This window comes from Oncorhynchus kisutch, linkage group LG30 (assembly GCF_002021735.2).
Source record: "Oncorhynchus kisutch isolate 150728-3 linkage group LG30, Okis_V2, whole genome shotgun sequence".
Classification (NCBI taxonomy): Eukaryota; Metazoa; Chordata; class Actinopteri; order Salmoniformes; family Salmonidae; genus Oncorhynchus; species Oncorhynchus kisutch.
Genome location: NC_034203.2, coordinates 8,796,248 through 8,913,381, shown reverse-complemented (window position 1 = coordinate 8,913,381; position 117,134 = coordinate 8,796,248). Strand labels below are relative to the sequence as shown.

Genomic DNA, 117,134 nt, shown 5'->3' with positions numbered 1-117,134 from the left:
GATACAGAAGAGTCAATTAGCCGTCGTCGCTCACTATTATGACATCGACAGCATGACCAGAGCGAGTGGTGCACTTTGGCAATTCATCATAAATCAATGTCAGTGATGCAGCCCAGTGTAGGTCTACTGACAATATGGTATCTAAAAATGAAGGGTTCATTCAAAACCTAAGTATACAGATTAAAAAAAACATAATCACCTCAATAACATGTCACTTTCTTTGTGCACATTCAGAACACAGCACTTCCTCATGCACAACGTCAACATGGTGCAATCAATGCATGCTGATTTATCCCCATGAATTGAAAGCCTGTGTGGCATCCTCATGCTCATCCTGTCCCCAGCAGCCAGCTGGAGACAGACTACTGCATGGGCTCCAGTGCCTGCTCAGCACTAGTTATTTTTATCCCAACCAGGGGAAACAAAGGGCAAGAATCGGCTTTCATCTCCCATTACTCTTGTTGCTTCACCTCCAAATCTGGCCCACACAGAAAGTCTCAGATTCTCCTGCGAATCTTCCTCCACCACAGCTATGTTTAGGCTTAGCCACACATATACAACAAATGCCATTCCTTTTGTACTTGTGTCATGTCATTCCTCCTCTTTGGCTATATTGGGCAAGAGTTCTCCCTGTTTTCTCACTATATTATGGTGATGGGCATGGTTATTTTTTGGGCCTAAGAGCAGAGGCCATGGTAAAAATAAAAAATAAACATTGTTTCCCAATAGGGAGGCAGCTTCATGCCACTTTTTAAGGCTCCTGAGGGAGGTTGTAAGCTCCTAACACAGAGTTGACGTTACACTGCTGACAGAGGTAGCTTAGTAGCTCATTAGGCAGGGGCTGAACGTCCCTTGGGAGGAGAAGATGGAAATACCAGCAGAGGCTGGTAATGAATGATCGTTATGGATGGAAGACCAGTAATGAGCCAATTAGGATCCAATATGGCTGCATGGCTACAAGGGGTTTCCAAGGGAATCCCCTAAGCAGATCTATAGTATGGAGAACCATGGAGAAGCCACTGAGGATATCTTATAATGCCTTCCTCTAATGTAGCTCTGGATAAATAGGGATCAATCATTGCTTTAAGTCAATAATAATAATATAAATAAACAGTATGATGACCCAAATATACAATATAGAATACACTGAGTGTACAAAACATTATGAACACCTTCCTTATATTGAGTTGCACCCCCTTTTGCCCTCAGAACAGTTTCAATTCATAAGAGCATGGACTCTACAATCTGTCAAAAGTGTTCCACAGGGATGCTGGCACATGTTAAATGAAGGTTAAATCAAATAAAATGTTGACTCCAATGCTTCCACAGTTGTGTCAAGTTGGCTGGATGTCCTTTATTGGACCATTTTTGATAAACACAGGAAACTGTTGAGAGTGGAAAAACCCAGCGGCGGTGCAGTTCTTGACACACTCAAACCAGTGCGCCTGCCACCTACTACCATTCCCCGTTCAAAGTCACTTAAATATTTTGTCATCAGGTGACACCAATAAGGGATCATAGCTTTCACCTGGTCAGTCTATGTCATGGAAAGAGCAGGTGTTCTTAATGTTTTGTACACAATATATACAGAATGTTATATCTAGTGAATTTTATATTGTTTCATTCACATAAATGAATGAAACAATAAATTAGAATATGCCATTTATTTCAATTGAAATGTTATCTCAAAATTGTAAAATAAAGATATTTTAGTTGATAATCACAAGGATAATAACAGGGAAGCTGCTTTGCATTTTTCTGTTTCTATGGCAGCAGAGACACCTTGTGGCAAAACAGGAAAAATATCCCCTGTTCTATAGCTGCAGTGTATACCCTACCAAGGAATGGTACTCCAGCACTACAGAGGACTGTACATCAAACTTCCTTCCTTCCTTCACACACACACACACACACACACACACCGTCACACCTGAGCAAATGCTATAACAGTGTCAGACAGTCATTGGGCCAGAAAAAAATGGCTAAACATTGAGGCACTCAAATTCAATGTGTCTTGACTTCTTGACCAAAGCATGGGGTATGGTACTTGTCACTCAAGTTGCCCACACAGGTATAACAAGCATGCGGTTGACTGGGGTTGGAGTTTAAATAAGAAGTAGCAGGCTTGTCACTGAGAGTCCATGCCGAGTTGGAGAGAGCCCTCCACTGACAGTTGAATCCCTTCCCCTGGTCCTGGAAGATGAAAACAGAGTTCCAGCAAGAGGTAAGACCTACCAGATTTCACACATATATATTGTTAGCTGACATGTGCAAATGCACAAGGTACCAAGACACACACCAATAGGTGTTATAACTTGTGGGATGTGTTACAATTAAGGAAGTGAACAAGATCATGTACTGTCAGAGGTGCCAATGTTACATGTTTTATGACACCGATTGATACAGACACAATAAATGATAAACATGAGAACATTAAGATAATTAAACGATTTTGTCACCCCTTAAAAAAATTTATATCTCATTTGGCACTACATGAAGACTAACCAATTTTGAGTGGGGGGGAAACAGAGGGCAAAACAACACCAACATATGCAATTTGTATGGTTATATATAAACTGTGACTGATTGTATGACATTTGACATGTGTCAAACATCATGTCAACACGATAACTCCATACTTACCGATTCTCATTCTTCATTCCTTTGGTTGTGAAATTACTCTAGTTTCTGCTTCATGCTGGGAGCATTGCAAAGGAGCATGTGTCTTTTTATAGACTAACCACTGGGACACCTGGCCACAGAACAATAACCACTCGAAGGACAAGGCAGAAAATACATCCTGAGACATTCTCTAAAAGCAAATGTTGGTATCCAAGAAGTCAGAGGAAGATTATTAGCATGGGCCAACTTTGAAATGCATTGTGGCTGTAGTGAGTGTAAAAATGCCAGACCATGTGGTGAGATTTAGCACACACTAAACTGTGGAAGATCAAAGCAGAGTCCCCAGAGGGATTGTAACTAATGAAATAAACACCTCACTTTTATTTATCTTATTTCTAATGGGTTCGTGGTCCTCTGTAGCTCAGTTGGTAGAGCATGGAGCTTTGGTGCTTATAACGACAAGATAATGCGCTCGATTCCCAGGACCACCTGTAAGTAAAATGCATGCATGACTAAGTCGCTTTGGATAAAAGTGTCTGCTAAATGGCATATTTTGTATATTAATATGTAACGTCATCTCCGACTAATTTAGTCTGATCAAAGAGAAACACGCACACATACAGTACAAAAGTCCTACAGAGGCCTTAGGTTGCTCTGCCAAAGATGGCCAATTTTGTAGGTGTATTTCATTTCGTGAACATTTCGTTTAGCAAGAGAAAAGTATACGTTGGAAAACTGAGATTTCCAACACTTTCTATTGATTTGACCTGACCTGAACAAAACATCAAAACGTCAACAAAGAACGACACTGACACATCCAACAAATTCAGAGGCGGTGTGATTCCACTGTAATACAAGACTCAATGTTGGGAAAGAATTTGAGAGTAGTAAAGCGTTTGTCTCGCAGGGTCTGCAACGGTAGGAGGACATGGTTCATTAAAGGGATAATGGGAATGTAGAGAGGTACAGTACATTCTTGCTGTAGCCAGCGTTTTCACAAACCATGGTCATTGAAGCATCATCGCCATCCTTTAGCCACGGACAGAGACAATTTTCTCTCCTGTTACTTCATGTGATGAATAGCGCATACTCAGCAACCGTTACATAATTAGATAACATGGAGGGCATATGGGTTATCCTTAATTATTCTCTCAAAATGGTGGTTACTGTGAATCGTATGCAACCATCTATAATCAATATGTTCTTATCCATGTTCATGTGTAGGGGGGCTCTATCATGCTTAGCTGAGTACTGCCTCCAATTTCCTCCAGTAAGTCCTGAAGTACTGAAATGAATACATTTACAATTGTAACATTATTTTTTTTTAAATAGGAAAATGCATTTTCACTCTAAACATATATGAACTGGCTATTTTCCATGATATGTTTAGAGTAAATGTGGATAATATATTGTAAGATACATATATTTTACACTGTAGTTTCATATACAGTGTGTAAATTATAAGAGAGTATTATTGTCAGGAACCTATATGTGGATACTATAGTTCTTATCAGATCACTAACATTACTATCTGAGAGGTGAAACATATTTGGAATCCATCTTCCCCAATTGTTACGTGCTTTTGTACGTATGTTTCAATATATCTATTGGTATATTTGACTTAAATTTCATTCATGGGCCAGCTGTTGGGAAGCCCTGCAAGGTCAGGCATTGAATTGGACTGAAACACAGGGCTACATTCCATACTTCACTGGACATTCCTTGTATCATTAGCGACAAAATCACTTGCCAGTGCAATTTTAACTTCCATGGTGCATGAAGCACAGCTACAAATCTTTTGGACCAGAAGCTTTTAAAAAGCATTTCCAGCATCCACACTCAGGAGCAGGAGCAAAGGGGACACAGTCTTTGTAAGTATTTCCCTGGTTGAATTCAATACAGGTAGGCTATGCATGCAATTTCAGGCACTCAAGAGGTAACGATTACAGCTATTGATCAAAATGTAGTTTAAAAGAAATGATGCTGTTACGACGTGGCACTTGCAATCATTTAACTTTATTCAACTTCATTTAACTTTAAACCGTCAATCATTTAAGCTGAACTATGTTGATATCCATGCCATTGTCTGTTTAATTTATTCGAGGTTGTGCTATCCAGCAGCGTTTATCGAAGTCTTTGCATTACAATGTTGTCAGTCAGCAACTCATAGACCCATAACTTTTCTGATGTGGGCTTTTTTGGGGGGCTATTTTACTGTTGGTATGGAGACAAGAACATCACACTTTATGTTATGGGAAATTACTTGTTTTGCTAATTGTTACAGAAATTGATTACAATTTGTATTTCTTAATTTGTAAATAATCAAAAGATCAAATCAAACTTTATTTAATGTGCATGTACAATCGCACCACAGTCGAATAGATATATGTTGATCTGTCTATCTATACTATCTATATATAGAGTTCAGAGTGATAGTCTGTCCGCATCGCTTCTTCTGTGAGCAGAGGAGGTTTTGGGGTGTCTGGGAAGATGTTCTTTGTGACAGGGGCCAAAAGTGCAGGAAGGGCATCATCGGGAGGAGGAGCGACGAGGTACAGTGTCACTCTGAAAATCACTCCAATTTAATCATTCATTTACATATATTTTATATTTTATGCTGACATGCAGTGGAGGTTCCCCCAAGTAGGAAACAGACTATGGCTCTCCCCATTATTAAATTGAGGAACATTTCAAACGATTAAAGTAAAAAATAAGTATTCTTGTCAAATTAATTAAAATGGACTTGACCCCAATCCTGGTCTGACCACGACCTCAGGTCCATCTACCAGAAGTTCCGGGATGTTGACCTGCTGGACAAGAAGACGGTGACGGCTCTGAAAGCTGGAGAGGACCGGGCTATTCTCCTGGGCTTGGCCATGGTCATTGCGTCGATCATGGTGTACTTTGTCCTGGGCATCACCATACTACGCTCTTACGCAGACAGGTATTGCACTATCAATCTTGACAGTGGATCATTTTTTGTCTATTTTGTAATTTTCGTGAACTCTGCTGTTGCTAATTCTCAGACTGCAATTCAATCAACCTGCCTTTGTAGTGTTTATGCAGTATGTTTGTTTGTCAGTATTTGTTGTGTGAACACTATGGCACAGCATGCCACAGTATTATGGAGGGTTATCAGGTATCAGTGCAAATGCAATGTTTAAACGCTAAATTGGAATGTGAAAATTACACATCGACCTCCGAGGGGTGTCTACTCTGTATTTTTATATCCCAAAATCATTCTGCAATATTATTTGACCACAGAGATAAATATATGTTTACCTGCCACTGTGTAAAATCCTACAATACCTTAGAATTCTTCCCCTCATCTCTCCATATAGTGTGTGGACAGAGGAGAGTGTCTGTATCGTGGTCAACTCCACCATCATGGCAGACGTGAACTGCTCTTACAGCTGTGGCTCGGACTGCTGGAGAGGCTCTAAGTACCCTTGTCTGCAGGTCTACGTCAGTGTCAACACCACGGGCAGGCTCAGCCGCTTATCTCACAATGAGGAGAGCTGGGACTCCAACTTTGAGGTGAACCGAGGGTCAGAATGGAGGCTGTGAATGACTGAATGGTTTGAAATCTATTGCTGTTGGCACAAGCCAGGGTCATGTGGGCCTGCCTCTTCCTGGTCACGTGGTCAGGAAAACTCCTAGAGCTTTGCATGACTCATGATGCTCTATTTCCATGTTTAAGTCAACAGGAACACAAGTTTATTTGTACGAATAAATATTCACGTTGGGTATCTGGGGATGCTTACAAAGGCACGCAACCGGAAGGTTGCAAGTTCAAACCCTCGAGCTGACATGGTACAAATCTGTCGTTCTGCCCCTGAACAGACAGTTAACCCACTGTTCCTAGGTCGTCATTGAAAATAAGAATTTGTTCTTAACTGACTTGCCTAGTTAAATAAAGGTAAAATAAAATAAATTAAGGGACCTGAACTAACATCATTGCCACCAACTTTTCTCTTTCCAGTGTTTCTACATACCAAAGTGCCAGAAGGACACTGCAGCCATGCACCACATGATCGTGAACATCTCAGAACGCCTGAAGTCGCACCAGCAGGTGCCCTGCTATTACGACCCCAGCGACCAGCAGGAGAGCGCCCTCTTGACCCGACTGTACGACCACAGCGCTGTCTTCTACTCGCTCTTCTGGCCCTCCTGCATGCTTACAGGGGGCATTGCCATCATCTTCATGGTCAAACTCACCCAGTACCTCTCCATTATGTGTGAGCAGGTAGTCAAGATCAAGAGGTGAAGCTTGCTAGCGCAGTAACTGAGAGCGACAAACATGGTCTCCAGTCCAGACAGATAATGACATGAAAGGGATTGTTTTAACCTAATGACCCTGTGACTTCTTGTAATGTCGCTCTCTCAACGCTGAGACATTTGGAACAGGTGGCTTGATTTGCTTCTGTTCTACTTACGGACTGTTGCTAATTGAATGTGAAAGGAATGTTCTGAAATGGACATCTAAGCGGCTAAATTAATGTACGACCTCTGTTGCCTGAAAAGCAACATGCATGCATGCATAGTAGTGGGAAGTAGTTTGGGGGTGGGGACAAACCTTTAGCCCGTGCTGATGCTGCAGATGGCTATATCGGTCTGCTAATACAGGACTATTAAAGGCCCAGTGCACTACTTTTGTGATTTAAAAGAAATGTTTCATAACTTTTTATTTTTAATTCAGATTTTTCAGGGGGTGCTGCAGCACCCTCAGCAACCCTGCTTCCCGCGGCTATGCATACATGTCAGAATATGCAACCTTTTCACAGAAATTAACAGGCTATTTTAATGTTGTTGTTTTTATCTGCCTTGTCATATGTACAGGATACACAATACAATGAAATGCTTACTTGCAGGTTCCCGCTCGACAATGCGACCACAATAAGAAATACTTAGTAAATGATTTGCAGACTTTGAACACGGGGCTCTAACATAAAGTTGGGTACCCTCTCTTACAATCCTACATTTGGAGTAATGTTGAGCACGTGTCCTTTATCTCACAGACGACAATGCCGAGCAAAATTTGTGCTGACGGAATGAGACAGAGTTCATTCTCCCAAATTGTCCACTGTGTTTGCTGAAGATAATTGTTCATGACCTACTGTGTTGAGCAAAGTTAAAACCTTGTGCAGTTCCTGTATGTCATTTTTGCAGAAGAGGGTTAAAGACCATTGTCGAAATATCCGAACTAGCTAGAATATGCTGAATCTAATGGGGAAATTGCTGAATGAGAGCATCAACATATTTTAGGGGTCAGCCATAGATTATATTATTTACAGTTATTACCATTTTATTGTTCAGTCTGTCATACAAAAATTGTGTGCTATGCAAAAATGTTTTTCTTTGTCTTGTGTCTCTCTGATGACAACCAAGGAAAGTTGCTACATCATGTTTATTTTTTATACATTTTGCTCTGTATACAATAAATTACCTCATAAAATAACATATTGATGCAGTTATGACTGCTGTCCCCTTCATAACAATGTTGCCCCCTTGACCAGAAGCATAGTGTAACGGCTGTTTGAAGAAGGTGTGGACCAAAGCGCAGCACGTGTTCATGATTTTTAAACTGACCACTAAACCGTGAATAACCGAAACAGTTCTGTCTTGTGCGCACACACACACACACACACTCACACACACACAAAATAGAGACATAAAAAGGATCTCTAAGGTCAGGGCGTGACACATAGTTTTGGATCGATAGCCATAAGGAGTGACCAGTAGGACTAATTGTTCTAGTGGTCCGCAAGTGCAGGGTTTTGTTCACGTCCAGCATTCAAACAGATTCATCCCTCCTGTTTACCTTACCATCCCTGGCTACCAACTACTGTTGGCTAACCCTGTCTTACATCTCCATATTTATGATACTCATGCATTTTTTAAAAACTTGATTTGTTGCAATGCTGTCAGAATATAACGCTTTTATTTCAGGAATGTGTTTTCTTACAAATATTTTTGAGTGTTTTAACACTTTTAAATAGTATGTCAAATGTTTAAAATGCTGTTGGTGAGATGTCATAAATTGTTTGAATAGAAGACAGAAAGAACATTCTATGCATCATGTCTTCCGAGGTCAAAAGCCCGATGCCATGGTCGTCACTAGTTTCTATAGCCACAAAGTCCTAAACCCCGCCCATTTCTAAAATGTATATTCTTAAAATTGTATTTTAAACCTAATCCTAACCTAAACCACACTGTCAACCTTATGTTCAACCCTAACCTTATATTAAGACCAAACAGCTGTATATATCTTAATTTGTCAATTTGGATTTTGTGGCTATAGAAGCTAGTGGAAACCGCCAGGCAGGCAGCTTTGTCAAACGAACATTAAGCTCTCTGACCAGCGGCTTGCGAGCAATCAAAATGCCGTTTTTTCGCTATTCAGCTGGGCATCACGACATGGAATGTAATGGACTTATTATTTGGGAAAACATTCATATTGACAGCGAAAGACGTCTTTGTTGAGAAACCGGACTGTCCCGACATTTGGATGGAGTAGCAAGCCAGCGCTACGACTGAGGGCGAGAGGTCTAGAACGGGTAGGAATATGGTTTGTTTAGCTAACTAGCTCACAGTTGCCTCAAATTTGCTAGCTGTTCTCGGGAGAAAGTTGCATGTTATGACTGAAAACAGGGCGTTACTTGAGCGAGACGATAACCAAACTAATGTTTGCCTGCAAATGCCAGGTATTTTGTCATAAAATTTAAAATGTTGTCAAAAGACAATCATAACTAATAAATACATAATTTAACGAGACAACAACACGGCTAGTTGTAAATATGATGAGGCATTGACATTGGACATTGAGCTTGTGCCAGCTAGCCTAGCTAAGTCTGCACAAACAACTAGCTTGCTAATGGCTAACGTAGCGGTTTGTTAGCTAGCTAGCGGCACCGGTGTTTTAGTTAGCTAAGTTGAACCCTGTCACTCACTAGCTATAGATGCATTCTAGTGAGCAAATAACAATTGCCGGTTAGTTCTCAAACGTGTGCCATCCTAATATACCCATAGGACAGAATTGAATGATGTTACAAAATTCTCTAAACCGCTAACTGTTAGTTAGCATGCTAGGTAGCTACTTCATTAACTAGCTAACTACAGTCTTCCCGTTCCATTACTTGTGACACTTTGCTTCACCACTGTTAGTTTGTCAGATTACACAGTGAGTGACCTGTCAACCTCTCCACGTAGCTATCAAACTGTCTATTGTTATGTAAAATATTTTCTTCGAGCAACATCTGTCCAAGAGGAACTGTAGTTTCCTGCTTGAGCTGTCCCCATGCATTTCCATTTTTTTTGTTGGACAATGAACAATATAACTTATTTTATAATGTAGTGTAAGCAACTGCCTGCTATAATATGATAGTTATTAGTGAGCATTTGCACTCAATGCCTCTGCTCTCATTAAACATATTTAGTAGCTAACTATCTCATGCAGAATGGAAATTTTATAAATGGGTCACTGCATCTTATGTAATTGCCTCTCTCTCTCTCTCCAGCTGGTCGACCCAACTCATTGTAATTATTAGCATAGTGAGGCAGCTGACCCGACCACCATGCCTCCCAGGCCATCTTCGGGGGAACTATGGGGCATGCACTTGATGCCCCCAAGCATCATGGTGGACTGCCTTCTCCCCAATGGGATGATTCTGACATTGGAGTGCACACGTGAGGCCACACTCATTTCGGTGAAACACGAACTCTTCAAGGAGGCCAGGAAGTATCCGCTCCACCACCTCCTACAGGAGGAGACCTCCTACATCTTTGTCAGCGTTACCCAAGAGGCTGAGAGAGAGGAGTTCTACGATGAGACGAGGAGACTGTGCGACCTAAGGCTTTTTCAGGCCTTCCTGAAAGTCATCGAGCCAGTAGGCAACCGAGAGGAGAAAATACTCAACCGAGAAATTGGTATGTCTCTTGTATTCTTTATACAAAGTCACTGACGTCGCATAAGCACACAGAGAATGGTGTGACCTCAGGCCGTTTTCAAATCAAGCCCTCAAATTTCATGAATACTGAGAGGATAAAGCTTGATAAAATGTAGCTGTAGAAGTGCATTAATTATTTTTTTTGTGTGCAGGTTTTGCTATAGGAATGCCCATATGCGAGTTTGACCTGGTCAAGGACGCAGAGGTCCAGGACTTTAGAAGGAACATATTAAATGTCTGCAAGGAGTCTGTGGACCTCCGAGACACTAACGGACCCATCAGTAGAGCGTTGTACGTCTACCCTCCCAATGTAGAGTCGTCAGTAGAACTACCTAAGCACATCTTCAATAAGCTTGACAAAGGTAGGACATGGGAGACACAATGAAGTTTTGGGGTCTGTGGCAAAGGGAAAATAGCACAGCCACGTACGGCCTACATTTGTATCAACTTGGCTTACCACGTTATGATACTTTAATAACATGTTTATTCCTCTTTCCCTCCAGGTCAAATCATAGTGGTCATATGGGTCATCGTGTCACCGAGCAACGACAAGCAGAAGTACACGCTGAAGATCAACCATGACTGCGTGCCGGAGCACGTGATCGCAGAGGCCATCCGCAAGAAGACACGTAGCATGCTGCTGTCCCACGAGCAGCTCAAGATGTGCGTGCAGGAGTATCAGGGCAAGTACATCCTCAAGGTGTGCGGCTGCGACGAGTACCTGCTGGAGAAATACCCCCTGAGTCAATACAAGGTAAACACACACTGCTCTGATGCCTACTCCATATCTTGAATAGGGATACATTCAAACATCTGTAGTTAGTATCTTGCCTGTGGGTTTTTTGAATATGAGCGAATCGAAAGAAGAAATTCCCAAATAAGGCTTTTTTTGACGACAGTCTGTGATTTGAAACTTTTGTCTTTGAAAAAGAATGTTGGACATTCTTTCTTTGAATCCTGTCTGTAGCATGTTTGAATGACTGTCCAATGACTAGCTAGTAGAGGTCGACAGAGTATAATTTTTCGCCGATACCGATTATTGGAGGACCCAAAAAAGCAGATGCCGATTAATCTGACATTTTTTATTTAATTGTAATAATGACAATTACAACAATACTGAATGAACACTTATTTAAACTTAATATAATACATCAATAAAAATATATTTAGCCTCAAATAAATAATGAAACATGTTCAATTTGGTTTAAATAATGCAAAAACAAAGTGTTGGAGATGTAAAAGTGCAATATGTGCCATGTGAAAAAAAAAGCTAACGTTTAAGTTCCTTGCTCAGAACATATGAAAGCTGGTGGTTCCTTTTAACATGAGACTTCACTATTCCAAGGTAAGAGGTTTTCGGTTGTATTTATAGGACTATATCTCTATACCATTTGCATTTCATATACCTTTGACTATTGGATGTTCTTATAGGAACTTTAGTATTGCCAGTGTAACAGTATAGCTTCTGTCCCTCTCCTCGCCCCTACCTGGGTTCGAACCAGGAACACTTCGACAACAGCCACCCTCGAAGCAGCAATAACCATGCAGAGCAAGGGGAACAACTACTCCAAGTCTCAGAGCAAGTAACGTTTGAAACGCTATTAGCGCGCACCCCGCTAACTAGCTAGCCATTTCACATCGGTTACACCAGCCTAATCTTGGGAGTTGATAGGCATGAAGTCATAAACAGCGCAATGCTTGAAGCATAGGGAAGAGCTGCTGGCAAAACGCACAAAAGTGCTGTTTGAATGAATGCTTACAAGCCTGCTGGTGCCTACCATCGCTCAGTCAGACTGCTATATAAAATCATAGACTTAATTATAATGTAACACACAAATGCGAGCCTTTGGTCAAATCCTGAAACTGTCATTTCGATAACAAAACGTTTATTATTTCAGTGAAATACGGAACCGTTCTGTATTTTATCTAACGGGTGGCATCCCTAAGTCTAAATATTCCTGTTCCATTGCACAACCTTCAATGTTATGTCATAATTACGTAAAATTCTGGCAAATTAGTTCGCAATGAGCCAGGCAGCCCAAACTGTTGCATATACCCTGACTCTGCGTGCAATGAACACAAGAGAAGTGACACAATTTCACCTGGTTAATATTGCCTACTAACCTAGCTAAATATGCAGGTTTAAAAATATATACTTCTGTGTCTTGATTTTAAGAAAGGCATTGGTGTTTATGGTTAGGTACAGTCGTGCAACGATTGTGCTTTTTTCGCAAATGCGCTTTTGTTAAATCATCCCCCTGCGTTGCATCGATTATATGCAACGCAGGACACGCTAGATAAACTAGTAATATCATCAACCATGTGTAGTTATAACTAGTGATTATGATTGTTTTTTATGAGAAGTTTAATGCTAGCTAGCAACTTACCATGGCTTCTTACTGCATTCGCGTAACAGGCGGGCTCCTCGTGAGGCAGGTGGTTAGAGCATTGGACTAGTTAACTGTAAGGTTGCAAGATTGAATCCCGGAGCTGACAAGGTAAAAATCTGTCGTTCTGCCCCTGAACAGGCAGTTAACCCACTGTTCCGAGGCCGTCATTGAAAATAAGAATGTGTTCTTAACTGACTTGCCTAGTTAAATAAATAAAGGTGTAAAAACAAATCGGCCAAATCTGTGTCCAAAAATACAGATTTCCGATTGTTATGAAAACTTGAAATCGGCCCTAATTAGTCGTCCATTTCGATTAATCGGTCGACCTCTACTAGCAAGCAATGTTACACAGGTAATAGCAACTGTGCAAAACAATGTTTTCATTTCTTTGCATGTTTAATACCTCTCGCTTGGTGTAGCGTCTAATGTCTATTGCCTTTCCTTCCCAGTATGTGAGGAGTTGCATCATGCTGGGGCGCATGCCCAACCTCATGCTAATGGCCAAGGACAGCCTGTACTCACAGCTGCCCATCGATACCTTTACCATGCCCTCGTATGCCCGCCGCATCTCCACGGCCACTCCCTACATGAATGGCGAGACGGCCACCAAGTCTCTGTGGACCATCAACGGCACTCTGAGGATAAGGATACTGTGTGCCACCTACGTCAATGTCAACATCAGGGACATTGACAAGGTACTGTACTTGAGGACCTTTGGGTGGTGTTCACTAGGGCGTATCAAAATGTTTTGCAACGGAAAACAAAAACCCATGTTCTTATTAAACAAGTTCAAGAAGAACCTCCATGTTTCCCCCAAAACAATCCTCACTGATCCCGGTTGTCAGTTCTGTTCAGTGCAGGTCCTCGTGGAGAAGGGGAACTACATTTTAGATCACGTTTGGGGCCCAAATGTTCTGGATATCATTGTTGTTTTTAGTAGTGCAATAAAGGTTTTCTGTCAAAGACATCTATGTAAATTATTCATGTGTGTCTCTGCTATTGATCTAGATCTACGTCCGGACTGGGATTTACCACGGTGGGGAGCAGCTGTGTGACAACGTGAACACTCAGCGCGTGCCATGCTCAAACCCCAGGTATGCCAACCTGCATCCATAATAAATTACTTTCTTAATGAAGTACTTGCTAAATCACATACTGTAGTGTAGCCTACTTAATGTTAGCTTCATAGGGATGTCTGTTTGAGAGAATGTTTTTGTTGTACATCCAAGGTGGAACGAGTGGCTGAACTACGACATGTACATTCCAGACATCCCCCGCGCTGCCCGACTCTGTCTGTCAATCTGTTCTGTGAAAGGGAGGAAGGGGGCCAAAGAGGTGAGCCCTCCCTCCTTCCCACCGGTTTCAGGAATTTGTTGTTTCTGACAGAAAATAGTTACTTTGGTTTGACCAAAGTATCAATAGTGTAAATCAGGTCTTTGGCCCCCAGGTATTTTGAGTTAATGTCGGTGTTACTGTTGTCATGGAGGCTGGAGGGAAACAGCTTTTTGGGCCTGATGTGGCCTCCGGGCCGCCAGTCAGTTTGAGATCCCTGGTGTAGATTAATAATGATTGGGGAATACGTGGAAAAAGTAAATGAATTTGGTGTTTGGGTAGTGTAATTGATATGAACAGTACCACTCACTTTCCTGGCTTTGACAAATCCTACTTGTGTGTCACATGTGTTTTTCTTTGCACAACAATAGCTTTCAATCTCGTACTTGTATAGCTTGGGATTCTATATCCTCTTTATACATTTTTAACCTCGATTTACATTGATCCCAATTTCAATGCAACTCCATACATTGACTACAATCCATCATTGTGCTAATGTTGCTGCAGGAGCACTGTCCACTAGCCTGGGGAAACATCAACCTGTTTGATTACACCCACACGCTGGTGGCTGGAAAGATGGCCCTCAACCTATGGCCCGTGCCCCACGGCCTGGAAGACCTGCTCAATGCTATCGGAGTCACCGGCTCCAATCCGAACAAGGTCTGAGGTGTTGGCTAGCTAGCTACACGCGCATATGGAAAGACATGCATTGGATCTAACACACACACACACACACACACACACACACAAACAAAGCTACAGTTAGAAATAATCTGCATCTCTCACTGTCTAAGCCTCTTATCCATCTTTATTAATTACTCATTGACACACAAGTTAATCCCACAATAATAGGGTGCCGTTGTTCTCATAAGCCCTTTTGGATGACCCCAAATGACCTTTCCATTATATTGCTCTGGGCCCACAGGAAACCCCTTGCCTGGAGCTGGAGTTTGACCATTTCAGTAACCCAGTGAAGTTCCCCGACATGCCGGCCATCGAGGAGCACGCCAACTGGAACATATCCCGGGAGCTGGGCTTCAACTATTGCCACACCGGTTTGGTAAGTCCCAAGTGTTTTTGTTTGGTCTAAGTCAATATTGACATTGTATGTTAATCTGTTGTAATGATTTAACCTTTTCACGTATGAGATCCAAATATCTTGTTTAATTAACAGTCGCACAAGTGTATTTAAAAAAAAAAAAAATGTTATGTTCGTGATGTCTGAATGTACTCGCTGTTACAAAATGTGATTGTTACACAGCAGGACAGTTAACCCGTGCTGCCCTCAAACCAAGGCACGCTGCCTACTAATTATCTATAGACTATGTCAATTACACATGATGTGTGTAAAATAGTTTTTTTTTGTTGAAAGGTTGTTCTTATTATGATGCGCTAAGCTATTTGCCAGCTATGTGTGGCACCATGTTCGTTGACATTATAACAATGCATTCTGGTTGTCAGACCAAAGATGTTAAAAAAAAAATAAAGTTTTATAACGAGGTGATGGGATAGTTCACTTGACTGATGGAACTCTGAAAAATATGTGGTCAAATCGTGACGTCAGTGATCTTCAGGTCGGAAAGTCTGAGCTCTAGAAAGAGGCCTGAGATTCAGAGTTGGCATTTTTCCCAGCCTGAGCTCCCCCCCCTAAGTTAACAGTTGTCTTCTATGCACTAAAGTCGGATGTCTGAGATTTCAGAGTTCCCATGAACGTGGCGTCCGATTGTATCTATGGTACCTCTGGGTTTTTATTTTTATTTAGTGTATGAACTTCTGTGTTTGCCCCCCCTTTTATTGATAAATCCCTCATCATAGTAATATTTCCTGCATCATAAACCACCTCCCTAAAAAGGGCTTCATCCGTGTTTAACTCGCGCTACAGTTAGGCTAGCTTGTATTTGTAGTGATGATCTGTGAGGTGATAATGTTTTACATCAAACAGTTTGGCCACTTTTCAGAACATTACAAATAAGTTCATATTTTTCAGGCAATGGGAGCAGCCATCTTTGACTTTGTTTATTTGCATCTTGTAGCCAAAGGCATTCTGGGATTAGGGAGTTTTCGCTTATCAAACAAACTAACATGGCTGCCATCATAAAGAATTTAGCTGCTGATAGCTTAGCTCCCACGCATCTCTTTTCTAAACAATATTACTCCCTTGTGCTTACCAGAGATGTGGTACATTGTAAACAAGTCTAGCTGTTAAGTTAGTGGCTTTTTTTCATTTTTTTCAGCAAAACCTGTTATTTATACTGGTTTATGTAATGAATGTGGATGTTCCGTATGATTGGCTGAAGTTCACTTTTATTGTTAAAAAAAATATATATAAAAAAAAAAGTGAGATTTAGGATAAAGTTGTAAAGACCTTTTATTTCCCATCAGTACACAACATTGTTTAGATGCTTTTCAGACAACAATGCTGGTTAGACGTGTTTGTTACAACATACGTTTGGTTGCTACTGTTTCAATCACATATTTGCAACGGTACGCTGCAGGGACCACTCAACAATTGTCACAAATGTGATCGTACTTGTCAACAGCATTAACCCTTTGACGTGTGTGTGTGTACTAGAGATGCCCCAGGAGACACTGGTGACATGTTCATGAGGCACAAAACATGAACAAAATGCTTTGAACCAGGTGTGAACCGGTGTGTCCAATATGAACTCCAGTTTCGTTTTCTATTGCGAAACCTTTTACAACTGAGTGATTATTGAACGTGACCCTGCTTTCCACCAGTACTGTAGTTTTAATAAGAAGCATAATGTTCTCTATTGCAGAGTAACAGACTGGCAAGGGACAACCCTCTGACGGACAGCGACAACGAACAGCTGCGCCTGGTGTGTAACAGAGACCCACTGTCTGAAATAACTGAGCAGGAGAAGGACTTCCTCTGGAGGCACAGGTATTACTCTGTGTGCTTTATCAACAAATACATATATTTATATTATGAAAAAAGCATAAACAAAACCCATGTAAGATTTATCCAACATTTCTTACACCTGAAATAGTTTGGTTACTTGCTCAAGCTACTGGTTATAATAATAAGATGTGTGCTGCTCATGATTTGAGAAGTGTGTGATCTTAATGGAGGAAAGCAATTTTCTACATTCAAATGTTTGCTATTTTTCTCTTACTGTAGACATTACTGCGTCAGTATCCCGGAGATACTGCCCAAGATTCTCCTGGCAGTGAAATGGAACTCCAGGGATGAGGTTGCACAGGTAAACAGTCTCTCATTTCAATTGCTGTCTTTATAGCCTACCATGGCAAGGGGACATTTTGATATACACTGAACAAAAATATAAACACAACAATTACAGTTCATATAAAGAAATCGGTCCATTTAAATAAATTGGGCCCTAATCTATGGATTTCACATGACTGGGAATACAGCTATCCTTTAAGTAGGGGCGTGGAAAAACCAGTCAAATCAAAGTTTATTTGTCACGTGCGCCGATTACAACAACCTTACAGTGAAATGCTTACTTACAGGCTCTAACCAACAGTGCAAAAAAGGTATTAGGTGAACAATGGGTAAGTAAAGAAATAAGACAGGCTATATACAGTAGTGAGGCTATATACCAGTGGTTGGACGTCAGGGCCAGCAAGGCCTTCTCTGCTGGCCTAAACATCATCAGAATATAATTTAAAAATATATATATTTTCCCACAAATATGTATTAAATTATTCCCCAGAGTAAGAGTTATACTCTTCATTTCATAGCTTTCCTCTTGGTTGCACTGCTTCCAGACCCAGGTTGAGATTTGGAGGGCTGGTCTTTGTTAGATCTTTTATCCAATCATATTCAGCCATCATGAGTTGCCAGGGGTCTAAAATCGGCCCTCAGGATCAACAGTGCAGGCGCTCGTTGCTTGAAGTGAATGGAAATGAAAATTTTGTGTTAACCAATCAGCTTTAGAGTTGGCTGTTGTACGCCTGCTGGCTGGCTCCAGTGTTACACAGGAGCCAGCTAGCAGGCGTAGTGCGTGCACGTCTTTTGATTGGATTACCAATATTGAGAGGCAGGTCCTATGGGCAGGTCTATGCAGAACCTCAGAACTTGGAAACTGAATTTGATAAACAAATTCATTTGCGTACTACTAAGCTGTTTTTTTTCAACCCACAATGGCGGAAGGAGGAGAAGATACCGATTTGGTCGAGGATATAATTTAACGCCATTCTCAAGACGAACTTTTCAAGAAAAGTTAGACATTGTAATGAGAGGTCGCCCGACGCAGACGCTACAAAGCCTGTCACAGGTGGGAAAGGGGTTTGTTCGCCACTTTCAAAGTTCCAACTACAAGCGCTATCAATTGCTCACAGGCTCCGAGAAGCACTGCAAATTGTACTGCTGGGACTGCCTATTATTTGCAAGTGATGGATTTGGTGTTTGGAGCCACACTGGCTTTGCAAACTTGAGTTGTCTAACCAAGGCAGCAACGAGACACCAAAGTATGGCTAGGCACTTACAAGCAATGGTGCTTTTGAAAACTTTTGGGGATACCCGAGTGGATCTACAGCTCAACGAAGAAGCGCGCAGGGCAACGTAGCTGCACAATGAAAAGGTGAAGAAAAATAGGGAAATATTTAAAAGACTCATTGATAATGCCAGAATTTCAATAACTGAACTCATGGCCGCAGTCTTGGACGTGGACAATATTTTTAGATGTACATTTTTTTTTGCATTTTATATGTACATTTCTGTGGGTGACACCTGGTTATACTGCGTTTCTGTCTAAATGTATAGTGTCTAGAGCCATGGCATCATAATGATGGTAATAAGAGGTGGATTAATTCGGGTGGGACTGTGTAGGACCTCACTGAAGGCTCAGGCCCACGGTACGCCACTGCTATATACAGTAGCGAAGCAAACATACAGACACCTGTTAGTCAGGCTGATTTGAAGTAGTATGTAGATATGGTTAAAGTGACTGCATATATGATGAACAGAGAGTAGCAGTAGCGTAAAAGTGGGGGGGGGTGGGACACAATGCGGTTAGCCAATGTGCGGGAGCACTGGTTGGTCGGCCCAATTGAGGTAGTATGTACAGTGAGGGGGAAAAAAGTATTTGATCCCCTGCTGATTTTGTACGTTTGCCCACTGACAAATGATCAGTCTATAATTTTAATGGTAGGTTTATTTGAACATTGAGCGACAGAATAACAAAAATCCAGAAAAACGCATGTCAAAAATGTTATAAATTGATTTGCATTTTAATGAGGGAAGTAAGTATTTGACCCCTTCTCAATCAAAGATTTCTGGCTCCCAGGGGTCTTTTATACAGGTAACAAGCTGAGATTAAGAGCACACTCTTAAAGGGAGTGCTCCTAATCTGTTTGTTATGTGTAAAAGACACCTGTCCACAGAATCAATCAATCAGATTCCAAACTCTCCACCATTGCCAAGACCAAAGAGCTCTCCAAGGATGTCAGGGACAAGATTGTAGACTTACACAAAGCTGGAATGGGCTACGAGACCATCGCCAAGCAGCTTGGTGAGAAGGTGACAACAGTTGGTGCGATTATTCGCAAATGGAAGAAACACAAAATAACTGTCAATCGGCCTGGGGCTCCACGCAAGATCTCACCTCATGGAGTTGCAATGATCATGAGAACGGTGAGGAATCAGCCCAGAACTACGCGGGAGGATCTTGTCAATGATCTCAAGGCAGCTGGGACCATAGTCACCAAGAAAACAATTGGTAACACACTACGCCGTGAAGGACTGAAATCCTGCAGCGCCCGCAAGGTCCCCCTGCACAAGAAAGCACATATACATGCCCATCTGAAGTTTGCCAATTAACATCTGAATGAGTCAGAGGACAACTGGGTGAAAGTGTTGTGGTCAGATGAGACCTAAATGGAGCTCTTTGGCATCAACTCAACTTGCCGTGTTTGGAGGGGGAGGAATGCTGGCTATGACCCCAAGAACACAATCAAACATGGCAGTGGAAACATTATGCTTTGGGGGTGTTTTTCTGCTAAGGGGACAGGACAAATTCACCGCATCAAAGGGACGATGGATGGGGCCATGTACCGTCAAATCTTGGGTGAGAACCTCCTTCCCTCAGCCAGGGCATTGAAAATGGGTCGTGGGTGGGTATTCCAGCATGACAATGACCCAAAACACACGGCCAAGGCAACAAAGGAGTGGCTCAAGAAGAAGCACAAGGTCCTGGAGTGGCCTAGCCAGTCTCCAGACCTTAATCCCATAGAAAATCTGTGGAGGGAGTGAAGGTTCGAGTTGCCAAACGTCAGCCTCAACCTTAATGACTTGGAGAAGATCTGCAAAGAGGAGTGGGACAAAATCCCTCCTGAGATGTGTGGGAACCTGGTGGCCAACTACAAGAAACGTCTGACCTCTGATTGCCAACAAGGGTTTTGCCACCAAGTACTAACTCATGTTTTGCAGAGGGGTCAAATACTTATTTCCTTCATTAAAATGCAAATCAGTTTATAACATTTTTGACATGCGCTTTTCTGGATTTTTTTTGCTTGTTATTCTGTCTCTCACTGTTCAAATAAACCTACCATTAAAATTTTAGACTGATCATTTCTTTGTCCGTGGGCAAATGTACAAAATCAGCAGGGGATCAAATATTTTTTTCCCTCACTGTACATGAATGTATAGTTAAAGTGACTGCATATATAATAAATGAAGTAGCAGCAGTGTAAAAAGAGGGGTTGGGGAGGCACACAATGCAAATAGTCTGGGTAGCCATTTGATTACCTGTTTAGGAGTCTTATGGCTTGGGGGTAAAAACTGTTGAGAAGCTTTTTTTGTCCTAGACATGGCACTCTGGTACGTCCTTCCATGCGGTAGTAGAGAGAACAATCTATGACTGAGGTGGCTGGGGTCTTTGACAATTTTTAGGTCCTTCCTCTGACACCGCCTCGTGTTGAGGTCCTGGATGACGGGCAGCTTCGCCCCAGGGATGTACTGGGCCGTACGCACTACCCTCTGTAGTGCCTTGCGGTCAGAGGCCGAGTAATTGCCGTACCAGGCAGTGATGCAACCAGTCAGGATGTTGCAGCTGTAGAACCATTTGAGGATCTCAGGACCCATGCCAAATCTTTTTAGTTTCCTTAGGGGTAATCGGCTTTGTCGTGCCCTCTTCACGTCAGTCTTGGTGTGTTTGGACCATTATAGTTTGTTGATGTGGACACCAAGGAACTTGAAGCTCTCAACCTGCTCCACTACAGCCCCGTCAATGAGAATGGGGGCATGCTCGGTCCTCCTTTTCCTGTAGTCCACAATCATCTCCTTAGTCTTGGTTACATTGAGGGATAGGTTGTTATTCTGGCACCACCCGGCCAGGTCTCTGACCTCCCTATAGGCTCTCTTCGTTGATCAGGCCTACTGTTGTGTCGTCTGCAACCTTAATGATGGAGTTGGCGTCATGCCTGGCCATGCAGTCATGGGTGAACAGGGAGTACAGGAGGGGACTGAGCACGCACCCCTGGGGAGCTCCAGTGTTGAGGATCAGCATGGCAGATGTGTTGCTACCTACCCTCACCACCTGGGGGCGGCCCGTCGAAGTCCAGGATCCAGTTGCAGAGAGAGGTGTTTAGTCCCAGGATCCTTAGCTTAGTGATGAGCTTTGAGGGTACTATGATGTTGAACGCTGAGCTGTAGTCAATGAATAGCATTCTCACATAGTTGTTATTTTTGTCCAGGTGGGAAAGGGCAGTGTTGAGTGCAATAGAGATTGCATGGATCTGTTTGGGCGGTATGCAAATTAGTGGGTCTAGGGTTTCTGGGATAATGGTGTTGATGTGAGCCATTACCATCCTTTCAAAGCACTGTAGTCATTTGGGCAGGTTGCCTTTGTGTTCTTGGTCACAGGAACTATGGTGGTTTGCTTGAAGCATGTTGGTATTAGACTCAATCAGGGACATGATGAAAATGTCAGTGACGACACCTGCCAGTTGGTCAGCACATTCCCGGAGCACAAGTCCTGGTAATCCGTCTGGCCCCACAGCCTTGTATATGTTGACATCTTTAAAGGTCTTATTCACGTTGGCTACGGAGAGCGTGATCACACAGTCGTCCGGAACAGCTGATGCTCTCATGCATGCCTCAGTGTTGCTTGCCTCGAAGCCAGCATAGAAGTGATTTAGCTCGTCTGGTAGGCTCGTGTCACTGGGCAGCTCGTGGCTGTGCTTCCCTTTGTAGTCTGTAATAGTTTGCGAGCCCTGCCACATAAGACGATTGTCGGAGCCAGTGTAGTATGCTTCAATCTTAGCCCTCTATTGACTCTTTGCCTGTTTGATGGTTCGCCACAGGGCATAGCAGGATTTCTTGTAAGCTTCTGGGTTAGAGTCCCGCATCTTGAAAGTGGCAGCTCTACCCTTTAGCTCAGTGCGAATGTTGCCTGTAATCCATGGCTTCTGGTAGGGATTGCATGGATCTGTTTGGGCGGTATGCAAACAGAAAAGTACAGTCACTGTGGGGACGACGTCCTCGATGCACTTATTGATAAAGCCAGTGACTGTGGTGTACTCCTCAATGCCATCGGAAGAATCCAGGAACATGTTCCAGTCTGTGATAGCAAAACAGTCCTGTGGTTTAGCATCTGCTTCATCTGAACACTTAAAAAAAAAAAAATCTAGACCGAGTCACTGGTACTTCCTGCTTTAATTTTTGCTTGTAAGCCGTAATCAGGAGGATAGAGTTGTGGTCGGATTTACCAATTTTCAGCTTCCAGGAATTGTGTACAGATCCTTGCGACATGGGGCTGTGCATTATCATGCTGAAACATGAGGTGATGGGGGGCAGTTGGATGGCACGACAATGGGCCTCAGGATCTCATCACAGTATCTCTGCAGTCAAATTGCCATCGATAAAATGCAATTGTGTTCGTTGTCCGTAGCTTATGCCTGCCCATACATAACACCACCGCCACTGTAGGATACTCTTGTTCACAACGTTGACATCATCAAACCGCTCGCCCACACAACGCCATACACACCATCTGCCCAGTACAGTTGAAATTGGGATTCATCTGTGATGAGCACACTTTTCCAGCGTGCAAGTGGCCATCGAAGGTAAGTATTTTCCCACTGAAGTTGGTTACAACGCCAAACTGCAGTCAGGTCAAGACCCTGGTGAGGACAATGAGCACACAGATAAGCTTCCCTGAGTCGGTTTCTGACAGTTGGTGCAGAAATTCTTTGGTTGTGCAAACCCGCAGTTTCATCATCTGTCCGGGTGGCTGGTCTCAGACGATCCCCCAGGTGAAGAAGCCGAATGTGGAGGTCCTGGGCTGGCGTGGTTACACGTGGTCTGCGTTTGTGAGGCCAGTTGGCCGTACTGCCAAATAATCTAAAATGATGTTGGAGGAGGCTTATGGTAGAGAAATTAACATTCAATTCTCTGGCAACAGCTCTGGTGGACATGCTAGTCGCATGCTCCCTCAACTTGAGACATCTGGCATTGCGACACAACTGCACATTTTAGTGGCCTTTTATTGTCTCCAGCACAAGTTGGAGCAGTGTAATGATCATGCTGTTTAATTAGTCAGCTTCTTGATATGCCACACCTGCCAGATGAATGGATTATCTTGGCAAAGGTGATATTTTAGAGAAATATCCATATATAAACTCTCTGGGATGATGTTTTATTTCAGCTCATGAAACATGGGACCAACACTTTACATGTTGCGTTTTATATTTTAGTTCAGTGTACATTCATTTAATACAGGGTGTGTTGGTAAATTTAGATTGTACTCTGGGCATTTGTAATTTCAGAGTGTTGTCAGATTGTCTGTCTAAATTAAGAGCGTTTCACTCTCGGAGCGTTCAGAGCGCGGAGTAAGGTTGATCCAAGCGTTCTTACCTTACAACGGCAGTCTAGCCCCCAAGCTAATGTTGGCTGGCTTGCTAGCTACTTCCAGACACAAATGAGGACACCTCACTCTGACAATTTGACTCGCCCTAGCAGAGCTGGTTAGGCTGTTTTCATGTTATCTAGAATGTTGGTTACGGTCACTGTGCTGCTGGCAACAATTGAATTATGTTTTTATGCTGACGTTTACTGACACTGGTCATCTTCAACTGGTGTTGCACATTTGTAAATTCATCAGTTATTCTGTACTTTGGCACACTCAGATGAGTGCTCTGAAATTGGAGTAGATAGCTGGAGTGAATTTACAAGCGTAGCCAGAGTGAATTTACAAACGCACCCACAGTTTTCTCATTTAGCCATTGGATGCCATTTTTGACGGTCATGTCATCCGTTTTGTTTTCCAGTTTGTTCCTCTAACTTTGATTTCAATTTATATACTTTTCCATTTAAAAAAAATCTTTGTTCCAGATGTATTGCCTTTTAAAGGACTGGCCAGCCATAAAGCCAGAACAAGCCATGGAGTTGCTGGACTGCAACTTCCCCGATCCCATGATCCGAGACTTTGCTGTGAAGTGCCTTGAAAAATACTTAACGGACGACAGACTCTCTCAATACCTCATTCAGCTGGTCCAGGTACAATAATAAGACTCACTCTTAGTCTATAATGAATCAAGAGATGGGGTGTGGCTTGTCTATTCTATTCACATACTATTCTTGGATTCAACATGTCTGTCACTGACTGTCAGCTTGATGTGTTTTTGAATGGCTTTGACACCTACGTTTGACAGTGTTTTAATTATTTGACACTACATAAAGAATTCAATATGACCCCTCAGGCTAACTGCTTTCTTTTTACATGGTGGCTTCTAATCCTATCAGATGCATTTTATTTGGGTGTGTGTGTTCTGAACATACTGTATTTCTGGCCACCAGGTTCTGAAGTACGAGCAGTACCTCGATAACCCACTGGCCCGCTTTCTGCTGAAGAAGGCTTTGACCAATCAGAGGATAGGCCATTTCTTCTTTTGGCATCTCAAGTGAGTTTGATATCTGTTTGTTTCCATACTAGTCCACTAGCCTTATGGTGTTTATGAAACCAAATGTGTGTGTTGTGGATTGCTTGAATTTGCCTTAGGCAGCCAGAATTCCATTCTGCTGGTGTAAAATCTTGTAGAACATGCTTAATTTCTGCATTTTAAGGTTTACGTAAAGAAAAGGCTTACAGAGGTTACATTGATTGAGAAAAGTCTTGCTAGTACATTTGTATAGGGGTGCACAATCGCATAAGTTCTCTCTGCCTCCAGGTCTGAGATGCACAACAAGACAGTGAGCCAACGTTTTGGTCTGCTGCTGGAGTCCTACTGCCGGGCCTGTGGCATGTACCTGAAGCACCTGAGCAGACAGGTGGAGGCCATGGAGAAGCTCATCAACCTCACAGACCTCCTCAAGCAGGAGAAGAAGGACGAGGCCCAGAAGGTAACGTTTGCGACGTGATCAAGGCCTTTCCACTTCCCACCCTAATATGGAAGCCTCAATTGATCAGTCTTTTTTGTGATCATGTTTTTCTCTTACTTACAACAAACTAGATACTAAGCAAAAAGGAGTGTGGAACTGCTACAAAGGTCTCCTTGGTCTTCAGGACTATGGACTCCCTACACTTACAGTAAAGTGAAGCGTGCGCTCTCTCTGCCCTCAGGTTCAGATGAAGTTCTTGGTGGAGCAGATGAAAAGGCCTGACTACATGGATGCCCTACAGAGCTTCACCTCTCCGCTCAACCCAGCTCACCAGCTGGGAAACCTCCGGTACTACTCACAGTAGACTTAACCACGAACGTCCACATATTCTTCTGAATGTTTAAATAAAGAAACCAAGAAATGTGTCCTGTGAAATTCCGGTTTAATGACAGGCTGTACTGTGTTCAAAATGTTTTCATAACGTTATTCTGAGTCTGTGTTGATACGTTTGCCATCTCTTTCAGCTTGGAAGAGTGCCGGATGATGTCATCGGCCAAACGGCCTCTGTGGCTCAACTGGGAGAATCCCGACATGATGTCAGAGTTGCTCTTCCAGAGCAACGAGATCATCTTCAAAAATGGAGACGGTACATTTTGCTAATGCAAAACGAATCGCCCAACCCTCTTGACTCACTGTGGACACTAGACGATAAACATGCTTACTGAATCCCATTTTGCCCTGGCACCGATTCATATTGCATTAGTGTGATCAAAGCTCAGACTCCTCATCTTGCTATTTCACTCTCACCTCTCCTTCAGATCTGAGGCAGGACATGCTCACTCTGCAGATCATTAGGATAATGGAGAACATCTGGCAGAACCAGGGGCTTGATCTCAGGTACTAGTCTCTGTAACCGCAATAACGCAGCAGCATGAATGAATAGTCCATTACACCCTTCATGTTCTTCTCCTTGATGGCAGGAGCCTAAAATTAGGAGCAACTCGTCCGATCCGTTAAACATTGAGTCCATTACTTTCCGTAGGAGCTAATAATGTAAACTCTGAACTGGAAGCTAGTGTAGCCTAAATGAGATACGAAACGGCGGAATGTAGGTCGATTGAAAGTCGGGTTGATTTTTGAAGGGAGTGAATGTATAGCTTCCATAGGTAGGCTGTCATTGTAAATACGAATTTGTTCTTAACTGACTTGCCTAGTTAAATGAATTGTTACTTCCAGATTAGGAGTAATATTTCTTAGATCTGTATCATATTGTACTGATCACATCCCAATCTCCGTTGGTGGATTGACCGTCAGGATGCACTTCTGATTGAACCGAAGGAATCAATGCATGTGTGTCTAGATGGAATGACTGGTAGATGAATGATGTATCGATGAAAGACTGTAGCCATGGTAGACCTACCGGTCATCCTATTTGGTTGTTTTTGTCCCCAGGATGTTGCCGTACGGCTGCCTGTCCATCGGCGACTGCGTGGGCCTGATCGAGGTGGTGAGGAACTCCCACACCATCATGCAGATCCAGTGTAAAGGAGGCCTGAAGGGGGCGCTGCAGTTCAACAGCCACACGCTGCACCAGTGGCTCAAGGACAAGAACAGGGGAGAGATGTGAGCACTAGGCTATGTTCCAATAGCCACAACAGCATAGCATACATCTTAGAATGCATGACCAGTAGGCCTTCATTCCTACTTTCTTCTACATGGTGTTCTTCTAAGCTATGCTAGGTGCTAAACACTTGGTCATGCTAGATTATGTGGTTAGAAATATTGGGTGTATATTAAGGAATAGACTGTCACATGGGGTTAATCCTTGAAAGGGCAAAAGTATCCACGAATTGCCTATAAGTGGAATGTACTGTATTCTTATAAAATGCCTTATGGATGTCTTTCTTTAGCTGCAATAGGATTGTTGTAGTTTCATGTCTTTGGTCTAATGACATATACCCATTGACATGTGTCCAGGTATGACCAGGCCATTGACTTGTTCACACGGTCGTGTGCGGGATACTGCGTAGCCACCTTCATCCTGGGGATCGGTGACCGACACAACAGCAACATCATGGTCAAAGATGATGGACAGGTACTTCACAGACTCTTGCAAAATTCTAATATGTTTCCCAAAATTACCTAGTTATCCAGAAATCCTGATGTGAAGATTTCTGGAATTACATAGGAAATCTGGGAATCCTCCACCAGGATCTATGGGAAAGCTACTGGAATTTTGCAACCCTACAAATACTTTTTTTTTTCTCTCTTGACGTTCCCTGGTTATAGGAGGCCTGTCAGCAGTTTTTGTGATGCTCTTTGTTTTGTCTTTTCTCCTTGCAGCTATTCCACATCGACTTTGGCCATTTCCTGGATCACAAGAAGAAGAAGTTTGGCTACAAGCGAGAGCGGGTGCCTTTTGTCTTGACACAGGACTTCTTAATCGTTATCAGCAAAGGAACCCAGGAGTGCACAAAAACCAGGGAGTTTGAGAGGTACAGTATCTGTATTTTTGTTAATGTTAACTTTCCTATCAGTGAATATTAGGGATTAGATTCACTACTCTGAAGGCAGTGTTTTTAAAAAAGGCTACATGGGGGAACTCTGACTACATTTAGCTTTTAATTGATCTGAACCTGAAATTGTGATATAGAATGATATCATTGCTCTACTGGTAATGCATTACAACTTTATTAATCCCCTCAGGAGCCATTTTGAAGCACAGTTATTAGCACAAACACATGCTTCCTAACCCAGCTAGGTTCACAAATGTCCTCCCACTCCCACAGGTTTCAGGAGATGTGCTACAAGGCCTACTTGGCCATCCGGCAGCACGCCAACCTCTTCATCAACCTGTTCTCCATGATGCTGGGCTCTGGCATGCCCGAGCTGCAGTCGTTCGACGACATCGCCTACATCCGTAAGACCCTTGCCCTGGACAAGACGGAGCAGGAGGCCCTGGACTACTTCATGAAGCAGATGAATGACGCCCACCACGGCGGCTGGACCACCAAAATGGACTGGATCTTCCACACCATCCGCCAGCACGCCATGAACTGAGAGGTTCCATAGGCCTGGAGAGCCACAGCAACACAGAGAGGACAAGGGCGGATCTCGACACCATCCGCTAGCTAAGCTCGCCATGAGCAGAGATGGCAGAGCAGACGGGGCTAGCGCCCATGAATATAGATATGAATGGATAGAGCTGTTGGATGAAGTGAAAGGCTAGAACGGGTCTCTAAATCATCCGCTAACTTATGAACCCATCTGTTAGAAGGGTGCCAACTGGATATTAGGGATGCACCGATGGGGGAAATTATGGGCTGATACGATAATCATATTTTTGGGCCATTATTTTTCCCGTATTGGTATTGCAATATGGCCATAAAGTTTTCTCCTTGTAAATTTAGGGGACCAATCATGATTAAAAACAATCTGACGTTTGATCTCTATTTTATTATCAGTCGATAGTGATATGAAGGGTGATCTATTGCTTTATCGGCCAATATATCACGTCTACTGATATGCGGGCCGATTAAAAAATAAAAAATAAAAATAAAAAGTGTCATCCGATATTGTGCATCCCTAAATAGCGTACCCCATCCACTAGTTTACTATGGACAGAGTGGATCTCTAGCCTACATTCTGCTAGCACGCCAGGACACCATGAAGGCCTGCCCAGGGTCATGTTCATTAGGGCATGCAACAGAAAGTGAACAATTGTTTCTTATTGGACAAATCATGGCAGTCTGTTTTCTTCCGCTTGGAGCCCAATGAACACTACCCAGAATACCACCAGCATTGTTAAATCCCAGTGGTGCATGGTTAACAGACACGAGGATGTCCGTTCATCGTCTGCTGTCAATTTTAAGGCTAGCAAGCAGAACTTTCTGACCCATGTTTGATCTCAAGTGACGATTACACAGTGTCCCCTCCGATTGAAACAGTCATGTTTCGTGACCTCAAGTATGACATTTTGTACAGAAGTATCCCAATGGTCTCTTATCCATACTGTGCACATTATTCTGAGTCTTTATTTTCTACTGAGCCAAAGTACTAAAATATATCTCTCTCACACACACACACACCCCCGACAGCTTAGGTATCGGTCTTACCGTGGGAATGAGTCACTACTATTCCAATCCCTGTGTATCTTCTGTGTAGCACTGATCTCTAACATTTGTATTTGTTTGTCAGTGTTACGACGCGTGTGGAGCATTCAGGTGCAAAATGGCTGCCGTCCAGCACCGTTGGCTGCAACGCAGACGTTTTGGATGACCGACAGAAAAGAACTGTAAAGTCCTTTTGCGACACCCAGATGAAATAGATATTCAAATTCATCCTCGTTCTGTTTTTATTGGTTGCTTTGTTTTTAAAGGGAAAGGGGGAGGGGGGGGCGAAAAGGATGTGCAATGTTATAGAATGCCGTGCTGTTACACTATGCAAATTGTGATATTTATGTACTGTACTATAGACTTGTAATACTGGTGTCAAGGCAAAGTAGGGTCAAGAGATGGGAGTATCTCTGAATTGTGCATATACACGGCATTAAGGGTGTCTCAACTATGTACAGACAGTACACAGGAGACAAATGTACAATTATGCACTGTGACAGTATCACTTCTCTTTCCTAACAGGGTGACTCTGGAAGAACTGAAAAAAGGCTATTGTACCCTGCCTTTCACTTTAGGAAACTAATGAAAAGAAACAACCCACAGGTCGGAAAACTATCAGTGAAACATCTAAACAGACATTTTAGGAAGCGTTTGAAACCAATTTTTTTTCTCTCCAACTGAATTGGAATTTGCTTCACCCTGTCTTTATAAAATTCAAGTATGTATAGATTAGACACTATTCCAGACTTCCTCAGCATTCTCTTTTCATATGAACTCCCTATACAGTAAAGTTTTCTTCTTTTTACTGATGTGAATGTGGTTTTCCCTTTAAGTGTCTTTTTCTGTTCCCTTCCCCGAACAACTTCCCTTGTAAGTGTGGATCCTGCAGTTTGCTCATTGCATAGTACTAGGTTATTAGTCAGTTGTATGCCAGCTTCACCAAATGATTTACTGTGCGTGTTTCTGTACAGGTTACAGACTGTTGGGCAGGACCCAGTCAAAACGAGACAACTACAATACCCATAGTACATACACTATGCAAGAGCTATCATAAATGTTTCTTTTCATTTTTGCTGTGGGAAATGTCATCCTTTTCTCTTACTAGTGTTTACTTGAAGTTCATGTTAATGACCTTTTTTGTTACTGGTGAGGTACAATGGCACACCATGAAGAGAACTGCTACTTTGTGCAAATCACTTTCCTTGAATAACTCTAGAGGTAATATATTTTTGTATTCTAAATGTAGACAAACTCAAAATATAATCGCTAACCCTCCCAAAAACATTGGACTTATGCATAATACATCCTTTTACACCCCAGTAGACAGCTTGTTGTCGTTGAAATGAGAAACGAGTGACGAATGAATGAAGGAGGAAAATGTATCTAGTGGAGTTTCACTGAAGGTCTGCTGCTCTGACTGAGTACAGTGTAAAAGCACAATGGTGAAAAGCTATCCTGCATGTTTTTAAAGCTGATATTCTTATCTAACTATTCATCTTTGTAAATATTGTTTGACCTGTAGTATGCACTAATTAATCTTTCATACTCATTCATTTTACCATGTCTGGAAAGAATCCTGTATTCATTCACTCATTGTACTGTTTAATAAAAATAAAAAATCTCTGTATCCCTGTCTCATATTTTGAGAACCAATGCATTTAATTTCTTATTATCCATTTGCCATGCCATGATATTTAAAAAGGACAATATAAAAACTCAGTTAATCCTACATCGTTTCAGTAATATCTAACCTCGTCCCCATATATTGACAGAGAAATGCGGCTAGTTGATTATAGTACCTGCTTCGACTAACCATACCAGGAAAAAGTACCTTCAAGTCAGCTTATTCAGCACAGGTGGTTGGTGCCACCTTAATTGGGGAGAAGGGGCTAGTGGTAATGGCTAGAATGGTATTCCATTCGCTCAGTTCCAGCCATTATTATGAGCCAGCCTCCACTACTATTCAGTCATACAGTGGGATTCCCTGCAGCCCTTGTGCATATCTATTTAAAAAAATCCAGGACAAGGTGGATAACATAATTATTTCCATTTCCTACTACATCAACCCATAGACTCCCTTACAGTGGGGATCACCTACACAGTATGTTATCTCCATGTCCTTTCACTGGCTATATTCAATACACATTGTAGTACACTTATTGCATATTGGAGCACAGCCACTGTCAGCTATCACTTCACTGAGTCATCCTGCATAGGTGAGTGCTGTCCAGAGCCAGACCACCTAAGGAGCTGATAGAGTTTGCCTTGGGTATTTGTCATCGTTGTCAGCCTACCCCCTGCCACCTCATTACCCAGCTCCGTACAGAGGTGTGCCAGTCTCTGGTTGAGCTTCACCAGGCCCACCAGTAGAGCTCCCCCACCCAGCATCAAGCTGGGCCACAGCAGAGACCACAGGGCAAGGCCTAACGTGTACTTCCTCTTCAAAATGGTGTCCTCTGGGTATTTTCTGGGGTCGGAAAGACAACTCAACTCACTGCCTTGTGTCTCCTCCAAAGTGTTTTGGATTTTCTGCACTTCGCCCACAAGGACTTTCCTGTCTACTTGACATTTGGGTATGTAGAAACACTGCAATGATAAGGGAAAAATAGTATACATATTTTGTTTATATTATCTAAGTCTGATATATATCATGACTTGCACGCATGACTAATGCACATTAGCTAGACACCAGTCACTCCGGATGGAAGCTTCTCCTTAATGACTGAAGCAAATTTCTCATATTAGCGACATTCAGTCACTGGTGGCCTTTATTCTACAGTTGATGTTGGAAGTTTGCATACACTTAGGTTGGAGTCATTAAAACTCATTTATCAACCACTCCACAAATTTCTTGTTGACAAACTATAGTTTTGGCAAGTCAGTTAGGTCATCTACTTTGTGCATGACACAAGTACATTTTCCAACAATTGTTTACAGATTATTTCACTTAAAATTCACTGTGGGTCAGAAGTTTACATACACTAAGTTGTCTGTGCCTTTAAAATGCTTGGAAAATTCCAGAAAGTGATGTAATGGAAACAGGTACAAAAGTATCTATATCCACATTAAAACGAGTACTATATCGACATAACCTGAAATGCCGCTCAGCAGGGAAGAAGCCACTGCTCCAAAACCGCCATAAAAAAAGCCAGACTACGGTTTGCAACTGCACATCGGGACAAAGATTGTACTTTTTAGAGACATGTCCTCTGGTCTGATGAAACAGAAATATAACTTTTTGGCCATAATGACCATCATTATGTTTGGAGGAAAAAGGGGGAGGCTTGCAAGCCAAAGAACACCATCTCGACCGTGAAGCACAGGGATGGCAGCATCATGTTGTGGGGGTGCTTTGCTGCAGAAGGGACTGGTGCACTTCACAAAATAGATGGCATCATGAAGATGGAAAATTATGTGGATATATTGAAGCAACATCTCAAGACATCATCCAGGAAGTTAAAGCTTGGTCACAAATGGGTCTTCCAAATGGACAATGACCCCAAGCATACTTCCAAAGTTGTGGCAAAATGGCTTAAGGACAACAAAGTCAAAGTATTGGAGTGGCCATCACAAGCCCTAACCTCAATCCCATAGAAAATGTGTTGGCAGAACTGAAAAAGTGTGTGCGAGCAAGAAGGCCTACAAACCTGACTCAGTTACACTAGCTCTGTCAGGAGGAATGGTACAAAATTCACCCAACTTATTGTGGGAAGCTTGTGGAAGGTTACCCGAAACGTTTGACCCAAGTTAAACAATTTAAAGGCAATGCTACTAAATACTAATTGAGTATATGTAAACTTCTGACCCACTGGGAATGTGATGAAAGAAATAAAAGCTGAAATAAAGCGTTCTCTCTACTATTATTCTGACATTTCACAATCTTAAAATAAAGTGGTGATCCTAACTGACCTACGACAGGGAATCTTTACTAGGATTAAATGTCAGAAATGTATTTGGTGTATGTAAACTTCCGACTTCAACTGTACCTCAGGGTTGAAGAGTACAGACTCTTCATCGTAGTGTAGGCGAGCCTTCTGTCCAGAGGTACTGAGGTTGACCAGAACCCTCAGGCATGGGGCAGTGCTGACCCCTCTGCAGTCGGCCCACTCATCCAGAACATCAACCTGGACCAGCAAGCAGCTGGCCTCCTCATGCCAGTCACTGAAACCATCAGCAGTTGATGAGAAGCAGTTGTGTAAAGTACTTAAGTAAAAATACTTTATTTAAAAAGTACCGCTTAAGTAGTTTTTTTTATTAGTATCTGTACTCTACTATTTATATTTTTTACTACTTTTAATTTTACTTCACTACATTGCGAAAGAAAATGTACTTTTTACTCCATAAATTTGACCTGACACCCAAAACTACTACTGCTTAGCAGGACAGGAAAATGGCCCAATTCACACACTTACAGTGTTAAGAGAACATCCCTGGTCATCCCTAATGCCTCTGATCTGGAGGACTCACTAAACAGAGAACATCCCTGGTCATCCCTAATGCCTCTGATCTGGAGGACTCACTAAACAGAGAACATCCCTGGTCATCCCTAATGCCTCTGATCTGGAGGACTCACTAAACAGAGAACATCCCTGGTCATCCCTAATGCCTCTGATCTGGAGGACTCACTAAACAGAGAACATCCCTGGTCATCCCTAATGCCTCTGATCTGGAGGACTCACTAAACAGAGAACATCCCTGGTCATCCCTAATGCCTCTGATCTGGAGGACTCACTAAACAGAGAACATCCCTGGCCATCCCTACTGCCTCTGATCTGGAGGACTCACTAAACACAAACGCTTTATTTGTAAATGGCGTCTGAGTGCGCCCCAGCTATCCATACATTTTACAAACAACAAAATTGTGCCTTCAGGTTTGCTTAATATAAGGAATTTGAAATTATTTATACTTTCACTTTTGACACTTCAGACCAAATACTTTTACTCAAGTAGTATTTTACAGGGTGGTGTTTACTTTTACTTGAGTCATCTTCTGTTAAGGTATCTTTACTTTTACTCAAGTATGACAATTGGGTACTTTTTCCACCACTGATGAAAAGTTATAGTAACACTGTAGCTGTCCTTATGCATGCATTCACAACACCTTTATAACAGCTATATACACAACATTTGTCATAAGCTGTTATAAGTTGTCATAACTAGTTATGAGGAACTCCACATTATTTTATAAAACAAGTTATAATTGGTTTATTGATGACTGTTCATGCTGTTGTCATACTGGTGGTTGTCTCGTTGTCAAAATAAATACAAATCATAAGTACATCTATACTCCCCTTTGCCCATATGTCTTAGAGATTCTTTAAATGGTCATGTTTTGTGATACTCTCAACTCATCCTATGGTATAAGCAAATTCATAACGGTTTTATAACACCTCAAATGAATGTCAATTTACTTAGTGTCTGTGCACACTTTATAAGGGTATATGACATGGTTATGATGCCCATTATTCCATTCAATGTAATGTGACACAAAGGTTGGTAAATTAATTAATAACCTGATATAATACCTTGTATGTAGACTATGAGTAGCAGCATGTAATAACATATGACATAAGTTTTCATGCAGACTATGTAATAGCAGTTGTTTTTAATAGTTTCCCTTAGAGCATATGACAACAGTATGAAATATCACCTATAACACCAATTATAACTATTTTATAACATCATGTGGGGATTCTCATAACTAGTTACAACAATTCCTGACAACTTATGACAAATGTTATGTTTTCTATAGCTGTTATAAAGGCGTTATGAATGCATGCACGAGGACACCTACAGTAGTGTTACAGTAGTGCTATTATTGGCCATCTTGTATTAACTCAAATTCTTCACTTTGAAGATGATCATAAGGTACAGTACAGTCATCTCCTACGAATTCAGCCCAGATGATTTTGATTCTTAGAATCATATGATTGATTCTTAGAAATATAACCTATTGTAAGTGTACAAAACCACCTGTGTCCACTCACCAGATAGTGATTCTGCTCCATATATAAACGTCTTATTGACAGAGGCCTACCTTACCTGTTTAGGTGGGGTTTAACCAGAGTGATCCCGATCAGAAAGTACATGAGCACAGAGAAGGCCATCATGCTGAAGCCCATGAGCATGGCTCTGTCCTCCCCCACACTGGAGGCCATCACCTGAGCCTTGGCCCTCTCCCCTCCGCACCCGTACCCTCCTCTCCGCCACACCTGCTCCCTCGCCGCCAAAGGGTGGAGGATCTCCCTTTGTCATAGGCACACACATACATGCACATGAATTAATGCACACACGCAAATGAACACACACGCTCATGAATGAACACACATACAGTGGGGCAAAAAAGTATTTAGTCAGCCACCAATTGTGCAAGTTCTCCCACTTAAAAATATCATTTTCATCATAGGTACACTTCAACTATGACAGACAAAATGAGGAAAGAAAATCCAGAAAATCACATTGTATGATTTTTAATGAATTTATTTGCAAATTATTATTGTCTGTCATCATTGAAGTGTACCTATGATGAAAATTACAGGCCTCTCTCATATTTTTAAGTGGGAGAACTTGCACAATTGGTGGCTGACTAAATACTTTTTTGCCCCACTGTATGTGCATGAGAATGGCACGGACTCCATTCCAGCCAAGGTTCAAATTACTGGCAGGACAAGCAAAAGCCCATTTCTCTCACTAAAGAAGAGAGATCAAGAAGTGAAGTGGGAGAGAGTAGGAAAGATAAATATTAAACCTGTGGTTTCTTATTTGTTCAGAAATCAAATCACTTTTTTCAGAAACAGGCACTTTTGTTATTGTTTTGTGAAGATGCAGTCTTGTTTTGCTTGAAATGAGAACATTTGTGATGTTTTGTTTTGCTTGAAATGCAGTCTTGTTTTGCTTGAAATGAGAACATTTGTGATGTTTTGTTTTGCTTGAAATGCAGTCTTGTTTTGCTTGAAATGAGAAGATTTGTGATGTTTTGTTTTGCTTGAAATGCAGTCTTGTTTTGCTTGAAATGAGAACATTTGTGATGTTTTATTTATTTACTTTTATTTATGATTACGCTGCATATCTATTTTACCTCATGTTTAATGTGTCTGCATTGAAAATGTGCAATAAATATTGCCGAAATGCTGTTGAAATGTAGTACTTTGTTTATTAGCTATACATATACAAGAACTACATACGCCCCCAAATCATAGCGCACGTTAGACATTTTAATGGCTTGGACCTTTTGGGGGAGAAAATGTTAAGTCACTTGAATTCTAATTGTGCACCCCTGGGCCAGGCCTAATAGATTTATTTCTCAACTGTCCTAATATGAAGCACATTGCTTTGCAACTGGAGTAACCCTCCTGGCAGGCAAGAAAATGAACCTCTGGAAAGCATCCTACAGTGCCTACTGATGTCTTTATTCCCCCCATGCCTCCGTTCCGACAGCTGCATGATAACGGCCCATTCTAAATCAAAACTAATTTCACGCATATATTATTTAGTATATGTAAAAGACGAGATCAAATTGATGATAGTATTCTCACCCGTCAGACTATCAGTTATAAATTATGCCCAGCATTTACAGTCTAAGGCATGAAACAGCGCATTCATTTATTTATTTTTAAATCGTAGACCCATGCATTATGTAACCTAGCCCGTAGGCCTAGATGTTTTAGAAGGTTTGTATCACAACTAAAGTGGCCAAATAACTTTAAGTGTCACGTCCATTGTAAGGAGGAGACCAAGGCGCAGCGTGGTAAGCATACATTCTTAATTTATTAAACGAATGAACACACAGACAGACAGACAGACAGACAGACAGACAGACAGACAGACAGACAGACAGACAGGCAGGCAGGCAGGCAGGCAGACAGACAGACCGACCGAGAATTAGAACCTAACACTAGTGAAACATGTGCAGTCATTGCACAATCGCAAAAATGTCTAAAAACCTGTTTTCGCTTTGTCATTATGGGGTATTGTGTGTAGATTGATGAGGAGTTTTAATTTTTAAAATTCATTTTAGAATAAGGAAGTAAAGTAACAACATTTGGAAAAAGTCAAGGGGTCTGAATACTTACCGAATGCACCGTATATTAACTGAGTGTACAAAACATTAAGAGCACCTTTCTAATATTGAGTCCACACCCCAGCCCTCCGGTAGCAGCTCCCCGCACCAGGCTTCCTGTGCGTGTCCTCGGTCCAGTACCACCAGTACTAGCACCACGCATCAGGCCTACAGTGCACCTCGCCTCTCCAGCGCTGTCGGAGCCTTTCTCCTCTCCTGCGCTGCCGGAGTCTCCCGCCTGTTCAGCGCAGCCAGAGCTGCCAGCCTGCATGGAGCAGCCAGAGCTGTCGGTCTGCATGGAGCAGCCAGAGCTGTCAGTCTACATGGAGCAGCCAGAGCTGTCAGTCTGCATGAAGCAGCCAGAGATGTCAGTCTGCATGAAGCAGCCAGAGCTGTCAGTCTGCATGGAGCAGCCAGAGCTGTCAGTCTGCATGGAGCAGCCAGAGATGTCCGTGTGCATGAAGCAGCCAGAGCTGTCAGTCTGCATGGAGCAGCCAGAGATGTCAGTCTGCAAGGAGCTGCAGTCTGCAAGGAGCTGCCAGTCTGCAAGGAGCTGCCAGTCTGCAAGGAACTGCCAGTCTGCAAGGAGCTGTCAGTCTGCAAGGAGCTGCCAGTCTTCAAGGAGCTGCCAGTCTGCAAGGAACTGCCAGTCTGCAAGGAGCTGTCAGTCTGCAAGGAGCTGTCAGTCTGCAAGGAGCTGCCAGTCTGCAAGGAGCTGCCAGTCTGCAAGGAACTGCCAGTCTGCAAGGAGCTGCCAGTCTGCAAGGAGCTGTCAGTCTGTAAGGAGCTGTCAGTCTGCAAAGAGCTGCCAGTCTGCACGGAGCCGCCAGAGCTGTCAGTCTGTAAGAAGCCGCCAGAGCTGTCAGCCTACATGGAGCAGCCAGAGCCGCCAGTCAGCATGGAGCAGCCAGAGCCGCCAGTCAGCATGGAGCAGCCAGATCTTTCAGTCTGCCAGGATCCGCCAGTCAGCCAGACTCTTCCAGATCTACCAGTCAGCCAGTCTCTTCCAGATCTGCCAGTCAGCCAGACTCTTCCAGATCCGCCAGTCAGCCAGACTCTTCCAGATCCGCCAGTCAGCCAGACTCTTCCAGATCTGCTAGTCAACCAGACTCTTCCAGATCTGCCAGTCAACCAGACTCTTCCAGATCCGCCAGTCAACCAGACTCTTCCAGATCTGCTAGTCAGCCAGACTCTTCCAGATCTGCCAGTCAGCCAGACTCTTCCAGATCTGCCAGTCAGCCGGGATCTGCCAGAACTGCCAGTCGGCCAGGATCTGCCAGTCGGTCAGGATCCGCCAGTCAGCCAGGATCCGCCAGTCAGCCAGGATCTGCCAGTCAGCCAGGATCTGCCAGTCAGCCAGGATCTGCCGAAACCACCAGCCAGCCAGGATCTGGTAGATCCATCAACCTGCCTGAGCTTCTTCTCACTCCTGAGCTTCCTCTCACTCCTGAGCTTCCTCTCACTCCCGAGCTTCCTCTCACTCCCGAGCTTCCTCTCACTCCCGAGCTTCCTCTCACTCCCGAGCTTCCTCTCACTCCCGAGCTTCCTCTCACTCCCGAGCTTCCCCTCAGTCCCGAGCTGCCTCAGTCCCGAGCTGCCCCTCAGTCCCGATCTGCTCCTCAGTCCAGTGGGGTTCTGGGGGAGGACTACTAGGCCATGGTCGGCGGCGAGGGTGGACTATCCAAGGACGCGAGGAGAGGGGACTAAGACATTGATTGAGTGGGGTCCACGTCCCGCGCCGGAGCCGCCACCATGGACAGACGCCCACCCGGACCCTCCCTATTGTTTTGAGGTGCGTTCGGGAGTCCGCACCTTAGGGGGGGGGGGGTTCTGTCACGCCCTGGTCGAAGTATTTTGTGTTTATCTTTATTTATTTGGTCAGGCCAGGGTGTGGCATGGGTTTTTGTATGTGGTGTGTATGTATTGGGATTGTAGCTAGTGGGGTGTTCTAGTTAAGTCTATGGCTGTCTGAAGTGGTTCTCAATCATAGGCAGGTGTTTATCGTTGTCTCTGGTTGGGAACCATATTTAGGCAGCCATATTCTTTGAGTTTGTCGTGGGTGATTGTCCTTAGTGTCCTTGTTCCTGTTTTTGTTAGTTTACACAAGTATAGGCTGTTTCGGTTTTCGTTTAGTTCGTTACGTTTATTGTTTGTAGTGTTTGTATTTAGATTCGTGTTACGTTTGTTCATTAAACATGGATCGCAATCTACACGCTGCATTTTGGTCCGACTCTCCTTCACACCTAGAAAACCGTTACACTGGTCTGATTTAAAAAATACAAAATAAAATCACCTTTATTAACCAGGTAGGCTAGTTGAGAACAAGTTCTCATTTACAACAGCGACCTGGCAAAGATAAAGCATAGCAGTCTGAACAGACAACAACACAGAGTTACACATGGAGTAAACAATAAACAAGTCAATAACACAGTAGAAAGAAAAAAAGAGTCTATATACATTGTGTGCAAAAGGCATGAGGAGGTAGGCGGATAATTACAATTTGGCAGATTAACACTGGAGTGATAAATGATCAGATGGTCATGTGCAGGTAGAGATACTGGTGTGCAAAAGAGCAGAAACGTAAATAAATATAAACAGTATGGGGATGAGGTAGGTAAATTGGGTGGGCTATTTACCGATGGACTATGTACAGCTGCAGCGATCGGTTAGCTGCTCAGATAGCAGATGTTTGAAGTTGGTGAGGGAGATAAAAGTCTCCAACTTCAGCGATTTTTGCAATTCGTTCCAGTCACAGGCAGCAGAGAACTAGAAGGAAAGGCGGCCAAATGAGGTGTTGGCTTTAGGGATGATCAGTGAGATACACCTGCTGGAGCGCGTGGTACGGGTGGGTGTTGCCATCGTGACCAGTGAGCTGAGATAAGGCGGAGCTTTACCAAGCATGGACTTGTAGATGACCTGGAGCCAGTGGGTCTGGCAAAGAATATGTAGCGAGGGCCAGCCGACTAGAGCATACAGGTTGCAGTGGTGAGTGGTATAAGGTGCTTTAGTAACAAAACGGATGGCACTGTGATAAACTGCATCCAGTTTGCTGAGTAGAGTATTGGAAGCTATTTCGTAGATGACATCGCCGAAGTCGAGGATCGGTAGGATAGTCAGCTTTACTAGGGTAAGTTTGGCGGCGTGAGTGAAGGAGGCTTTGTTGCGGAATAGAAAGCAGACTCTAGATTTGATTTTAGATTGGAGATGTTTGATATGAGTCTGGAAGGAGAGTTTACAGTCTAGCCAGACACCTAGGTACTTATAGATGTCCACATATTCTAGGTCGGAACCATCCAGGGTGGTGATGCTAGTCGGGCGTGCGGGTGCAGGCAGCGAACGGTTGAAAAGCATGCATTTGGTTTTACTAGCGTTTAAGAGCAGTTGGAGGCCACGGAAGGAGTGTTGTATGGCATTGAAGCTCGTTTGGAGGTTAGATAGCACAGTGTCCAAGGAAGGGCCAGAAGTATACAGAATGGTGTCGTCTGCGTAGAGGTGGATCAGGGAATCGAGCAACATCATTGATATATACAGAGAAAAGAGTCGGCCCGAGAATTGAACCCTGTGGCACCCCCATAGAGACTGCCAGAGGACCGGACAACATGCCCTCCGATTTGACACACTGAATTCTGTCTGCAAAGTAGTTGGTGAACCAGGTAAGGCAGTCATTAGAAAAACCGAGGCTACTGAGTCTGCCGATAAGAATATGGTGATTGACAGAGTCGAAAGCCTTGGCCAGGTCGATGAAGACGGCTGCACAGTACTGTCTTTTATCGATGGCGGTTATGATATCGTTTAGTACCTTGAGCGTGGCTGAGGTGCACCCGTGACCGGCTCGGAAACCAGATTGCACAGCGGAGATGGTACGGTGGGATTCGAGATGGTCAGTGATCTGTTTGTTGACTTGACTTTCGAAGACCTTAGATAGGCAGGGCAGGATGGATATAGGTCTGTAACAGTTTGGGTCCAGGGTGTCTCCCCCTTTGAAGAGGGGGATGACTGCGGCAGCTTTCCAATCCTTAGGGATCTCAGACGATATGAAAGAGAGGTTGAACAGGCTGGTAATAGGGGTTGCGACAATGGCGGCGGATACTTTCAGAAATAGAGGGTCCAGATTGTCAAGCCCAGCTGATTTGTACGGGTCCAGGTTTTGCGATAATCATGGATTTATCGGTGGTGACCGTGTTACCTAGCCTCAGTGCAGTGGGCAGCTGGAAGGAGGTGCTCTTGTTCTCCATGGACTTTGCAGTGTTCCAGGACTTTTCCAGGATGCAAATTTCTGCTTGAAGAAGCTGGCCTTTGCTTTCCTGACTGACTGCGTGTATTGGTTCCTGACTTCCCTGAACAGTTGCATATCGCGGGGACTATTCGATGCTATTACAGTCCGCCACAGGATGTTTTTGTGCTGGTCGAGGGCAGTCAGGTCTGGAGTGAACCAAGGGCTATATCTGTTCTTATTTCTGCATTTTTTTGACCGGAGCATGCTTATCTAAGATGGTGAGGAAGTTACTTTTAAAGAATGACCAGGCATCCTCAACTGACGGGATGAGGTCAATATCCTTCCAGGATACCCGTGCCAGATCGATTAGAAAGGCCTGCTCGCAGAAGTGTTTTAGGGAGCGTTTGACAATGATGAGGGGTGGTTGTTTGCCTGCGGATCTGTAGCGGATACAGGCAATGAGGCAGTGATCGCTGAGATCCTGGTTGAAGACAGCGGAGGTGTATTTAGATGGCCAGTTGGTCAGGATAATGTCTATGAGGGTGCCCTTGTTTACAGATTTAGGGTTGTACCTGGTGGGTTCCTTGATGATTTGTGTGAGATTGAGGGCATCTAGCTTAGATTGTAGGACTGTCGGGGTGTTAAGCATATCCCAGTTTAGGTCACCTAACAGAACAAACTCTGAAGCTAGATGGGGGCGATCAATTCACAAATGGTGTCCAGGGCACAGCTAGTAGCTGAGGGGGGTCGGTAGCAGGTGGCAACAGTGAGAGACTTATTTCTGGAGAGAGTAATTTTTTAAATTAGTAGTTGGAACTGTTTGGGTATGGACCTGGAAAGTATGACATTACTTTGCAGGCTATCACTGCAGTAGACTGCAACTCCTCACCCTTTGGCAACTAAATGTTATAGTTGGGTATGGAAATCTCCGAATTTTTGGTGGCCTTCCTAAGCCAGGATTCAGACATGGCAAGGACATCAGGGTTGGCAGAGTGTGCTAAAGCAGTGAGTAAAACAAACTTAGGGAGGAGGCTTCTGATGTTGACATGCATGAAACTAAGGCTTTTTCAATCACAGAAGTCAACAAATGAGGGTGCCTGGGGACATGCAGGGCCTGGGTTGAAACCAAGATTGAACTCTTTGGCCTGAATGCCAAGCGTCACATCTGGAGGAAACCTGGCACCATCCCTATGGTGAAGCATAATGTTGGCAGCATCATGCGGTGGGATTGTTTTTCAGCGGAAGGGACTGGGAGACTAGTCAGGGTTGAGGGAAAGGTGAATGGATAAAAGTACATAGAGATCCTTGATGAAAACCTGCTCCAGAGCGCTCAGGACCTCAGACTAGGGCAAAGGTTCACCTTCCAACAGGACAACGACCCTAAGCTCACAGCCAAGACAACACAGGAGTGGCATCGGGACAAGTCTCTGAATGTCCTAGAGTGGCTCAGCCAGAGCCCGGGCTTGAACCCGATCAAACATCTCTGGAGAGATCTGAGAATAGCTGTGCAGCGTCGCTCCCCATCCAAACTGCCAGAGCTTGAGAGGATCTGGAGAGAAAATGGGAGAAACTCCCCAAATACAGGTGTGCCAAGCTTGTAGCGTCGTACACAAGAAGACTCGAGGCTGTAATCGCTGCCAAAGGTGCTTCAACAAAGTACAGAGTAAAGGGTCTGAATACTTATGTAAGTGTGATATTTCAGTCTTCAATTTTGTATACATTTGCAAACATTTCTAAAAAACATGGGTTATTGTGTCTAGATATTGTCAGCAGCATACCACCCTGCATACCACTACTGGCTTGCTTCTGAGCAGGGTTGTTCCTGGTCAGTCCCTAGAAGGGAGACCAGATGCTGCTGGAAGTGGTGTTGGAGGGCCAGTAGGAGGCACTCTTTCCTCTGGCCTAAAAAAATATCCCAGTGCCCTGTGTAAGGTGCGGTCTCTCAGATGGGATGTTAAACAAGTGTCCTGACTCTCTGAAGTCATTAAAGATCCCATGGCACTTATTGTAAGAGTAGGGGTGTTAACCCTGGTGTCCTGGCTAAATTCCCAATCTGGCCCTCAAAACATCACGGTTAACTAATAATCCCCAGTTTACAATTGGCTCATTCATCCCTCTCCACTGTAACTATTCCCCAGGTCATTGCTGCAAATGAGAATGTGTTCTCAGTCAACTCACCTGGTAGAAAAAACGTAACAAAGTGTGGAAAAAGTCAAGGGGTCTGAATACTTTCTGAATGCACTGTATGTGAGAACGGGCGTGTTTTTATGATCAGTGGTTAAATAGATATATGATGCTTACATTTTTTTTTAAATGCTTCTCTGTGACATCCCAGGGTAGGATTAAAAGTACACGTTTCTAGCCAGAGGAAGAGTATTTTCTTGCTCCCTACAACACCTTGATTCTCAGTGTTTAAAAATCACTGTTTAATAAAAAAAAAAACTTTTGATGATGTCATCGGGCAGAACTTTTGAACTACAAAACGTAGAAATGCTCCGTTTTCACATAAACTCAGCAAAAAAAGAAACGTCCTCTCACTGTCAACTGCATTTATTTTCAGCAAATTTAACATGTGTAAATATTTGTATGAACATAACAAGATTCAACAACTGAGACATAAACTGAACATGTTCCACAGACTAACAGAAATTGAATTATGTGTCCCTGAACAAATGGGGGGGGTCAAAATAGAAAGTAACAGTCAGTATATGGTGTGGTCACCAGCTGCATGGCCCTAGCCCTCACCCTCTGATCCAACAGGTCCCAGACGTGCTCAATGGGTTTTAGATCCGGGCTCTTCGCTGGCCATGGCAGAACACTGACATTCCTGTCTTGCAGGAAATCACGCACAGAATGAGCAGTATGGCTGGTGGCATTGTCATGCTGGAGGTTCATGTCAGGATGAGCCTCCTGGAAGGGTACTACATGAGGGAGGAGGATGTCTTCCCTGTAACGCACAGTGTTGAGATTGCAGGCAATGACAACAAGCTCAGTCCGATGATGCTGTGACACACCGCCCCAGACCATGACGGACCCTCCACCTCCAAATCGATCCCGCTCCAGAGTACAGGACTCGATGTAATCCTCATTCCTTCGACGATAAATGCGAATCCGCCATCACCCCTGGTGGTACAAAACCGCAACTCGTCAGTGAAGAGCACTTTTTGCCAGTCCTGTCTGGTCCAGCGACATTGTGTTTGTGCCCATAGGCGATGTTGTTGCCGGTGATGTCTGGTGAGGACCTGCCTTACAACAGGCCTACAATACAAGCCCTCAGTCCAGCCTCTCTCAGCCTATTGCGAACAGTCTGAGCACTGATGGAGGGATTGTGCGTTCCTGGTGTAACTCGGGCAGTTGTTGTTGCCATCCTGTACCTGTCCCCCAGGTGTGATGTTCGGATGTACCGATCCTGTGCAGGTGTTGTTACACGTGGTCTGACGATCAGGTTGAAAAGGTTGAAAAGTGGCAGAATTGCCCTTTAAGGTTTGGGATAGACTCAGAGTCTACTTTTATTTGATATATTTTGCCTTGGGCTTCTAGGGCTTCTGTACACATAGGCACACACACACAAATTCCCCATAATTATGTTTGGAACATAATGAACTAAAACGGCAAGAAAATACTTGATTAGTCCGGCCATGCAATGCAGAAGTCATGGTAAAACTGTGGATGGTATTTTCATCTTTATCTTTTATCTATTGTTCTGATATGAGGTGGGTCCCTGATGAATTTGCAATCACAAAGGGGGTCCTCGACGCAATAAAGTTTGGGAACCTCTGCTCTAATCTTATCAACTGGGGTCATCAGAATGATTACTGCGAGAGACGTTTGATGTACTCTGTGTTCCTTTACATTACCGTGTAACTTGTGGGATGTAAAGTAGAGTGTAAATAATCGCTTGAGCACATTAGGATAGACAGAACCACCACTCGAAAACACTTTCTAGGAATTGTATTTGTTTTCCATGTAATAGGAAGTCTCACTTGCAGAAAGGAAGTGTTGATGTACAGTTTTGCTCACCCACCTTCCAGTTTCAGAAATCCCCACCCATTGAATCTTCAATTAAATTCAAAAACATTATTTAGGTAATCCCTAACCTATCTGGGACCAAGTTAGGGATTACTTACAGATCTCTTTGTGCTGTCTTGCCAACTCTTAGGGAGGGTCATTGGCAAGACAGCACCAACAGATCTGGGATCAGTCTAGCTAACCTGTGTCTTACCGTGTCTGTCGCCTCCGTGCACCCTGCAGGTTGATGCTAATGGGGACGCTAAAAGACTTCCGAGGTGAGGCTGTGTTCAAGAACATTCCTGCTTTTCAAACACTCCAACAACTTCCTGTAGTCTGGTTGCCCAGTGTTTGTCAACCTCTGGCCCAAGTACCAGCTCCGGTCCCTGGGATGATGCTCAGCAGTCCCTGAGATGTTCAGCTAGCTGACGGTGATTTTGTCTTTTTTTTGTGCTCGTTTAAATGTACGTTTTCCCCAAAGGAGGAAACAATCTAGCTTGCCGGTACTTGGCACTAAAAAAGGTTGAGAAAACACTGTAGTAGCTTTTCCAATGGTCCTACAGTATCTTCTCCTCAGCTCTACTCTTTAATGAAGCAGCATGATGACTGTATGATGACGGCTCTATGTACTGACAGAGATATACTGGAGGGAATTCCCTGTGTTTGCCGTTCGCCAAGGCTAGAAGGTGAGCGTAAAACATCCTCCCCTCGCCTCTCCACCTGCTCCCAGGAGTTTCTATAGAAACAGCCGGGTAAGATGCTAATGATCTCCCATTGGACCCAAAGCTAGCAGCACCACACCTTGTTGTCCATGATAAACTCATTGTTATGGAAAGAGGTATATGCTAATTTAGTTCAGTATTACATGTAGCTGGTGCTTTTGTGTTTGTCACAGAAAACCTGATCCAATGACAATCTAAATATATACACTGAGTATACCAAACATTAGGAATCAAATCAAATCCAAGTTTATTTGTCACGTGGGCCGAATACAACAGGTGTAGACCTTACAGTGAAATGCTAACCAATAGTGCAAAAAAGGTATTAGGTGAACAATAGGTAGGTAAAGAAATAAAACAACAGTAAAAAGACAGGCTACATACAGTAGCGAGGCTATAAAAGTAGTGAGGCTACATACAGACACCGGTTAGTCAAGCTGATTGAGGTAGTATGTACATACGGTTAAAGTAACAATGCATATATGAGGAACAGAGAGTAGGTAGTAGAGAGAACAGTCTATGACTGGGGTGGCTGGGGTCTTTGACAATTTTTAGGACACCTTCCTAATATTGAGTTGCTACCCCCCTTGCCCTCAGAACAGCCTCGATTTGTTGATTCGTCGGGGCATGGACTCTGTTCACGCTGTTGAGCGTAAATACCCAGCATTGTTGCAGTTCTTGACACAAATCAGTGCAACTGGCACCTACTATTATACCCCATTCAATGGCACTTACATTTTTAGTTTTGCCCGTTCACCCTCTGAATGGCACACATATTCAATCCATGTCTTAATTGTCTCAAGGCTTAAAAATCCTTCTTTCACCGGTCGCCACCCTTTCATCATCTACACTGATTGAAGTGGATTTAACATCTATAAAGGGATCCTAGCTTTCACCTGGATTCACCTGGTCAGTCCCATGTCATGGAAAGACCAGGTGTTTTTAATGTTTTGTATGCTCCGTGTATATTCATATGATCTACTGTATCACCCATGGAAAACAAAACAACTCACCAGTGACTTATATCATATGTATTTATGTGTAGCGGTCTTCAGATGTACCAAGAAATGAAGAGCGACACCACGGCTGTCTTTTTGGGGGCTTTTTTGTAGATCTTTCTCTACAATCGTATTGTGAAAAGACAGGACAGGAACACATCAGTCTCCAATGTACCATCTGACAAGTTGTTCTTTCTCTGTCAGTGTGCGAGTCCGAAAAAACAATCACATTCATACATAAAGCCATAACGTATAGAATAAAATGAACAATCCTTAATACAAAGAAAGTATCATATTAATTCTTAGACAGTAGAACCATACCTGCAATAGTATTATGAAAAGACAGGACAGGAACACATCCTTCTCCAACGCACCATCTGGCAAGTTGCGGAAGGTAGCCTAGTGGTTAGAGAAGTCAGTAACTGAAAGGTTGCTAGATCGAATCCCAGAGCTGACAAGGTAAAAATATATTGTTCTGCCCCTGAACAAAGCAATTAACCCACTGTTCCGCTAGCATAACTCGGCAGCTCTGCTAACCATCTGCACCACAGAAAGGCGTGCTAGCTAGCAATAGCAATACTTTTTAGCACTGTAAAACTATATCAATAACAACGATGAAAGTTACATGTTTTAATAGTCTCACACCCCCTTATAACAGTACCCATAGCATTAACCCTGGGATGCTTTATTTATTTCACGTTATGGACTTCTACACAGGAGTAATCTGCAACACACCTTCCTGTGTTTTCTCGGACTGATGAGAATGGGAGCTACGGGTAGTACCAGGTAACGTAGGTAACGTAGGCACCCAGATGAAATAAAATACATTTAATGAAATAAAAACCGAAGATGTTAATATCATCCAGTTACTGTAGCTGCCTATTTAACATCAACAGGCAGCACTAGTTGCACAACAATGAGAAACCAAAAGTAAAGTTCCTGGTGATCATAGCGATCAGACTCCACCCTTCTGTCTGAACTTGGAATATTCCTGTTCGCAGGTTTGGGCCACTGACTCTCAACCTGGTTGTTCTGTTCTGTGTTGTGTACTATTCTAATCATTTGAAGATTGATGGAATAACCCTTTTAATTCTCCTACATATGGGCTGACAACAAAATTAGAAATACTCTTAATAATAACGTTCACAAAAATCGGATGAATAGAACCAAGTGTGAGAACACCCTAAAACTCATGACAAGGCAACTTTAAAGCTTCCTGATTATAGTAGTTTCCTGTCCGTGTGGTTATTTTAGAGAACCGAGGCAGAATATGCTGCTTTAAAGAGAAGAGAGAATGAAGTAAGTAAACTTGAATTTTACTATTTTAACAGAGCAAACAGAGGTAATACTTAAATATTTATTTGTACATATTTTATTGATTAATATTGTGGAACCCTGCTCACATTTCCCCGATTTAATAAAAGGTTACTCAATATTACCTGACAAGAAAGTGAACCACTACTGAATGGAACATTTTTAACTTTACATGTAAGTCAAAGTCAGAGCTTTACCTATGTGTTATTTGTTCGTCACCCCATGGCCCCGAAATTGCGGACAAATCCCACAAACCCCCTTGATTTCCTCTCAGTTTTACTGGCTGCAACATAGCATTTGAACGGTTTGGGCTATTAGCTATATGACCCATTCCTGAAAGCTAAGACTGGTATGTTTCCGCTAAATATGATACGATTCAAGTGTTTGTCAGTAGTTGAGATGCATTTCAGGGTGAGTAGTACTGCTTCTTAAAGTGAGAGCTGGTTTTTACCATCTTACTCTGTTACTCTTTGTTCCTTAAACTGTTAACCATTACAGCCCAAGCTTTGTCTAAGCCGGGTGGGGGTGGTATACAATGTTTATATATAATTTTTGGGGGGGCATTAATGCTTTTAGCCCATACAAACGCATTTAACAGATTCACTACATAGAACAACAGATAGTCCCCCCCACAAAAAAAAATCTAAAGGAAGTTTGTTCTGAAGTGTCTGACCTACACTACCTTTCAAAAGTTTTAGAACACCACTCATTCAAGGGTTTTTCTTTATTTTTTAAAACTATTTTCTACATTGTAGAATAATAGTGAAAACATAAAAACTATGACAAGCCTATGAATGTCCTTGAGTTGGATTTAAACTCGATAGAACATCTCTGGAGAGACCTGAAAATAGCTGTGCAGCGACGCTCTCCATCGAACCTGACAGAACTTGAGAGGATCTGCATCAGAGAAACTCCCCACATACAGGTGTGCCAAGCTTGTAGCGTCATACCCAAGAAGACTCGTGGCTGTAATCTCTGCCAAAGATGCTTCAACAAAGTACTGAGTAAAGTGTCTGAATACCTATGTAAAGTTGATATATTATTTTTTACATTTGCAAAAATGTTTTTAATTTATCGGGTATTGTGTGTAGATTGATGAACATTTTTTTTTTTGTCCATTTTAGGATAAGGCTGTAACGTAAAACAAAATGTGGAAAAAGTCAAGGGGTCTGAATTACTTTCCAAATGCACGGTACCCAGAGGATGACGGAAACTAGCTGTCCTCCGGCTATACCATGTTGCTACCCCAGAGAGTGCGGTTGAGGCTACTGTAAACCTTCATTGCAAAACAGTGTGTTTTAATCAATTATTTGGTGGCGTGAATATATACTTAGTGTTTTTTAATAACCATGTAAGTCTCTCTCGGACAAGGGGACTTTTATCAATATATTCGGCTATATAAACTACCGGTCAAAAGTTTTAGAACACCTACTCTTTCAAGGGTTTTTCTCTATTTTTACTATTTTCTACATTGGAGAATAATAGTGAAGACAAACTATAAAATAACACATATCGAATCATGTAGTAACCAAAAAAGTGTTAAACAAATCAATAGCCACCCTTTGCCTTGATTACAGCTTTGCACACTCTTGGCATTTTCTCAACCAGCTTTCATGAGGTAGTCACCTGGAATGCATTTAAATTAACAGGTGTGCCTTCTTAAGTTAATTTGTGGAAACTCTTTCCTTCTTAATGCGTTTGAGCCAATCACTTGTGTTGTGACAAGGTAGGGGGGTATACAGAAGATGGTCTTTTACCAAAATAGGGCTAAGTCCATATTATGGCAAGAACAGCTCAAATAAGCAAAGAGAAACGACAGTCCATTATTACTTTTAAGACAAAATTTCAAGAACTTTGAACATTTCTGCAACATTTCCACTATTCCTAGGCCGTTATTGAAAATAAGAATTTGTTCTTAACTGACTTGCCTAGTAAAATAAAATAAAAAAAGAAACACAAGCAATGTACATTAGACCGGTGGAAATGTGTCCTTTGGTCTGGAGTCCAAATTGGAGATTTTTGGTTCTTTGTGAGACGCAGTGTGGGTGAATGGATGATCTCTGCATGTGTATTTTCCACTGTAAAGCATGGAGGAGAAGGTGTTATGGTGTGGGTGTGCTTTGCTGGTGACATTGTTTGTGATTTATTTAGAATTCAAGGCACCCTTAACCAGCATGGATACCGCAGCATTCTGCAGCGAAACACCATCCCATCTGGTTTGCGCTTAGTGGGACTATCTTTTTTTTTTCAACAGGACAATGACCCAACACACCTCCAGGCTGTGTAAGGGCTATTTTACCAAGAAGGAGAGTGATCGAGTGCTGTATCAGATGACCTGGCCTTCACAATCCCCCGATCTCAACCAAATTGAGATGGTTTGGGATGAGTCGGATCGCAGAGTGAAGGAAAAGCAGCAAACAAGTGCTCAGCATATGTGGGAACTCCTTCAAGATGGTTGGAAAAGCATTCCAGGTGAAGCTGGAGCAAAGGGTGGCTACTTTGAAGAATCTAAAATAAACAATTGTTGTAACACTTTTTTGGTTACTACATGATTCCATATGTGTTATTTCATAGTTGTGATGTCTTCACTATTATTCTACAATGTAGAAAATAGTCAAAATAAAGAAAAACCCTTGAATGAGTAGGTGTCAACTTTTGACCGTTAGTGTATTTAGCCAAATATTTTGATAAAAGTCCCCTTGTCCGAGAGAGATATACATGGTTATTTAAGTACTTTAAGTATATATTCACATCCTCAAATAATTGATTAAAACATACTGTTTTGCAATGAAGGTTTACAGTAGCCTCAACAGCACTCTCTGTGGTAGCACCATGGTGTAGCCGGAGGACAGCTAGTTTCTGTCATCCTCTGGGTACTGTACATTCCCAGGGGATTGATGAATAAATCTTCATCAATCTATACACAATACCCGATTTAATTTTTACTTGCAAATGTAAAACAAAGTATTCAGACACTTTACTCAGTACTTTGTTGAAGCATCTTTAGCAGAGATTACAGCCTTGAGTCTTCTTAGGTATGACGCTACAAGTTTGGCACACCTATGTGGGCATTTTCTCTGATGCATCTCTGCAGATCCTCTCAAGCTCTGTCAGGTTCGATGGTGAGCGTCGCTGCACAGCTATTTTCAGGTCTCTCTAGAGATGTTAGATCGGGTTAAAATCTGGGCTCTGGCTGGGCAACTCAAGGACATTCATAGGCTTGTCCCGAAGCCACTCCTGTGTTGTCTTGGCTGTGTGCTTAGGGCCGTTGTCCAGGTGGAAGGTGACACTGCTCTGGAGCAGGTTTTCATCAAGGATCTCTCTGTACTTTGCTCCGTTCATCTTTCCCTCAATCCTGACTAGTCTCCCAGTCCCTGCCGCTGAAAAACATTCCCACAGCATGATGCTGCCACCACCATGCTTCACAGTAGGAATGGTGCCAGGTTTCCTCCAGACGTGACGCTTGGCATTCAGGCTAATGAGTTCAATCTTGGTATCATCAGACCAGAGAATCTTGTTTCTCGTGGTCTGAGAGTCCTTTAGGTGTCTTTTGGCAAACTCCAAGCGGACTGCCATGTGCCTTTTACTGAAGAGTGGCTTCCGTCTGGCCACTCTACCATAAAGGCCTGATAGGTGGAGTGCTGCAGAGATGGGAGAATCTTCCAGAAGGACAACCATCTCCACAGAGGAACTCTAGAGCTCTGTCAGAGTGACCATCGGGTTCTTGTTACCTCCCTGACCAACGCCCTTCTCCCCCGATTGCTCAGTTTGGCCGGGCGGCCAGCTCTAGGAAGAGTCTTGGTGGTTCCAAACTTCTTCATTTGAGAATGATGGAGGCCACCATGTTCTTGGGGACCAATGCTACATAATTATTTTGGTACCCTTCCCCAGATCTGTGCCTTGTCACAATCCTGTCTTGGAGCTCTATGGACAATTCCTTCAACCTAATGGCTTGGATTTTGCTCTGACATGCACTGTCCACTGTGGGAGCTTATATAGAAAGGTGTGTGCCTTTCCAAAGCATGTCCAATCAATTGAATGTACCACATTTGGACTCCAAGTTGTAGAAACGTCTCAAGGATGATCATTGGAAACAGAATGCACCTGAGATCAATTTTGAGTCGCATAGCAAAGGGTCTGAATATTTATGTAAATATATATTACAAAATAATAACATTTGCTAACATTTCTAAAAACATGTTTACGCTTTGTCATTATGGGGTATTGTGTGTAAATTGAGGATTTTGTTTTATGTAATCAATTTTAGAATAAGGCTGTAATGTAACAAAATGTGGAAAAAGTGAAGGTCTGAATACTTTGCGAATGCACTGACTTCATTGTACATTGACTTCAATACGAAACCTAGGAAGCGCATTGTTTTCACCCCATTCCATAGACTTACACAGTAAGTTTGACAACTTCTGGAGGACATTCTCCAACCTATCAGAGCTCTTTGTGCATGAACTGACATGTTGTCCACCCAATCAAAGGATCATAGAAAGTATCTAGTACTGAAAGCATAAGCTACAACTAGATAGCACTGCAGTGCATAAAATATGGTGAGTAGATGACAGAGAGAAAGACTAGTTGAACAGTTTTGAACAAATTAATTTATAAAAAAATGGAGAAGCAATTGAGAGAATGAGAGAGAGAGCTAGCTATTATTTATTCTTTATTCACTTTCACTTTCTTAGCCAGGGAATGCAGCTAGCTAGTTTAGCATAGTCAAACACCCTGCTCAAGCGGAGATGCTATGTTAGCTATCTGGCTATGGCTATCCAACACTAACTCTTCCAAGTCAAGGTACGTTTTTGGTTTTATAAAACTGCTAAACTGCTTGCTGTACACTGTACTGCATGATTGTAGCTGGTTTACTAACGTGTTAGTTCTAGTAGCTATGTTGACTATGATGCTAGTTAATATGGTGACAACAATATAGGCTGTGTGTAGCAGTTAGCAGTTATGGTATGAAGGTTTGGCATTTTGCACTCGACCTGTGCACCTACATTGTAAACTTACATTCGTAGGTTGTAGCAACCTCATTCATGATGGGTATAGGGAAAATGAGCACCATGTAGTAGCTAGCCTAAACCTATTAATGTTACACTGAGCTGGGTGAATGGAATATACAGTAAATGATAGTCATCCAATATGCTGTAATAGAAATAAGGCCATGATCCAAAAAAATAAATGGCACCAACCGCCACTGCTGCATACTTAATTTAGCTTGTTCAAGTTGGCTATCCATCCCCATTTTTAAATAGCGCCCCTCATTCAATTGCCAAAGACATGCTCCCTCAAACTATTCAGTCCTCCAATAATGCCATATCAACAGCAGATTGACACAATTGACAGGGGCCTAGTGTTGTGTTTTGTGTGAACGTTAGATACACATTTTACTTGTTCTGTTGTTTAATAGTGTCAAGTGATCTAAAATGGACACCTCATCACCTGCTCCACCCACACCTGTCCCAGAGCGGTTGCTAGCTATTCTACTACAACTGACCAGTGAGGAGTTGAAGTCATTTCAGTGGTACCTGAAGCAGCCTGTTTTGGGTGGCTCATCTCCCATCCCAGTTAGCAGGCTGGAAAATGCTAAAAGAGAGGACACAGTGGATCAGATGGTGCATACCTATAGGGAAGCTGGTGCTCTGGAGATGACACACCATATTCTGCAAAAGATTAAACGGAATGATCTAGCTGGTAAGTTAAAGACAGACTAAAAATAGCTCAGGATTCATACTGTATGCTTGAGACTGTAATCATTCTAAAATTCACATTTGATTGAAACCAGACGTGTTTGCCGACTAGGAGGGAAAGAGTTACTTAAGGAGGGGAATATATTTTCTTTAATTGCACCCCCACTACCCCTTTCTTTGGAGGACCACTTTATCATACATTATTTAGTCCCTCCAAAATAAAACAAATGCAGACCTCCTTGACTGATAAATACATCAATGTATATACATTTTTGTTTTATCTAGTTCCAATGTCAGGGACAGAACACCAAGCCACAGCAGGAGTATCAGCCACACCAAACAGGCCCAACCTGAACACAAGCACCGTACCAGTTCAGGATGTTCAGGATACTTCTGCAGATCTCTCCAACCACACTGAGCCTGGAGACCATGTTAAGGGACATAAACTCACTACTGTTAACTCTACAGATGATGGTAAATAACATAAAATCTCACTATGTATCTCACAATACAACTATATGTCTTCTCATTTAAAAAAAAGAAATAATGTATTCCCAGAATGTAGCATTAAAGGGTTGTATTTTACAACTTAATATTAGATAGACTGCTTTCAGGGTGAGGAACTATGGGCTAGGATTTTTTTCAATTGTCTTTAAACAGCCACTACAAACTTCAGTTAACTTTCACCACTGCTACGACAATATCTATGGGAGTGATAGGGGTATGCAGTGCCTGTTAATAATTTCATGGCCAAATCACTTCCATTGATGTATAACTAGCGGTGGCTGAAGTTTGTAGTGGCTGTTATAGAAAACCAAGCCATGGATTACAGTTTCTTTTGGCCCCACGCATCTGAAGTTTGTATTCTGTCCTTAATAATAAATCAGTCCCTCCAGGATTTCGCAGCGTTTTGTTAATATACCATTGCGGGCAAAAATGATTTACTCTGCTGCGACAATTCTGACATTTTGCAAGGCAATTTGCAATTTTTGGTGTCCAATTTGCACTGTCAGAGGAATTTGGAGTTTGGAGACGTGTAGATTGAGCAAACGATTTGAATGGAGAAACGCGTCATGGCTAATCCGATGTGAACCAGATGAACAGGCTTCAGCAAAGGAGGACGTCAGTATGATCGTATGAGATTGTTGGACTGCGATAGCATCTGGTTGTGGCGGAACCGTGGGCTTGGGTATGAATGGTGACTGTGTCATGCAAGGGAATCCCGAAGGAATCCCGACAATGGCAGAAGATCAGGGAAGCTTTGGGAAGTGGAGGTTTTACTGCACGGTTGAGAGGGGTTGTGGATGTAAGCATCTGAAGCTGGGAGGTTCGGTTCAGGGAGAGTCGTACTGCTGGGGCGTCAGGGAAGCTGCAGGGACGTGAAGTCTGTGTTGGATGACAGGTTGTAATCTGTGGAGTGAGAAACCATGTCCGGAGCTGGTTTGGGCTGAGTTGGTGGAATGACTATACGGCAGTGGAGGTGGCAGGGAATTACATCATGGTGGACCTCGGGAGCATGGTGTCTCCCAGGTTGATGGGCAACATGCGGGGAGGTGGATGTAGTTGTAGCACCGGGTAGGAAGGGCAGCTGTAGTAAACCAATGGGAAAGAGGGAGAAGTAGTTTAGTGGAAGAAAATGGAGGGAGAGAGCAAGATAACAAGAGAGAGAAAAACAATGGCAGGACATAATGATGGCAGAAAGCCAGTCTAAATAGTATGGTGGACAATATATGGTTGGTTGAAATTAGCATAATCCAACAATATGTGGGCTGTTGTAAATGTGACCATGAACAATACTTAAATGAATAGCATAATTAAATGTGCAAAACAGCAGAGCGTTTATCAAACATTACTCTTAATATGAAAGAAGAGAATACGGGATTGTGGAGAGAAATTCTTAGAACAGATTAGATTCTGCATCACGATGATTTACTTGACCGACGATGGATGAATAGCCGAGACTCCGATGCGATGGTAGGCAGCACGGCCTCTCGGGTCCACCAAGGAGCAGGGCATGTGGCTTGCATGTGGCAAAACATGAACAATAGCATGAGATGAGCTATAAAACACCACGTTTTTCTTTCTGACCAATGGCAAAAACCATAGAATTGCAGGAAATTAGCTTTAAAACGGCAAATAAATAAATAAAATGTGTAGAATAACTTTATAAAACTGCAAATTTTTGGCAAAATATGTTGAAATGAAGGAAGTTAGCTGTTTTCTGTGTCCCGGGACCCCAAATGGGGTAGTCCAGCCCTGACAAGGAGTTCTAAATAGTTTGATTGTCAAAAGGGGAGGAAATGTAAATTCATGTGTGGTCTTTCCTCCCGAACTTTAGTTACGTTACAACACACAATTCTGTAGTTTGGCTAGCCACTGGATGGCTCTGAATGAACTGTCAGCATTCAGTCAAAGCTGTTAACCACTTCTGGACCTAACTAGTGCTTGCAAATCTTATTCTGATGTTGACAGCAGTTGAGAGTTATATTCAGATACAACTAACTTATCTGGCTAATATACATCGAGAGAATAAGTTATATTAACTTGCTAGCTAGCGTTAGCAACATTTTCCAATTGAGGCCAATGAGCTAGCTAACCAGCTAGCAAACAATGCAACTGAAGTATAATTTCAGAATACATATAAAAAAAATACTCCAACAAGCGCTGCAATTCAGGAATCACAGTCGCAATTTTTGTGCACTGTTCAATTATTAAGCCACTTAAACAATAACTTTATTAAAATAAACACCTCTTTGGCTTCGCAAAATCACGGAGGGACTGATAATTGAGTCGCTAAATACAATCAAACCTTGATTATACCTAATCTTAAACTGTAATTGTATATCCATTGTCAGGTCCTTCGTATGAAGATGTTGAGAAGTACCGGCGTAAATTCCAATACAAACTGAAGGAGAAGATTCAGCATGTATTTGAGGGGGTGCCAAAACAGGGAAAGAAAACACTTCTCAATAAGATCTACACAGAACTCTACATCACAGAGGGTGGAAGTGAAGAGGTCAATAATGAACACGAGGTAAGACAGATTGAGATCGCATCCATCACACCGGCAGCGACAGAAGAAAGGTTGATCGAATGCAATAACATCTTTACATTTGTAACTGGACAAGACAAACCTACCAGAACTGTGCTGACGAAGGGAGTCGCTGGCATTGGAAAAACATTCTCTGTACTTAAGTTCATTTTGGACTGGGCTGAAGGAAAAGCAAATCAAGATATCCAGTTCATATTTTCACTGCCTTTTCGAGAGCTAAATTTGGTGCGGAAGAAAATGCTGAGTTTAGTGGATCTTGTTCATGAATGCATCAGAGAGGCAAAAGTGATTGAGAAGGAATTTCTCTATCAGGTCTTCACAAAATTACAAGACTCAGGAAACCCAAACTACAATGAGAGCAGGTACAAAGTTCTATTTGTCCTTGATGGTCTAGATGAGTGTCGATTGCCTCTAGACTACAAGAAGAATGATAGCTGGGATAAAGCTACAGAGCCAACCTTAGTGGATGTGCTTCTGAAATCCCTCATCAATGGGAATCTGCTTCCCTCTGCTCGCCTCTGGATAACCTCCAGACCTGCAGCATCCAATCAGATTCCTTCTGGGTGTGTTGACCAGGTGACAGAAGTACGAGGGTTCAATGACTCACAGAAGGAGGAGTACTTCAGGAAGAGGTTCAGTGATGAGAATCTGGCAAACAGAATCATCTCACACATTAAGACATCAAGGAGTCTCCACATCATGTGCCACATACCAGTCTTCTGTTGGATCGCAGCGACAGTTCTGGAGCGCATATTGAGCACAGATACGAATGGAGAAATACCAAAGACTCTGACTCAATTATTCCTTGGTTTACTGGTGTTTCATGCTAAACAGATGAACGAGAAATATAATGAGAAAGGCGAGGGAGAGCCACACTGGGATAAAGAGAGCATTATGGCACTTGGAAAACTGGCCTTTCAACAGCTAAAAAATGGCAACCTCATTTTCTATGAGTCAGATCTGCAAGAGTGTGGCATTAGTGCCAGAGAAGCTTCGGTTCGCTTGGGAGTGTTCACACAGCTCTTCAGAGGGGATTATGGGCCGTTCCAGGAGAAGGTGTACTGCTTTGTGCATCTGAGCATCCAGGAGTTTCTGGCTGCGTTGTATGTCTTTTTATCATTCAACAACAACAATGTAAACCTAATGAACAAAGAACTTTCCACCATCAGAAACATTCTTAGGAAGTTTACATTAAAATCTGCCTTCACCTTTCACAAGAGTGCTGTGGATAAAGCCTTACGGGGTAAGAATGGACACCTGGACCTGTTCCTCCGCTTCCTTCTGGGCCTCTCACTAGAGTCCAATCAGTCTCACTTACACGGCCTACTGACACCGACAAGGAGCACGAGAAGCAGCTCTCAGTGCCATGAGCAAACAGTCAAGTACATAAAGAGGAAGATCAGAAACAATCACTCTCCAGAGAAGTGCATCAATCTGTTCCACTGTCTAAATGAACTAAATGACCATTCACTGGTGAAGGAGATCCAAAACTACCTGAGCTCAGGAAATGTCTCCAGAAAAGAACTCTCACCTGCACAGTGGTCAGCTCTGGTCTTTGTGTTGTTGACTTCAGAAGAGGCGCTGGTTGTGTTTGATCTGAAGAAATACTCCAGATCAGAAAAGGGGCTTCTGAGACTGTTGCCAGTCGTCAAAGCCTCCAGAACATCTCTGTGAGTTGAAAACATACTATATTATAAATGGTCAGTCAAAATGCAATTATATTATACATGTGAAGAGTTTATTTCCAAAATGCTATATCCACCAATTTCACATGTGTTTTTGTCATCAGAAATGATTGCTTATGGGTACCTTAATGTGTGTGGAAAATATTACTGTTCTCAAATTTTTCATTCATAGATTTTAGATATCCATTGTTTAGATGGAATGGAATGTTCGTGACCTGTATGTTTGACTGTATAGTCAATCATACAGGATACAAACATTCCATGCCATGTCGTCTTAAGATGAATGCACTTATTGCAAGTCACTCTGAATAAGAGCATCTGCTAAATGACTAAAATGTCAAATTTAAATGTTTTACAGATCTTATATTACTGTATTGATTTTGTATAACTCACACCACCGTTCAAAAGTTTGGGGTCACTTAGAAATGTCCTTGTTTTTTAAAATAAAATAAAATGTCCATTTAAAATAACATCAAATTGATCAGAAATACAGTGTAGACATTGTTAATGTTGTAAATGACTATTGTAGCTGGAAAAGGCAGATTTTTTAAAATGGAATATCTACATAGGCGTAGAGGCCCATTATCAGCAACCATCACTCCTGTGCTCCGATGGCACGTTGTGTTAGCTAATCCAAGTTTGGCCATTTTGAGCCTGTAATCGAACCCACAAATGCTGATGCTCCAGATACTCAACTAGTCTAAAGAAGGCCAGTTTTATTGCTTCTTTAAATCAGCACAAAAGTTTTCAGCTGTGCTAACATAATTGCAAAAGGGTTTTCTAATGATTAATTAGCCTTTTAAAATTATAAACTTGGATTAGCTAACACAACGTGCCATTGGAGCACAGGAGTGATGGTTGCTGATAATGGGCCTCTGTACGCCTATGTAGATATTCCTTTTTTTCTTTTCTTATTTCTTTAATCTACTATTTCCAGCTACAATGGTCATTTACAACAAATGTCTACACTGTATTTCTGATCAATTTGATGTTATTTTAATGGACAATATTTTAAATTTTCTTCAAAAAACGAGGACATTTCTAAGTGACCCCAAACTTTTGAACGGTAGCGTGTGTGTGTATGTATATCTCACAAATGTATCATTTGTAAATGTCTTTATTAAAAATGTAGTTATTTGTTACATTTGGCTCTGCAAAATCTATCAGTACTAATTATTTCCCTGAAGCGAATATATACAGTGCCTTCAGAAAGTATTCATACCCCTTGACCACATATTGTTGTGTTACAGCCTAAATTCGAAATGAACCGATTAATAACTTATTTTTTGTGTCACCCACCTACATGCAATACCCTATGACAAAGTGAAAACATGCTTTTTGAAATATATATATATATTTTTTGTTGTATTTATTAAGATCCCCATTTTCTACTCAGCTACTCTTCCTGGGGTCCACAACGGAAAGAAACGGAATAGAGCTAAGCACAGGCTAAATCCTAGCAGATTTAGCCTGTGCACATTTATTAAAAATAAAATACAAGTATTTATATAAGTATTCACACCCCTAAGTCAATAGTTTGTAAAAGCACCTTTGGCAGCAATTACAGCTTGTGAGTCTTTCTGGGTAAGAATTTTCCACACCTGGATTGTGCAACATTTGCCCATTTATTATTTTCAAAATTCTTCAAGCTCTTTCAAGTAGATTTAAGTAAAAAAAGTAAAAAAAAATACTCAGCCACTCAAGGAACACTCACGGTCTTCTTGATAAGCAACCCCCGTGTAGATTTGGCCTTATGTTTTAGGTTATTGTCCTGTTGAAAGGTGAATTGAATCTCCGTGTTTAGTGGGAAGCAGACAACCAGCTTTTCCTCTCGGATTTAGCCTGTGCTTAGCTTCATTCCGTTTATGTTTTATCCTGCAAAACTTCCCTGTCCGCAAAACCCATACCATAATGCTGCCACCATTAAGCTTGAAAATATGGAGAGTGGAATATTTTTTTATTCTGTACAGGCTTCCTTCTTCTCACTGTCAATTAGGTTAGTATTGTGGAGTAACTACAATGTTGTTGATCCATCCTCAGTTTTCTCCTATCACAACCATTAAACTCTAACTGTTTTAAAGTCACCTTTGGCCTCAGTTTCCTCCCTCTCCGGCAACTGAGTTAGGAAGAACGCATGTATCTTTGTAGTGACTGGGTGTATTGATACACCATGCAAAGTGTAATGTATAACTTCACCATGCTCAAAGGGATATTCAATGGCTGCTTTTTTCTCTCCAATATTTTCTTTCAACCCATCAACCAATTGGTGCCGTTTTTTGCAAGGCATTGGAAAACCTCCCTGGTTGTTGTGGTTGAATCCGTTTGAAATTCAGTGCTCGACTGAGGGACCTTACAGATAATTGTATGTGTGGGGTACAGAGATGAGGTAATGATTCCAAAATAATGCTAAACAATATTATTGCACACAGAGTGAGTCCATGCAACTTATGTGACTTGTTAAGCATTTTTTTTACGCCTGAACTTATTTAGGTTTGCCATAACAAAGGGGTTGAATACTTATTGACTCAAGACATTTCAGCTTTTCATTTATTAATTTGTAAAACTTTCTAAAAACATAATTCCACTTCGACATCATGGGGTATTGTGTGTGTGTGTGTGTGTGTGTGTGTGTGTGTGTGTGTGTGTGTGTGTGTAGGCCAGTGACCCCCAAAAAATCTACATTTAATCCATTTTAAATTCAGGCTGTAACACAACAAAATGTGGAAAAAGTCCAGGGGTGTGAATACTTTCTGAAGCCGCTGTAGCATTTTGCCCAAAAAAACATGATTTGTCTATCTGATAGAGTTTAAACAAATACATGTATGTCATTGAACAACACCATGCCATGATTAGATAGTGGAAAAAACCACCACTCTCATAATTTCTTTAAACAATAAAATCAAATCTAAAAATCAAATGGATATATAGCGTTTTGGAATTAAACTTTCCAATGTTCATTATTTTTCCAATTTTATCAAAATATAAGCTACTTGTTCACTAGATTTGTGTAACTGTGATAAATTAGTATTTTTACCTTTCATAGGCTGAATGGATGTAACCTCACAGAGAGATGCTGTGAAGCTTTAGCCTCAGCTCTCAACTTCTCCCACCTGAGAGAGCTGGACCTGAGTGACAACAACCTGCTGACAGATTCAGGAGTGAAGTTGCTCGCTGTTGGACTGGAGAATTCGCACTGTAAACTTGAGACACTGAGGTTAGTTTTCCTGTATTAGTTCACATTTGGATAGTTCTTCAAATCCACATTTATTCCCCTATCAACAATATCAGACTGTGTTTGACCTCAGCCAAATTTAAATGTCATAGTTAGGCTACTTAACTACATAAGAGAACGTTTGATTTCAAATCTATTGTACAGTATACAATTGTATTTTTAAAAAGTACTTTCACGATGCAATACTTATATGTAATAATGTGATCAATAATTATAATATTTTAAGAGATTGAGGAAGACATACAAAGCTTCCATTTCCCACTTTCACTACGAAACGATTTAAACTCATGATACACTCTGCAGGTTGTCATTTTGTGGAGTCACAGCGAAAGGCTGTGCTTATCTGGCCTCAGTTCTAATGTCAAACTCTTCAAACCTGAGAGAGCTGGACCTGAGTGACAATGACCTGCGGAATTCAGGAGCAGAACTCCTCTCAGCTGGACTGGAGAATCCACACTGTAAACTTGAGACACTGAGGTCAGTATTCCTGCATTAGTTAACTAGTTCTTATATATCAACCGTATGTATAGAGGACAATATCGGACTAATATGTCAGCTGAATTTAAACTTTTTCTACATTTTGTTACGTATCAGCCTTATTCTAAAATTGATTAAATAGTATTTTTCTCTAATCAATCTACACACAATACCCCATAATAACAAAGCAAAAACAGGTTTTGAAATGTTAGCAAATGTAGTAAAAAAAAACGGAAATATCACATTTACATAAGTGTTCAGACCCTTTACTCAGTACTTTGTTGAAGCACCTTTGACAGCGATTACAGCCTCAAGTCTTCTTTGGTATGATGCTACAATCTTGACACACCTGTATTTGGGGAGTTTCTCCCATTTTTCTCTGTAGATCCTCTCAAGCTGGTTGAGTCAGGTTGGATGGGGGGGACATCGCTGCACAGCTATTTTCAGGTCTCTCCAGAGATGTTTGGTCGTGTTCAAGTCTGGGATCCGGCTGGGCCGCTCAAGGACATTCAGAAACTTGTCCCATAGTCACTCCTGCTTTGTCTTGGACGTGTGCTTAGGGTTGTTGTCCTGTTGGAAGGTGAACCCTGCCCGAGGTCCTGAGCGCTCTGGAGCAGGTTTTCATCAAGGATCTCTCTGTACTTTGCTCCGTTCATCTTTTCCTCGATCCTGACTAGTCTTTTAGTCCCTGCCGCTGAAAAACATCCCCACAGCATGATGCTGCCACCACCATGTTTCACAGTAGGGATGGTGCCAGGTTTCTTCCAGACGTGACGCTTAGCATTCAGGACAAAGAGTTCAATCTTGGTATCATCAGTCCAGATAATCTTGTTATTCATGGTCTGAGAGTTCTTTAGGTGCCTTTTGGCGAACTCCAAGCAGGCTGTCATGTGCCTTTTTTACTGAGGAGTAGTTTCCGTCTGGCCACTCTACCATAAAGGCCTGAGTGCTGCAGAGATGGTTATCCTTCTGGAAGGTTCTTCCATCTCCACAGAGGAACTCTGGAGCTTTGTCAGAGGGACCATCGGGTTCTTGGTCACCTCCCTGACCAAGGCCCTTCTCCCCCAATTGCTCAGTTTGGCCGGGCGGCCAGCTCTAGGAAGAGTTTTGGTGGTTCCAAACTTCTTCCATTTAAAGAGTGATGGAGGCCACGGTGTTCTTGGGGACATTTAATGCTGCAGAAATGTTGTTACCCATCCCCATATCTGTGCCTCGACACAATCCTGGCTCAGAGCTCTACAAACAATTCCTTTGACCTCATGGCTTGGTTTTTGCTCTGACATGCACTATCAACTGTGGGAGCTTATATAGACAGGTGTGTGCCTTTCTAAATCATGTCCAATCAATTGAATTTACCACATGTGGACTCCAATCAAGTTGTAGAAACATCAAGGATGCTCAATGGAAACAGAATGCACCGGAGCTCAATTTCAAGTCTCATAGCAAAGGGTCTGAATACTTATGTAAATAAGGTATCTGTTTTTTATTTGTAGTAAACCTGCACACACAAAATACTTATGGGGTATTGTGTGTAGATTGAGGAAAACTGTTTTATTTAATCAATTTTAGAATAAGGCTGTAACGTAACAAAATGTGGAAAAAGGGAAGGGGTTTGAATACTTTCCAAATGCCATGTACCGAATTGCATAAAGACGATCGTCATAAATTAAGATGCAATATTTATTAAATTCTAATGTATTTAATTATATATTTTTTACCATGTATTTTTTTAAATACAAATGTCACGTTTTAAGTGATTGAGGAAGACATACACAGCTACCATTTTCTCCACTAGAGGATGTAAACTCATGATAAACTCTTGCAGGTTGTCATTCTGTGGAGTCGCAAAGAAAGGCTGTGCTTCTCTGGCCTCAGCTCTGAGGTCAAACCCCTCACACCTGAGAGAGCTGGACTTGAGCTACAATCACTCAGGAGTGAATCTGCTCTCTGCTATATTAGAGGATCCCTGCTGTAAACTGGAGAAACTCAAGTATGTTGTACCATTTTCTCATTTATTGTTAGCCAAACATCCAGTAACTTGTGTGGGAACAGACTAGTAAAGTTGTGAGCACAGATAAGTTAGTGAAGTTGTGTTTAAAGCTCTTTGTCTCTGCAGTGTCCATAATGCACATGCTTGCATTAATTTGTGTGTATTTGTGTGTGTGTGTGCGCATGTTATTCATTTGTTTTGTTTTTCCTACAGCATGGGATCTGGAGATTTCGCAACCCAACCAGGTCAAATTAAATGTGAGTGTTGATTGCTGGGATGAATAAACCTTTATCCCATTCATGTCCATAACAGAAGTGTATCATTTTCTTTTGTACACTTGTTTTCTGAGCTGATGGACACATCTGAATAAAACATTTTAACTGGTCAAAGTGAAGTGAAAGACAGCCGGCTATGTTGTAGACCTACTACATTTTTTTCCTGGACACAAGAGATATATAAATTATGGAATATTTTTTTCCCCTCAAAGCCATGAAAAGACATGTTCAAATGATCAGGGCTGGTTTCCCGATAAAGATTAAAACACTTGTGAGACTAATTTCAAACGATGCATTGTAAAAACAATAACGTCCGAAGATGTCATACCGTTTCCCAAAACACCATGCAGTGCACTCGCTACAAAGTGAAACATAACTGTCATCACAGGAGCTGTCCAGTGCTGAAAGTTATTCCAGAATATAGGCTAAATAGCCCACTGTATCAATCAAATGTATTTATAAAGCCCTTTTTACATCAGCCAATGTCAAAGTGCTATACAGAAACCCAGCCTTAAACCCCAAACAGCAAGCAATGCAGATGTAGAAGCACAGTGGCTAGGAAAAGGGTGGCCAGTCCTAGGGTGGCCAGTCCTCTTCTGGCTGTGCCGGGTTGAGATTATAACAGTACATGGCCAAGATGTTCATAGATGACCAGCATGGTCAAATAATAATAAACCACAGTGGTTGTAGAGGGTGCAACAGGTCAGCACCTCAGGAGTAAATGTCAGTTGGCTTTTCATAGCCGAGCGTTCAGAGTTAGAGACAGCAGGTGCGGTAGAGAGAGAGAGAGAGAGTCGAAAACAGCAAGTCTGGGACAAGATAGCACATCCAGTGAACAGGTCAGGATTCCATAGCCGCAGGCAGAACCGTTGAAACTGGAGCAGCAGCACGACCAGGTGGCCCGGGGACAGCAAGGAGTCATCAGGCCAGGTAGTCCTGAGGCATGGTCCCAGGGCTCAGGTCCTCTGGTAGGGGAGGGAGAGGGTGCACTTAAATTATTTAATGGCTATTCAAAGTCACAATACAATACAGTTTTCCCATCAAGAGTAGAAATGTTCTGTAGCCCATTATGGATTTAAGTGTTTATATTATATATTCCAAGTGTTTTCTTATGCTATTTTGTATGCAATGTTTCACTATAGAAAATATCAACGTGTCTTAAAAATAGGATAGGTTCTGATGGCAATGGTTTTCGTAATTGCTCAACAAACCATTGTAGCCTAATGGCAATCAGTAATTGCATAATAACTGTAGAGTCAATAATCAGATGTGTGAAGCGAATGCTTCGTGCCCGCAAAACACTTTTTCGAGATCGAGGGAGGGTGTGAGAGAAATATCCTTACGAGCTCAGCCATCCACATAGAGGTGACCGTGCAGTTATTGAACTGGGAACATTTTCACGCTGGGAGAAAATCTTTTAACCTCCGCTACACCACTGGGCATGATAGATAATCATACACTGTAAAAAAACAAAAATAACTGAGGTGGCCCAACTCAAAAAGATGTTGTAACTAGTTCCACAGCCTCTTTGATTAACCCAACTTTTTGTATTTTATGAAATTCATATTTTAGGTTGACCAAAACATTGTGTATAGTTGGGGAAAAGTTAAATTGATTTGCTCATGAGACTGTTGGAATGTTCCACTTTGACTCCTTTCTAGTTTCAGTCATGATCCAGTTGATGGACCAGACAGTGAGTTAATTTGGATATGCTTATATGAAGCACAGACCAGATAAACGGGTATAAACAATCTCACTAATGGGGAGAACAAATCCATTTTTTTTGTTGCTATATCTGGTTTTAATGCATAATTTCAGCCTCTGAAATGTATGCTTTAATTGTAAACCGGTCCCTGACAAGTAATACAATTAAGTAAAATGTAACTTGCTGAAATTCACACTAGGAAATATGTATTTTAGGCCAACAATATTTTAAGTTGGGGTCTCAGCAAACTTAACTCGCTATTTACTGTTAGAACGAAAATGTTTGATATTTAAGTTCAGACAACAATTGTTTAATTCAACCAATATTTAGCACAAAAAAAAATCATTGAGTTAATGGAGTATTCCATGTCATCTCGATATTTTTCTACATTTTAAGTCCAGCCAACTTGGACATTTTAAGCTTTGTGGAGTTTTTTTCTTAGTTGCTCCCCCCCAATTGTTGGATAATTTGATGAAATGTGATCAGTTATGTCTTCCTCTCCCCATTCAGATGCACGTAATCTCACACTGGACCCAAACACAGCACACAGACGCCTCTCTCTGTCTGAGGGGAACAGAAAGGTGACATGGGTGGATGAGAAGCAGCGGTATCCTGATCACCCAGAGAGATTTGGGAACTGCGAACAGGTGCTGTGTAGAGAGGGTCTATCTGGGCCTGGGCCCTGTTACTGGGAGGCAGATTGGAATGGGGAATGGGCTGTTATAGGAATGGCATATAAAGGAATCAGCAGGACAGGAGGGCGTAAAGACTGTGTGCTTGGATACAATCGTAAGTCTTGGAGTTTGGAGTCCTCTAATCACAGCAACACCACCTGGCACAATAATAACTGCACTGAGTTTCCTGTCCAATCCTCCCCTTACTACAGAGTAGGAGTGTATCTGGACTGGCAGGCCGGCATTCTGTCCTTCTGCAGAGTCTCCTCTAACATACGGACACACCTGCACACATTCCACACCAAATTCACTGAGCCCCTCTACCCAGGGTTTTATGTTGGGAGTGGCTCCTCAGTAACTCTGAGGTAAAAACTTTGCTTTAGGACAGCGGCAGTCTTGTTATTATTGGCGTTTGTAAATAATGTTATTCGTTGAGTGTTTTGTGAAACTGCTTCTATTTGAACTCAATTACACTGAATGGAATATTCATGGTACGTATTTTGCCATGGACTTGGTATCTGTGTCAACGATTATCACAAATTCAACATGACACTGGAGATACAGTATATTACAGACACCAGGATTGCAACCCAACTACAGAGTAAAGTCAACCGGTTACTGGTAAGACAAATACAGACAGACTGCTACAACTCTAAGTAGTGCTACTGGTTACACTCAGGACACTAGTGATGAACAAAACTATATCTGAAAGACTTTGAACACTGACTGTTGAGAGAGAAAATAAAAAAGCCTCACAAATAAAGTGGAAAAAAGACCCTTGGAGATATTATTTTTCAATATTTATTGATATTAACTGTTGTAAGAGTGTAAGTATTGTTTATTCGGTCATTCTAACAGTTGCCGCTGTATATACTGGGATCACTGTGATTATACTATTATGTTATTTGAAGATGTCACACTTGAAATAAACTGAAAAGATGTACAGGTGTAGGATCTTAATTTGATCACTTGTTGCTGAGAATTTTACTGCACAGCAGGAAATGCAAACAAAAATGTTCAATTCACCTTTCCCAATTCACATTTCCTGTTGCTGCAGGATTATTTTCCTGCTGTAGCAAACGGTCTCGAATGAAGATGGCAACTGTCTCACCACAGTTTATATGACCGCAACATCAGGAGTTTCATAAGCATACCTTTAGCAATTCAATTTGTGATTTTCCTATACTTAAAACATATATTATTCATTCCATGTTGATTATGTGAAAATGGAAACATATGGACATCTGTTTAAATTCTGCTTGTTTAATCCAACAACCCCATGCCAGCTTGTGAATATATCCCGTGTTGGTTCAGTTGGTACAGCCTGGCACTTGCAATGCCAGGGTTGTGGGTTTGACTCCCACAGGGGACCAGTATGAAAAATGTGTGAACGCACTACTGTAAGTAGCTCTGGATAAGAACCTCTGCTAAATGACTAAAATGTGATATTTAACACATCGTCAACCCAATAACATATTAGCCTACAGTACAGTAGGCCTATGTCCAATAGTGAACTGAGCATGATGGAAGAATAAAACCTATTGTTTGATATTGGAGTATTTGTATTACAATTTTTTTTTGACCATCATGCGAATTAAAAAGGTATGTTATGACATGTTTGACCACCATGTGAAGTGTTTTTGACTCTTATGTGAACTGTATTTATATATCCTGGGCCTTCATTTATCAATGTTGCGTACGAACAGAAATGTTGGTAAACCATGCGTGCATTCGTTTCGATTCAAAGTGTGGGATTGATCAAGTTTTACTTACACTTGAGAAGTGTGCTTAATGTTGACGCACACTCTTGACCGTGCGTATGCACAGCACCTTGTGGTAGAAAAGTCAAACTGCTAATGAAATTAGCATCCACCAAATGGAGAAAGGCTTGGCATACTGGACCAAATCATCAACTATGAAAGGAAAAATATAATACATGAATAGTTTATTCATGCATTTCTTTTATAGACACTTAAGCTAATAGTTCTCAGGGGTGCTATTGAATTCATAAACATGAATCCATTTAAACCTAATTGAAAAATAAAGTCAATTAGAAAGAGAGTGGAAGGTTGGAGGCAATTTAGTTATATAATATATAAATATAAAAAAGGAAACACTGATGCATTGTGGCTTGTCCAAAATGGCAAATCTTGCATTGCTGGAGGATCTGGCACAAGCTGCATTACGCAAGGAGCCGGTTTTCAATGAACATGCAGATGTTTTTTGCTGAGAGCGATGCTTGGCTTATTAGTAGATTTAGTTTTCCAAGGCATATTTTATTGTATCTCTGCAACCAACTCTCTCCAGTATTAGAAAGGGAGACGAAATGCACCAATGCCATCCCAGTGCATAGCCAAGTCCTCTCCACCCTGGGATTTCTGGCCACTGGAACATTCCAACGGGAGATTGCGGATTGGTCTGGCATTTCACAACCAACCATGAGCCGAGTATTGCCTGCAATCCTTCATGGCATTATTTCATTGACCCCCACAATACCTACAGTGTCCGTACACTGCTGTGCAACAGGCCAGAGTGAAAAGGGATTTCCATACCATAGCTGAATTTCCCAATGTCATTGGAGCAATTGACTGCACACACATCTCAATAAAAGCACCATCATTGAACAAATTCAACTTCGTCAACGTGCAGGTCATCTGTGATTCACATTGGGCTTTGTTGAAGGTAGTGGCCAGGTGGGACACATGATTCATTCATTGTGCAGAACACTTCAGTCGTCCTTAACCTCCAGGAAGGAGCTGTTGAGGATAGACGGCTTATTGGTAAGTGACATGTTTTATTTGCCATGTTAGACATCTACTGGGAAACAATATCGGAATGTTGTGTTCATAACTGCAGGAGACCGGGGCTACCCGTTGAAAACATGGCGGATGACTCCACACAAACCCCTCAAACCAACAAGGTACAATCTATAAAACTGCACAGCGTATGTGATCAGAACTAGATTAAGCATACGACACAATTAAACAGACCAATAACAGCAATAAAACAAACATACCAAAACAAGAGAAGCATATATTCAGCAAGGTGAATCATTTTGATTCTGAACATTACATACAAGCAAGCCCACGCACAAGAACAGTGGAGCGCACCATAGGCCTGCCGAAAGGATGTTGTCTGTGCTTGTCTGGGACAGGAGACACACTGCAATACCAGCCTAGCAAGGTTTGCCTCTGAAGTGACATTCCTTCACATGCCATTACTTGAATGAAATACAGCGTGCAAATTCCTTTTTAGGTTTGCTACATTGTCCAGGATTGCAGTGTGCTCCACGACATTGCAATCAAAAATGGCATTCCACTGAATGATCCACCCAGACCTGATGAGCCCATGCCTGACAGGGAGTGTTTCCCACTACCCATAGCTCTGGCACTGAGGACAAGAGTCAATATCATACAACGGTTGGTTATAGGTACAGTGGGGAGAACAAGTATTTGATACACTACCAATTTTGCAGGATTTCCTACTTACAAAGCATGTAGAGGTCTGTAATTTTTTCATAGGTACACTTCAACTGTGAGAGACGGAATCTAAAACAAAAATCCAGAAAATCACATTGTATGATTTAAGTAATTCATTTGCATTTTATTGCATGACATAAATATTTGATACATCAGAAAAGCAGAACATTGAGGTGGGCGTAATAAGCCTGTAATGAATGGAATTGCAATGAGGAAATGTGTTTTTGAAGGAAGGAAGGAAAGAAATTATGAAAAGAAAGAGAATGGCAGCACACCACCTGGCATAATGTTAAAGGCAGTGAGGCAGGTGAAGTTGCAGAACAAATCAAGCAGGAGTACAGCGAAGGATTTTGACATAAATGACCGTACTCTGCCTCGGTATTGTCAAAAGGTTACCAGAGAAGAAGTTGAAAGTCAGACAGCCATGCCAACAACAGTGGTTGTCTATTCAAAGCCATGGCTGTTTTTTTACACCGGATTTGGAGATGCAGCTTGTTCAGTATATTACTAGGTCAGCTGACATTAATTTTGGTCTGTCGCCAAGTGAGATCAGAAGACTTGCCTACCAGTTTGCTGTGGCACACCAGCTGAAGTTCGCGCCAATGTGGGCAGAAGAAGAAAAGGCCAGCTCGGAGTGGTTGACAGGCTTCTTAAAAAAGCGGCACCCTACGCCGACGCTGAGAAAGCCAGAGGCAACTAGCCTTGCCAGCGCAAGTAGCTTCAGAGAAAATGTTAATGCTTTCTTTGAAAATGTAGCAGAAATGCTACAGAGAAATTAATTTGGACCAGGAATGTTGATGAAACTGGGGTGACCACTGTACATAAACCTGACAAAGTGGTGGGAAGATGTGGATTCAAACAAGTAGGGTCACTGACCTCCGCTGAAAGGGGAACCCTTGTCACACTGGTCTGTGCCGTCTCAGTCACAGGGAATAGTATACCTCCATATTTTATATTCCTGTATCAACTTCCGCGATCATCTCCTGATCCACGGGCCACCTGGCAGCAATGGAGGGGCAAATCCCTCTGGGTGGATGAAAGATGTGCACTTTGTTGACTTCCTGAAACATTTAGTTGAGCACACAAAGTGCTCAAAGGAGAAGCCCTGTTTACTCCTTTTGGACAAAACCACAAGTCTCATCTGTCTGTTGATGGACTCAATTATGCCAAAGAAAATGGCAGAATTATGCTGTCATTCCCACCCCATTATTCTCATTGGCTTCAACCCTTAGACAGGTCTGTCTACGGGCCACTAAAGAGGCACATCAACACCTCGTGTGATGCCTGGATGAGGAACAATCCCAGGAAGTTCCCGAAGAAACGGGAACGGAAGCTAAATCTGGATCCGCAAAGAACAAGGCGGTAGCTAAAAAAATTAATCGTATTAGAGTCATCAGACGAAGAGGAGTGGTTCAGCCTTGTCTGTGTGGAGCCATTTTTCAAACAGCCGTCCAAAGGAGACTTGGGGGAAGTGTGCGAGGTGACGTGTGCGAGGTGAAGTGTGCCCCAGGCCAGGCAATATATGTGTGCCGGAACTGTGACTCAAAAGATGATTTTGATTAGTCAGATATGGATACGTCGTATAGGCTGTTACAAAACTGTGCATTAGTGTGTTGAAACATCACATCTGTTTTGTTAGGACTTTAAACATTTAAGCAAGTTGTCTGTAGCGTTACATTCCATTCCAACAATTACCGTGGATCTACAGTGGCTTGCGAAGGTATTCACTCCCTTGGCATTTTTCCTATTTTGTTGCCTTACAACCTGGAATTAAAATGTGAGTTTTTGCGGGTTTGTATTATTTGATTTACACAACATGCCTACCACTTTGAGAATGAAAAATATTTATTGTGAAACAAACAAGAAATAAGACAACAAAAAACTGAAAACTTGTGTACATACCTATTCACCCCCCCAAAGTCAAAACTTTGTAGAGCCACCTTTTGCAGCAATTACAGCTGCAAGTCTCTTGGAGTATGTCTCTATAAGCTTGGCACATCTAGCCATTGGGATTTTTGCCCATTCTTCAAGGCAAAACTGCTCCAGCTCCTTCAAGTTGGATGGGTTTCGCTGGTGTACAGCAACCTTTAAGTTATACCACAGATTGTCAATTAAATTGAGGTCTGGGCTTTGACTACTGTAGGCCAATCCAAGTCATTTAAAATGTTCCCCTTTAAACCACTCGGATGTTGCTTTAGCAGTAGGCTTAGGGTCATTGTACTGCTGAAAGGTGAAACTCCTTCCCAGTCTCAAATCTCTGGAAGACTGAAACAGGTTTCCCTCAAGAATTTCCCTGTATTTAGCGCCATCCATCATTCCTTCAATTCTGACCAGTTTCCCATTCCCTGTCAATGAAAAACATCCCCACAGCATGATGCTGCCACCACCAGGCTTCACTGGGGATGAGGTTCTCAGGGGGATGAGGTTCTCAGGGGGATGAGAGGTGTTGGGTTTGCACCAGACAGCATTTTCTTTAATGCCCAAAAAGCTCAGTTTTAGTCTCATCTGACCAGAGTACCTTCTTCCAAATATTTGGAGAGTCTTCCACATGCCTTTTGGCGAACACCAAACATGTTTTCTTATTTTTTCTTTTTAAGCAATGGCTTTTCTGGCCACTCTTCCATAAAGCCCAGCTCTGTGAAGTGTACGGCTTAAAGTGGTCCTATGGACAGATACTCCAATCTCCGCTGTGAGCTTTGCAGCTCCTTCAGAGTTATCTTTGGTCTCTTTGTTGCCTCTCTGATTAATGCCCTCCTTGCCTGGTCTGTGAGTTTTGGTGGGCAGTCCTCTCTTGGCAGGTTTGTTGTGGTACCATATTCTTTCCATTTAAAAAAAATTGATTTAAATGGTGCTCTGTGGGCTGTTCAAAGTTTCTGATATTTTTTTATAACCCAACCCTGATCTGTACCTTTCCACAACTTTGGCCCTGACCTGTTTGGAGAGCTCCTTGGTCTTCATGGTGTCGCTTGCTTCATGGTGCCCCTTGCTTAGAGGTGTTGCAGACTCTGGGGCCTTTCAGAACAGGTATACTGAGATCATGTGACACTTATTATGCATACAGCTGGACTTGAACTAATTATGTGACTTCTGAAGGTAATTGGTTGCACCAGATCTTATTTTGGGGCTTCATAGCAAAGGGGGGGAATATGTATGCCACACTTTCCTTCTTTTCTTTTTGGAACAAGTGATTTTTATAAATTTTACTTCACCAATTTGGACTATTTTGTGTTATGTCCATTACATGAAATCCAAATAAAAATCCATTTAAATTAAAGGTTATAATGAAACAAAATAGGAAAAACGGCAAGGGGGGTGAATGCTTTTACAATGCACTGTATGTGCACGTCAGAGAACGTTCGATTTCAAAGTAAAGTGGACGTGTCACTCACTTAGTGTGCTTTGCCAGCATTATTGCTATGATTGAAAGGCATGACTTGCCAGATTCTCTAGGCATGATTGTTTTTATTTTGTGTTCTTTAAATGAAGTTGAATTTGGTTCAATATTCACAATTATTAAGTTGTGTTCTTATTTGTTGATAATCCAATGTGACAACTTACCTGACATAGTGTGACAATTTACTGGCTGATGGGGCAATTTGTCACAAGGGCACACTCTCTTTAACGGTCTACAACTCCATACTGAAATGAGATGTGAAGATGTAACGAAAACAAAATATGTGCCCAAGACTTCCGTCTTTCATTTGGTATGACATTTATACCATTGTGATGTATTATGCCCAGTAAATGTTAGACAGCTTGAAAAGTGTGACAACATACCTCGCTCTCCTTTACATCCTCCAGCTGCTGTTTGAGTCCAAGAATTGATGTGTTGATCTCTTCTTGTTGTTTCAGGATTGTGTCATATAGCACAGCTGAAGCGCTCACCAAAGAGGACACCCTTCTTGTAGGCCTGGGGATGAGGGGGTCAGGCAAATCACCCACATCTGTGAAGATTTCATGTTTAGTTATTTTTGTAATATTAATTTTTGTTATTTTTATAATGTTATATCTATTGTCAAGGAAAAAATATTTAGATGTGTTCAATGTCTGAATATGGGTGCAAAAATAAAGCTTGATTTACCATCAGTTGGTGTGCTTGGTATTTCTTCAGGGTCTAGGAGACGGTCCTCAGTATCACCATAACAAATGATGCCAGACACTGAGGTCTCTACAATTATGCTACCAATGCGCTGGTCCATAGCAGACAGTGAAGAGTCTCTCTGCCCTCCTGCACTTATATCCCTTTTGTGGATCCACATTTTTTTTTTTTATATGTTTTCAAGTCAAACCATTTCTTTTTAATTTCATTAAATGTTCTGCACTCAGATGAGGCAGAACTTACCACAGCTCTAACCTGCTCCCAAGCAATATTTTTTATCTTATTTGTCAAACCATTGCCGTACCAAAAAGTATGGCTTATTTTGCTTCCACTTCAGTAATCAAAAGTTATATTTCTGCATCCTAAAAGTTGTTTTTCTTTGTCTTCTTTGATACCTTCATGTTGGTGGACAGAAATCAGTGACATTTCTTTCAGCTTTAAAGAGATGGTTTGTGACCATAAATGGTCATTTAGGGCGGTTCTCTATGTAAATGAGACTCCACGTGCACTAGCACAGTGTTTAAGAACGTGTCTGATTTATCAAGGCAAAATACTTACAGGTGTGTGTAAATCAAGCATACAAGCATTTGATGAATACCAACTTTTTGTACTTGCGAACATTCTACATTTTCTTTTACATTTTTTTTTAGAAGATTTTCTACGCAACATTGACAAATGAGGGCCCAGATACTTTAGTATACATTCTAAAATGTAAATTCCATATTTCTGTGCTGGTATATTTGTGGAGAGGTTGCATGCAGTGCAGGGGCCTTCGCTGCTAATACTGTACGCTACACCCATAAACCATTACTATGAGGGCAATTTTCTATGTATACTGTAGCTAGTAGCCTAGGGTTAGGGTAGCACTTACTTAACCTGGATGGCTATTTTAAAGCATTGCTTGTGTATATGCATTTTGGTCTGGAGTGGCGTGTGAACCTAGTGTTTAAAATGAAATGAGAGCTGTCTATAATGAATAATAGATATCATGTCCTGTGTGCTTTACCTCACCTTGTAACACAAAACAGCAGAAGAAGAACATTGGCTATACCTGCAGTGGCATATGCAGAGCTCAGGCTTTAGGCAGTGATATAGTCTCCAATATTCTTGGTCAACCTGCTGCCAATGACTGAAAACAAACTGAATTTTCCTTCAGGCATTTGAAGTAATGACGCTTGTCTGGGATATTTACTAATGGGATTATAGTGGTTCATGGAGGACGAAAGACTCTGGGGGATATGCTGATAAGGCCTATCGGGTTTTTACCAGCTGTCGAGGATGCTGTAGTACCTACCTGTGGGGGCAACTAGCTGTGGGGCAAATGAGAGTTTCGAAGCGACCAAATGCAACTTTATTCTGAAAATACAGTGGAGCACATTCCAATGTTTACCAAGGGGAAATAGGCTTGATTGGAGTCATCATCCTCTTGTTTGCTTAATCTAATTTGATAAATTTGTCCCTGAACGATATGAGGAGTCAAACGTTGATGTGCCATAGCCAGAGAAGTCATTTTATGTGATGGATTATCGTCAGAAGAAGAATTGTACTTTTTTCACTATTGGATTGATATTTCTGTTAAGTGGCATTGAGTACGGTGAGTTGGTTTCGGCTGCCTAAATGCACACATATTTCCACAATGAAACGAAAAAATGTCTGACTGACTGTCATATGATTTGTATGTTTTTGTCACGTTCAAATCTAAAACATGCATAATAAAAACACTAAAATATTGCTTTTTCAAATGGGCTTGTATGGTAAATGAGACATGTCTAATGCATCTCTCTCTCTCTCTCTCTCTCTGTCACTCTCTCTCTCTCTCTCTTAGCTGTCATCCTCCCTACAATATGGAGGTATCTCCAGATTTTGGAGGCACCTCCATACTTCCTGGGTCTGGGCTTGTCTGCGTTCAGTCTGAGTGGGCTGCTGACAGGCCCACTGTTCGGCCTCTGGTCCGACCGGACCCGAACTACAAAGACCATCATCCTATACTCCAACGTTTTTGAGATTGTTGGTAAGCTTCACAGCTTCAAATTGTTTCCAGGCTCAGGAACCAGCTGTTGCAAGGCACATGAAGTCGGCATCCCAAGTGGCACCCTATTCCCTACATAGTGCACTACTTTGACCAGTAGTGCACGTAGCGCACCATATAGGGAATACTGGCCATTTGGGATGCAAACAAAGAACCACATGATTTATTTAACTGAAACAGGAATGATTGACTTGAGTCATAAAGAAAAACAGATTCCATTCAACCCTCCCAGCTAGCCTGCTGATGTGATGTTGCAGGGAGAGTGAGGAAATGGCAGTCCTTAGAAATGGAAATGTTACAGTAATATGGGCAGACTTGTTTCCAGTTTTCGTGGTGTTTATGAACAAATTTATCCAACCTCCTACTGCAGCAAAGTTGTGATAAAGTAAATATGAATGTGCAAAACCTTACACTCATGGCAACATCAGTAGGCAATTCATTCCTAAGACCAACTAAAAGAGTCCTAAGTGCAAGACACAGATGAAACAACTAATGGTGAAATGACATATTTTATCCCCTAGGTAGCTTCATGTATTTTATGGGATACTCAAAATGGCTGCTGTTGTGCAGTCGACTTGTAGCAGGTGAGACAAATACAAATTCTGGAGTGTTTGTGGTTTTCTGTTGTTGTGCTGTAGGCCTATACCCACTCATTTAAACGCTAAGTGAATTATTTACAATTGTCTGTGTGTGTGTGTTTGTGTGTGTGAGAAAGTGATAGAGAGAGAGATGGATGGCATCCCAATGTTACGGTCCTGATATTATACAGCCTTTGATTTGGTCACACAATCTAGACCTATTTAATACACGTGTTGATGCCTTCCAGGTATTGGTGCAGGAGCAGGCTCCTCCATCTTTGGCTTCCTCACACGGAGCACCCGGCCAGAGGAGCGCGCTGGTGTTTTCGCTGCCATCATGGCATGTCGCCAAGGTGGCCTCCTGATTGGTCAGTCAGTTTTTTCCTAATATGCCATCATGATCTTATTAGTACTATGGCGCACCGCTGTTTTGACCAGATGTGAATCTCAGTCAAAGTACCTTCCTGTACTACACTAAGCCGCGGGAAGGGTGCTGATTCAGAAAAATCGGAATAATAAAAAATAATAATAATACCAAAAAATGACAAGTATGCACTGTGCCTTTAATAGTCCTTTATTAGTAGATATATCTGTTAGATTTGTCCAGCCCATAGCCACAGGAAGTAATTTGAGGTTGGGGGTGCTGTACTACCAACTGAGCCACATCATCAAATCACATCATCACAACCACTTGATGTCTCAATGTACTCAATGAATGTATTGTGCATTGCTTTTCTTCACGGTGCTGGAAAGTCTGTAGGTACAAACCTGGATGGCCAGTCTACAGTAATGTACATTTACATTAAGTCATTTGTAAGGATGGAAAATGCAAACTGCACAAAAAGTGGTTTGATGTGGATGTTTTGTGTCTTTGCCCATAACTTTGCACCTTTCGATGTAAATGTTTCATTAGAATGACAATTGCAGAGAAAGGGACAGGGCAACAACTCTTACTATTGATGTATTTTATATAACTAGGAAAGTCAGTTAAGAACAAATTCTTATTTACAATGATGGCCTACCCAGGCCAAACCCTAACCCGGACGACACTGGGTCAATTGTGCACCACCCTATGGGACTCCCAATCACAGCCAGTTGGGATACAGCCTGGAATTGAACCAGGGTCTGTAATGGCCTCTAGCGCTGAGATGCAGTGCTGCGTCACTCAGGAGCGGTCTAAACTATACAACTACCTGTTCTGCCAAAGCTGAGATGCTGAATTTATTTGGTCATTCCCTATACTACAGAAGTCTATATCGGTCCGCTAATATTAGTAAAGGCCCAGTCAACTGCTTTTGTAAAAAAGAAATGTTTTCCAAAAATATATACAGTACCAGTCAAAAGTTTGGACACTCCTACTCAATTCTTTTTTACTATTTTCTACATTGTAGAATAATAGTGAAGACATCAAACTATGCAATAACACATGGAATCATGTCGTAACCAAAAAAGTGTTAAACAAATCAAATATATTATATATTCTTCAAAGTAGCCACCCTTTGCCTTGATGACAACTTTGCATACTCGTGGCAGTCTCTCAACCAGCGTCACCTGGAATGCTTTTCCAACAGTCTTGAAGGAGTTCCCACATATGCTGAGCACTTGTTGGCTGCTTTTCCTTCACTCTGCGGTCCAACTCATCCCAAACCATCACAATTGGGTTGAGGTCGGGTGATTGTGGAGGCCAGGTCATTGGATGCAGCACTCCATCACTCCCCTTCTTGGTCAAATAGCCCTTACACAGTCTGGAGGTGTGTTGGGTCATCGTCCTGTTGAAAAACAAATAATAGTCCCACTAAGCACAAACCAGATGATATGGCGTATCGCTGCAGAATCCTGTGGAAGCCATGCTGGTTAAGTGTGGCTTGAATTCTAAATAAATCACGACAGTGTCACCAGAAAAGCACCCCCACACGATAACACCTCCTCCTCTATGCTTCATGGTGGGAACCACACAAGCAGAGATCATCCGTCTACCTGTCTCACAAAGACACAGTGGTTGTAACCAAAAATCTCAAATTTGGACTCATCAAACCAAAGGACAAATTTCCAATGGTCTAATGTCCATCGCTCGTGTTTCTTGGCACAAGCAAGTCTCTTCTTCTTATTGATGTCCTTTAGTAGTGGTTTCTTTGCAGAAATTCTACCATGAAGGCCTGATTCACACAGTCTCCTCTGAACAGTTGATGTTGAGATGTGTCTGTTACTTGAATTCTGTGAAGCATTTATTTGGGCTGCAATTTCTAGAGGCTGGTAACTCTAATGAACTTATCCTCTGCAGCAGAGGTAACTTCTTTCCTGTGGAGGTCCTCATGAGAGCCAGTTTCATCATAGCGCTTGATGGTTTTTGCGACAGCACTTGATATCTTAAAAGTAATGACAGACTGTCGTTTCTCTTTGCTTATTTGAGCTGTTCTTTCCATAATATGGACTTGGTCTTTCACTAAATAGGAATATCTTCTGTATACCACTCCTCCCTTGTCACACCACAACTGATTGGCTCAAACGCATTAAGGAAAGAAATTCCACAAATTCACTTTTAACAAGGCACACCTTTTAATTGAAATGTAAAGCTGTACATGATTCCATATGTGTTATTTCATAGTTTTTATGTCTTTCCTATTATTCTACAATGTAGAAATAAAGTAAAAATAAAGAAAAACCCTTGAATGAGTAGGTGTGTCCAAACTTTTGACTGGTACTGTATATATTTCTTTTTATTATCATTATTTATTTTCTAGGGGTGCTTGAGCACCCTCAGGACCACTACTGCCCACGTTTTTTTTTTGGCTCTATATACTCTCAGTTTTAGAAATGCTAATTCGCATCAAAGTAGACCTCACGCAAGACTACAAATCCCTGCCAGCTCCTGCACGTCATATCTAGCTAACACCATTGCTAACAGGTCCTGTGTCAATTTAAAACTTGCACAAGACAGTTCACAGAATTGTTAATTTAAAGAATTTTACATTATTTTACATTACTACATTCAGCTAACATTATTCCCATTGTCTCGATTCAGCAGTCTTGTTCAGATCGTCATGGCATTTGCAGTTCTTTATGATAGCCATATTAGCAGCTAATTAGCATTTCATTTTGTGGGGGTAAATACAGGCGAATATATTGATTAAAGTCATCTTGTCCTTAGAGATATTTACACGGTTATCAAAACGTCACGCCAGAGTAAGCCTACATGAAATACATCCCTTATTTTAAGTGCTACTAAAATCCCCTATGGGAAAAGTGAATAGGGGAAAAACAATTGGAACCATTTCCCTGTTTGACCATTAGGTTTTATGGGTATTATGACTCATACTGTGGTACTCTTATGTTCATTTGTTTTGTTCAAACAAAGCATTGGCACACAAGCAAACTAAAATAACATGTTGTGAAAGGAAGAATACTTTGGAACATTTAAAAACAGGCTAATGCCACGTTCACATGCTAGTCAAAACTAGGAAACTGACATTTCCAACTTGCGAACTGGTTGAATGCGGAATGTGAATAACTACAACCAGTTAGCTAGTCGTAAATGTCAGTTTCCTAGTTCCGATCAGCACGTGAACACGGCATTTGCAAGATAGATGATTGTCCCACCTACTTCTATAGACAGCCATATATGGATGGTAGCATGTATTCACTAACTAGGAACCAAACGAAACCAAACAGAAGAAACTGATGCAAACAAAAGCAGACGGAACAAAACGGAGGGACATACCTGAATGTGTCCAATGGAAACTCTAATGCAACTAAAAAATACACTTGGTTATCAGTCGGTTTGTGCCATCATGCCAGTCCTCGATGCTCCTTGTCATGCCGACAATGATAATTAATTGACGAGACAAACAGATCTGAGACCAGGCTATCAATGGATCTCTTATGTTAAGCAGACATTTACATTCAAATGGCCGTATGCTTGTTTATGTTTAAGAAACTACGTAGCCAAAGCACAGATGCACTCATTTGTATAGGCTACATAACACAATGTTACTACATGTTTGTTTTCTATTGTTGAGTTCAAAACAGCTAGATGATTAGAATTCACGACACAGTATTTGCTCATGAAAATAAAAAAAACAGCGGTCAATATAATTTGTTTTACATTTTTTTGCAGACTTTGGACAGAATTCATTTTCCCAATTTAAGAATATACTGTAAAACAGAGTGCATTATTATCATCAAATGTTTGTCCCTTGCACAAAAAAAAAAATCAAGTGGCCCCTATCCCCATTATTCCCCCTTCAGTTCACTGATTAGGTATGGCTCCTGTTCCATAAGGATATCTAAGAACACATCTTTGCCTTTGGACCCAGATGCTTTCAGAGGGACATCTATGAGCTCCCTCATCCTGTTCTGTTTGGTTTTTTCAGCCCTCACGTCACTGTAGGCATTTGAGTTGATGACTCCCCTCTCCAGGAGCCTATCCAAGATGGGTGCCACCTGGCTCACTCTGTCGATCAGGGCCGTCCGGTGATGGTCCACAAAGTGTTTGTCTGAGGTAGAGATAGGACATGGTTTAGGAATATTAAAGGTGATGGACTGCAAAGCATACATAATGTATTTGATAGGGGCCTATATCTCTACACTTCTCCTTTAATGGTGCGTGTAGGGTGCGCAAATTGGAGGATAGGCGTGATGATGCACTTTTTTTGTAATTCAGACAGCATTAAATATGAGGAGTGAAAATGCTGTTAAAGATTTAGAAGAGGGCAGCCGTTTCACTGACCAATTTAATGAAGAAATTAAAAGGAAGGAGTTTTGTGATTGTTCATCAAGGTAGAAAACTTTACAAGTTGAATTTGTCCCTACATACACCATTACCAATTACAGTAAAACATACATTTTAATAACGTATTTGAAACATTAGGCTATATAACACCCGCTTTGGTGTTTACCTTTGATCATGTTATTTGGTCCAGGTGCACTTCCCTTAGCAGCACCCGACATTACCCAAGATTCTTGAGCTGTAAAATAAGCTTCATGAGACACCACCAATTGAATACAAATATGAACAAATAGAATGTGCTCATAAGTAGTACGGTCAAGTTCCTTAGTTTTACATACAGACATTTTAATGCAATTTAAATACACGTGTATTATTTAATAAAGTTTTCTAGAATACTTTTTGGTTAACTGTAGTGTTTTTTAAAAACCTTTCAAAGATACGAAATGACATTTTTTAAATATATATTCAAATGTCCAATGGACGTGCCTCCTACTATGTTCGATTTACCTTTCTTGAAATCCGTCAGTTCCTTTGCGCCGTCATGGCAGTCAATTTCCCTCAATACCTCTATAGCCACATCCAAAGCCCCGTTTTCAGTGAAAGTACGGGTCAGAAGGTCTGCCAAGTCTATTGGGTCCAAATTTTCAACATTGCCCCTGCGAATTTTTGGCTCCTGCTTGCGTTCACAGAGTTTATGTCTGAACCACTTCAGTTTAGTCATTCCCAAATCATTAAGGACACCAATTAATGTATCGCCAACGGTTTTCGGCATTTTTTATGCCAAACGGCAATTTACACTTGGTTTGGTGAGATTAAGATACGTGTATTCTATTATATGTTGCCTATCTTCTCTTCTGACTGTCTTCTCTTCAAGATATGCCACTTCATCGCACCGTATCACGTCATAGGCCAAGGGGAGGTCCGTCAACACACTCCATCATAAACAGAATAACCTAATTCCCATTACATTTTACAAAGTGTTTTAATTTCATTTTGAATTTATTTAAACAATTAATTATTAGTATATATTTGACTGTTCTTTTTTTATATAGGCAATTATACCTTTTAAAATATATATTTTTAAATTGTACTGTTTTTATTTACAAATGTAATTTGACAGACAACATTGTGTCACATTCGTTGTAATGAGGAGACCAAGACGCAGCGTGATATGCATACATTCTTCTTTTAATGAAGAAAGAACACTGAACAAAATAACACCACGAACGTGACGCTATACAAAAAACGAGTGCTGACAGGCAACGACACATAGACAAGAACCCTCGAAACCAAAAGGGAAAATGGCAACCTAAATAGGATACCCAAGAGAGACAACGATAAACAGCTGCCTCTGATTGGGAACCAATTCAGGCCACCATAGACATACATATACTTAGACTTACAAAACCCCCTAGATATACAAAAACCCTAGACAAGACAACATTCCCACCCTCCCTCGTCACACCCTGACCTAACCAAAATAATAACGAAAACAGAGATAACTAAGGTCAGGGCGTGACACATTGTCCCCTACAATCCTGTGAATCACACACATTATATTGAACAGAACAAGCATTGTCACTCTTTGCTGTCACGCCTTGGTCTTAGTGTTTTGTGTTTTCGTTATATATTTTGGTCAGGCCAGGGTGTGACATGGGTTTACGTGTTGTATTTCGTATTGGGGTTTGTTGTATTTGGGATTGCGGCTGATTAGGAGTGTTGTATAGGCTTGGCTGCCTGAGGCGGTTCTCAATCAGCTGTCAGGTGATTCTCGTTGCCTCTGATTGGGAACCGTATTTAGGTAGCCTGAGTTTCGCTTTGTCTTTCGTGGGTGATTGTTCCTGTCTCTGTGTAGTTTCACCAGATAGGCTGTAATTAGGTTTCACGTTCCGTTTGTTGTTTTCTGTATTTATCAGTTATTTCATGTATCGTCACCATTCATTCATTAAAGAACATGAGTAACCACCACGCTGCATTTCGGTCCGACTCTCTTTCGACAAACGAAGAATGCCGTTACATTTGCTTTATTTTGTCAGCAATAAAATAGGTAGATAAGTATTTGTATAAAAATTGACAGATCCAAATGTTGTTCAACAGCAGGGGTGGTAAACCATACACTAAAACCAAATGGAACGATACTAGGCTACTGTATCACTTGGTAATAAAAGTGTAACACCAGCGCCACGTAAATTAGCCAAATGTTGTCAAACGTTGCAGATAGAAATGCCATGAATACATCCAACGTGATTTGTGTTCTATATGGCTTATTTACATCTGAACGTTCCAAAACGTCCTACTGTACGGCCGCAATATAATTCCCAGCCACGAATCAGCGGGCTGTTCAGGAGTGTGAAACATTACAGACCGCTCAGATGGGAATATATTATTGTCTATCATGTAGAATATGGAATCTGTTCAACTCTATGCAACATTTCTATTTTCAGCATTCCATATCTGAACGTTTCACTTCAACTGAATTCAACCCAGTATAACCACCTGTTATACTGTAGGCCTGAAGAGCGCATCCTGTTTAGTCTTAATACCGTAATTTACTTAGGCCCAACATTCCCTCTAAACTGCAACGTTCCCTCTAAACTGCGCGCGGGCGCGTAGTAGCCTGGTGAGTGCCATGCAGTAGCGGAACTAGAGTTTTATACATGGGGTGGCCAAGGCTACTTCAGGGGGTCCATAGACCATGACAGAAAATGTGTGTGTAACCCTAACCTGGCATCTAAGGAGGATGAATGAATCTGATAATTGCTGATTAGAGGTAGAAGTGATAATTCACTTAACCCGGAGTTCTTCATTGTGGTAGATAGTGTGGTCCAAAAGGGTCTGTTCACTAGAATTCTTTAACATACTATGAATAGTCAGTGCCTCTCTCACACACTCACACACAGGAGAGACTTGGGTTACTCTGTTTTCATGAATATATAATCTGGGACTATAAATGTTGAAGACCCAAAATATTTTCAGAATATAAAGCTCAAGCACCAAAGAGATAAGATAGCATTTGTGTGTTACATAAATTGCCGTTTAAAAAAAAAAAGTCAATACAGAAAAACACACTGCAATTTGACATAACAGGTATCAAGCAAAAATGCCCATCAATATCACAAACTTACAGTATCATATTTATGCTCATATATATTATTTTAACTAATAGCAAAGAAACGTTTTGGAATTGGCCTAATCAAGTCCAAATTAAATCTGTGTGACATGATACCCTTTGGATTTATCATTTTAGAATCTCAGTGTACTAGTTAGTACAGAGTGCAGGTTTTAATCATGACCAGAGGGACCGTCTAAGTGCCAAATTATCCTAGGTAGATTTAAAACAGGATAATTCTGCGGTTCTGGTGAGAACTGGCTTAATGTTTCACAAACTCATCCATCCATGCCCTCCTTGACTCAACACTGAGAATTCCGAGGTGACTTAACCTATCATTAACCATTGTTGTCCTAAGGTGGGCTTCAATCAGTTTTAAAGCTGAGAAGCTTCTCTCGCAAGAAGCACTGCTGACTGGTGTAACAGAAATCTTACAAAGTCTAAATAGATCATGGAAGACCTCTTTATATTTTTTTAGAAACACAACAAAGTCAAGGAGAGTAGACAGTCTGTCCCTTCCACTTTTCTCTCTCCTGTCAAGAAGCCGCTTGGTTTGATGAACCTCATGTTTGAGGTCCTCTAAATCTGACTCAAAGGTCTGAGCAAAGACAAACAGAGGCTCATCATTCAAGAATGTTGTACTCTTTGGGTTAAGACTGGACCCCTTGCATTATCTTGCAATTCTTCTTTGAAAACGTCTCTGCAGCTCAGACTGTCAAGCACCTGCTAAAAGATAACTTTCTCCATCACTTTGGTCACTATTTTTCTGTCCTACAGTGCTCATCATCAATGAGTCGTTAAATCTTAAGCTTGTTTAAGGCTGTCTTTTACACACTGTTTGTACACTTAATTTGCAGTGCTCTGCAATCTCTTTCCATAGTTCTCCAAAATAACCCTCACTTCTATAGTCCTGTAATGTGTCTGTAAAGGCACCTACTAGAGCCACAGCCCTTGCTAGGTCAAGAGAGCTTGATTGGAGCATGTCAGAAAGACATTTGGCATTACCAAGCACTTTTTAAAAGGTAACTGAAAGCCCTATGAAATGTAAATCTGAGAAAGAAGGCCCCTTGCCTCCACTGATCTATCACCACTATTTTCAAGTGTGATATCCTGTAGCACTCTAAGAACTGACAGAAGCCTGTCCCTCAGAGTCCAGAACATGTTTTTTCAAGGCAATCAATTATCATTTTTGTGACACCTGCTGCATCTAAGCTTTCAGCTGACTGAAAGTGTAAAAATCTTTTGTGGACGGCCCTGTTGTAATAGTACCTCACAACTAAAGACATTTGTTATTTTTTTAAACTTTAAATCGTTGGTTTCATCTGCAATTACACTAAAAACGTCACTTTCTTTTACTTCTCTTATTATTTCACTTTGTACCATCTCGGCTAAGCCCTCAACAACTTCCTTCTGGATTTGGTGGCTTGTGTACTTAGCATTGCCACATGCATTCATCCTTTTCTCTATGAGAGGGTCATGCTTTGCTATTTCTTCTAAGATTGTCAGAAAATTACCCTTGTAAGAGTCACTAGACTCTCGATGACCTCTCTGCGCTATATATTTTGAGGGGCAGATAATAAGAGCACACCTGCAATTGTTTTAATGTAAGTGCAGTTTTCCTCTACTTTCTTTTTCCAGGCCTCATTTATGACATCTAACATTGATGAGTTGCTGTCAATAGCCCTTTTTTCTGCTGATTCCAAGCATACATAGCATTGATATCAAATCAAATCAAATTTATTTGTCACATACACATGGTTAGCAGATGTTAATGCGAGTGTAGCGAAATGCTTGTGCTTCTAGTTCCGACAATGCAGTAATAACGAACAAGTAATCTAACTAACAATTCCAAAAAAACTACTGTCTTATACACAGTGTAAGGGGATAAAGAATATGTACATAAGGATATATGAATGAGTGATGGTACAGAGCAGCATAGGCAAGATACAGTAGATGATATCGAGTACAGTATATACATATGAGATGAGTATGTAAACCAAGTGGCATAGTTAAAGTGGCTAGTGATACATGTATTACATAAGGATGCAGTCGATGATATAGAGTACAGTATCTACGTATGCATATGAGATGAATAATGTAGGGTAAGTAACATTATATAAGGTAGCATTGTTTAAAGTGGCTAGTGATATATTTACATCATTTCCCATCAATTCCCATGATTAAAGTGGCTGGAGTAGAGTCAGTGGCATTGACAGTGTGTTGGCAGTAGCCACTCAATGTTAGTGGTGGCTGTTTAACAGTCTGATGGCCTTGAGATAGAAGCTGTTTTTCAGTCTCTCGGTCCCAGCATTGATGCACCTGTACTGACCTCGCCTTCTGGATGACAGCGGGGTGAACAGGCAGTGGCTCGGGTGGTTGATGTCCTTGATGATCTTTATGGCCTTCCTGTAGCATCGGGTGGTGTAGGTGTCCTGGAGGGCAGGTAGTTTGCCCCCGGTGATGCGTTGTGCAGACCTCACTACCCTCTGGAGAGCCTTACGGTTGAGGGCGGTGCAGTTGCCATACCAGGCGGTGATACAGCCCGCCAGGATGCTCTCGATTGTGCATCTGTAGAAGTTTGTGAGTGCTTTTGGTGACAAGCCGAATTTCTTCAGCCTCCTGAGGTTGAAGAGGCGCTGCTGCGCCTTCTTCACGATGCTGTCTGTGTGAGTGGACCAATTCAGTTTGTCTGTGATGTGTATGCCGAGGAACTTAAAACTTGCTACCCTCTCCACTACTGTTCCATCGATGTGGATGGGGGGGGTGTTCCCTCTGCTGTTTCCTGAAGTCCACAATCATCTCCTTAGTTTTGTTGACGTTGAGTGTGAGGTTATTTTCCTGACACCACACTCCGAGGGCCCTCACCTCCTCCCTGTAGGCCGTCTCGTCGTTGTTGGTAATCAAGCCTACCACTGTTGTGTCGTCCGCAAACTTGATGATTGAGTTGGAGGCGTGCGTGGCCACGCAGTCGTGGGTGAACAGGGAGTACAGGAGAGGGCTCAGAACGCACCCTTGTGGGGCCCCAGTGTTGAGGATCAGCGGGGAGGAGATGTTGTTGCCTACCCTCACCACCTGGGGGCGGCCCGTCAGGAAGTCCAGTACCCAGTTGCACAGGGCGGGGTCGAGACCCAGGGTCTCGAGCTTGATGACGAGCTTGGAGGGTACTATGGTGTTGAATGCCGAGCTGTAGTCGATGAACAGCATTCTCACATAGGTATTCCTCTTGTCCAGATGGGTTAGGGCAGTGTGCAGTGTGGTTGAGATTGCATCGTCTGTGGACCTATTTGGGCGGTAAGCAAATTGGAGTGGGTCAAGGGTGTCAGGTAGGGTGGAGGTGATATGGTCCTTGACTAGTCTCTCAAAGCACTTCATGATGACGGATGTGAGTGCTACGGGGCGGTAGTCGTTTAGCTCAGTTACCTTAGCTTTCTTGGGAACAGGAACAATGGTGGCCCTCTTGAAGCATGTGGGAACAGCAGACTGGTATAGGGATTGGTTGAATATGTCCGTAAACACACCGGCCAGCTGGTCTGCGCATGCTCTGAGGGCGCGGCTGGGGATGCCGTCTGGGCCTGCAGCCTTGCGAGGGTTAACACGTTTAAATGTCTTACTCACTTCGGCTGCAGTGAAGGAGAGACCGCATGTTTTCGTTGCAGGCCGTATGATGCTCTGCCTTCGAATGGAGCTTAAACCCAGGATCTTTAAACAGCGCCTTTTCCCCCAGTTACAAAACCCTGACTGTGTGTGAAGGCAGATTCAGGTGTATTGGGCAGAGAAAAAAGCCTACTGGTGAAACAGTAAGTTTGAATATTGACTTACAGAATATTCAAACTATGAATTGTCCTTATACCAGGAGCTGTTGAAAGCCCTTTTCCTAGTATCATACTAAGTTCTGGGAAATGTTTTCAAACACGTCTGGTACAGGACCCTCTTCTCTGGATCTTGTAATGTCTGAAATACACGTTAAATAATGTGTCATATCTCTGTGTAAATGCATAATTAAGGGATTCACAAGATTAGATACTAACAGCTGATAACTAAAAATGTGTAGTTTAAAGTATAGGCCTGTTGGAACAGAAGATAATATTGCTCCCTTTCTTTTCATGTGTAATTGACCCTATGCAAAAATAAGACAGTCTATGGTTACATCTAAGCATCCAAATTACCCATGTTTTAGTACAATCTCAATCCTAATTACTTAATTACAAATCCCCATTATCATAACGGTACCTTAAAATCAACTACCAGCATAAGTTACTAGTTAGATCAGGTCTAGCCCTACTGTGTAGTAAGTAACTTAGCTAGCTATAATTTCTTACACCTTTACGATGGCAAACCGGCTTTTCTGCAAAGTGTGGTAATCTTTTGAGTAACGTTAACAGATTGATAATAACAATTGTTCGTTTTGAGTTCAAGTACAAAAATCTAACTGAGTTAATGGATTTCAAATCGCTGAATGTTAACTTGCCGAACATTGACAGCTGTAGCCTACTAGTTACCCCACATTAGCTAAACATTCATATACTGTAACTTACGACACTGCACTGTATATGCGTGTATTACTAGCACAGATGTAAACATAATGTTAGGCTGAATTGGGACCGATCTCTCTTATCTGATTAACTGTCTGTTAATGGAGCCAAAGGTCTATGGTTAACTTACACAGCGACTCAACTTTCGTAAAAGTTGTTCAGGAAACCTAAACCTGATTTCAAATATGATGCTTTCGCCAATCGCGAAAGGAGCTCGTGGAGCTGTGGAAATATGCTCTCTTCTTCTGTATGTTCTTCTTCTTCTTCTTCTTCTGTATCTCGAAACCAACGTTAACATTCTCTCTTATTTGTCCTCGATTTGAAAAATGCGCCTCCGAATGTCAAAATAAATGCTTCTTTCAACAAGAGGTGAAATGTGATATCAATCAGCATCAAACTGCCAGTAGCGAATTCAATTTTGGGGTGGCCAATCAGATGTCAGGGGTGTCCAGTGCCACCTCGTACACCCCTCTGGCTCCGCCCCTGAGCCCAGAGACTGCCGCACAGTTCCCACTGGATTGCCGCGCAGAGCCCAGAAGAATTACCAGCCAACAGAGAGAAGCACGAGATTGAACTTCAGTCAACTTTCTAGTTTTCCCTGTTAGTTAACACTATCAAAGTTTGCCTCTACTGTGGCAATCGTGATCAAATCAACGCAATATTACCCACTTTCAATGCTACATCCTGAAACAAAAAGAACTATGCAAGATATTTTTTTTGTAGTCAGAACGCTTCAGAGTAGGATTCTATTCAGTGGTGGAAAAAGTACCCAATTGTCATGCTTGAGTAAAAGTAAAGATACCTTAATAGAAAATGACTGAAGAAAAAGTGAAAGTCACCTAGTAAAATCTTACTTGAGTAAAAGTAAAAAAGTAGTTAGTTTTAAATATACTTAAGTATCAAAAGTAAAAATAAATATAAATCACTTCAAATTCCTTATATTAAGCAACCAGACAGCACGATTTTCTTGTTTTTTGAATTTACGAATAGCCAGGGGCCACGCTCCAACACTCAGACGTAATTGACAAAGAAAGCATTTGTGTTAAATGAGTCCGCCAGATCAGATGCAGTAGGTATGACCAGGGATTTTCTCTTTAAGTGCGTGAATTAGACAATTTTCCTGTCCTGCTAAGCATTCAAAATGTAACGAGTACTTTTGGGTGTCAGAGAAAAAGTGCATTCTTTTCTTCAGGAATGTAGTACTTTAAAGTATTTTTACTTAAGTACTTTACACCATTGATTCTATTGTGCACGACTCAGCCCATACTCTACACAGACCATTGCCATATATGGATTTCTAACATTTACTTTGAACTGGACTGTGTTTATAGCTGTGGTATTGAGTAGATGCACTTATTTGGAAATCAAAGCAAGAGCTGCATGTTGCCGCCTGTGGACATTTTGTTCATATCCTTTGCTAGTAATTGAGTTATTAGCCCAGTTATAGATCATTTGTAGTCAGCAATAGGTGAGTAGATCTCTAGTCATCTTTGAAAAGGTAAAGAGCTTTTTTGTCTTAAAGGGGCAGTGTTATATTTTGAGACATGCCTTAATAAACTAAGTAGCCAATAGGTAGAGGGTAACTTAATCTGTCTGATTCTCTGTAATAATGGAATGGGAATAATAATGAATTTTATTTTGTTTAGTGGTTTCTTGCATGAAACAATACAACAATTTCAGTCACCTTCTTGTCTGAAGGACAAGTGGGTAAACAGGTTTATGTCAAGCCTGCATGTTTTTTCAAAAGTCTCATGGAATTTAGGCCTACGTCGAACACCACACATTGGCTGCTGTTGTAGGCTGAATGAAAGAACAGCTATTTCCATGTTAAAATGTTATGGGATTTTGTTTTTTAGGGTAGGTCACTCTGGTAGGTCTACATTATGATCAAATAGCCACAGTAGCCTACTTGGCCACTGTTAAAACTGTAACTTAAAGCGGGTACAGCCTCAGTTTTCACAGTAAAAGCACGCTGGAAGTTTCACAGAATTTTCACAACTTCAACTTTGAACTCAGCAGATCTGAAATTTGCTCAGTGCACCAAAAAATTGGAGGGAACATTACTTAGGCCTATATTTCAATACTTATATTGGTTACTGTATCAATCAATCATTTTTTGTTGATGTCAGCACACAGCATAGCATTTTAGTTTTAAAATAAAATATCAAAGCTACCATTGTATAACTCCCGTAAACTATAAATAGACCTAAATCGTTCCATTTCGTAAATTGCATTCACGAATGAATGCAACTGGTTTTAGTCTTTGCTGTAATAAAGGCTTTTTTTTAAAGTGTTACAATAATTTTAATTTATTTAGTGTTGTTATCATTGTTCCAAACACATAGCTGCAGGAAGTAGTTTAAGGGTGGGGGTGCCTTTTTGCCAACACTGAAGATGTCTATATTGGTCTGCTAATACAGGACTAGTAAAGGCCCAGTGCACAAGTTTGTGGGAATTTTTTAAAACTAAATGTATTTGAGTGTTTACCAGCATTTGTCATTTGAGTCTGTTAATTATCTGTACAAAACAGTTCATCTGATAATACCTGTGGAAAATAAAAACACTTGCTTGATATATGCTTTCCAGTTTTTTGAAATACGTTGCAAATGCAATGTATTTCTATGTTGAAAACTTTAATGGTCTATTCATTCCTTTTCCATTTTAGTAGACACTCTTATCCAGAGCAACTTACGGTTGTGAGTGCATACATTTTCATACTGGTCCCTCTTGGGAATAGAACCCACAACTCTAGCATTGCAAGCACAAAATGTGGTTGTTTTCCATGTTATTTGATCAAGAAAAATATTTAATTTGATGTGGGTGTTTTCTTTCTTGCCCATAACTTTGCATCTTTTGATGTAAATGTTTGAGGACAGGGTTTTGTTCTTTCTGCATTCTATTAGAATGACAATGAAGAGAAAGAGAGAGGACAATTCCAACTATTGAATCTTGTGAGACACTGTTCTTATTTATACAACTACGTTTTTTGCAAAAATTGAGATGCTGAAAATACTGCTAATACTAGGCCCAGTGCACTACTGTTGTGAAAAAATATATTTTATTATTATTATTTCAAAAATATATTCCGATTTTTCAGGGGGGTTTTCAGCAGCCCTACTTCCCGCGGCTATGGTCCAGAACGCCCCCCGCTCCCGTTGTCGATAAAAATGTATAGCACCCCCACCCCCAAACTGCCCCGACAACAAAAAACATGTGTGTCTTATCTTAAGTTTAGGTACTGCCTCCCTGTTTGTTTTTGTCTGTTTTCGTCCGTTTGATGCCTAATGAATACGACCCTCCATTTTGCAGGGCCAGCATTCAATTTGTTCCTGAGGCTGTGCGACTTCCAGCTGGGGCCATTTGTGGTGAACAACTACACCTCTCCCGGGGTAAACACCCAGCATCCAGACAATCTATCCTCTCCGGTTCTCCCACTACAGCTCTATGCTTCATGAATACTAAACCACAAACATCCATTTAGCTCCCATGCATGTACCTTCAATCTCCTGTTCAGAGTTAGCAGGTACATTAACACTATAGCCTGTACACTAGGATTTTATTGACCTTGCATACTTACAGGGCATTAGGAAAGTATAAATAAATAAGGTGTTATTATTATTTAAAAACCTCTTTTGACGTTGTCGTTATTAGGTATTGTGTGTAGATTGATGAGGACAAGATTCATTTAATAAATTTTAAAATACGGCTGTAACGTAACAAAATGTGGAAAAAGTCAAAGGGTCTGAATACTTTCCGAATGCACTGTATTTATAAATACTTCATCAAACCAATAGAGACATTTGAAAACATTATAAAACATTTCTTAAACACTGCACCCACAACACACACACATTAATATGCTGGCATAAAAATATTTTACTCTACCATCTCAAGCATCTTGCACCCCTACACCCTCTCCTCCCCTCCTCCCCCTCTTCCAGATCTTCATGTGTCTGATGTGGATCCTGCTCCAGTTTGTGGTGCTGGCCCTGTACTGGGACATACCACCTATCAGCTCTGAAGAGGGGGGTATCGCTGTGGGAGTGATCGAAGAGGAGGAGCCGCTGGTAAGGACAGAGGAGACACTGGAGACCTACGGCACTGTCTGGGACGACCAGATAGAGACAACCCTTTCCTCAGAGATACACCATTTCCAGGACCCTTCACAGTGCCCTCCCTCGCCGCCTTCCTCTACCTCTTCCTCGTCCCCTCCTTCGACTATCTCAAACCCCCTCACAATTTTCAGTGCTAGTCAAGGTGAGTGGAGAGATAGAAAACAGCTCTACAGAATCAGACTATTATTTCAGGGATACTATGTCCTAATGTGTTGAAAAAGTTTTCATCATGTGTTGGTCAATGTTGTGTGGGGTGTTATTGTAAGTAATTGATTAAACATGCTGTGATGAAACAATTTCCCAAGTTGGGATTAATAAAGTAATACTCTACTCTCTCTCTACTCTTTAGACATGTATATTGGTAGTTTCTCACCATCTTGTCTGTTGAGTTGTATTGATTCAGTCTCTCAAGTATCTTTCATGTGCCAGCTTGTGTTTGTGTGTGTGTGTGTGTATGTGTCAGATCACTCTTATTGAGTCGCTCTCTGTGTGTGTGTAGATTGTTGGAAGGAGAAGGTGGTATGCGTGTTGAACTTCCTCTTTAATTGACTCTATGCCTGTGTTGAGTTTTGTGGGCGAAAGGGAGACTAAATTCTAAATGCGGCAAACATTCTTTATCATTGATGTTTGCCTGTCTTTAGCCCATTCTGTAGTGGGTTTGAGGGCGATGGAAGAAGAGTTGTGAATGTAAAGCGTATCGACTTTGTACGTGGTAAATATTCTCATTCATTAGTTGTTAGTTTCCAAGATGGCGTAGCAGTCGGACGTGTGTTTGTCTTGTCCCGCGTAAATAGTCGGTTTCTTCATTTTTCGTATATATTTTAATCTCACTTTCCGTCTACGAACTGAATATACATTCCTGCAACCCGACTCACCAAATGTGGTACGAATCTGCTATTTTTACACTTTATAACTGGAACCCCCATCAGAAGCTAGCCAGCTAACTAGCTACTAGCTAGTAGTCAGTTAGCCACTGCTAGTGGACTTCACCGTTAGCTCGGACACTAGCCAGCTTTAGCTCGGTCAATACCTGCCAGTCTGCACAGCGTGATATCAACCCAGAGCATATCGGACAGCTTTTCTCTACCACATCACTGGATTCCTTCCGCAAGCTCTGGACCATTACACCGGATCAAATGAGCTAGCTAGCTGCAACCGAGTGACTATTGCTGGCTAATGCCTCTGTCCCGAAGCAAGCACCAGCTAGCCTCGAGCTAGGCCCATCTCCCAGCTAGCCGAAGAGGAATACCAGCTAATTCTTGGGCTACAATACCTCTTTGCCAATTGGCCTGGACCCTTTATTGCCGACACGGAGCCCTGCCGATCCATCACGACTGGTCTGCCGACGTAATTGTCCAATGTGATTTCAACAGGATTTTCTGTTGCAATGTCGCTGAAGACCCATCTGCTTGCCCCGGCCCGCTAGCTTTCTGAACGCCATGTCTCCTGCTCGCCTAGCGTAGCAGTGACTACTGAACAGCTCCCTGACTCACCTATTGCTGCTCATTGGACCCTATGATCACTCGGGTACACATGCCTCTCCCTAATGTCAATATGTTTTGTCTACTGCTGTTTCGGTTAGTTATTGTTGTTTTATGTTGAGCGAGGCCCCAGTCCCGCTCAACATGCCTTAGACAGCTATTTTGTCTCACCCCCCACACATGTGAGGCCTCACCTGGCTTAACTGGTGCCTCCAGAGACACAACCTCTCTCATCGTCACTCAATGCCTAGGTTTACCTCCACTGTACTCACATCCTACCATACCCTTGCATGCACATTATGCCCTGAATCTATTCTACCACACCCAGAAATCGGCTTCTTTTATTCTCTGTTCCCAATGCACTAGACGACCAGATCTTATAGCCTTTAGCCGTAGCCTTATCCTACTCCTCCTCTGTTCCTCTGGTGATGTAGAGGTTAACCCACAGGCCCTGTAGCCCCCAGCACTACACCTATTCCCCAGGCACTCTCATTTGTTGACTTCTGTAACCGTAAAAGTCTTGGTTTCATGCATGTTAACATCAGAAGTCTCCTCCCTAAGTTTGTTTTATTCACCGCCCTGCCTTTCTAAAGTCTTCGAAAGCCAAGTTAACAAACAGATCGTTGACCATTTCAAATCCCACGCAATTTCAAATCCCGCTATGCAATCTGGTTTCCGAGCTGGTCGTGGGTGCACCTCAGCCACGCTCAAGGTCCTAAATTATATCATAACCGCCATCGATAAAAGACAGTACTGTGCAGCTGTCTTCATCAACCTGGCCAAGGCTTTTGACTCTGTCAATCACCACATTCTTATCGGCAGACTCAATAGCCTTGGCTTCTCAAATGACTGCCTCGCCTGGTTCACCAACTACTTCTCTGATAGAGTTCAGTGTGTCAAATCGGAGGGCCTGTTGTCCAGACCTCTGGCAGGCTCTATGGGGCTGCCACAGGGTTCAATTCTCGGGCTGACTCTCTTCTCTGTATATATCAATAATATCGCTCTTGCTGCTGGTGATTCTCTGATCCATCTCTATGCAGACGACACCATTCTCTATACATCTGGCCCTTCTTTGGATACTGTGTTAACAAACCTCCAAACGAGCTTCAATGCCATACAACACTCCTTCCATGGCCTCCAACTGCTTTTAAATACTAGTAAAACTAAATGCATGCTCTTCAACCGATTGCTTCCCGCACCTGCCCGACCGACTAGCATCACTGCTCTGGATGGTTCTGACTTAGAATATGTGGACAACTACAAATACCTAGGTGTCTGGTTAGACTGTAAACTCTCCTCCCAGAATCACATTAAGCATCTCCAATCCAAAATTAAATCTAGAATTGGCTTCCTATTTCGCAACAAAACCTCCTTCACTCATGCTACCAAACATACCCTCGTAAAACTGACTATCCTACCGGTCCTTGACTTCGGAGATGTCATTTACAAAATAACCTCCAACACTCTACTGAGCAAATTGGATGTAGTCTATCACAGTGCCATCCGTTTTGTCACCAAAGCCCCATCCATATACTACTCCCCACTGAGACTTGTATGTTCTCGTTGGCTGGCACTCGCTACATATTCGTCGCCAAACCCACTGGCTCCAAGTCATCTATAAGTCTTTGCTAGGTAAAGCCCCGCCTTATCTCAACTCACTGGTCACCATAGCAACACCCACCCATAGCATGCGCTCCAGCAGGTACATTTCACTGGTCATCCCCAAAGCCAACACCTCCTTTGGCCGCCTTTCCTTCCAGTTCTCTGCTGCTAATGCCTGGAACGAATTGCAAAAATCACTAAAGCTGGAGACTATTATCTCCCTCTCTAACTTTAAAAGCATCAGCTGTGAGAGCAGCTTACCGATCACTGTACCTGTACGCAACCCATCTGTAAATAGCACACCCAACATACCTCATCCCCATATTGTTATTTATAAATGTTTTGCTCTTTTGCAACCCAGTATCTCTACATCATCATCATCATCTGCACATCTATCACTCCAGTGTTAATGCTAAATTGTAATCATTTTGCCACTATGGCCTATTTATTGCCTTACCTCCCTAATCTTACTACATTTGCACACACTTTACATAGATTTTTCTATTGTGTTATTGACTTTGTTTGTTTATCCCATGTGTAACTCTGTATTGTTGTTATTGTCGTACTGCTTTGCTTTATCTTGGCCAGGTTTCAGTTGTAAATGAGAACTTGTTCTCAACTGGCCTACCTGGTTAAATAAAGGGGGGGAAAATGTAAAAAAATTCAGGGGTTTTCCAGCTTCGTCAAGTTTTCGAGGAAGTTTGAAGTATGCCTGCATATGTGGTGAACATTTTTTATGGATTCTCTTACCTCTCTCTCTCTCTCTCTCTCTCTCTGTTTCTGTAGAGTTTCTGAGGGAGGAGGTGGTGGTGCTCCTCACTGCACAGTTCATCACCCTCTTCAACCAGACAGCACTGGAGGTAAGAGCTTCTCCGGCAACAGCCTAAACAGGGACGCCATCTTGTTTGTTGTTGCATCGTAACCACATCATATGCCTAACCCTAACTGTATTTCAAGACCTGAAAGCTCAAGCTCATACCTTTTCACAATATAATTTTGACGTTACACCTTGTTCATTGAGTGGGAACTGGGAACTCTTTCCCATAAAGAGGTAAACAAATACTGATGTAATATCCTGTTTTCCTCGCTCTACCTATGGCGACTACCCTGACATAGTGATGTAATTTCTTATGTCCCCCTTCCCCTTCCTCTCTAGACCATGGTGACACCTCTGACCCAACGCTCCTTTGGCTTCGGAGAGCTTGCCAACAGCCTGATGTACAGCCTGTGTGGCGTTGAGGTGATCCTGGGCTTCTTCTTGGTGCGTGGGCTGAGTCGCCAAGTGGAAGATCGTGTGGTGCTTGCCGTGGGGCTGGTCATCTGCAGTGTTGCCTGCGTCTGGTGCCTCATCTTCCTGGCCAACCCCCAGGGTGAGTGGGTGGGAGTAGGGTGAACCTAATGGCTGATCTTGGGTCAGTTTAGCATTTTCCCCACTAAAAGTTAAGGTTAGGATTGGGGGAAGGGAAGCTGATCCTAGATCTGTACCCAGGGTTGGTGTGAGACTCCTGGGGTGGATAGGGTGGTGAGGTGACTATGAAGGTGTTAATGATAGATCTGTAAGTCATATAAAACCCACCACTCGGAGGTACATGAAGACCACACATATAAGCAAGCAGAGACACACAAACACGCACACACGCACACACACACACACCTCTTTTCCTAGAGGGAGTTGTAGTAGTAGAATTTCAACCATTTCACCAACAATCATCCATCTGACTGAGGTTGTGTCTCTTCCTGTGTCCAGGCGGGTACTCCTGGGAGTTGGCAACGTTCATTATCGGAGTGTTCCTGCAGCTGCTCGGGCTTCCCTTCGTGGCAGTGTCCCAGGTGTCTCTCTTCTCCAAAGTCACTGCAGAGAAAACGCAAGGTGGGTGTCTGACTTACATCACCGCCGTTTGACTCATGACATAGCAGTTTGATAGCGTATCACTCCAGTTGGGTCAGCGAATGTGATAATTGCATGTATTCGTTCATTGAGCTGGACTCACCATAGTGCTGATTTATGATGATGTTTAGAAATGTTATTTCGAGAAGGAATACAAATATTAATATTAAAGACTGATTTTAAATAAAATAAGGAAATATTGTTGCTTTGGTTTTGTTTTATTATCTTCTGAAAATGAAATGTTCTAACAATGCACTTGTGTGAAGGTTGAGTTAATCTTAGTCAATCAGGCTCTTTGACTCACCCCCCTAGGCAATGAGGCTTTGACTCATGGCAATGCTGAGAATGATGAGGGGAATGATCATTAACTATCACTAAATGGCCATTTGTTTTACAGGAAGGGGAGGTCATTAATCACTCAAATTAATGGGATTGTCTTTGTGTTTGTGTGTGTGTTCCTGGTGGTGTCTAGGGTTCAGTCAAGGCGTGAGGCGCTCTGTTGGGGGGCTGGCTACTATCCTGGGGCCTCTCTGGGCTGGAGGACTGACCGGTAACTTGTACCTGATGCTTGGAGTGATGCTGGCTCTTCTCCTCATGATCACAGTGAGTAGTCACAGTGCCTGTGCCTATTCAATCCCATGATAGAGTTAAAGAAGTTACGATCTATCAATTTATGAACTTCATTCACGAGGATTTAGCACCTCACTACTTTTTCAAGTGGAGCATGTTAGCCACATTACATTTGATGAGGCTTTTTGTGGCTAGCATGTACACTTTTACAATTTAACGTTGGATTGTTATTTCCAGGTGATGCTGATACTATCCTATGATCGCCTAGTCGAACCCAAAGTAGTGCAGCACGCCCAGAGCTCAGACAATGGACAATAGACAAGAGTCATGTTCAGTAGGGAGAAAATGTTTTGAAATGGGGAGGCATGACCTGAACTTGTCCAATAAGAGCACAGCTTCTGGGTTTCCGTTGCAACGCATATTGCTACGGGTATGCACTACTGAACACGTCCGTGCTGTCAACTTGAATGACAACTGAAGCCTTAATAAAGGTCAAAGGTGAGGTGATGTGACACATACAGTATGTCTCCCAACTACTATGAGAAGGTCAATGAATGCACATTACAATAAAGGTGGTGTGTGTCTAAACTCTGCAATGCAGAAGAGATCCAACCAATGACCTATAGGCTTATCCAACCCACTTTAAAGCTCTGTGGAGTCTATTTTACGTTCACACTTTATTTGGATAGTCCAGTCATACTATCAACAAAGTATCTGTTGATGAGCAACTTTTTAAATGTTTTTTTCACCTTTATTTAACCAGGTAGGCTAGTTGAGAACAAGTTCTCATTTACAAACTGTGACCTGGCCAAGATTAAGCAAAGCAGTTCGACATATACAACACAGAGTTACACATGGAATAAACAAACATACAGTTAATAATACAGTAGAAAAATCTAAATACAGCAGGTGCAAATGAGGTAGGATAAGAGAGGTAAGGCAATAAATACTGCTTGCTAAGGTTGTTGTTAGGTTTAGAATAAGGGCTAAGGTTAGGGTTAGGGCTATGGTTAAGATTAGGGTTAGAAATAGGGTCAGGTTTAGTACATAGTTAGTTGAAACGTTACTGAGTCTGTAGAGCATCTACAGATGGACTATTCAAATAAAGTGTTACCCATTTTCCTATCCCAACATGAATCTTTGCACATTTTAGCAAACTTCTTTGAAATATTGTTGCTTGTAGTGTTTCTGTAGTAGATAGAATATTTAATATCTACCAAAAGACATATACCAAAAGACGTATACATAAATATATAACATGGTATTACGGATGTACACAAGGGGGCACCGTTGCTCTCTGTTTGAATATTTTGGAATGATGTAATTGATGTTGAATAAATCAAGTTTTCAAAACCACTATTTATAGTGCACTTGTTGGTGGAGAACATTTGTGTTTCCATATCTGAACTATGTACCCATGCTAGCTTCCTTTAATCTTTCCTTTCCTTTCTTATAATAGATCCCGTTGTGCCAGGAGGAGTGCCTTTCACCTCTCGTTTTTACCTCTCTCATATCAGTGCTTATGTAGATAGCTATTCAAGATAGCCAAGGGTATAGGGAGGAAGGAAGAGAATGGAATAGCAAGTAGCATTAGTAATCAGGCAACCCAGAGGTACCGTAGATCAGAATACATAACAGAAGACACTCATTTGTGTTGCCTATGTAGAGAGGAAGTGCATATTTCTATCTGCATTTTGGATACTTTAACATGTGCTTCGTAATGTACATTTGTAAACCTTTACAGTGGTCAACAAACAAAATAATTTTACATCTACATTGGTATTTACTCTAAAATATTTAGTAATAAAAAATAAAAAAAACAAGCATCATCAATTAGGGGTACTATTGCAGTGAAATACTGTCTAATATCTAGTTTGTTTAAAGGGATACATCAGGATCTTGGCAAGGAAGCCCTTTATCTACTTCCCCAGAGTCAGATGAAGTTGTGGATACCATTTTTATGTCTCCGAGTGCAGTGTGAAGGAAGTTGCTCAATAGCGTTAGCGCAATTGCTAACTAGCGTTAGCGCAATGACTTGACGTCTATGGTAACTGCTAGCAAGCTAGTAGATACAATAGACTTCCATTCGTTGCGCTAATGCTAGTTAGCATTGGCTCACTGAACTACTTCTAACTTCTTTCATACTGGATGCAGATACGGTACATAAAAATGGTATCCATGAGTTCATTTGACTCTGGAGAAATAGAGTATTGCCAAAATCCCGAAATATACCTTTAATCATAAGATGTTCAAAATGTGCCACTAGGGAGCACTGTGTGCTCTGCAGAACGCTTGGAGCACCATCAAGGATCTGTAGATCCTGCTGTACACAAATGCCCATGGTCTCCCATTTCCACTGTGTTAGACCATGCTATCAGATAAGGCTCGGTAACCTTTACAATGTTCTAATACTGCTAGCATGGCGTGTTTAGCATATGTCAGGAGAGGTATTCATGAAATGGGGAAACATAGGCAAGCATTATACAACCATGTGTTTACTGTAGGCATAGTACTTCTATGCCCTGCTCAGGACATGCAATGTTTTTGACCTTTGAATAAAGATAAACTCTTGGTTTTTAGAAAAAGCTAGCTTTGTCAACAACATCATGTTTTGTAATTGTCACATCAATGCATTTACCATGGAACTTAGGCCTGTATTCGATCAATTGCACGTAGAGGAAAAACTGCAGGTTCCATCAGGATGTAATCACTGTAATCATCGATTGGAGGTGTAATTACCCGCATTAAAAACAAAACACACCCAACAAGCTGTTCCACTCTCAGACATTATCATTGAACATGGATGCGAAACCATACCTGTCCTTAAAGGGATAGTTCACTGTTTCGAAGCTAAAACCAAACCATGAACTATCCCTTTAAAATGTATTATAAACATTATGAGTGAACCTGCAGCGTAGTTTCCTTTTTTATAGATTTGGGGCCTTCGTTTTGAACAGATACATCCAGACAGATAGATCCAGTTAATCCAGAAATAATTCAGGAACCCAGATGATATGGTACCATATTTAACTTTTGTAGCCCTTTCCTGCGGTCAAATTACCAAATTGCCCTCTAGTGGCCTGATGGGTGGAATGTTATTCATATTTTTCATATAGTTAATAAACCTTATTAAACAAAACAGCTGAACGTCCAGTGTTTCTATATCAAACGCTTTTCTCATATTTCAGTCTTCTGTGATGTACATAAAAGTCTAATATTGGGACGTAAACTCAAAATGTAGTACACTTCAACTCTATACCTGACACGGTAGAGGCGTCTTCTTATTTTCTAAGCCCATAACCATGTGTGAGATGAGTATACTTTGAAACAAAAGTAGATTTGTTTAAGACTACCAAGAAACACTCTGTGTGACCCTGATTTAGCCCACTGCAGTAAAAGTTTAAAGATAGATTGTACTTTCCTCTCCCAAAAATGTGAGGGAAATCCACTCCGGTTTTAATAATACCTGGATGAATTAGTGATGCATATGTGTAGGCTATAATCCTGTGATCCGATTGATGAAATATTTCTTGTTGTTTCCACCTGGACTCTAAAACAGTCTACAGGTGACGAAAATCACAACGACTATAAAATGGAAAGTCCATGCCCTTGTGCCTGTATCTTACATATACCCTGATGGACTCAACGTTACTTGAGTTATGAATTATTAAAGGGCCTACACGGAAGAGCCATTTGAGGCTCAGACCGAAAGTGATTTGTTTTTACAGCAGATGAAGCTGCTACACACTGAAGTGAAAATTTGAGACACTAGACAAAGGGAAGACAGAACAGTATGACAAAATCGCTGCATATATTGCAGTCATACAGGTTTCAGGACATCACCTACTCTAATATCAGTGTAATTAAGAATGGCCTAGTAACTACCATGTGACTACTGTGTAACAAAGGAGTAGGCCTAAGTACATTTCTGGAGCCATTTTAGCAATGATGGTTGAATGTGGTTGTTTTACCTACATTTGTTGAAGGAACTGATTGTAAAAGTCCTTTCGGATAAAGCTTCTGCTAAATGACCAAAATGCAAATGTAGTTTACTACCTAGTACACCATAATTACACAATTTATTCCTCATAGACATTTAGGAATACATCTCTTCTAATACATAGTGTTATCCCAGTCTCTAAGCACTGATTTACAGTCATGTTGGCGTGTCTAGAACGAGCATGTCGGGAATATTCTACCTTGAGCGAATCCGCTCTGAGGGTAAATGAGCTTTTAGTCACCTGACAAAGATAAAGGTAAGTGAGCTGCAAGAATAACAGCATATAATTTGACATCAGCTGATGTATTACAATTATCTCTTTGGAAATACAGTGGTAGGCTATAGGACCCTTTCCCTGATTATATTATTTGTCTTAGAGAATGATTGTTAATGGGCCGTGGATGATTGATGAACGAGTCAGAAGAGAAATATGAAAGAGACAAAAACAGACCAGGGCTATTTCATTCATTCCATCTCACATTTTAGTCTTGGCTATAGAGAAACAGAACTATGTGTTTTAAAGATACACTGATGAATAGATTGCGTCTTTAGGAATACATTGTCGTGAATCCATGCGATTTGGTTGGATTCGGTTTGTCTATTAAATGCTTTGAAATAGACATCAGTATTCGCAGTCATATACCGTCACTCTTGGTTGAATATATGGTGTGGTGTTGTTGGCTTAAACCAGTGTTCTTGAATGGTTTAAGGCTTTTGTTCCAGCCCAGCACTAACACACTCGATTCAACCAAATCAGCTAATCATCAAGCGGTCCATTAATTGATTCATCTGTGTCAGTAAAGGGCTGGAACGAATGCATACACACCCTGTGGATCCCTGGGTTGGAAGTCCAGGATTGAAGATCACAATAGCTTATTAGGTTCTTACAAAGATCTTAGAAGGATCCTTGTAGCATGTAATGATCAGGTCAGCCAGCCGCCATATTGTGACTGTATCAACTGTTGGGTCACAACATGAGATTATGTGGCAGACCTATGATCAGCCAGGATTATCCATTTAACATCTTTGAAATGTCTGCCTGGATGGTTACTCCATTCATTAATGTCTACATTGAGTGCACAAAACATTAAGAACACCTTCCTAATATTGCCCACAAAAAAGCCTCAATTCGTCAGGGCATGGACTTTAGTTGGTGGACCATTCTTGACACACAGGAAACTGTTGAACGTGAAAAACCCAGCAGCGTTGCAGTTTTTTACACAAACCAGTGCGCCTGCCACCTACTACCATACCCCATTCAAAGGCATTTAAATATTTTGTCTTGCCCATTCACCCTCTGAATGAAACACATACACAATCCATGTTTTAATTATCTCAAGGCTTAGAAGTCCTTCTTTAACCTGTCGCCTCCCATTAATTTACAATTATTGAAGTGACATCAATAAGTGATCATAGCTTCCACTTGGATTCACCTGGTCAGTCTGTCAAGGAAAGAGCAATGATTTGTACAGTCAGTGTATATGCCTTGATATACACACAAGCCTATATTCAGCGCAACAAAAGTGCCTTTTAAAGGGCTTAGATAAGGAAGGAATACTGTACACATGAATCTATTTTCTATTGACCAGTGCCCTGCAGTATAGGCTACAGATTATTATATTACAATGTGAAAATAAGAGAGGCAGCGAGGGTTCATGGCTCACTATCAACGAATACAAACCAAATGTATATTTGCCTTAACTCATAAGCCGCTTGAGTGTGTGTGTGTGTTTGTGTGTGAGTGTGCGTGTGTGAATCTGAATCTGAATCTGTATTCTGCGGCACAACCTCAGATATTGAATCAATCGCCTCCACCCACTCCCCGGCTCAGCTCTCCACACACATACACTCATATCTGTGCCTTTGTGAAAATTAATACCCCAGGGGGATAGCCTGTGTTTGGTTGGACGCCTGGTTCATTGATACTGCTACTTGTAGTATATTGCCAATTGAAATCCATTCAGGCCTTTTGCTCAGCCAATTAGTAGGTATACCTATTGAGAATTGGATTGAACATCTGTGTCGTGTTGCTTTTTGAGGTGAAATACAGTGATTGGATGTCATTTTCTGAAGTAAATGTAGTCTAGTATTTTGATTCAGAATATTATGTAGAATAAGGCATCTGTTATGACAATGTCCTGTGAAGGGTTAAACCTTTAGTCGTGTTCAAGTTCTACCCAGTAAATATTAACTTTACTCATGTCTCTCTGCCTCATGCATGTACTGTATCTAGTAATGCAACATGTCAGAAGAGGAATCAAACCCTATTTTTCTGATCGTGTGACTTGACCAGGAAATATTCTGGGCGCTAGTTAGAGATTCTCTCCATAACATATTCCCAGCCCAGGTCATATGTTCTGGAACAACTCGTGGCCGTATGAAATAGGGAACAACTATAGGAAATAGGAAAATGTTAGCACCTCATTCCAAAAGCCAAAGGCGCTGTGGATGGATGCAGCACCTCAACCCTCCCACTGCTCAGCAATGATGAGATACAGTATCTAATAAGAAAAACAACCATACCTGTAACAGGCACGCCCATCTCACCTCACAACATTGTGTAACGGATCTCGTACTCCTCTCATGAGGAGGAGAAGCGAGAAGGATCGGAGGACCAATTTGCAGCGTGGGAAGTGTCCATAATGTTTATTTTACTGCATAAACTGAACACTACGAAATACAAAACAATAAACGTGAAATGAACGAAACAGTCCCGTGTGGTACTAACACGGAAGACAAACACCCACAACCCAAAAGTGAAACCCAGGCTATCTAAGTATGATTCTCAATCAGGGACAACAATTGACAGCTGCCTCTGATTGAGAACCATACTAGGCCGAACTCAAAAACCAACATAGAAAAACAAACATAGACTGCCCATCCAACTCACGCCCTGACCATACTAAAAGAAAGATAAAATAACAGAACTATGGTCAGAAGGTGACACATTGCCTGCAAAAGACCGTTTCAACCATGGAAACAAAGTCAAAACAAAAGCGGCAGAAATCGATAGCCTCTTACCCCAGGACATACGAATAGAATGAATTAAGCTGAAACATCCAAAGGGGCATGACCGGTGTTCCTCATGTTGCATTTGATTGAGTCCTTACTGTGAATGTAGCTCCCCTCAAAATTCCCAGTGGATATTACAGTAAGTGCACGGTCGTGGATGTTTCTGTAGAGCTATCCGCAGTAGAGCATTAACGTCATTAATAACAGTGTGTGTGGAAGGATATTATCAAATTATTAGCGCTTCATAGGTTACCCAGGGATCAATAATAAGCCCGCTCTCATTTATAATCCTCAGGGCTGCAATGCACTGCGGGGCTTTTGGCGTTTAAACAAGGCTGCGTTTATCTATTCACGGTTATGCTCAGAGGGACGAATACATTTGAACATATAATATAATATAATATATTATACTGATGTGGTGCTTTAATGTGGGATATTTTGTGTGCAATAACACACAGACACAACACACAGGCATACAACAGACACAGCGATAAACAGACACTGGTCCCATACTGTAGGCTACACTTGCATGCAATACACACAGGTATGAAGTGTATACAGTCATGCAAGTACTGTATGGTGTGGGACTGCTAGAATGGACTGCTATTACACAAAACTAAGCTCAGTGAGTCAGTGTAGAGTTCACCCATCGGAGATATTACTTTTGGGTCCTATTTTAAATGACGTGCAGCTTATAAAGGCTTCATAAACATCTATAACCGTATGTCATGCTCTATAAAGGCTTCATAAACGTGGCATAACTGTGTGACATAACCACCGATGTCAAATGTGCTTTAAGTCAAATGTGCTATAACCCACTTTGTCAAATATGGCATAAACCTGTGCTTTATAATGGGTGGCATAAGCACTGCTTAATAGAAGCTTTATGAATTCTATTAAAATGAAGCTTCACAAAGCATTTATAACCTTGTCATGTATCTTGGTGGAGCATTGCAACACCAGGATAGTAGGTTCAATTAGCGGGCTCACCAATACTTAAATGTGTGCACGCATGACTGTAAGTCGCTTTGGATAAAAGTGTCTGCTAAATTGCATATATTATATTACTCTAAAACATGTCTAGGATGGCCCAACCTCTTACCCTCTTGGGTGCATAGCCAATATTGGACCTGACTTTCCCCAAAATGCTGTGCTTCTGGATGACACACACTCTAAAGTGTAGTCATGCACAGCAAAAATGTTGGTAGGACCTTTTAAAATCTGTTTAAGTGTTTTGCCTAATTCAGTTTTCTTTTTGTGTGTGTAGTTTCCCTTTAATTCAGTGAGCATGCCCTGCACTGTCGTATGGTTAGCAGTATTTCTGTAGCGCAGTAAGCACACATGTGCCCACTTGTGGTGCCACTGGACAGCGAAAAACTATTAAATTCATCTTTATTTATTTTCATTTACATTAATTTTAATTAGTTCAGTTTTGAGTTAGATTTACATAGCTACCTCAATCATTATTTTAAAAAAAATGTTGACTTCACAGCAATTGCTAGCTAGCTAACGAAATTTAGCTAGCTAGCAGGCTCAGCTAAATTAAAATCCCCCTAGATACTGCCAAGTTTCATCGTCACGTCCTGAGATTTGTAAATTAATATAATAATACGACTTGAATGGAGTTTCCCATCTATGCATTTAGAGTATTTTTGGCACAGCACAGAAATGCCTTTGTCCAGAACTGCTAACTTTCTTAGTTGATACTTTTAAGGTTGGGACCAACATGCAGTACCTCCAGCAGGCAGAGAGGCAAGAACCATTTGCCCACCACCTCAGGAACAAGCTACACTCTTCACAGCCCTGTGTAATGTTCAATGTAATTGCATTACTGGACTTTTTGAAACTTCATGTATTTGTGTTGTTTTAAAAATGTAAAGATTAAAGGACATGTATACTTTAAACACGTCTGTAATGTTTATTTGATTTAGCTGTGATAATTCACTAAGTGTTCCCTATTTCCCTAAGTGTCGCAGCAGGTAGCCTAGTGGTTAAAGCATTGGGCCAGTAACTGAAAGGTTGCTAGATCTGAGCTGACAAGGTAAAAATCTATCGTTCTGCCCCTGAACAAGGAAGTTAACCCACTGTTCTTAGGCCGTCATGGTAAATAAGAATTGGATTTTAACTGACTTAAAAGGTAAAAAATAAAATAATTAAAGTGTTAACACATTTGTGTTTACATTATTAAGCCTGTATGTGTTATCAATGGCTGCAGGTTGCTCACTTCAAACAAAGTATTACAGGACACTAAATCAAATGTCAATAAGTCGGTTATCAACGTTCTGCTGATTTACGAAGGTTCTCTCATGATCCACAGGTTACTGTAGGGTGTGAGAGGTATTTAAATTGGGTTGATGGACCCGCAAAGCTTGTGTTTGTGTGTCAGAGCCAAGATGATTTGGAGTAGTCCAACCTGAGACTACCGCTCTTCTGTTCCCATGCTGGAGACCAGGATTGGATTGCAACCTGTTACAATGGTCTTTCAGCGGGGGAGTGGGTGAATGTGTCAAAGACCTGACTGGGCCCAGCACCACACGATATGGCTTTGTTATATTGTTGAGTGTATGTTTGTGTACTGAGGTGTAACTTGGTTCCAGAAGAAAGCCACTTTCAGTTAGGGGTTATCATCAAGGTAAGTATTTGTTGGTGTAACATCGTCCCCAGGCTACATACAGTGCTTTCAGAAAGTATTCACACTCCTTGACTTTTCCCACAATTTGTTATGTCACAGCCTTACTATAAAATTGATTGAATTTGTTTTTTCCAATCTACACACAATACCCCATAATGACAAAACAAAAACAGGACTTTAGAAATGGAAATATCACATTTACATAAGTATTCAGACCCTTTACTCAGTACTTTGTTGAAGCACCTTTGGCAGCGACTACAGCCTTGCGTTTTCTTGGGTATGATGCTACAAGCTTGGCACATTTGTAGTTGGGGAGTTTCTCCCATTCATCTCTGCAGATCCTCTCAAGCTCTGTCAGGTTGAATGTGGAGTGTTGCTGCAAAGCTATTCTCAGGTATCTCCAGAGATGTTTGATCGGGATCAAGTCCGGGCTTTGGCTGGGCCACTCAAGGACATTCAGAGACTTGTCCTGAAGCCACTCCTGCATTGTCTTGGCCGTGTGCTTAGGGTCGATGTCCTGTTGGAAGGTGAACCTTTGCCCGAGTCTGAGGTCCTGAGCGCTCTGGAGCAGGTTTTCATCAAGGATCTCTCTGTACTTTTCTCTGTTCATCTTTCGCTCAATCTTGACTAGTCTCCCAGTCCCTTCCGCTGAATAACATCCCCACATCATGATGCTGCCACCACCATGCTTCACTGTAGGGATGGTGCCAGATTTCCTCCAGAACTGACATTTGGCATTCAGGTCAAAGAGTTCAAACTTGGTTTCATCAGACCAGAGAATCTTGTTTCTCATGGTCTGAGAATCCTTTAGGTGTATTTTACTGAAGACTGGCTTACGTCTGGCCACTCTACCACAAAGACCTGATTGATGGAGTGCTGCAGAGATGGTTGTCATTCTGGAAGGTTCTCCCATCTCCACAGAGGAACTCTGGAGCTCTGTCAGAGTGACCATCAAGTTCTTGGTCACCTCCCTGACCAAGACCCTTCTCCCCTGATTGCTCAGTTTGGCCTGTTTGGCTAGCTCCAAGAGTCTTGGTGGTTGCAAACTTCTTCCATTTAAGAATGATGGAGGCCACTGTGTTCTAGGGGACCTTCGATGATGCAGACATTTTTTGGCACTCTTCCCCAGATCTGTGCCTCGACACAATCCTATCTCGGAGCTCTATGGACAATTCCTTCGACCTCATGGCTTGGTTTTTGCTCTGACATGCACTGTCAATGGTTGGATCTTATATAAACAGGTGTATGCCTTTCCAAATCATCATGTCGGCATCGAGTAATTGTCTCTGGCCCCCTCCCAGTTAGGGGGAGTGATGAGCTCTACAGCAGAGTCTCACAACTCAATCGCTGGTTGAAAACTGTTTTCTGCCCCTCCCAAAAGTTAGAATTTGTAGATAATTGGCCCTCTTTCTGGGACTCACCCACAAACAGGACCAAGCCTGACCTGATGAGGAGTGACGGACTCCATCCTAGCTGGAGGGGTGCTCTCATCTTATCTACCAACATAGACAGGGCTCTAACTCCTCTAGCGCCACAATGAAATAGGGTGCAGGCCAGGCAGCAGGCTGTTAGCCAGCCTGCCAGCATAGTGGAGTCTGCCATTAGCACAGTCAGTGTAGTCAGCTCAGCTATCACCATTGAGACCGTGTCTGTGCCTCGACCTAGGTTGGGCAAAACTAAACATGGCGGTGTTCGCCTTAGCAATCTCACTAGGATAAAGACCACCTCCATTCCTGTCATTACTGAAAGAGATCATGATACCTCACATCTCAAAATAGGGCTACTTAATGTTAGATCCCTTACTTCAAAGGCAATTATAGTCAATGAACTAATCACTGATCATAATCTTGATGTGATTGGCCTGACTGAAACATGGCTTAAGCCTGATGAATTTACTGTTTTAAATGAGGCCTCACCTCCTGGCTACACTAGTGACCATATCCCCCGTGCATCCCGCAAAGGCGGAGGTGTTGCTAACATTTACGATAGCAAATTTCAATTTACCCCAAAAAAATGACATTTTCTTCTTTTGTGCTTCTAGTCATGAAATCTATGCAGCCTACTCAATCACTTTTTATAGCTACTGTTTACAGGCCTCCTGGGCCATATACAGCGTTTCTCACTGAGTTCCCTGAATTCCTATCGGACCTTGTAGTCATAGCAGATAATATTCTAATCTTTGGTGACTTTAATATTCACATGGAAAAGTCCACAGACCCACTCCAAAAGGCTTTCGGAGCCATCATCGACTCAGTGGTGGGTTTTGTCCAACATGTCTCTGGACCCACTCACTGTCACAGTCATACGCTGGACCTAGTTTTGTCCCATGGAATAAATGTGGTGGATCTTAATGTTTTTCCTCATAATCCTGGACTATCGGACCACCATTTTATTACGTTTGCAATTGCAACAAATAATCTGCTTAGACCCCTACCAAGGAACATCAAAAGTCGTGCTATAAATTCACAGACAACACAAAGATTCCTTGATGCCCTTCCAGACTCCCTCTGCCTACCCAAGGACGCCAGAGGACAAAAATCAGTTAACCACCTAACTGAGGATCTCAATTTAACCTTGCGCAATACCCTAGATGCAGTTGCACCCCTAAAAACTAAAAAAATGTCTCATAAGAAACTAGCTCCCTGGTACACAGAAAATACCCGAGCTCTGAAGCAAGCTTCCAGAAAATTGGAACGGAAATGGCGCCACACCAAACTGGAAGTCTTCCGACTAGCTTGGAAGGACGGTACCGTGCAGTACCGTAGAGCCCTTACTGCTGCTCGATCATCCTATTTTTCTAACTTAATTGAGGAAAATAAGAACAATCCGAAATTCCTTTTTAATACTGTCGCAAAGCTAACTAAAAAGCAACATTTTCCTTGAGGAAAAGATTATGATTATTAGAAAGCAAATTACGGACTCCTCTTTAAACCTGCGTATTCCTCCAAACCTCAGTTGTCCTGAGTCTGCACAACTCTGCCAGGACCTAGGATCAAGAGAGACGCTCAAGTGTTTTAGTACTATATCTCTTGACACAATGATGAAAATAATCATGGCCTCTAAACCTTCAAGCTGCATACTGGACCCTATTCCAACTAAACTACTGAAAGAGCTGCTTCCTGTGCTTGGCCCTCCTATGTTGAACATAATAAACGGCTCTCTATCCACTGGATGTGTACCAAACTCACTAAAAGTGGCAGTAATAAAGCCTCTCTTGAAAAAGCCAAACCTTGACCCAGAAAATATAAAAAACTATCGGCCTATATCGAATCTTCCATTCCTCTCAAAATTTTTTGAGAAGGCTGTTGCGCAGCAACTCACTGCCTTCCTGAAGACAAACAATGTATACGAAATGCTTCAGTCTGGTTTTAGACCCCATCATAGCACTGAGACGGCACTTGTGAAGGTGGTAAATGACATTTTAATGGCATCGGACCGAGGCTCTGCATCTGTCCTCGTGCTCCTAGACCTTAGTGCTGCTTTTGATACCATCGATCACCACATTCTTTTGGAGAGATTGGAAACCCAAATTGGTCTACACGGACATGTTCTGGCCTGGTTTAGATCTTATCTGTCGGAAAGATATCAGTTTGTCTCTGTGAATGGTTTGTCCTCTGACAAATCAACTGTAAATTTCGGTGTTCCTCAAGGTTCCGTTTTAGGACCACTATTGTTTTCACTATATATTTTACCTCTTGGGGATGTTATTCGAAAACATAATGTAAACTTTCACTGCTATGCGGATGACACACAGCTGTACATTTCAATGAAACATGGTGAAGCCCCAAAATTGCCCTCGCTAGAAGCATGTGTTTCAGACATAAGGAAGTGGATGGCTGCAAACTTTCTACTATTAAACTCGGACAAAACAGAGATGCTTGTTCTAGGTCCCAAGAAACAAAGAGATCTTCTGTTGAATCTGACAATTAATCTTAATGGTTGTACAGTCGTCTCAAATAAAACTGTGAAGGACCTCGGCATTACTCTGGACCCTGATCTCTCTTTTGAAGAACATATCAAGACCATTTCGAGGACAGCTTTTTTCCATCTACGTAACATTGCAAAAATCAGAAACTTTCTGTCCAAAAATGATGCAGAAAAATTAATCCATGCTTTTGTCACTTCTAGGTTAGACTACTGCAATGCTCTATTTTCCGGCTACCCGGATAAAGCACTAAATAAACTTCAGTTAGTGCTAAATACGGCTGCTAGAATCCTGACTAGAACCAAAAAAAATTATCATATTACTCCAGTGCTAGCCTCTCCACACTGGCTTCCTGTCAAAGCAAGGGCTGATTTCAAGGTTTTACTGCTAACCTACAAAGCATTACATGGGCTTGCTCCTACCTATCTCTCTGATTTGGTCCTGCCGTACATACCTACACGTACGCTACGGTCACAAGACGCAGGCCTCCTAATTGTCCCTAGAATTTCTAAGCAAACAGCTGGAGGCAGGGCTTTCTCCTATAGAGCTCCATTTTTATGGAACGGTCTGCCTACCCATGTCAGAGACGCAAACTCGGTCTCAACCTTTAAGTCTTTACTGAAGACTCATCTCTTCAGTGGGTCATATGATTGAGTGTAGTCTGGCCCAGGAGTGGGAAGGTGAACGGAAAGGCTCTGGAGCAACGAACCGCCCTTGCTGTCTCTGCCTGGCCTGTTCCCCTCTTTCCACTGGGATTCTCTGCCTCTAACCCTATTACAGGGGCTGAGTCACTGGCTTGCTGGGGCTCTCTCATGCCGTCCCTGGAGGGGGTGCGTCACCTGAGTGGGTTGATTCACTGTTGTGGTCATCCTGTCTGGGTTGGCGCCCCCCCCTTGGGTTGTGCTGTGGCGGAGATCTTTGTGGGCTATACTCAGCCTTGTCTCAGGATGGTAAGTTGGTGGTTGAAGATATCCCTCTAGTGGTGTGGGGGCTGTGCTTTGGCAAAGTGGGTGGGGTTATATCCTTCCTGTTTGGCCCTGTCCGGGGGTGTCCTCGGGTGGGGCCACAGTGTCTCCTGACCCCTCCTGTCTCAGCCTCCAGTATTTATGCTGCAGTAGTTTATGTGTCGGGGGGCTGGGGTCAGTTTGTTATATCTGGAGTACTTCTCCTGTCCTATTCGGTGTCCTGTGTGAATCTAAGTGTGCGTTCTCTAATTCTCTCCTTCTCTCTTTCTTTAACCCTCTCTCCTTCTCTCTTTCCCTAACCCTCTCTCGGAGGACCTGAGCCCTAGGACCATGCCCCAGGACTACCTGACATGATGACTCCTTGCTGTCCCCAGTCCACCTGGCCATGCTGCTGTTCCAGTTTCAACTGACCTGAGCCCTAGGACCATGCCCCAGGACTACCTGACATGATGACTCCTTGCTGTCCCCAGTCCACCTGGCCATGCTGCTGCTCCAGTTTCAACTTCCACCTGACTGTGCTGCTGCTCCATTTTCAACTGTTCTGCCTTATTATTATTCGACCATGCTGGTCATTTATGAACATTTGAACATCTTGGCCATGTTCTGTTATAATCTCCACCCGGCACAGCCAGAAGAGGACTGGCCACCCCACATAGCCTGGTTCCTCTCTAGGTTTCTTCCTAGGTATTGGCCTTTCTAGGGAGTTTTTCCTAGCCACCGTGCTTCTACACCTGCATTGCTTGCTGTTTGGGGTTTTAGGCTGGGTTTCTGTACAACACTTTGAGATATCAGCTGATGTACGAAGGGCTATATAAATCAATTTGATTTGATTTGATTTGAAGTTTCCACAATTGGACTCAATTTGTAGAAACATCTCAAGGATGATCAATGGAAACTGAATGCACCTGAGCTCAATTTCGAGTCTCATAGCAAAGGGTCTGAATACTTATGTAAATAAGGTATTTTTGTGTTTTATTTTTAATACATTTGCAAAAATTACTAAAAACCTGTTTTTACTTTGTCATTATTGGGTATTGTGTGTCGATTGTTGAGGAACATTTTTTATTTAATCCATTTTAGAATAAGGCTGTGACATAACAAAATGTGGAAAAAGTGAAGGGGTCTGAATACATTCTGAATGCATTGTATAAGCCTGGTATATCAACTATTCAAAGTTGGCTCTAGCGGAAGTGGCCTTCCTGAGTAAAGCATTTGTCATCAGGCTATGTCCTTTGTTAGCCAAAACATCCCCCCTGATCGTCACTATTTAACACAGCCACAAAGTCATAATTATGGCTAAACCCTGGCCATTTCCAACATTTATCTTCTTAAAATGTGATTTTAAACCTAACCCTATCTAATGAAGGCCACATTTGATGCATTGGTCCATAAGACCTTCCGCGCATTTGGGTGGAAGTGTCTGGAAACAAGATTAGGTGTAATGTGACTAACATGACATCACTTTAGAGCATTTGCCATCCTTCAGCACAACATGTCACCCTTTATAAAGCATATGTTTATATCATATTCAATATTGACATTGGTGATTATGTCACACTGTTATGCCACATTTATGAACCCTTTATAAAGCATGACACACGGTTATAGATGCTTTATAAGACATTTATGTAGTGCTTATGAAGGCTTTAGGAAGGCTTTATGAAGCTTTTATAAGCTGAACGTAATTTAAAGTGAGACCGACTTTTGTCTCCAAAAATACATTACATTACATTACATTAAATCTTTGAGACAACAGTCAACATTTTGCTTTTCATACTGTAAAATAGGCACAATTTACCCACCCAAAAAACAAGTTCCTCACAAATCTTCAAGCAGGATGTCCCGAAACGTCCGTATAACCATGTTACAGGTTTTTTATCCCATAAGTTGCATATGTCGATCAAGTTGTATATGCTGGTTGACATTTCCTGTCTCAATTCCACTAGATTGACATACAGGACTCAGTAGCAGGCACCATGTTGTCTGTAAGGCCCCAGACATCCTTAAGTTAAGGAGCTTTACGTGCCCCTGTCGGCCTGCCTATCTCCACCCTCTCAGACACAGTATCCTCAGTTCAAGGATTAAAGTAGTTAATATACATATCAGTTCAAGGATTACCCCCTTCAACACTGTCATTCTCCCCACTAAACCTTGAATTAATGGGTATCAGTATAGATCTGTAAAGGGTTGGCATAGCATGATCATTTTGAGCAAGTCTCAATGCTACTTTCAATAAAGTGCAGAGACAGCTCAAAATAACTAAAAAGCCCAAACTCAGAGAATTTAATGTCATATCTGATATGTTTTCTGGGCCAATTAAGCTGTGAGGTTCGTTTGAAGTTCTGCGTTGAAGGGAGGGAGGCTGTCTTTCTAGCCCGGCCTGAACTCACCAGCGAGGGGAAATAGAGGGGAACCGGGACCCCAGGGGTCCCGGTTCCCAGAGCCTGGGTGTGTAATCCAGTCTAACATGCATGCAAATCTCATCTGTGCCCACACACAATGACTTGTCTGTGTTGGTGGCCTGGGAGGAGAGCAAGGTAGACCTGGTGGATGTTCTCTGTGTGCCAGAGATACCCTGA

General features: G+C 41.9%; 5 protein-coding genes across 6 annotated transcripts; 3 read left to right on the top strand and 2 right to left on the bottom strand.

Moving 5' to 3' along the window:
• Positions 1-5,357: 5,357 nt before the first annotated feature.
• On the top strand, positions 5,358-8,065 carry LOC109875397 (calcium-activated potassium channel subunit beta-2-like). The gene is made up of 3 exons (XM_031810685.1): positions 5,358-5,566; positions 5,964-6,159; positions 6,605-8,065. Exons 1-3 carry the CDS (start codon positions 5,499-5,501, stop codon positions 6,887-6,889), a joined length of 549 nt encoding a protein of 182 aa, XP_031666545.1. The 5' UTR covers positions 5,358-5,498; the 3' UTR covers positions 6,890-8,065.
• An 897-nt stretch (positions 8,066-8,962) lies between these two features.
• On the top strand, positions 8,963-31,337 carry LOC109874860 (phosphatidylinositol 4,5-bisphosphate 3-kinase catalytic subunit alpha isoform). Its single transcript, XM_020466892.2, has 21 exons — positions 8,963-9,179; positions 10,140-10,548; positions 10,721-10,930; positions 11,072-11,322; positions 13,408-13,653; positions 13,967-14,052; positions 14,188-14,293; positions 14,798-14,950; positions 15,216-15,350; positions 17,071-17,195; positions 17,433-17,514; positions 24,609-24,773; positions 25,074-25,177; positions 25,445-25,616; positions 25,837-25,943; positions 26,120-26,241; positions 26,414-26,492; positions 27,048-27,218; positions 27,573-27,690; positions 27,939-28,090; positions 28,385-31,337. Exons 2-21 carry the CDS (start codon positions 10,197-10,199, stop codon positions 28,653-28,655), a joined length of 3,207 nt encoding a protein of 1,068 aa, XP_020322481.1. The 5' UTR covers positions 8,963-9,179; positions 10,140-10,196; the 3' UTR covers positions 28,656-31,337.
• Positions 29,186-46,926, bottom strand: kcnmb3 (potassium calcium-activated channel subfamily M regulatory beta subunit 3). The gene is made up of 4 exons (XM_031810684.1): positions 46,208-46,926; positions 35,753-35,956; positions 33,697-33,871; positions 29,186-32,296 (listed from the first exon to the last, which is right to left on the bottom strand). Exons 1-4 carry the CDS (start codon positions 46,291-46,293, stop codon positions 31,901-31,903), a joined length of 861 nt encoding a protein of 286 aa, XP_031666544.1. The 5' UTR covers positions 46,294-46,926; the 3' UTR covers positions 29,186-31,900.
• A 1,751-nt stretch (positions 46,927-48,677) lies between these two features.
• On the top strand, positions 48,678-69,441 carry LOC109875033 (NACHT, LRR and PYD domains-containing protein 3). Of its 2 annotated transcripts, XM_020467173.2 has the most exons (9): positions 48,679-49,009; positions 54,444-54,727; positions 55,009-55,197; positions 57,579-59,445; positions 62,504-62,674; positions 62,996-63,169; positions 64,995-65,159; positions 65,373-65,416; positions 67,650-69,441. In XM_020467173.2, the coding sequence occupies exons 2-9, from the start codon at positions 54,460-54,462 to the stop codon at positions 68,180-68,182; spliced, it is 3,411 nt and encodes a 1,136-aa protein (XP_020322762.1). In that variant the 5' UTR covers positions 48,679-49,009; positions 54,444-54,459; the 3' UTR covers positions 68,183-69,441. The 2 variants fall into 2 exon arrangements, with proteins under 2 accessions (XP_020322763.1, XP_020322762.1); XM_020467174.2 differs by lacking the exon at positions 62,996-63,169 and having other exon boundaries at positions 48,678-49,009.
• Positions 69,442-80,770: 11,329 nt separating this feature from the next.
• On the bottom strand, positions 80,771-83,611 carry LOC109875105 (apoptosis-associated speck-like protein containing a CARD). Its single transcript, XM_020467296.2, has 3 exons — positions 83,232-83,611; positions 82,894-82,962; positions 80,771-82,491 (listed from the first exon to the last, which is right to left on the bottom strand). Exons 1-3 carry the CDS (start codon positions 83,494-83,496, stop codon positions 82,229-82,231), a joined length of 597 nt encoding a protein of 198 aa, XP_020322885.1. The 5' UTR covers positions 83,497-83,611; the 3' UTR covers positions 80,771-82,228.
• Positions 83,612-117,134: the final 33,523 nt, after the last annotated feature.

Coding starts and splice junctions, on each gene's coding strand:
- kcnmb3 (XM_031810684.1), bottom strand. CDS start 46,293: ATGTTCTTGAACACAGCCTCACCTCGGAAGTCTTTTAGCGTCCCCATT. Junction 35,957..46,207: donor GCACGGAGGCGACAGACACG/GTAAGACACAGG, acceptor CCTATGACAAAG/GGAGATCCTCCACCCTTTGG. Junction 32,297..33,696: donor CTGTACTCTTCAACCCTGAG/GTACAGTTGAAG, acceptor TTATCATTGCAG/TGTTTCTACATACCCAAATG.
- LOC109874860 (XM_020466892.2), top strand. CDS start 10,197: ATGCCTCCCAGGCCATCTTCGGGGGAACTATGGGGCATGCACTTGATG. Junction 24,774..25,073: donor ACCTCATTCAGCTGGTCCAG/GTACAATAATAA, acceptor TCTGGCCACCAG/GTTCTGAAGTACGAGCAGTA. Junction 27,219..27,572: donor GACAAGAACAGGGGAGAGAT/GTGAGCACTAGG, acceptor ACATGTGTCCAG/GTATGACCAGGCCATTGACT.
- LOC109875397 (XM_031810685.1), top strand. CDS start 5,499: ATGGTCATTGCGTCGATCATGGTGTACTTTGTCCTGGGCATCACCATA. Junction 5,567..5,963: donor CTACGCTCTTACGCAGACAG/GTATTGCACTAT, acceptor CTCTCCATATAG/TGTGTGGACAGAGGAGAGTG. Junction 6,160..6,604: donor GCTGGGACTCCAACTTTGAG/GTGAACCGAGGG, acceptor TTCTCTTTCCAG/TGTTTCTACATACCAAAGTG.
- LOC109875105 (XM_020467296.2), bottom strand. CDS start 83,496: ATGCCGAAAACCGTTGGCGATACATTAATTGGTGTCCTTAATGATTTG. Junction 82,963..83,231: donor ACTGACGGATTTCAAGAAAG/GTAAATCGAACA, acceptor CTTATTTTACAG/CTCAAGAATCTTGGGTAATG. Junction 82,492..82,893: donor ACCAAATAACATGATCAAAG/GTAAACACCAAA, acceptor TCTCTACCTCAG/ACAAACACTTTGTGGACCAT.
- LOC109875033 (XM_020467173.2), top strand. CDS start 54,460: ATGGACACCTCATCACCTGCTCCACCCACACCTGTCCCAGAGCGGTTG. Junction 54,728..55,008: donor TAAACGGAATGATCTAGCTG/GTAAGTTAAAGA, acceptor TGTTTTATCTAG/TTCCAATGTCAGGGACAGAA. Junction 63,170..64,994: donor TGTAAACTTGAGACACTGAG/GTCAGTATTCCT, acceptor AAACTCTTGCAG/GTTGTCATTCTGTGGAGTCG.